Below are 120645 nucleotides of genomic sequence, written 5' to 3' on the forward strand. Positions count from 1 at the left end.
ATAATTTGAAGCAGAATATGCAAAACGAAGAAACACATATACTTGCTGAACTTCGCCTTGGCAAACTTGAGACCTCCTCCACCAACGAAACCCTAGAATGCCAACGAGAAACCCTCGAATTTATGGGACGGGAGTAAATACCTCCATTTGGGTATGTCAAGCAGCAATGCCACCAACTCGTCATCAAGGATCACCTTGCCAGCATCAAACATAGCATTAGTCGAAGGGGTCCCAACAACGCCAACCAACTTGTGCACCTCTTTGTTCTCTTTTCCCAGGAGACTTGTTGCTCTTGGCTCACTCTTTTATATATACTACCTTTTCTTTTTCTTCTCTCATGTACTCACTAGTCTCTTCCAAAGAGATAAGAAACAATTAGCTTCCAAGAGAAGCTAATATATTGCCACCAACAAACATGTGCAAGACATGTGCCAAATAAGTGTAAAAACTTCAAAAAAAAAAAAAAAAAACACTAGCACACAATCTTGAGCCAAACACTATTGGGCCTATTTTCATGGAAAAAAATCCAACAGTGTTTGGCTAGACCAATATTTTTAAATCGGGATACGTATAACCTGAGACCGAAACAAAAATATTATATTTTACACATATAAAAGAAACACTAAACAATGTCCATTTAGCTTGAACCCAAACGATAAAGCCAAAAAGAATATAAGCATTTCTTACTAATTAATTCCTTGCACTCTGTTCATTAACAGAATCACATTGACAGAAATGCTGATATCACCGTTTCATGTGTTCCGGTGGGGAATAGGTTAGTTGAGTCTTCTGAACACCATATTGGTCTTTTTGTTGCTCAGCGTTTCCTATCACTACTTCAAATATAGTCAGGACATCATTTATCATCTTAAAAAGCCTCATCTTGTAAATGAAAATTCAAACAAAGTTCAGAGGCAACTCAAAAGTAGAGTATCACTTCAAATAGAGTTGGAGTTTTTATTGTGTAGTTGGACAATATTTTTGGAGGAGGGAGAATACTAAAGACACGAGAGGAGAAGGAGAGTATTTGTTTATACTTAAACTCAAACTTTTTTGGCTTGGTACAAAATGGTTTGAACTCATCCCTATTTATACTACTCTATGGAAGACTCTAGTATAAAGATACTTTTTATACAAGATAAATTTTGAGGTAATTTTAGAATTACACATGAGACTAATTTTCACAAAAAAACTCTAGATATTTCATAAGGATATTCTAGAGCTTATACTAGATATTTTAGAGTTCATAAAAACTAAATATTTATATTTTTTTCGATAAGGGAAATGATAATGCCAAAACTATTTTTGTGAGTGCAAAAACTCTAGTGCATAAAAGGCTTGTACCATGTGCAATGTACAAGACTTTTATGCATTGGAATTTTGGCACCAACAATTGGCATTATCACAACCCCCTCGATAATATTTATCATATTTGGATTTTGTCAATTAGAGCTTTAATTGTCATCAAAATACTAAATTTAGTTTATGTTTCAACGACGTTTATCATAATTAAAATATAATTAAGAAGTAGATAAATCTAATAACACCAACAAACTAGGCTTACATTTAAAAAAAATTAAGATACAAAATTTCAAGTCTCTCAAGTGGGGCCTATTACATTAAGGTTTTATGTTCCCTTTGTTAGGAAAAAAAAAGTAAGACAAAATACAATCGAAGTATGATTCTTTCTTTTATACAAGACCTACTACATTGAGGTTGAATTTTCTATCAAAGGGTTTGAAAGATGCTATAATTAGATCAAATGGCTTAAATTAATGCAATTGGAGTTCCGTTTCTTGAGATAAGGTCCAACTTTTTTCGAATAAGTAATCATAGGATACGTACAAAATTAGGAATACGCATATAAATCGTAAGAGACGCGGTCATATTATAAAATTTTTATACAAAAAAGAATACATGATGGGATACGTATCGTTCTCTGAAGGAGACGATACAAATCGTAAGATATGTATCGTGTATCATAGGTTTTTAACAACTACGGGGTAGACCTCGAGGAATGTTTCTCGCGAGGTAATAATCCACTACAAGAAAAAGTGTATTCGGTGATGAAAAAAATGGTGATGAAATTATTTTTACTATAGGTGAAACAAGATTTTTGTCACCAAAACTTATTATATGTGACGAAAAACAAGATTTTCATCGCTAAAAGTGACTTTCGAAGACAACCTATAGGTGATGAAAGAAGATTGTCTCCGAAAGTCACTTTTTCGTCACCTATAACATGTTTTTGTCAGCCTATAGTAACTTTTTTTGAAGAAAAATTTATTTTCCATTAGCAAATATACTTTTTTTTGTAGTGATCCTCGTATCTTTTATTAGTTGAGAATAACTGACTGGCCCATTCCCTCGGTTTAAAAAATTGATAACTTGGTATATAACATAAGGCTATGGGATCATAAAGGAGATAGAGAATCCCTAAATATCGATGACAGGGCATTAGGAAAACACCCATTTGGTTTGTAATTTGATTGGCATTCATAATTTCCTTTGACAATGAAGATTTGTAGACTTCTTGTGCTCGGACAGCGCCTGATGACTGGTGCATGAGAAGGAACAAAAAAATCTGCATTCGTTGAGCAAGGTTATTGGCTTCAGAGAGGGAAGTTTCAAAACGGCTGTAAAGTGAACGTTGCTGCTGTGTTCAACTCACAAAATGTTAGGAATTTTTTTTTATTCGATAGTTAAGGGTGTTTAGGCTAACTTACGCACATTCCAGCTAATTCTTTTCTCGGCCCAGTCAAAGGGAGAGATCATCCACGCCAAGAGTGGATTAAGGAATTTGACAAGATATTTTGCATGGCTTTTTGCTGGAATTCCATTCATATTTTGAAATTTATATTGCACGGCTATAACATTAATTAATGGACAAAAGTTATCGGTCGCAGAAGTGACTCATTTGTATGCTTGGATGATTAATTTTGAGGGGAATAGGAATGTGATGCAATGTTTTTTTTTTTTTGTTGTTGTAATACAAGGTGTTTCGAGTCAGCTTGCGCGCAGCTCAGACTAATCGTTACAGTCCCTCCCACAACCGTTTCACCCACTTACGCGTATGGGTGAGGTGGTCCCAAGAGTTGTTGGCAAAAAGAATTGAACCTGAAACCTTAGGTTGGAGCTAACACCTAAGTCCCAAGGCAAAACCACTTGGCCAACCCCTTGGGATTGTGATGCCATGTTTTCTCGTTTGGCATTGACAAGAATAAAATGTGATAATTGGCAGGGGCGGATCCAATGTAGGCACAGATGGATCACGTGACCTACCTAAAAATATCGGCAATTTTTTTCTGAACACAGAAACACTAACATTCATTTTTTATTCTAGTTATATTTTTCTAAACACATGTTCTCTTTGTATTGGATTGTGAGTTATTTTATTAAATTTATGCTCAAAAAGTGACCCATCTGTACGAATATTTTGGATCCGCTACTGATTATTGGTGACATGTACCAGGAGTTCATTCCAAAGCTAAGTAGGAATTTGACCCCTCCCACGTACCCTGATAGCCCATGGGAATCTTAGATTCTTAACTCAATCCTTACAAAAACGGCTGTGCTAGGGACAAAGAAAATATGCAAAGAAAAGACCATTAAAGTAATCTGAGCGGTTCATGTATACTTTAAGGATCTTTTCTTTGCACTTAGCATTTCTCTAGCTAAGTGCAAAGAATTTCACAATAAATGATTTTTGAAGAATTCAAACGTTAGAATGAAAAACTCCAAGTATTTGAACTACTAGGATTACTTGCATCCAAACGTACTGTGTCTTCGTTATGTTGTATTCAATATCTCAACCACCATAAATAAAAATATTTGAAGGTTTCGCACTTCTCAAATTTGAAAGATGAATTCATATCAAATCCTGCTACCAAAGGTAATTTTGTATTTGAACAAATCTATTGAAGTACTCAATTAAGATAGCAAAGCAAAAAAAAAGTACGATAATATTAGAAGGGTCTGCTGAGGTGTATAAATATAATCTCATTCATCGTGAAGCTATAAATTAAGCGAGATGGTAAAGTACACTATTAACACGATAAATATGAAATCTCTGTTGGATGTTCCTAGAAATTTTGGCTCATGCAATTTGGGTAGATGGTCTTGTTGGGTAACATCTAATTCTTCACATAATTCGCGTGCAGAAGCGTGAACTAATCATGTACGTGAAAAACAATCCAAAATACTACTAAAATTCGCGGAACGAAAATTTGAACAACGAGCGCAGCGAGAATTGATGAGATTGTAAACCAAGGATTATATGTAAAGAAAGGTAACACACCCATCCTCTCAGACACACACAAAAGATAAAGTTGACTATTTTGGTCAGGTCACTCTCCATGCCCTATCCTTCAGCCGCTATTTTTGACCGTTTATGCACGCTCATTCTAAACTTAAACTTAGGTGTGTTCGGGTCAATTCATACGCACCTCTCCAATCTCAAAGAACCAATCCCATGCATCATCCGCTAGCGGGGGCTAGCTAAAACCGAAGCAAAGCCTCCTATGGACTGGCTCCAAAAAATTGATAGTACTTAAGTGGTTTTGAACCTAAAATTTCAGGAGGGAGCAAACTCCTAAATCTCGTCCATGCATTATTTATCAAGCCAACTCCTTGAGTTAAAAACAATAAATGCACCCCTTTAGGTTAGGTGGTTGAACTCCACGGAAGAACTTTTTTTATTCGAAAATTGCACGCGCACATCTTCTCGTAGTGGACCAACAATATGGAACAGAATGAGCAAGATCCAAAGACTATTATGTATCAAGGTAGGGTAGTGATGTTCACAATAAGATAATGGATACTTTGTACTTTATTGAGCCTTGGATGAGGCCAACATGAACAATATCACAGCACGCCCGCTGGACACTCACTCTCTCTCTCTCTCTCTCTCTGAGATAAGGTGATGGTCTCTCTCTCTCTGAGATAAGGTGATGGGCAGGAAATGGGCGGTGAAGTGATAAGGGATGAGGATTGAGGAACCACACTATTGGACGGAGGATGGAGGCAGCTGTAGAGATAGAGAGATTTAGAATTACAAGACACATTGATAACCGCAACCTCTCTAGGCTGCAGAGAAAGACTATTTCGAATCCATCCACATAGGCTCACGTACATTCAACGATTCAAACACAATTGTGTCCGGGCAGAATTGTGCATGTTTACTGTTTCGAAATAGGTTCACATACATCAACCGATTGCGTTCTATTCGAATGGATTGAGTTGTGTTTTAAAGTTGTATTTGTAGACTTTTTTTCTCGTTATTATGGGCTTTGGATTCGAAAACAGAAAAACGATGAATGCAAACTAAGTCTTCCTAGCCCCAAGGAGTTGGTCTGGAATTCTTGGTCTGTTATTCTTAGAGATAAATTTATTTTTTTCTAAGGTTTTAGGTTTGGATTTTTTTTATAAACAATTTTGGAGTTGCTTCACTCCAAGGGTAAGCGTATGAAATGACTATGAAAAAAATATAAAGATTAATTTGAGACGCGCAAGTTGACCCAAGACCGTCTGTATTAAAAAAACAATTATCACAAACCACCCCCCAGTACCCCCAGGAGGATGCATGAATAGGCAATAAAATATTAGAAGAAACAACCCTAAAAAGATAAAACCACATATTATAATCCAATTTTCGAAAGTGGCTAGCTCGATTTCTCACCTATATATATACAGCACATCAACCTTTACTCCATAAATCATCAAACAAAAGGCAGCTAATAGTAGTAGTAGAAGAGCTATTCCATTCTTATGGAACAAAACTGTTTTTGTTAATGTCAATATTTTGGTGCACAATCGTATTTTATTCTGCACATGGTACAATTAACCCTTTTGTGCGTTAAATTTTGACATTAACAAAAATAATTTTAGTGTTATCGGCGACAAGCTTGATACAAATAGGGAGGAGTTATGTTCTAGAATCTGGGGTAAGAAGGGAGGTGACAGAAGAGAGTGAGCACACATCGTGTTTTCTTGCATGTGTCCATGCTTGAAGCTATGCGTGCTCACTCTCTCTCTGTCACCCCACCACACACTCTCTCTCCTAAGGTGAATTTTTAAAAAGGGGTTCTACTTTTTCCTCTTTGAGCTTATATGCTTGATACTAATTTTTTTTTTTGAATGTATATATTTCATACTTAAAATAGTTGAGTGCTCTAATTTTATGGAGTACTTTTTTTGGCCTCTTAACCTTTTTCCAGGGCTGGCTATTTTCTCTGTGTAGAGGTTTATTTTCTTCTTCTTCTATGTCTTTAATATATAATTTTCTGGCGCCTGGATCCATGTTTTGCATGCTCTCTCTCTCTCTCTCTCTCTCTCTCTCTCTCTCTCTCTCTCTCTCTCTCTCTCTCTCTCTCTCTCTCTCTCTCTCTCTCTCTCTCTCTCTCTCTCTCTATATATATTTATATATATTTATATGTATATATCTTGTGTATATATCTTGCTTTGGGGCCTGCCTTCCTTGATTTGTTAAGCCTAATTTGTTTTTTTTGTTTTTTTGTTTTTTTTATCAGCAGTTAAGCATAATATGTTGGGTGGTCCTGTAGTACTCCAAATTCTTCAAAACCAATATTCATGGGTCCTTTTACATTGAAGTGTATGCGTTTGACGCGAATGTATGGTAGTGAAGGATTAAGTATTTTAGATCGGCTTCTAGCTATTACTAATCAAGTTGAATATATTTTTGAAATTCGTTAACTTTTCAAATCAACCACATGCTCGGCTTTTCCACTCATTGATTTCCAACTCTATCAAGGACTGAGAGCGCTACTGTAGAGCGAGTATTTGCCAATACATCTCAGAGCTATATATATCTTCATTTTAAGCATCAGGTGAAATGCATGTTCAGTTGATTAATTCCATCCTCCATGATTGGCTTATCAGCTCGAACAGTAGCATTAAGCCAAGGTATATATAGCTTGTGAGATGATTCCATTTAAATACTTTAAAGAAACAAGACGAAATAATTAAGGGAAGTGCCGTATAGTTAATTTCCATTCCACATTGGTTAGTTTTTTTTTTTTTATAATAAAAAGTGGTCTCTGAACTAACTTGCGCGCATCACAAAACAAATTCGATATTTAATTATTCCCTTTTTCTCATATAAAAGTTAACCGGTTGGAGTAAATATTTCTATTACGATGTAAGCAGTTATGTGCTATGTTTCAATATGGCCGGAGTCATTCAGCGAAGGCTCGCGATATTTTCTCATTAGTGCGGCACTATATACATTTAACTGTGGATGACACTATCGACTTTCGTCTCATTAATTAATGCGGCAAACTATATACATTAATTGTTGATGAGACTATTGACTTTTATCAATAATGAGTCCTACACACGTACGTAATTACCGTGTATAATTGAAGTGTTACATCAATCAATGATATTTAAATATGATGACCAATTGACCATAACATCACTCATTGCGATTATTTGATTGTGGCCTAATACTTCCCAACCAAGTTTAAGGTGTGTTTGGATAGCTTTTGTGGAGAAATTTTTAGGTGCCGAGCGGATACCACATATATATCTCATGTGGTATCAGCTTGGCACATTCGGACAGTCCAATACACTTTTAAACGGCTCGAATTGAAATTTCCTCTCTCCTCTCACTCCAACACTTTCTCTCTTCTTTTTCTATCTTCAAATTCGAACCGTTCAAAAACGCAATGAACGATTCGGATGCGCTGAGCAAGCATCACGTGGTAGCCATCGGCACTGAAAAATTTTCCGCTTTTGAGGGATGGCAACATAAAACCACCCACGGGAAAATTATTGCCCTAAAATTTTTTAGCCTACGAATCAACTGCACGCGGAGCTTTCTATCGTCTCTATCAACAAATTATTGAATTTAGGGAGATTTCTACCGCTTCCGCCAATAAAAGATCCACAACACGCTTTACGAGATTTCCATCTTGTCTGTCGGGCAAATTAACTCTTTTTTTTTTTTTAAAAACAGACAATTTCATTGCTCATGAAAGAACAAAAAATTGCCCGCGTGAGGCTACAGACTCCCAAGCACCAGAGCCCGTCGATGGGTACACAGACCTCAACGACCGGGTTATCCAAGGACGAATCCCCAAGGCGAAGGAAAAACACTCACAAATGCACATGAAAATAAGCTCCATACAGGGATAATACGCTAAAGGTAACAAGGACGGTAGCGGTAATTTGACCAGCCTCACCATCCTCCCCGTCGCGCATCTCACTGAGGGAACAGAAACACCCACAGAGGGTGGAGAAGGTTCCACGCAGGGAACAGACCGCTCCGAAATCGGAGGGAAACCGAAAACAACAGAAAATAAAGACAGAAAATAAAAAGACTGCTCCGAAATCGGAGGGAAACCGAAAACAACAGAAAATAAAGACAGAAAATAAAAACTCCGGTCACCAACACTGTCACCGAAAACGCCGCCACGGGTCCAACAACTTATTCGCCGGAGGAGCCAAGCCACCACAGCTACTTCACAACACCCCAACCAACCCAGCCCTAACCCACAGCAGTGAAGAAGGAAGGGCGGAGAGGGGGGGGTTGAGAAGGGGAGACGGACAGGGATCTGAGAGGAGCGGCAGTAGAGGGCGGCAGAGGAGTGGCGGAAAAGGGCAACGGAGGCGGAGCGGCAGAGGGTTGTGGAGATGGAAAGAGGGGCAGAGGAAAGAGATAGAGGAAGCGGCATGGAGTAGGAGGGAGGCCGGCTGGAGGAGAGAGGGGGAGGTGGAGATGGGAGGCGGCAGCCCCACCCCCAAGCAGAAACCCTAGAAAGCAAAAAGATAAAGATAGAGAGAGAAAGAAGAGAGAAGGCAGAGCAAAAAGGAGAGAGCTTCAAATTAACTCATTGAATCAAGTATATTTCCATCGCCTTAGAAGTTTTTCGTCCTCTAGTATGATGTTCACATGAATATATGGTAGTGAAGCGATTAGTAGTATTTGAGATCGGCTCTTCTTACTAATAGAGTAAAATTGAATACATTTTTGTAATGCGTTAATCGAATCTACCATATTGATGGGCTGTTTTACTTGTTTCCAAACCCTATCGATTGTGAGCGTCATTTTAGAGTGAGACCTTGTTTCTCTAAAAGCTTTTAGGACTTTTTGAGTTGTCTTTATTCATTCTAGTTTTTTTTTTTTTTTTTTTACATTTTGTTGATTTTTGTTAGTTTTGTGCTAATTTTTTTTTGTAGTTTATCGACACAAACTAAAACATGCTTGGATGTTTTTTAATAAAGACAAATTTTAAAAAGTCCAAAAACCCTCAAAAGTTTTTGGGCCCATTTGATAAACATCTTGGAGGTTGGGATTAGATTGTAATGGTGATGATATTAGTAATATTTTGTTTGGTTTTCAAAATTGTTCTGGATTAGTTGTTTCATGTGATGTACAAGCCAGCCCATAATATCCCTTGGGAACTTGGTATTTATAGTCTTAATCAAAATCCTTTTTCATTATCAATACTTCTCATTATCAATTTCTTATATCAATCTAATCTCATCTCAAACAAATATAATAATATTAATAATCTCATCATTTAACCACATCACATAACATACTCATTATCAACATTTTCTCATTACTAATTACAATTCTTATCCAATCTCCTTATTCTTTACGAATCACATCCGTCTATTATATTATGAAAAATTCTAAAATCAACTTAATGAGCTGACAATAATAAATGTATGAATATATATTAAAAAGTATATAAAGTATAAAAAAATATGTATTTTTTTTATCTTTTAATATATTGATTGTCAGCCACAATAGCGAGACGTTATGTTATTGATCGGAGCCCAGAGGCCCAGTGTTTTTTAGAACGGCAGCAGAAGTCATAGCTGTAGCTACAGAGCGAGAGAGAGATGGCTTCGTACGTCGAACCATTGGACGTGGAGGTGGAGCTTCTAAACGACGACCGAATGGAGGAATACTCTGACCCCTTGCCGCCCAGAATCGTTTACGGAGCCCCCCAACGATGTCAGTTCCTCTCTCTATCTCTCTCTCTCTCTCTCTCTCTCTAGCTCGAATCATTGTACGCGCAAACGAGAGAGTTATACAGTGACAATGGAGCTATATATACGTATAGATTCATACGTTACTCCATTTGGGTATGCAAACTGCTGATGGTTTCAACTCTGTATGGTTGTGACTTATTTGTGGTTCTGTCGATTATTTTTTTGGTTTGGTTGCTTGTTTGAAACAATCTTATGTTTTCTCTCACTTTTGTTCTTTTGTTCTGCTGCATTGCGTATATAGGGTTTCCACTCAGTTGGGGTTTATGATTGTTTTTTTTTTTTTTTTTGTGTAAAATTTGTTTTTGTTGTCTAGGTTTAAAATTTTTTGTCAAGTTTGTTGGATCAAATGGGTATCTGAGATTAAGATCCTATAACGACATAAACATTGTGGAACAATACTAAATTCAACAACCAAGGGGTTGGCCTAGTGGTCAAGGCTTGGGACTTGGGGGTTTACTCCCTCCTAAGGTCTCAGGTAAACCACTCAAGTGTTATCAACTCAACAATACGAAATTCAACTAGTTTTCAAGAAAATACCAATCCCCACCTGAGGCTGTGTGGATGCAGTTGGATTTTCTTATGGTTCTTACTCATTAAGTAAGCTTTGTTGGAGAACACCTACATGGATAACACCTCGTGATTGAGTGGTTGTTAATTACAAATAATATATTTTTTTAAGTGGCTGAATCAAATGGTACCACTTTGACTTGAGATATGTTGTTGAGAAAGTATATTTAAGATGTTGGGAACTTGGGGACTTGACCTCTCACGTAGTTTTTCAATTTAGGAAATGGAACAGTGAATGAATAGCTATGCTGAGTATTATTCTTGTTTTAAGATCTATTTGTCGTCTCGATTTTGAGGTAATTAGGACCACAGCCTACCTAGAAACTAAAAATTCAAGTAGCTTTTGCACTTTGCAGGTTATGATGTGCTTCTACATAATTGCTAGAAGAATCATTCTCCACATATTAACTCTTGCCGTTCTCTTCGCCTAGTTTCTCCATCTTTGTATGTTAATGATTGACATGAGATACTTTTGCTGATTGTGAAATCTATTAAGCATGTACTTTTCTGTCAACGACTCAACATAGAACTCTTCTTTGTATTCGAATTGACTCACTTAACATTTTGATCATGAGGCTTTGCGTGCCACGAATCCACATTGTCTTGGCTTTAGACTTTAGTAATTAATTACTTGGCGGCTATTTCTCGAGTGTGTTTTCAGGTACTGTACCTAGGTTACTGGCAACTAGCACCATTAATAAGTTTACAACTTCACTAATCCTTAAAGAACACCGTTGAGAATTTGAGACGTTTACAAATGCTTTTCGATGCCTGTTTGTTATTTTTAGTTATTGGTTATCGTCATCGCCACTTAGAGTGTGCTTTGATGTTAGTTCTCTTGACTTTTTGTTTTTTGGGTATGTATTCTCTTGACTTTGTACAAATTGAAATTGCACATGTCCTTGTTCTCTTAACCTTTTACCAACCACAAGTGACGAAATTACAGATATCAACTGCCCTTTTACAATTGGTTTTCAATCTGTAAAGAATGTGTTCTTTAGAGAATGTATTTAGTTGATGCTGTTATACTTGGTTGAGGAAATTTTTCTTTGTTACTGTGATTCATAACTGCAGCTATTGATGGTTGGATCATCTTGGTTACTGGAGTTCATGTTGAGGCACAAGAGGATGATATCCATAATGCTTTTGCTGATTTTGGAGAGGTCAAAAATTTACATCTCAATCTTGATCGTCGCTCTGGTTTTGCCAAGGCAAGCAATCGTTCAATATAGCTTTTTTGTTACTTTTTTTTATCTGCGAATATAGCTTTGTTTTCCTTAGCAGTATGATCCATACATTGTTTCCAACTAGTTCATAAATTCGGTAGTGGTACTTGCATGGATCCTTGCCTCTAACACAGCACCTCTGAACAAAATGAATGGTGTCATGTGTTGTTGCTGATAGTGCGTCTGATGTGCACGGGTACATGCCTGCCTAAAGTTCTGAGAAATGCTTAGATGAATCTTGTTCAATGTATATTGTTATTGGCAATTGAAATTTATGCATGCTTGCAGCAGAGAGGTTTTAATTTTTTATCCTTATCCAGATTGGTCTTTTATCCTTGTCCGTATGGCCTTTGCATCTGCATCCCTGATTATCATTGGTTATGCACACTGGAGTTTTAATTTGTATAAAAGTTCTATAGAAGATTCATTATGGTTTCTGACATTTTGTTTTGAGGGAAAAAACACTATTCATTTTGTTTATTATATGGACGGAACCAATGTCTAAACCTTGGGTAGAATGGTCTCTAGCTGAAGATTTCATCAGTATCATTGGCCCCTGTTATTGGAGGTATAATTATCCAATGTGGAACAAAAGCCCAACCACCAGGAATGCAAAATACTGAATTTTGTTAGACTGCCCTGCAGATGATGTCCTTCAACTTCTTTCCTAGTGTACTCCGTAGTGAATATACTACTAGTCTACTATTAATTTCTTGTAGTTTTAGTTCTATTTGCCTTTGCACTGTTGTGACATGGATAACAATCATTTGATGCATATCGTTGTAAATTTGAGCTGTCGTTCACTGCATTAATGTGCCTGGCATATTCCTCTCCCAATGATGGCAGGGCTATGCACTGATCGAATACGAGGAATTCCAACCAGCTAAGGATGCAATATCCACCATGAATGGGGCTGAACTTTTAACCCAAACCATCTTTGTTGATTGGGCCTTCAGCAAGGGCCACAACAAACAGAGAAGTTTTGGAAGGTAGTTCGCATACCATCTGATACACGTTAGTCTTGGGCTTGTTTTTCTTATTTATTCGGTATTCTATCTCATAGAGTACTGTTAAGAGGACTTTCACATTTGCCTGAAGGTGTTTTGTAACTACTTTTTATAGTGTTCAGTTAAATGCATTCACAATTCATTTCGCCAATTGGTTTGTTGTTGAATGTACTTCGCTTCCGAATATACCTTTCATTGCTAACTCTTCCTAGTACTATGCAAACTCCACTCGCATAACCTTTTCTGGTTCGGGGAAATCTAAGTTGGTACATATGTCGCAGTTGAATATTCCATATTCGTGCAGGAACTAAATCCTTTAGATATTATCTAGTCCTACAAATTTCAGAGAATCTGCTTGTCGGCCCAAACTTCTAGTCTTGTTGTTGACTATGTCAAATAGACTTCTCTAAATGTATAAAATACCAGACCCAGACACTTGGGTAAGGATTTGAGAAATGTGTGACAAGAGTGGTCCCATCGAACATATTTAGTAATAGTTTGCCTTTAACTATGCTCTATGCATAAAACTTCATGCATAACCGTTTTACCCTGTATACTATGTTACATGGACTCGGGTGCGGGTGTAGGGTGCGGGTGCAAGTCCAAGCGTCGGACCTTCCTAAACTTAAATTTTAGGATATGTGGATATGTGTCCCCAACTTGGGTACGGGTACGGGGACACGTCCTGAACTCTTGTTTGTATTATATATTGCATAATTTTCTCACGTAAACTATATTTACAAATGTATTTAAACAAGAAAGGGTTAAGAAAATTACTCTCTCCGTCCCAAATTGGATGACAATTTTTGAAATTTGTGCCATTTTTCATTACTTATATCTTTCAATTTATAATGTTTTTCACAAGTTTGAAAACTTTGTATAATAGAACTAATCGAGAACTATTAAACAAGATCCATATTGCATATTTTTTTAAATTCATATTGAAAGATATAAAGAATTGAAATTGATACAAATATCAAAAATTGTCATTCAACTTGCACGGAGGGAGTATGTTTTTGCTATTTCCCTATTTCCTGTCTATGTAAAATACTCGAAATATCGCTTTTCTAACTAATTTGATATTTCTTTTCTGTAATCATCTTAATAATTAGAGGATCCAAGTGTCCAAAAGGATACGGGTGTCGGACACATCGACACGGGTACTTGAGCCAAAATGAAGGATCCATGTAACATAGCCTGTATAGTGGAAGCATAGTGTGTATTTTTGGCATGGCGATTAGTCCTTAGACATAGGAATAAAACACTATCATCCGATACCAATAATGAGTTGTGGTATTAGATTAACAGCATATATGGAAAATCCTCTGCAGGTCTAGCTACTAGGGAGGGTGATATGGTCAAAACTGTCAAATTGCTAAGCTTACTCGCCTTTGGATGAAACTGCTGCTTTTTATTTGCGTTTTTTTATGCTGTCAATGTATTAGTTGTTATGGTTTCTAATTTTCTTCCGTTGTAGGCCACCGCATCCTCGCCGTTCCAGGAGTCCACGGAGGAGACACTGATCCAGAAGTAAAGTTTTCTCTATTGGATTCGACACCTATAGTAACTGTTCTAGGTGATGTTTGTTTTCCAAAGTAAATGTTGGGTGATGTTAATGTACTTTAGTTGGCTGCTAGTAGTAGCCTTGATCTCGTTTCGAGTTTGGCAAAACAAGGATGTTCTAAAACCAGGCTGCTAGTATTGCTTTAGATTTACGATGGTTCAAGTGGGGAATAGAAGCCATCCAAGAAAACCTGACCTGACCTGATGTAGTGATGTGTTTTTTTTCAACCAAGCTATGGCCACCCACGGCTTGCTCACCGATTGTTCACCGACGGCCACGCAGGGCCCACTTTGGGTCCCGCACGGAAAATCCGATCTGTTCAATATTTTTTTTTTTTAAAATGAGGGGGCCTACGAAAAATCAAGTCAATCCGACATGTGTAGATGTTCGATCAAATCTTTTCATTCAAATTTCAGGATCGAGCACCTACACATATCGGATAGAGCTGATTCTTCGAGGGGCTGCTCGGTTTCTTTCTTAAAATCATTCAACGGCTTGGATTTCCCTCTCGGAACCTCGAGTGAGTCCTGCATGGCCGAGCCGTCTGTGGCTGTAGCAGGTCTGCTTTCCTATAGGAAACCTAAACATATTGCATTAGCATTAGTAAACAATATTCCTACAGTACAATCATAGCTTTCTCCAATTCATTTTCACACTTAAAAATGAGTATATAACAAAATCGAAACTTTCCTAGAAGTATCCAAATGCACCTACCCTAGAATATTTTAATTGAAGAACAGCGACCTTAGACCCATCGCAATAAAATGAATCAAACCTCACAATTAACCAATTTTCAACGCCTGGGATTCCCCCAGCATAACATGGAAACCATCGACCAGCTCAACCCGGTAACCGGCCGCCACGTGGTAGCCATGCCTTTCCCCGGCCGCGGCCATGTCAACCCCATGCTTAACCTCTGCGCCCTCCTCATCCCCTCTCCCAGAGTCTCCACCATCACCTTAATCCTCACTGAAGAGTGGCTCGGCTTGATCAGCCACCAGCTCCCGCCAGCCGGCTTGCCGCCCAAACTCCGGCTCCGCTCCATCCCCAACGTCTTGCCCTCCGAGCTGACTTGTGGAGCTGACTTGAGCGGCTTCTACAAAGCCGTCGATACGAAAATGGAAGCCCCACTTGAAGAGGTGCTCATGAGCCTTGACCGTCAGCGGCTTGAGCCGCCGGTTTCGTGTGTCGTGGCCGATGTTTTCCTGCCGTGGGTGGTGGGGGTGGGGAGGCGGCGGAATATTCCGGTGGTGGCGTTTTGGACCCAGGCGCCGTCGGTGTTCTCCGTGTTTCACAATTTTGACCTCATTGTTGCTCGCGGACATTCCCCGGAAGACGCCTTACCGGGTACGTGCAAACTCGTCATAATGAAGAGCAAAAGCTCTTGAAAGAAAAATAAGAACCACAGTACTACTCCCCATAATTTCTTGATTTTTACTTTGTGATTCTTGATTCGTTGCAAGGTAATTCAAAAAAATTATTTATACTAGAACTTTATTTTTTTGTAAAAAAATCGCATTACATTTTGGCACAAAGGAATTAGGACCTGTTTAACTTAACTTTTAGCACTTTTTGTTCTTATTCAAATTTTTTTTTAATGTTTGTTAGTTTTGCTCCAAGCTTTTGTGACTTATTGATTCGAGACGTATTGGAAAATTAATAACCACTTTCTAGCGGAAAAAAAGAGTCAAATAAGTTGGTTTTTTTTTTTTTTTTTGTGCTAAAAAATGGTTATTTTTCAAAATATTTGGGTAAAAGTAAATTTTTTTTTACTTTCCGATTTCTCTCGTCGAGACAAATCAATAAGTCATAAAAGTTTGACGCAAAGCTAATAAACGCGGAAAAAAGTCAAATAAGGACAAGACCAACTTATTTGTCTAAACGTTATGTGAAATGGCCCCTTAATAACAATAAGTCTACCCCACCGCAGCGCTCAATTTCACTGTCCATCTCGGTAATCAATGATCCAGATTTTAAAAACTCCTTCCTGAAAGAGTTTTTTTAAATCTGGACCGTCCAAGAGTGACGGTGCGATTGAGAGCGGTGGAGGAGTGGTGAATGAGAGCAATGGGAGTATGACTTTTAATAAAGAGTTAAAAAGCTGATTTGTGATCTATATGAAGCAGGAAAAGAGGAAGAAATTATTGACTACGTGCCCGGGGTCTCACCAATGCGCTTGACGGACCTGCCAATCACTAAATTCGACAGCACCTCAAAAAATCCTCAAACCAACTCTTGAAGCCTTCTCTCTCCTAACCACAGCCCAGTCCATTATCTTCACTTCATTCTATGAACTCCAACCCAGTGCAATAAACGCCCTAAGGTCCAATCTCCCAATACCCATCTACACCATTGGGCCTTCAATCCCTTTCTTATCACTAAAAACCTCTATCAATGAGGAGGGCTACATGAATTGGCTCAACTCTCAATGTGAGGCTTCTGTTTTGTATGTGTCACTGGGAAGCTTCTTGTCAACATCAGAGGACCAAATGAAGGAGCTTTCTCTGGGCCTACGAGCCAGTGGAACCCGATACTTGTGGATCGTTCGAGCTGATCAGGAGTCGAGCTTTAGAGTAGGGTGTTGTGAGGAGAACGGTTTCATGGTGCCTTGGTGCGACCAGTTGAGAGTTCTTTGTCATCGTTCAATCGGTGGATTCTTGACTCATTGCGGGTGGAATTCGACCATGGAAAGTATTTTCGCTGGTGTTCCGATGCTCACTTTCGCGTTGTGTTTGGATCAGATGCATAACAGCAAGATAATAGTTGAGGACTTGGGAGTTGGAATGACGTTGAAGGGAGTGGTTGGTTTGGAAAATGTTATTGGGAGAGAGGAAATTGCAGAGACAGTGAAGCGGTTTATGGACTTAGATGGGAAGGAAAGCAAGGAAATGAGAAGAAGAGCTAAAGAACTTCAAGAAATTTGTCACAGGGCTATTGACACCAGTGGATCAACTGAAGCTAATGTCACTGATTTTGTTGAAAGCTTATGTTGTGTAACAAGTTAATCCAAAACCCTAAACTTTTTTGGAAGAGTGAGTTCGTAGGGCCTCCTCGAGTTTCACATAGATGGTCCGAGCCGTTCATTTCATAGAAAATAATTTTTCAAATTGCCATGTAATAATTCAGCTCAATAAATATCACCCAAGTGCTAAGAATTGTAAACTTCAAATTATATGAATCAAACATTAAAAGTATCGATTAAGTTCATATAGATACTAGATTGAACTAATTTTTACGGGGCATCCCGAAAGCAGAATAGCATATGTTTACCTTTGAATCTGGAATTGTTTATGTTGGGTGGGGTCCACCCCATTTGTTTGTAAGCCTGATGTCCCATGAGGACTTCTAGAAGCTGTAAGTTTGAGCTGCAGTTGAGTGCTTTGAATAGGGCATAGGTTGGAGTGCCTTGTCACAAAGACGTTAGGAAGCTCCCTATGTTCCATATGTTTTGAGATTTGATATACATGAAAGTAAAATGGATTGTCTAGATTCACACTAATACGGATTTCGGTCATTCATTTTACTTTCACGGGCACTTTCATGTATCTGTTTTATATATCATACTCCCTCCGTCCCTTTTTAAGTGTCCTACTTCGTAACTCTAACTTATTAAAAAGACATCATCATTACACCTTTCACATCAACTTTTTCCTTCACTTTTCCTACTTACCCATCATCATTACACTTTTACTCACTAACTTTTCAAAATAAAATCTACTTTTAGGGACAAAATAGACAATACACCAACTTTTACCCCCCTAACTTTACAAAATGGACACTTATTAAAGGACAGCCCAAAATGGAATACTGGACACAAAAAAAGGGACGGAGGGAGTATTGTTTTTGTATATTTTTGGACTCCTTTAAATGAGAGGAGGGAAAAATAGAGAGTTGAGAGGTGTAGAAGGGAGGAAGAAAGGCACCTCCTCCGGGAGGGAGTTGGGTGAGCCGGGGCTCCATTGAGGGTGAGAGCCAGAGAGGTGAGTTGATTAGAGTGAGCCGATTGAGTGTCCCCTCCTCCTCCTTTATATTTGTATCTACCCTAGATCTTTCTCTCACTCGTTTCCAAACAATTTAATTACTTGCTTTCTTTTAGTTTCTCAAAACAATCAAACCAATCAACTCTCCTTTTTGTTTTGAATTAATTTAAAAATTGATCGAATTTATAATAACTTAGCTATATTGTCCCCGTAGATCACGAGTAATTATTTAGCGCTCCGAGAATACCACTCGTCGTTACCTACGTGATAAATGAACCACGTCGAGTATGTGCTGTAGATCACCACTGGCCAACCATACTGAATATATACTGGACCAAAATAAGTCAACTTTCACCTCCGATTTTCATCGCCTGAGATTCCTCCTACACAACATGGAAACCATCGGCCAGCCCAACCCAATCACCGGCCGCCACGTTGTGGCCATGCCTTTCCCCGGCCGCGGCCACATCAACCCCATGATCAATCTCTGCACCCTCCTCATCCCCTCTCCCAGAATCTCAACCATCACCTTAATCCTCACCGAAGAGTGGCTCGGCTTGGTCAGCCACCACCTCCCACCGGCCGCCGCCTCACCCAAGCTTCGCCTCCGCTCCATTCCCAACGTCCTGCCCTCCGAGCGGACTCGCGGAGCCGACTTCTCGGGATTCTCGTTCTACAGAGCCGTTGACATCGAAATGGAAGCCCCGTTTGAAGAGTTGCTGCTGACTGATGATCTACGGCCGGTTTCGTGCATCGTATACGATGTTTTTTTGCGGTGGGTGCCTGGGGTGGGAAGCCGGCGGAATATCCCGGTGGTGGGGTTCTGGACCCAGGCGCCCTCGATGTTTTCTGTGTATTACCAGTTTGACCTTATTGCTGATCGTGGACATGCCCCGATTAAAGACAACTCACGAGGTGCGTAACAAAACTGAATTTTCTTTTGTCACTTTGCAAAGAGCAATGCTATAAACAGACATTCAGAACACAGCTTCGGACACAATCGCATCTGTGTCCGGAACTGTTAAGAGTGTCCTATGACAATGCAACGGTCCGGATGTTATAGCTAAAGACATTTTAAAGTGTGTTCTAGACTTTTTGCTTTTACAAAATGATAATTAAAGTGCCCTATGACAATATAAAATGTAGGATAATGGGTCATCGTCGTAATCTAAATTAACTGTGTAGTTTGTGAAGCTAAGTTTATTGAGTAAAGCCATTTAAGAAAGAAAATTAAGTTAATGAGATGTGATTACCCACCTTATTGTACACTAAATTTATTTTTTGAAAAAAGATGGTCACTAGTTACGGTTTTAAATATGGATTGAAAACCAATTTATCTGATCATATGCCATTATATCAAATTATCAATGCCTATTATGAGTAACTGTACTGTTCAATGAATTTTATAATCTGAAAAGATCGAATCACGATGACAGATCTCCATGAAGTCCGCCTATACATGTGCATTACACTTTGGTAGTGAAAAATCGCACAAATGAAAATCATTGCGGATCTATTGTTATAATATTTGGAACAAAACAAAAATCATGATTAAAAAAATAATCGATATGATTTACCCACATGCAATATTCATGGAGCGACATAGATCTATCTTAATCTTTGAAGCACCACCACCACCACCATTTCCGAGATCAATGAAAAATTGATGATGGCGGTGTCGTTCCGGATTCTTCTCCAAGATCAATGAATACGATGACTCATGACGCTATTAATTTAGAACGTCGCCGTCGACTTTTTTTTTTAAATAATCCGGATGCGCCGCCGTCTACTTGAAACCCAGATCTGGAGTGGTTTGAACTGGTGGGTCGCTGCGGGTGCGGAGTGGGCTGAACGGGGTGGGCCGTGGTCGGACGGGAGTGGGTCGCCGAAACACAAATCCATGGCTTCGATTTGAAACTTGCGTGCACGCGTGGTGGTGGTGATGGGGTCAAGAGAAGTTGTTTTGTTCGGTGCATTATTGCTTTGATTCATGTTGGAATGTATGGGGATTGAGGAGAAATTTTTCAGCGCCAAGCGGGCACCGGCCACGTGGTGTCGAGCACGCATCTTGATTGTCCAAACGTGTTTTGGATGGTCCAAATGTGTTTGGGTTTGAAGGGGTGTTTTGGTAATTTTACACTCAAGATTTATCCAAACAGATCTGGACCGTCCAAAACACGTTTGGACGGTCGAGATGGTGCTCGGCACCACGTGGCCGGTACCCACCCGGCACTGAAAAACTTCCCGGGATTGAGAGAAAAAAGAGCAGAGAGGAAGAGGGAGTAATGGGGGACCCCTTACCAGATTACGTGTACGTGTTCGAGAGAGGTGAGACTTCTCCGGCTATGTATTCTCCGAGATTTGAGAGAGAATGTGTTTGGATAGACATTAAATTTGTAGGGAGAGAGAGAGTTAATTAATGAAGAAATTAAATAAAGGCAAAATTGGTCATTCAACTAATTTAAGGATGAAAACATAAGTATTTAAATTCATTAGGATGGACGCTTAAAGTAAGTTTTTCATATAGGATTCCTATTTAATTTCTACTTTTAAGTATTTCATTCACAAAATAAGCAAAAAAGGTGATGGGAAAATATGACCATGACCATTGAATATTAAGGTCACCTTAATACTACATTACTACTCCCCCGTACCGATTTGCTCTCTTACTAAAAATCGTGCTATAGTCGGATAAAGAAAATAAAGTACTTCCATACACAATTTTCTTAGATTTTTGCACAAATAAATTATTTCATGGTTCTTTATTTGATGCAAGGAAATCCAAAAAATTATGACAAAAAAAATGTTTGATTGTTTATCTGGAAATTGCATGTTGACAAAAAATGTTTGATTGTTTAACTCAAGAGTGACACTGATCTGAAAATTTATCTGAAGCAGGAAAAGAGCAGGAGATCATAGACTACCTTCCCGGGGTCCCACCCATGCGCTTGACGGACCTACCAAGCACCATACTCCACCCCACTCAAACCCTCAACGTAATTCTTGAAGCCTTCTCTCTCCTAACCAAAGCCCAATCCATCATCTTCACTTCATACTATGAGCTCCAGCCCAATGTAATAAGTGCCCTAAGGCCCAATCTCCCAATGCCCATCTACACCATTGGGCCTTCCATCCCTTTCTTATCACTAAAAACCTCTAATATCAATGAGGCGGGCTACACGAAGTGGCTCGACTCCCAGCCTGAAGCTTCTGTCTTGTATGTATCCTTGGGAAGCTTCTTGTCACCATCAACAGACCAGATGAAGGAGCTTTCCTCGGGCTTACGAGCCAGCGGGGCTCGATACCTGTGGATCGTTCGAGCAAATCAGGAGTCGAGCTTTAGAGCAGCATGTTGCGAGGAGAAGGGTTTTACGGCGCCTTGGTGCGACCAGTTGAGGGTTCTCTGCCATCGTTCGGTTGGCGGGTTCTTGACTCACTGCGGGTGGAATTCGACCATGGAGAGCGTTTTTGCGGGCGTTCCGATGCTTGCCTTGCCGTTGCGTTCGGATCAGGTTCACAACAGCAAGATAATAGCGGAGGACTTGGGAGTTGGGGTGAGATTGAAGAGGGTGGTTGGTTTGGAAAATGTTATTGGGAGAGAGGAAATTGCAGAGACTGTGAAGAGGTTTATGGATTTGAACGAAGAAGAGAGTAAGGAAATGAGAAGAAGAGCTAAAGAACTCCAAGAAACTTGTCACAGGGCTGTTGAAGCTGGTGGATCAACTGATGCTAATGTCAATGATTTTCTTGAAAGCCTAGGCAATATTACAAGTTAGTACTGGCCGGTACGACTTTTTAGATTTCGTTTTGTCAGGGTGCAAATGGAGGAAATCGCTGCCGGGCGTGCTTCAAGAGCGGCTTGCGGTAGTACTTGTGGAGAATTTAGTAATCAATTCTTGCCTTGGATGATATTCGACTCGTTGACCTCTTAGTAGAGAATTTAGTAATCAATTCTTGCCTTGGATGATATTCAACTCGTTGACCTCTTAGTAGAGAATGTAAAAGGATGACCAACTACGCTAGTCCTGATTAAACGCCACTTAATCATCACCAAAAACAAGTTTACTACAAAGATAAAAAAAATGTTTATTTGGCCGCCTCTGGGTATGATTTCATTCGCCTACTTCTCAGGTTGGGGCATCGACTTCACCATTCTCTCTGATTGGTAAAAGTAAGAAAAGTTTCTTTCTTAATTAAATTGAACTGATCACTGACTTCAATCAATTGGAGACAACAGAGGAGCGAAGCGCCTATATTAGTTTTTTTAACAAAAATGGAGTAGTTTGTCACAATATACTCTCTCAATCTCGCAAAGTTAGTCCATTTATAATTGCCTAGGTGTTTGAGTGTGTGGAATTACCCTTATGTCTCTTATTAAAAGAAAAGAAAAGAAGTCCATTACATTAACAGGTAATTTTTAGACTAATGTGCTGAACAAAATACCAGACAAGGGATGCTGCCGAAGAGCGGTGTTGAGCAGCTGATCCGACTGTTCATCTCGACACGGATGACTCGGGTTGAATTTGAGCGCATATATACAAATCTAAACCGTTCATTGCTCAGTTAAGATCTGAGCCAACGGTTGCCGAGATAAATAACCGAATCGGCCGCTCTGCAGAAATGCTCGGCAACATCCCCCATTCCCGAAATACCAAACCAAAAATTTAAGAAAAATGGGGCCGGAGAAAGAGAGACGTGAAAGTGGGATCTGAGGATGTTGCAGGACGCTCCTTGCAGAGCACACAGTAAACAGATTCGAACCGTCCATCTCGACAATTAATGGTTCAGATATGTTTGTTAATTTTGATCGATCAAAATTAACAAATATATTTGAACTATTGATTGTCGAAATGAATTGTCTGAATCTGCCCCGTAGCATACACTGCAGAGAGATGCCCAATTCCGTGAAAGGGTGGTTTTGGTGTCATCATGTCGGTGTCCGCGAGGAACCAAAAAGTTTCGGAAATTCCACAGTGGCCCATGTAATGTTTGTGGCCAACAATTATTGACAGAATCATTGTCGGCCAGAAGGGGCCGTCGCCATGACTTCAAACTCCTTTCGTTGTTTAGTTTATCGAGTTCCCTGCACGTGTTTTAAAAAACTACTACCAGGTAGCCAATAAAAAGAACACACCGTCCTCTAAGGCTCTATCCTCTTGTCCGATAATTGTTGGGCTGTCATTTCTATCGGAAAAGGGTGAACACCAGTTCAGAGTCTCTCAATTTTTAAGCTTCGATCGGCCGCCACAAAAGTGATTATCAGTCCATTAAACACGTGGGGGTTGCATTATACATTTTTATTAAAAATATTTTGAAAAAATGACGGTTCATGACGTGTTTGGATAATTAATGGATAATTAATACCTACCAAGGATATTTTCAGCATTAACAAATATTTTTAACTTGTCCTAAGCGGATATTAATTATCTAAATACGTTATTGACCGTCATTTTCCCAAATATTTCTCTCTGCTAAGTGTAAAATCCCCATATCTCTCTGCCGCAAAAAGTGATTATCAGCCCCTTTGCCCTCATCACCCAAACAAGAATTAATCATACTTAAAAGAGAGGTGATTTAAAGAGATAAACTACTTTCTCACCAAAAACAAAAAAGGAAACTTAAAAAAAAACCACAACTTATCCTTCCTTTGTGAAGGGGAGTGCAGGTACAAATAAAATATACCCGAAAAGACAAATTAACTGTACAAATACACTTCAAAGTGAATCTGTATCATTGATTTGTCCTTTCGGGATCATTTCCGAATACGTTTTCTTTGCACTTAGAATTTCCCTTTTATAAAAGTCTGCCTCATTTTTCCAAAAGGGGTAGTGTTTATCACCTGCCCTTTAAACCTTTGAAGTGGTGGACTGAGACGCTGGCTTAGTTGAGGACGGAACTTGAAATAAATTATCAAGGGGCTGGCTTTCTGTTCTCCATCCGTAGGTGGAAAGTTGATTTAACGCAGTAGGCATGCGGTAGGCTGTAGGAGTATTTAAGCTAAAGAGTTTTTGTTCTTTTGTTCTTTTCTCTTTCGTTCCCTTCCTTATCTTCCAGGTACTGATGACTGTAAAAGTTGCTTGCCAATGGCAACGGTCACCGTGCAACTAGGGATAGGAAGTTGTCCTTTTTTGCCGGTGCTTGACACGTGGGTGGGCAATCAATACGTAGACAACACGCAGGGGTTGTTTGTTAAAGGTTTTAATGGAGATTTTTAGAGTGAGGAGTGGAGAAATAGATAGACATGCAGATGGGTCTCACAGCCCCAAGATCTTCTTTGATCCAAATACAGATGTAGATATCCTCCTATCGTCACTTTATAGAAGAGGAGAGAGAGAGAGAGAGAGAGAGAGAGAGAGAGAGAGAGATCCAAGTAAGAGAATATTTCAACCATATTATCATATAGATCAGTTCGATCGAGCATGTATCTGTTTATTGTTTATACTATGTAGAACTGCAGAACGACATCTCGATAAAGTTTTGAGAACGTCACGTGGTAGCGCCCAAAAAAAGAATTTAGTGAAATTTTATATTTAATTTAAAAAAACCCCGAAAATATGTATTTATGTACACACACAGCTATGTAGTATTGCAAGACAACTTTTTATGCGTTGAATTCTGATAGCGCCACATGACACCATCAAGAAAAGAGTTAGTCAATTCTTAAATCTATTTAATTTAAAAACCTATACTATATAGTTTGCATGACGACTTTTTGTGAGGAAAGCTCTAAAAGCGCTTCGTAGTGCTACAAAAGGGAGTAATATACATTAGGAAATACGTCATTTTTATAGCATTAATAAAACATCTTAAAACTTATGGACCAACTTTGGCAATGGATTAAGGTAACAAAATCCGTCATTTCTACGAAAAATTTCTCGAATCATACACACATACACAAAATCTTTACACACTCACATGAGTGGTGGACCCGACGCCCTACATGTGAGAAACATAGCTAGGTTGTTTAGTAGTACAAGTTTTGAGGGACGATTTTGAGTTAATAAGTGGAGAGAGGTAAGAGTAACAAGTGAAGAGAAAACATATTAGAAACTATGCTGAGAGAGTGCGGAAATCTTGTCATTTTGAACCAACTAGAATCTTCTCTCACGAGCATATCCACTGATTTCAGGGGCCAGTTGTTTTCAATCGATCTCCCAGACTTCTGTGTGAGAGAGACAAAGAGAGTCCATGCTTGCACGAAACCACACAAAAAAAAGGTGTCCCGGTGTGAGGACGAAAAAAGAATAGTTTCTGTTTTCGGGGGGCAAACTGTCCTCAAACTTCTACGTACTTTCCTGCACTTCTTCGGTACGTGTTTTTCAAAACGTGCTCATCAGAGCTATTGACGAGAAGGTTTTTTAGAAGGAAGTGGATCCTCTCCGGTCCATGTTTTAAACTGGAGAAAACAGTCGCGATCTGATGCAAAAGTGCACACTCTGACACTTGCACGTCGGCGGGATATGGTAATCTCACCAAATTAACCATTTGGTTAACCAAGATTGAGTTTTGCCTACAACAACAAAGTGCATTTTTGTGTAGGCATGCTAGCTGGAGTTTTGGTGCACGAAACTTATTTCGTGAAGTTCTCCATGGGACCTAGTATTCCAACCCAATCAGATAATAGACTTTTGATATGTGTGGCTATATTATTTTCTGTTTCTTTGTTTGTAATTTGGAAGAAACACCATATCAAGATCTTTTAGTGAACCCATCTCTTAAAAAAAAACTTAGTCAACCCATTTGGGACCCAATATGATAATTGACTAACTAACTGTAATCAATGGTTTGAAGCTGTTCATCAAAGACTCTTTTTCGCAGGAAGAATTGAATTATTCACGCAAAGGGTTACTGAACAGATCCGAACCATTGAATTTTCCAACGTACAGTCCAATTTTGGACTGTTTCCTCCTTCTATCCAAAACTTGGACCGGAGAGGATCTAATTCCTTTTTAGAATTCGCAATGAGATTATAGAAATGATACCGACCAAGATACTTAGTCCAGAAAACTCAAATCAACGTTTCAAATTTAAAGGAACTCTTCTAGGGAAGAGCTCTAAACCATTGATTGGGTTTCCTGTTTTCTCTTTCCTAGAGTACTGTACTAGGTATGATGAGATTAACATAGTACTAGTATTTATTTGTTCAAATTTATCTCGAAGTAATGGAGCAATTGACTTCGAATTATTCACAAAATTGAACATTTCTAGAGAGGAACCTGGAGCCTGGGGGCTTGCCTGGGGTTTGATATGCCCTAAAGCACAAAGAAGTCCTGTTGAGACTCCAATATAAGCTATTTCAGGTCTAAAAAAATGTTCTGATTTATTCATTTTGTTTGACTCGCCAAGTTTGTTGCGTGCATCAAAATTTACCCTCATCGATCGGACATCGTGAGCAACCTAAATATAACACATTTGTATCGAAAGTGGTTAGAATTTTTTTTTCCCTCATTGATAAGTAAAAAAACTCCTGAGGATTTATGAGTTCTTCTTTGATCATTTGCATCAACAATGGTGGACGATAATTTGGAGCGATACCAGTTTATAAGTTCAAAGGTCAATTAACAACAGCCTTTGACCCAATGGCATAAAGAGACGTCTAAAGTGAGGAATCAATTGCGTCTGCTGATGTCCGTCCTTGTAATAAATTACCAACACATGCAGGAGTCCTTGAAGGCATGTTGATGTCCTTCCTTGTAATAAATCACCATGTAATAAATCACCAACACATGCAGGAGTCCTTGAAGGCATTGATTTACGGGACAAGAATTGACTTGTCACCAATTCCTGCAATGTTGTTGAGCGAGTAGTGCACAACATGATACTGTGCACCATTTGAGCTGTTCGTTCGGCATTTCAATAGTCCAAATTGCATCTCCATGGGAGAGATCTCATATCATATAGATAGAGCTACGTTCGAGACCTAGTGGTCCAATTGGAATGCACTTACGTCACTGCTTATCTCATGACTAGAAAAAGTACAAAATGAAAGCTCATCTATGAAATTTATTGAAGATCAGTATCACATGGAATCTCAACTTCCAAAAATCGGATAGATTTAAGAACATTATCTTTTTATAAAAAAAAAAATCTTATTAAAGGCAAATAAGATAAATTTCAAGAAAAGAGCAGATAAAGCCCATCTTTTCAAAACAAGAAACAATTTGCGTCCATGAAATTTTCTGTTTTGTCAACAAGTGCAAAAAGGGTCGTTGTCCCGATCGTCCATCGAATTTTGACAGGGCAGAATCAGGATTGGAACTAGAGATGGACCAAATTATGAGTAATGGGTCTTCCATTACACATGATTATGTGTTAGACAGTTTGTACGGGCTTTACAAAATTAGATGTGCATGAGTCCGTGTAATGGGTCTTCCATTACACACGATTATGTTTTAGACAGTTTGTACAGGCTTTACAAAATTAGATGTGTACGAGTGCGTATATTTGTGTCAATAAATATAGAAGTTTTCAATTATGAGAGAGAATCGTTTGTATATTAACAAAAGCAATAGTTTTAATCTACTTACCCAAAAAAAAGCAATAGTTTTAATCACCCAAAATTATAATCACCAAAGTGGAGTAAGATAAAAAATTCAACCATCGTCCCATGTACCAAAATAAATCGAACCACATGCAAATGGGAGCTGATATAGCCTCGCAAGAGACCTATATTACCCTAGTTCACTAGGGAAAACTCATAATTTTTTTATATGTTTCAAGCATATATATATATACCCTAGTAAGAACTTTTCTTCATTTTGAGCCTTTGAAATTGGATCGTCAAGTTCTGTTGGGTACGTTACCAGAAGAAAAAAAATAGAAGTTATGTGGGTAGGCTAACTCATTCACTCTTTTTGTTTTGTTGCTAATTCAGTCAATCACGCAGTTATGAGCAAGGAGGACAGGAGACGAACCTAGCTTTTCTGGATTATTATCATTATATATGCAAACAAATAGTTTGTATTTATCTAAAAATGACATGGCTTTCATTATAAACTATATCAATATGAAATGGAGAGAGAATCAATAAAGTTCATATACAATTCCTTCAACAACAAAAAATACAATCTGAACACGTTCTCCGGACATTTCTTCTGGTTGAAAAATTAATAGTCTGTTTGGAACTTAAGGAAAGTGGAAGAAAAGAAGAGAAGGAAAAATGAGAGAAAAGTTGTACAGCACAATTCTAGATATTTCTATTTTCTCTTTTCTTTTCTCTCCGGACCAAACAATAAGAGAGAGAAGTTTTTTTAATTTTTCCTTCCTTTCTCTTCTTTTCTACAAGTTCCAAACAGAGCACAAGACCTTCATCTTTCAAAAGTTTCCCTAGCTAGTAGGAGTGAACTAATCTGGAAAAAGCTTAGCCAATTAACCAATGGCAATCACCATATCTGCAAAATAAGACAAGAAGGTTTCTTTCTGTTGTAACCACTCTGCTTCAGAAATTTTTGGATGCCGGGTGGGTACACATGGCGCCCGCTCGATGCATTCGGATAATCTATTTCGGTTTGGATTTGGAGAGAGAATGGTGGGGTGAGAGGAAAGAAGGTCCAATACACTTTTAGACGGCCCAAATGGGATGCTCAGTTGGCACCACATGGACAAGACCCACGTGCTACCCATCCAAAACCCAAAAATTGCTCCACTACATGACATGGTACTCCACATGGAGGCACAGTACTTCTCAAAGTCTCAGACATTTTCCTTCGAGCACGTGTTTGAAAGTGACCGTTACGAACCTACTCCCAAAATAGTAAATTGTGATTTGTAGTTTTCCAGTTTTGGACAGAAGAACCCTTCTAAATTAGAAAGTGTGTTTTTTAGCATCATGTGAATCGTTTTTCGATCTTGTAGAGTCTGTACATTTAAGGGTAAGTGATGGTGGAAGTGAATGGAGCCCCAAGTGGCGGTGAACACCACGTGACAGAATGGCGGTGCTCTGAAAGAAAAGATACGGTAGAGTCCAGACCCATCTTCTATGATAAATTTCACATGTATTCAATCAGTACTCACAAGTACAGTAGGAAGTAATTAGTTAGTTAGAATGACGACCTATATATATTATACAGGTTGGGGTATGTATGTTGGAAGCTAGTACAGTAGTACGTCTGTTATTATCAGAATCAATCATCAATTTTCTACATGTATAAATTTTATTTTCTAACTTAAAGGCTAGGGTATTTTCTAGTTGTCTTAGACATTTTAATGCCTATTGTAGTTATTCTATACATATCCCGTGTGAAATTTGAGGTAAAAAATATGTTTGCTAACTTATTATTCAACTCAACATTTACGGTACAAATCCCACAAACCATTTATACAAGGCTATATATATATACTAAAATGCAAATTCATCTGACTTTATTTCAAAGATTCGGAGGCATGCCCGAATATTCAAAATTTTCAAAATAAAACCTTAATTTTCTAACTTAAATAGTATTTGTTTTGGACTTTTTTATGCATATAATATGGTAGCAGTGCTATGCATTTTGTGCATTATTGATACTCTAAACTTTGAACGAAGAAAGCAAGATAACGAGCAGGGAAATTGAATCAAGCCTCTAGATCGATCTGTCTCTCTAATCATGTACCATCATTGAGGTGCGGTCATGATTTCACATCATTACATCTCTTTGTTTTCCTTGATTTAAGTATAAGAGGGTCGTCATTTCAGTGGTAATTAAAAATTTCGAAAAGCAAACACTTGTGCATAAAATGTCAAAAGTGAGCTCACCCTCCAATCATCGCCCGCACATACTGCCTACCAAATGTAATATTAAATGAGAACAAGTTGTTGTATATATAATAGTTGTATGCATGCATACCTCGCCGGAAATTTGAGTTATAAATGCTGTGTTTGGATGGATTTTTGAGAAATTTTTTGGGGTTATGAGTGGAGAGAGATATGAGAGTAATGATTGAAAATAAATGTAATGAGTGGAGAGAGATAGAGAGAGAAATGAGAATAATGATTGAAAATAGAAATAATGAGTAGAGAGTAATGATTGGAAGCAGGAATAATAAGTATTTTTTGAGTTGAATTTTTTTTTTCAAAAAGGAAACCGAGCAAGACAAAAAATATGCTTGCAACGTTTTTATTGTTCAATTAAATATGTCCGACCGACGCAAGCTCCATACTTTTATTCGAGTGCATGTCGATGTCCAACAAGTACAAATACTTTAAACATTTTGAAAGATTCATCTAACATAGATATGACGGCCGATAAGAAACCCAAAATCATATACTATATATTTCCATCTACACAAATTTTATGGTAAGATACTGTTTGATTATTGATACAAGACCTTGCAGCCGTTGGATCAAAAGTGGGTACGTACCATATCCAACAATACACCTTAATACCCTCAATCATGAGAAATTTTTCGGTGCCAGATGAATATATCCCACGTGGTATCCGCTCAGCACATTTGAGCCGTCCAATACACTTTTGGACGGCTCGGATTAAAACACTCTCTCTCCCTCTCACTCCAACATTTTCTCTCCCATTTTTTTCTCTCCAAATCTGAGCCGTCCAAAAACGCAAAGGACGGCTCGGATGCGCTGAGTAGGCACCACGTCCTACCTACCCGGCATTGAAAATTTTTTCCTTGAGAAATTTTTTGGTACAGGGTGGGTAATGTGCAAGATATATATGGGGTAATTAGCTCCTTATAAATACATTGCCATGTTTTTCAAAAACTTCACAAGGTTTGGAGTTAACATATCTTTCCAATGTCCCACCAACAAAACCATGGCCAAGGAGGCCTTAAGCAAGCCCAAGTGGCTGTGGTCATGGTACCCTTACCGGCTCAAGGCCATCTCAACCAGCTCCTCCACCTCTCCCGCCTCGTCTCCGCCTACAACATACCGGTCCACTATGTTGCCTCCGCCACCCACAACTGCCAAGCCAAGCTTCGCGTCCACGGTTGGAACCTCCAATCCGCCTCCAATATCCACTTCCACGAATTCCCAACCCCTCATTTTCACTCTCCTCCTCCAAACCCTAACGCCTCCGTCAAGTTCCCCTCACATCTCCAACCCTCGTTCGATGCCTCATCCCACCTCCGCGATCCCTTTGCCAAACTCCTACACTCTCTCCTCCCGAAATCACAAAGAATCATCGTCATTCACGACTCACTAATGTCTTCTGTCGTCCAAGATCTAGTTCTGATACCACACGTCGAGTCATACTCTTTCCACAGCGTCTCCGCGTTTGCTATGTTCTTTTACTTTTGGGAAGCCTTAGGAAGACCTTTTCCAGTCGAACTCGAACTGCTGAAAGACCTTCCTTCTCTCGAAGGTTGCTTCACGACGGAGTTCAGAAAATTCGTCACCAAACAACACAAGTGCACAAATCTCGCCTCGGGTCGCCTTTACAACACATGCAAAGCCATAGAAGGCCCATTCCTTGATCTACTAGCGAAAGAAGAGATCAGTGGAAACAAGAAACAATGGGCTCTCGGGCCGGTGAACCCGGTGGAAATACAAGACAACAACTTGAGCTCAAATCATGCCCACAAATGTCTGGAATGGCTTGATAAACAAGCTCCAAACTCTGTGATCTACGTCTCTTTCGGAACCACAACTTCCTTGAGCGATGCACAAATCAAAGAGCTAGCACTTGGGCTGGAAAAGAGTGAGCAGAAGTTCATCTGGGTGTTGAGAGACGCCGATACCGGTAACATATTTTCAGGAGAGGGAAAGAGAGGTGATGATGATCAGCTGCCAAAAGGGTATGAAGAGAGAGTTGAAGGGAGGGGAATGGTGGTGAGAGGGTGGGCGCCACAACTGGAAATCTTGGGGCACCCGTCCACGGGCGGGTTCATGAGTCACTGCGGGTGGAACTCTTGCATGGAAAGCATAACAATGGGGGTGCCCATAGCAGCTTGGCCTATGCACTCGGACCAGCCAAGGAACACTGTGCTGATAACAAAATTGCTGAAGATTGGATTAGTCGTGAAGGACTGGGCGAGGAGGGAGGATTTGGTGGAGTCGACGACTGTCGAAAGAGCTATTAGAATGTTGATGGGGTCGAGGGAAGGAGAGGAGATGAGGAGGAGGGCGGCGGAGCTGGGTGGTGCCGTTGGAGAGTCCGCGGCGGAAGGTGGTGGTTCTCGATCGGAGTTGGACTCTTTCATTTCTCATATCACAAGATAGTCGAGTGATTTGAGGTTAAAGAAATTATCTTCTAGCATGATTCTATGAAAGTGTGCTGAATTACTAATGCTTTATGAATTTCTTGGATTATTTTCTCCGTTATTTTTTTGGACCTTTTATAAATGCAGTAGTAGGCAGGGGCGGAGATAGCTATGGCCGGCGGGGCCGGCGCTGCAAATTTGTGTACTTCCCAATTTAAATGTTTTTTTATGGAAGATCGTTTAATTTTGAGTGCAGCTATACGTACTGACCGAAACGTTGGGAAATCGTACCGATGGCCGTGCTGGGCCGTCTCCAGCCACCGGACAGCCGATCCGAGCCGTCCAAAAATTCTATAAAAAAAATGAGGGGCCTTACGTGGGAATCAACGACATCCAATGTGTGTAGGGTGCTTGATCTAAATACTCTTTTTTCGTGTCAATATGTATAGACATATGTACCCGAAAAAAAGAGTGTTTAAAGACATATATACACGAAAAATGAGTGTTTAGATCATGCACCCTACACACATCGGATGCCGTTGGTTCCCGCATTAGGTTCCTCATTTTTTTTTTTATAGAATTTTTGGACGTCTCGGATCGGCCGACCGGTGCTTGGAGACAGCTCGGGGCGGCCGTCGGTACGATTTTCCTACAGTTTTGGTCGGTACGTATAGGATTTTCGTTTAATTTTGACATTAAAAAATTATATTTTTTGTTATGCTTTTTCGAACTTTTTTGCACCATTTGAAAGTACTCACTGTGATTTTTTGAATGACGTAAAAAATTATAATTTAATTTCAAAATTTCTTTATTTCTTATGTCTAAGTTACGCGGTCTTTCCATAAGATGTATTTAAATCAAAACGAATGCAGTAGGAGTAACTTTTATGTAACAGGTTTATGTATATTTAAAGGGGATATTTAAATAGTTATGATCAATATATGAATCTGGTACGTAAAAATTAAACGGAATAATTTCGGTGTCTCCGATCATTTTAGGGATACCATAACTTTTGGCATAACAAAACCATTATAAGTATAACCAAAATTCATTACAAGCATAACAGAACAATAACAAGACATAACTTGTTTGTTATGCCTTAGTTGGATTTGGTAATGCCTTGATTGGCTTTTTGGATATTCCTTGGTTATGCCTTATTTGGATTCTGTTGTGCTCATAATGGTGAAGTTATGCCAAAAATTACAGTGTCTCCAAAATGATCAAGGACACCATAGCATCATCCAAAATAAAATTACAAATAAAGTCAACTTAAGTTCCGGGAATTTGGACACCAAAATAAAATGATCAAGGACAATATAGCACCATAGCCGTTTGGGGACACCTTAATTTTTAGCATAACTGACCATTACAAGCATAACCAAGACCAGTGATGTGTATAACCAAAACCTTACAAAGGCATAACCCCCAAAATCCCAAAAATTGTGGGGATTTTGAAGATTATGCCTTTGTAAGGCCTTGGTTATACATATCACTGGTTTTTATTATGCTTGTAATGGTTGGTCATGCCAAAAATTACGGTGCCCCTAAAATAACCGGAGACGTCTCCGGTCATTTTGGGGATACCGTTATTTTTGGCATAACTTCACCATTATAAGTATAACTAAAATTCATTACAAGCATAACAAAACCGAAATAAGGCATAACCAAAGAATATTTAAAAAACCAACCAAGGCATAACCAAATCCAAGAGTTATACTTTGTTATGATTTTGTTATGCTTGTAATGGATTTTGGTTATGCTCATAGTGATTTTATTATGCCGAAAATTACGGTGTCCCCAAAATGACCGGGAACACCGAATTCATTCACAGTATAATAACAAGGGTGTATTGTTACTAAATAAGAACTTAATTATTTACGGAGCTAATCACGACCGTCTAAAGTGTTTTGGACGGTCCAAATGTTAATGCTTTTCCCCATAAGAGTTTTATTTAAATTCGAACCGCCTAAAACCAAAATAAACGATCGAGATCGCGCGAAGCAGTGAATAACTTCTTTCACTGGCTTATTATTTGTGGTTCGGCCTCTCTCTCGCATTAAATCTTGGGCAAATTTCACTGACCTCCCCTGAGGTTTCTGACACGAACAGAAACCTCCCCTGAGGTTTCTGAAATGACATTGCCCTCCCCTCCTTTACCCGACAATACCAAGGGACCCCCCTGCCATTACCTTTCCGTTAGAAAATGGATGGAAAAGGTGATGTTGTACTATACTTTTTACAATACCTATACTACTCTCATCAGACTCTTTACCATTCTCATTTATAAAATATAAAATACAAACATTTCTACACTTTGTGCTCATTTCACTTTGAGATTTTGTCCTTATTTAAAAGGATTCATATTTGTTAATTTTCTGTCAAACTCTTGTGAATTATTGGTTCGTCTTGATAAGAGGAATTGAAAAAGTAAAAAATTAAGACTTTTACCAAATATTTTGAGAAATTCAATATTTTGGGTAAAAGTAATAAATTTATACTCCTTTGATTCCTCTCGTTGAGACAAACCAATAATCTATAAAAAATTAACGCAAAACTAGCAAATACGAAAAAAATTCAAATATGAACAAAAATCAAAAAGCCTAAAAATCCCACAAACAAGCCTGCATGAAAAAATTGAATATGAACAAAAACTTAAAAGCCTAAAAATCCCACATACAAACCCACAAATTTTTTTTTCGTGCGGGCTTGTTTGTGGAGTTTTTTAGGCTTTTTGGTTTTTGTTCATATTTGAATTTTTTTCGTATTTGCTAGTTTTGCGTTAAATTTTTGTGGATTATTGGTTTGTCTCAACGAGAGGAATCAAAATAGTATAAATTTATTACTTTTACCCAAAATATTGAATTTCTCAAAATATTTGGTAAAAGTCTTAATTTTTTACTTTTTTCAATTCCTCTTATCAAGACGAACTAATAATTCACAAGAGTTTGACAGAAAATTAACAAATATGAATCCTTTTAAATAAGGACAAAATCTCAAAGTGAAATGAGCACAAAGTATAGAAATGTTTGTATTTTATATTTTATAAATGAGAGGGGTAAAGAGTCTGATGAGAGTAGTATAGGTATTGTAAAAAGTATAGTACAACATCACCTTTTCCATCCATTTTCTAACGGAAAGGTAACGGCAGGGGGGTCACTTGGTATTGTCGGGTAAAAGAGGGGAGGGCAGTGTCATTTCAGAAACCTCAGGGGAGGTCAGTGAAATTTGCCCTTAAATCTTAGGTCCGCCACTGCGGACAGGCGGCGGGCTAAAAAGTGCAAGAAAAAAGGCAGACAGATAACGTTGAGACAAGTCAAAAAGATAAGGTTTAATTTGTCTAGTAGTAATTTAATTTCAATAAATAAGATCAAGAGATGGCAAAAGAGAATTGAGAACACACTGAAACTAGCAAAATGCCAAAATAGCAGGTTCTGGACAAAAGGCAAGCGCATGCACTTGGCCCATAAGAGCATCTCCAAAAGAATAAGCGAAATTTTATAAGAGCAGTTCAAATTATTGCAATATATGATCGGTGGGATTCACAAATGGTGGTGATACGTTAGGTGGATAGAATTTAATCTCTATCTTTTTTAAGGTATAAGTGGTGCCAAAAATCAAGATCGGACCAATACATTCTCTTTTATTTATGTACCAGAGATACATGTAAATAAACTAAGGATAATGCTATGGTGTCCCTCTGTCTTTTTGGGAACACCGTAATTTTTGGCATAATTTCATCATTTTGAGCATAACTAAAATACATTACAAGCATAACAAAACCAAAATAAGGCATAACCAAGGAATATCCAAAAAACCAACCAAGGCATAACCAAACCCAACCAAGGCATAACAAACATGCTATGGTTCTGTTATGCTCATGATGGTTTTGGTTATGTTCATAATGGGTTTTGGTTATACTCATAATGGTTTTATTATGTCAAAAGTTACGGTGTCCCCAAAATGACTGGGGTTTGAGCATAACTAAAATACATTACAAGCATAACAAAACCAAAATAAGGCATAACCAAGGAATATCCAAAAAATCAACCAAGGCATAACCAAACACAACCAAGGCATAACAAACATGCTATGGTTCTGTTATGCTCATGATGGTTTTGGTTATGTTCATAATGGATTTTGGTTATACTCATAATGGTTTTGTTATGTCAAAAGTTACGGTGTCCCCAAAATGACCGGGGACACCGAAATCATTCCCATAAACTAATATGAGAATGCTATGGTGTCCACCCGCCGTTTGGGGACACCGTAACTTTTGGCATAACCGACCATTAAAAGCATAACAAAAATCAGTGATGTGCATAACCAAAACCTTACAGAGGCATAACCCCCAAAATCTCCAGAATTTTTGGTGATTTTGGGGGTTATGCTTCTGTAAGGTTTTGGTTATACACATTACTGATTTTTGTTATGCTTTTAATGGTCGGTTATGTCAAAAGTTACAGTGTCCCCAAAATGACCGGGGACACTGTAGCATCATCCAACTAATATTACCCCACAATCGAATTCAATTGAGGATAACAAAGATAATGAATTCCAAATTAAATACGAAAGTGAAACCTGCCTACCAAGAACAAATACGGTAATTCCAAGGGTTGGTCCAAATAGCGATTTATCCGATATGAAGTAGGAAGTGGATCCTCTCTGGTCCATGTTTTGGACTAGAGAAGACAATCGAAATATGATTCGTCCAATACTACAATCAATCGTTCAGATCTACTCAGAGACTCTTTGCCCGAAAGGTCCCTGAGCAGATCCGAATCATTGATTTTCCTAATATATGATTAGATTTGGTCCAAGTCTGAAGAGGATCTGATCCCTATGAAGTATTGTGCCACGAGTCATGTTCAACTTTGGCCTGCGTTTTGGCCAAGGTGCGGGTTGTAGATGCCCTTAGTAACAAAAATGCTACTTACACAACCGTTGTGTTAGTTGTGTGTGTAATTCTGACCGTCCAGATGTATTTGGACAGTCTAGATTTTAAAAAAACTCTTCCATGGATAAGTTTAACTATTATGAGGAAGAGTTTGAACGAATCCTGACCATTCATTACAGTCATGGATGGCTAGAGATTGATTGTGTGTTGTGTTTTACACAACCATTATTTGTGTAACACTTTTGCCTTAGTAATTAGATGTCGGTCTCTTCTAGGAATCCGAATTTCAACCCATCACATGGCTTAAAACTGGTATGTTTTAAGCAAGTACAAAATGTTATGTTATGTTCATGCCAATTCACATAAGCTTGATTGGAACACGCGTCTAATTAACTCAGAAACGTCATAAATTTGTACGATTTCAACACACCGGTACAACTAACCTAGACACTTCGTCATAGGTTTTGCCAACAGAAGTTGCCAACAAACTAACTAAACCCTAAAATGTACGTGTAGGGCATGGTAGTTTTAAAGCGTGGAAAATAACACGTACTTAGTAATGAAGTCCGTCAACTAGTTCCGCACAAAGGAAACCAGAAAATGCGAAAGTTGTAGGCAAATTTATGCTCACTTGTACGCAGCAATATTCTTATTTAATGCGGCGTCAAGTTCTGGTTAGGTTCTTTCACTTTAATTGCATCAAATTAAATCACATGCTCAACCGCTTGGGCGGCCACCGTTAATTCATTTGAGTTTAAATTAGTTCTTGCGAACCTACTCCATAGGTGGGATGCATATTGAACGTGTTAAGCGACATTACCGCATGGGTGGATAAGCACCACACCCTAGCTAGCTCGTATCCATTGTTTACAGATAGGTCTAGTCATCAATGAAAACGAGAAGTTATGCCACATGTACAATGTAATATTAGGCATTAGCCGACAAACTCACATAAGCAAGGATTTTGTAGATGAATATATTTCCAGCCTAAATTACATGAAATGGATTGGCGGCTCTAGGATTTTGTGATAGGATGTTTAGAAACTATCGAAACTTTACTAACTGATCTATTAACCAATAATATTAGTACAAAATATCATATAGTAGTATAAATAGTGCGGTCGAAAAAATAACATTTTTTCTAAAAAAAATTAGCTACGTGGTGAAATGATAACTTAAAAAATAATATACTTGTCCTATTGCGTAGTAGATAGTGTTTTGAAAATGGAGGAGGAAATTTGTTTTATAGTTGTCCTAGATGAGATCTCATAATTTGTTTCAACATTTAACTGGCGTATTTTAATCTACTAAAATCATTTTTAAAGAAATTGTAGCGAGTAGACAAAACTCGAAGAAATATTATTCGAAGAAATATTAACTGATTTCAAAAGGGTTTTAAAACCCTTTTGAATGAGATTTTCTATCATAGTCTTAAATTCGAAGAAATATTAATTATTCAAGTCAACGAATTTGCAATGTGGTTAAATTTTTGTAAAGCTTTGTTCGTAATTCTATAAGCTAACTAGACAAAAACAAATAAAGTAGTTATTGTCATGAATGCGAAATTAATATAGTATATATTTCGACTATCGACAATAAAGATGCAGAGAGAACACAGAGCGTAATATTTACACCAAATTGTTTAGGGGAACCGAAATCTTCAAGCTGTAATTTGAAGCCCAAGTCGTAGAAAGTAGTGTAGGCCAAGTCAGGCTAAACGTAATGTTTTCATGATTGACAGAAATTCAAAATTTCATTTGGTTCGTTCATCTATTGCTTGTCTAACAGAAGGCTCCAACAATGTTAGCCCGTCATGGCAGTGATCAAAAATCTTGTGAGGATTCTATATATATGTAAGAGCCTCCCCCTCCCCGAAGAAAAAAACCGAGAAAATTACCTTGGAGTCGAGAGAGCAGAACTTGAAGGAATCAAGGAGACTTCGGCCACAAATCTTACAAGTGTTGGTGAGTCTCCTTAAAGGCGTTGGTTGCGGCCTTCCATTCAAGAACACAATCCTTGCGTTGTTAGTAATGTACGTTTGGACACAAGAAACGTCTATTATGTAGCTCTCAGCTCTGTATTTCATTTACCCGCACCACGTTATGATAAGATGATCGTCTTATCTGTAACCATGAAATACTTAAAAGTCGAAAACAGAATGGTTCACTTGTTGGATATCATATAGAGGAGTCAAAAACAGAATCGTTTACCGATATCCGTTGAAGCTGACTTTTTACAGGACCCTATAAAATATTGATTTAAAATTTTATGGATACTTTCTGTATCTTTGTGGGATCCGGAGTGGACCCGAATAGGTGTACGGTGGCTGTGCGATGCGGTGATCGTAGCATTGTACGTTGGATATGGTAGGAGTGTGTATAGTTTGTACTTTGCTATACCTAGTGCTACTATATTTAGCTATACTTAGTGCTCTACCTTTCTGTGTTTTATGGTCCATTGTTAGATTATCAACTCCATACCATGAGTTAGGTAATTGGTTTCTAGCTATGACAGACAATTGCATTTTAGGAGGCGGCTGTTTCCACTAATAAGTAAATTTTGAAGAAAAGATTATAGCAATCAAGTTATTAGGAGTTTCTGATAGTGACTAAACACATTATTTTTAAGTTTGAAAATTGCACGTAATTTTGTAGGAGACCAATGAAGTAATTTTTTATTTTTTTTACCTACTATTTCTTTTCTCAATCTTTCCTCTTGTTTAGGTGTTCCAAAGCATCCAACACTGGAAAACAGTTATGGGATCTAGAGGTTTCATCTTGGTTGATAAAGAAAAAGTGTAAAGAAAGATTTCATCAAGGAAAATAAAAGCGGATCGATTTTGCAATTTCTCTTCTTTGTTTGCCCCCTATTTTCGAAAATACAAATTTAGCTTCGGAAATTATATATTATAGCATGCAATTCCATAATCAAGAGCTGTTTTCTTCCGGTGTAATATTACCCCTCTTCACTTACGGCCGGACTCAACAGGAATGGAGCCAGGGAGAGGCCAGTAGGGATTGTCGCCCCTGCAAGAAGAAAAAGAAACACTACTATTATATGTAAAAAAAAAAATCTTGTGAAAGTATATAGGCTCGCCCCTATGTAGAATTTTGAAAAAATATATATAATTGTAACCTTTGAACTACAAGGATACCAACATTAATTACTAAAGGCTAAGGACTAAAATATAACAAAAAATAAAACTATAGGGTTAATATTGTGAATATTCAAGCAATAAACTTCCGCCTTTCGTTAGATAGATTTAGTGTTTTACAATTTTATTTCTTTTTGTCCTAAAATTTCAATGGCACACCAAATCCTCTCTCTCTCTCTCTCTCTCTCTCTCTCTCTTAGCACAAACAACCCCAATTGTTAAGACTTCAAAGACAATTTCAAGAAAATAGAGTCAGATGAGAAGAGATTTTGGAAACCCTAAGTAATTTTGATGAAATTTAAGTTGTAGGTATGTCTTTCTTCAATTGTTATTCTAGACTTCTCCTAATTCTTTATTTTTTGATTGGTAAAATCAGGTAACACTAAGGCCCGTTCCAGAACCGGAATAAGAACTTATTTTTTGTCTAATAATAAGGTGTGTTCCACAAAAGGGTGAATAAGTACTTATTTTTTAAAAAGGTAATTTAAAGCTCAAAAATCATATGCTTACGCAAATAATTTTTCTATCACTATGGATCTTGTTTGATAGATCTCATTGAGATCTTTAATACGGTGCAAAAAAAATTGAAAAATTATTTTTCATTTACATTATTTTTGAATTTGAAATTGTGAAAATAAGCTGCTTATTTTGATTTTGTGGAACAAAGCTCCAAAATAAGTACTTATAAAATAAGAAGGTTTCTGGAACGAGCTCAAGCTCATGTACTGAATTCGTCCAGTTGTGATGAATGAAAAAGAAGAAGATGAACAATAAAGAAAAACAAGACATATACATCAAGATTGATCTCATTAGTTAAACCGATTTATGTATCTATGTTATTTTGAGTTTTAATATATTTATGTGATTTTGCATGTGTATTTATATTTTTTTATCACATGCACGGTTGCCCTTACGTGGTAAAATTCCTAACTTCGTCCCCAGGCGGGAGGTAGTTGAGCCACCAGAGCCTGCAACTTTTCCCCGTACGTGTCAAACCTAATAAAAATTGAAATAATTAGCCAGAAGTTTGAGAAACTAGGGTTTTACCATCAAAAAATCCTGTAAAACAATATATAATGAATCAAGAAGTAAGAGATAGGTGCGAAATTGGGAAGATGGATGATTAATAATTACCAGCAGATCGGGCTACTGTTTTCCAAACACCTTCAGTACCATGCATGATTGGCTAAGTAACTGATCAAGATCAAGTCCTCTTCCTTTGTCCATCGCCCTAATTTCCTGCGTTGGAATCATGGGAGTTGCATGGTTTCTTATAAAAAATGGATGAGAGAGAGAGAGAGAGCGAGAGAGCGAGGGGGGGGGGGGGGGGTGTTGGCACTTGCTTTGTATCTGCACACGGGCCGTTAACTTAATCACCCAATTTTTTTGTTAAGCGTATATGTAATATTTTTAGTTTAATTTTAGTTTATCGATTCCTTTCTTGAACATCCAATCCAAAATTATTTGAATACCTAATCCAAAAATATTTGAACACCCACCCCAAAAAACAGCCAATAAATCAATCCAATGAATAATTATGCAATCAATGAGGAATCAGTGATGAATAATTGCTTGGTTACGTACATTGACAATTGTATTTAATTGATCGTTGGTAATGAGAATATTATGCAATGGTTTCAAAATATGAAATCGTGTCAAGAAAAGTTGTAATATACTCCTTCGTCCCAAAAAGTTAATCCACTATATACGTGTGTGCAATACGGGCAATTTTCGAATAAAAAATCAAGTACTTTCATGCATAATTTTTCAAATTTCTATGCATTAAAACAACTTTAATTTGGCACAAAAAATTCAAAAACTTGTAAATGCAATTACTTTCTGTTTGATCCACTGCATGTATTTTCTTAATGGACTAATTTCTTTCCTATTCTTGAGTGGCATTATAGAGAAATTTTATTTTTATACAGTTGTGATTTTTAAATGTAGTAAAGATTTTGAACACTCTTCTTAGTTTTTTTTTTGGAGCCGCCACATCTTATCCTTCCTCAATGTTCCAGTGCCGAATGGGTATATCCCACATGGTACCCGCTCGGTACATTTGGGCCGTTCAATACACTTTTGGATGGCTCGGATTGAAACACCTCTCTCTCTCTCCTCTCACCCAATACTTTTTCTCCCTCCAAATCCGAGCCGTCCAAAAACACTATGGACGGCTCGAATGCCGCCAAACAGGCACCCCATGATACCAACCCGGCATTGAAAATTTTTCCCCATTTGAGACTGAGAGAGACTACAGTTCCCGACCGAATTCCCAACGCCGCGCCGGGCCCACTCCGGCCACCGGACGACTGATCGGAGCCGACCAAAAATTAATGTAGACAAAAAAATGGAGTGTTTGGATCAGCCACTTACACACATCAGATGCCGTTGATTCTCGCGTAGACCCACTCGGTGTTTTTTTTTAAAAAATTTGGTCGGCTCCGATCAATCGTCCAGTGACCAGAGTGGGCCCAGCGCGGCTTCGGAAATTCGGTCGGGAATCCCCAGTCGGGATGCTCAGACTTTCTGTTTGAGACTCCTATCTGTTCTGATGGCGATGAACTGTCCCCATGAAGAGTTGTGTCGAGTGAAAAAAATAAAATTAATTCAACTCCGTAATAACCAACTGCTGTTCCTTTTTTGTTGAACTGAGCACAACTGCTGTTCTAGTCTTTCCGCCGGAATCCGCCACATCCCGCCGGAAAAATGCCGGGCCCTCTCCCCGTCCTCTTCCTCCTCGCAACAATCTTATTCGCCACCCATCCAGTCAATTCCCTCCGACCCCACCTCCTCTCTTCCCCACCAAACCCCTGCGCCGCCCTCCCCAGCCCCCTCCCCGCCGTCCGATCCGACCAACTCACCGTCCTCATCAACGGCTACTCCCCCTCCCGCATCCCCCTCCTCCTCTCCCTCGCCGCCTCCTACTCCTCCTCCCCCTCCGTCGCCTCCGTCGTAATCCTCTGGTCCAACCCCCACACAACTACCCAAACCCTAACCCTACTCCTCCGCAACCTCTCTCTCTCCTCCCCCTCCAAAACCCCCATCTCTCTCCTCCGCCAACCCTCCCCCAGCCTCAACCTCCGCTTCCTCCCCCTCCCCCCCTCCCTCCTCCGCACCCGCGCCGTGCTCGTCGCGGACGACGACGTCTCGGTCGACCCCAAATCCCTCGAATTCGCTTTCAAAGTCTGGAAACAAAACCAAAACCGCCTCGTGGGGCTCTTCGCGAGGTCCCACGACATCGATTTGGAATCGAGGTCGTGGATCTACACGGTCCATCCGGATAAGTACTCGATTATGCTGACTAAGTTTGTGATATTGAAGAGTGAGTTTTTGTATAGGTATAGTTGTGGAGGGGGGAGGGAGATGGAGGAGGCTAGGGGTGTGGTGGATAGAATGAGGAATTGTGAGGATATTTTGATGAATTTCGTGGCGGCAGAGGAGGGGGGTGTGGGGCCGGTTTTGGTTGGGGTGGAGAAGGTGAGGGATTGGGGGGATGCGCGGAATGAAGGGGCGGTGGTGGGTGGTGGGGAGGATGGGGAGGGAGTGAGGGAGGTGGGGTTGAGTAGTAGGAGGAGGGATCATAGGAAGAGGAGAGGGGAGTGTATTAGGGAGTTTCATAGGATTTTGGGGAGGATGCCGTTGAGGTATAGTTACGGGAAGGTAGTTAATTCGGTTGGCGAGCAAGGGCTTTGTGAGAAAGGAGGGAAGTTGGTGTTCTGTGATCAGCAAGTTGCAGAATGAATGTATGCCTAGTTGAGTACTCGTTGATGGGTGTCTCGGGTGGGTAGATTGGATATAGACACAATCGGCTATCATCGGGACCGAACCCACGAAAATGTATGCCAAGTCGAGTAATCGTTGGTGTTTCTAGGTGGGTAGATTGGATAGAGACAACCCTCTGTCATAAGGATCGAACCCTACGAATGATGGTGAATAATGTCTGAGAATTGCTGGTTTCAACCCTCTGGAAACAATGAGTCAGAGAAAGTAAAGGCGTGGAGAGTTGTTTGTATTGTAGGATAGAATATGCTCGGCTCTTACGTTGTAGCTGCTCATCTAGATTCTCAATTAGACCTCTTGCATCTCATTTTTCGTGTATAGATATAGACATTCTCTCCTCTTGGGGAGTTGTTTCTGTAGTGCTTACCTAGGTTTTGTCATTTATAGCATGGCCTTCAAGTTCTTATTTTTTGTTGTGTATATTTTGGAAATTATGCCTCCTATACGGGTCCATTAACAATATAGTATGCAAAACCCATTATGGAAAATTGTAATCTCATGTTCAGTGATTGATATGTTCAAAAAGAAAAAAAGCTCTGTGATTGATGTATAGTTTCTCATTGAGCTTTTCAAGTCCTAACTCTTTCCAAATGTGTACCTGCATTGATCTAGAAAAGTAAACCAGTGTAGGTATGATCAGCTGATCCAGTCATTTCTTCCCCTCTTCTGAGACTCACTGTGACAGAGTTGCGCAGCTGATCTATTGGACCATCTCGTCAATCTCTCAGTTCATGATCTTTACTAGTTGTTGTCTGCTCACTTCTGTATCTGTTGCTATTTCTTCCTTACTAGTTAATCCTAGTACCATATTTTCTTCATCCTTCATGTTTGGGAAAAGTCCCCTTATAAATAAGTGAACTTGTAAATGTACTGGAGTATGATCTCTGTAACTTGACTAAGCAACTTGTGTAAAATTTCTGAACATTGAGGTGAAACTTTCCTCTGGGGATTCGAATCTGCAACCTCTGTTACTTGTTGAGGTGATTCGAATCTGGGGAGTTTGATGTCAACCAACTCAAATTAACTTATAAGCACAGCACCTTTTGGCAACAAATTTATCTGAACTATTTCGTGCACCTGCTTCATGTTCAATTTGTATTGGCCCCCATAAGTTTTCTTGAATGCAAGTGATATTGTAAATCTATTTTGCGGGACATTGTTGTTTATGTGAGGGATTTGTTTACAAATGTCGCTATCATACAACATATTGTCATGTTTTCAGTTGTCCTTTCCTTCAACAATGAAGTTAAATCCTTATCAGATCGATTAGCTGATGATGATCCACTTTCGACCTTCCCCAATGGAAGGAAGATAATAGATCTAATTATCTTATCTCCTCTTGCAGTTGTTTGTCATTAAATAAAAAGGTCAAATTGGAAATTGGCCTCGTGTCGTTGAAATTCTTTTTCTTCCACCCTCTTGTATTTCTTGATGATAATGGATAAACGCTGCATTATTGTCTGTATCCTGTACATGGTAGGGAAATACTCCTGTTTACAGGAATCCAGTGTCCTTCATCTTCTGTTCAACAGCAGATTTAAGTTTAATGTAAGAATTAAGGGATATCAGTTTCCTTATGTAAGAATTAAGGGATATCAGTTTCCTTATGTTATGCTTACTCCCTTTAATCTAGCCCTTTGCCATTCTAGGCAATGAACTCCTAGACGTCGATTTTAAATTTTATTGAAATTGTTTGGATCATCTTTTTTGTATATGTTTTCCTTGCCGCAATTTGTGCCATGGTTTGTTGTTCAACGAGTAAAACAATACGTTACCTTGTGATTTTTCATCTATGGCCTTGCGGTGATTGCAGAAGGAGAAGCTTCTTTTCGGATACACTGTTATTGTTGTTGAGATGCTTCTGTCTATGCCTCTTGGTTAGCGTATCTGGTTTTTGGATTATAGGGGAGGGCAGCTCTGTGAGTTGGTGTTTTGAAGGTCATAAGATTCATAACTACAAGAAAGCTATACTCCCCTGTTCTTCAGATTTCATTGCAGCTTCGCGCTTGGATAATGCTCAACCAGCTCAAGCTTCTGTTGTTCCCAGCCTCCAAAAGTCAAATGGTATGTGTCTTCCTTAGGCTTGGTGAAAATTAATTTCGATGGAGGCGCTGATCAACACGTTAGCAGAGGGGGTGCTGGCATTGTTACTCGTGATGGGGGACGAAAGTTCATTGCTGCTAAAAGTGTTCCCATCAATGGCATTACAAACCCTTTGGTTTTGGAAGCTATGGCAGCTCGTGAAAGCCTGAAAATTTGCTTTGGAATTGGGGTTTCAAGATATAGAGATTGAGGGAGATGCTCAAAAATTAATCGGGATAATCCTTCCTGAAAGTCCGACTCAAACCAATGTTACAGTTGTGGTGACTGATTTATGGGAATTGCAGGGTGAACTACGGACTTGCAAGCTCAATTTTGTTCGAATAACTGCAGATGGCGTTTGCTCATTGCTTGGCAAAGAGAGCGGTGAGAGGTGTAGGTTCGTCTAGTTGGGAGGCCTACCCTCCGCTGTGGCTGTTTTCTTCTCTACAAAAGGAGGACTGCTGCGTTTAATTTCGTTTGTTATTTCCTGTTTCTTTCTTCTAACATCAGTGGGGTTTCAGCTATCTATTAGGATTTTTTTTCCCTGCAAAAATGGATGTGCAGAATGGTTGCTCCATATATCCGCCAGCAAGTATGCTCTCACATCACATAGGCATCTGCAAGGGCCTCCCCTGCACGGTTGCACCGATGTTTTTGGACCGGAAACTAAGATCTCACCACGCAGAAGAATATATTTAGTCTCACAAAGCCACTACGAATACAAATATGAGGAAAGTTTACTTTCACTCCCTGTGGTTATCGTCATGTGAGGATACTCCCTTATGGTTCAAAACTGACCACATAACCTACATGTGGTTTTGAAAATGTGCGGATAGACCCCATACCGTCATGTTTTCCATCCATATTAACGGAGGTGTATCTCACACACCACTAGAATGTAATCTGAGTCGTTCATAATGTATTAAATAAAGAATAGAGTATTTCTGTAAAAAATCATCTCAATCAGGTATCAATAACCCAGTGATCTAATTTTTAGTAAATTCAAATTTGAAATTTTGATTTCATAACAAAATCGATTTGACCATGAACTTTTTATTTTTTAATTGACTTGAATTTTGGCATAGACGTAGTACTCGTCAAAATTTACAATGTCAACGGTTTAGATTCAATTGTTGGTATACGGGATGGTGTGGTTAGATTTAAAAAAGAAGAAGAATCAAGGGACGTAATGGAGGTATAACGGTCTTTTAATGTTGTGTCCGTTAATATGGATGAAAAACATGACGGCAGGGGGTCTACCCGCACATTTTCAAAACCACAGGTATGTTATATGGTCAGTTTTAAACTATAAGGAGGGTATCCATCCACACATGGCGATAATCACAGGGGGTGAAAAGTGAAAGTGGACTTTTCTCTACAAATATGGTTGAACTCGAATCACTAAGCTAGGAACTGCAAGAAACCACTTGGTGGTTAACCATGTACTATTACTTCCTCGAATTATTTGTTACTACTGTGTCACAAGCCATTGCCGCTTGCCATCACTATGGCCTAGTTCACTTGCACTCAGTAACCATTGAAGACTGCCAAGGAAGGGAAAAAAAACAGAGCGACGCGATAGTAGTACTGGACCTCTCAAAAGAAGTACATTTTCATGAACACTTTTTTACACATTTTTTCACTGATTAAAAAGTCTAATTGAATTTTTTTTAATGGTGCAAAAATATAACTCCATCTCATTAAGTATTTATTCGTAAAAATTTAAATTTTCTTCATAATTTGAAAGAATTCATTAATATCTATTGATCTGTAAAAAAAGGTTTGAATTTTTTAATTTAAAGGAAAAATTGCATTTCATAGAGGCTTAAGTTTGCGTTATGAACATTTATTTAAGAACAAAAAAAATATAAAAATTCATTTATATTCGTAGAAGTATTTTTTTTCTCGAGAAAATGTGTGTTTTTTTTAAATTTGAAAAAAGGGACAAACAAAAGGGTACAGACTAGACCCACAAAGGTTTCATGCACATGAACCCTGGTGTAATACCCGCTTGATTTGTTTTCGGAATTGGAACTAAAAAACCCCTCAAATTAGGAGAGAGAGAGAGAGAGAGAGAGAGAGAGAGAGGGAGAGGGAGAGGGAAATGCCGAGGATATCGAGTGTGTTGCGGAAGGGTCGCAAAGCTATTCAAGAGTTGGATCTCCTCAAAGTCTTACAGTCCGAAATCAGGCACGAAGACTCCTCTAATCCTTTCCAGGTTTCTCTCTCTCTCTCTCTCTCTCTCTCTCTCTCTCTCTCTCTACATATATACTTTGTGGTACTAGTTGTTCTTTAATCTCTCCTATTTTTTGTTGTATGTCAAAGAGCGAAAGAATCAGTTTCCATTATAAAATCAGAAGACGAGTTTCAAAAATGAAATGAAATTAACGAAACAAGTTTCAGAAAACGAAAGGCACAAATGGAAATTTAAAAGAGTAATAACGAAAATAATGATAATCACCAGCAGGGTTTGCATTTCAAAGCATTAGTGTGTATTTGGTTATCAAATGAAACTTCATACGAATACATTGAATGGGAAAAGAAATGAATTTGAAAAGCACAGAGGCTTTTTGTATTTTCTGTTGAACTCTTTAGTACGGAGTAACTTGTAAGGAATTTCTTTGCCCTTGGTTTGTTATTGCATTGATTTATCCGCCCCCCCGCACCCCCAAAAATTATGAATTTCCAAGAAACCTGCTTTACAATGAAGTGATGAACCTAGTATTTGAGAATATTGTGCAAATAGCTGAAATGCTGCAGTTTTCACTCTTAGTTTTGGGCATAGTTGTTAGAATCGCATGATTCATGATTCGATTCACAATTTACACAAAAACGATACAAATCTAAAGGTGAATCAAGATTTATATAGAATCAGTGGTGAATCGTATTATTCACGATTCTTGCAAAAAGGATACGAATCTAGGGGTGAATCAAGGTTTATCACAATTGTTGCATACTTGCATTTAACTAATATGAAATCACTTTTGAGTAATTTCACAAATCGGTCTTTTTAACTCTTGTATCCTCGAAATCGTAGATTGGGAAAGGGCTCAAAGCCTCGGACCATTTCACATATGTTGCCATATAAGCTAGTTTCGTAGCTATTAGGCTACTAACTTTTATTGTGTTAAGGCTAAGCTTTCATTTACGGAGATATGTGCAATTAGTTGCAACAACCATATAATGAGTGTAAAAGTTGTTGAACTGATTACTAAGATCAAAGATGGTGTCGACATGAATACAGGATAGCAAAAGTGCTTCTTTGGGAGATTTTAAATTGGATTGGGACTCACCACATTCCCAAGATGTGGTTTTGCGTAAGAAATGTGAGTCAGGTGAGGAGGTTGCTGTTTCAGCTTTGCTGGGTCCTAGAACCTATGGAGAAGAGGATGCAGAAGACAAAGAGAGTATCTTTCCTAGAGAAGCTTTAATGAAAGTATGCATTAAGAAGCCCGGATTGAGCTCCATCTTGCAGTTTGATTGTGGCGTATCTGGTAGCAACGTTGGGGATTGGTCTTCGGTTTATATCAACAGTCTTCATTATCTCCCATCGACTTCTCTGGATTGTTCTATCTACAAGAGCCCCTCTTACAGACACGAGTTAGATTTTCTTTCTGTTATAGTTGCTTGTACCAATATCAACTGTCTCAACTTTATCCTACCTTTGTTTATGTTGCCTATCAGTAAATACATTTCAGCTTTTATTTAAATTTTCTGCAAAGACTCCCCTTCGTAAACACCCTACCCGACTTTGTATTCCGATTTCGTCTTGGGATACGTTAGGAAGGGCCATAATGGGGCTTTGTGAACTTCGTTTAGGTGGTTAGATGCCTTTCATGTTCTTAAATGGTGGTTTTAAATTATATTGACCTAAACTTCTCAAAAGTTTCTTGTATTTTCTCTCTGCAGAGAACTGGACCCTGATTTGCGAATAGAGATCAAGACTTATCTCGAGTCGAAGGGGATCGAGGAGAGCCTTACCAACTTCCTCCTCCTCCACTTGCACCGGAAGGAGCAAGGTCAGTATGTACACTGGCTTCGCAAATTGGAAGAGATGGTGACACAAGGTGATGATGGTCAGACAAATGCCGGATTAGATGTTACTTAAATTCATCCTCTATTGCGCACAAAACTAATCTTTGTTGCACTCTGAGAACGTTGTTAATTAAGTTACATATTTTGCCATTTGAGTTGGCTTAATTATTTTGATGCTGCGCAGCAGCTTAACGTAACATTTTGCCCCTTTGCTTCGACATATAATTGAGCAGAATTTGATTCACTTATGGATCCCTGGATTTTTCCGGATTTGCTTGATTCAAAAAGTTCCATGTTAAAACCTCTCTCTCTCTCTCTCTCTCTCTCTCTCTCTCTCTCTCTCTCTCCCCTTTGCAATCAGAGAATCGACTGTATTTTTGGTCTCCGGATATGTATTGTTTTCTATATATATGTTCCATTTGAAGAATAGGGCAATTTTTGGTTAATGGTTCTGTCGAAATATAAAGAAACAAAAGTGAAATTTTGAGTTCTCGGGAACGTAACACCAGATTGTTTCATCAATAGATAGACATCCCACAGATTGAAGAATGAGATTTTGATTCTGGTGGACAACAATGGGAATATAATGGAAAATATGACTTTCTTCGAGGGTATGGCCAGCGTTGAAATGGACACAACTTTTAATGGTTGAGACCAAGAGACGATATGGAAGAAATTTTGAGGAGTTATCAAGGCTTGCTGCCGATCGTAAACAAAATTTATCTAATGGCGGCACTTTCAGAAAATTTGGGACTGGAATTCCACAACCATTTGACTGATTCATTACCAAAGCTCTGAGCTCCCTAACGGCGGCACTTGAGGTGTCCCTGACGGGACCTGGGTTCTAGCCAGGGTACCCTCTCTCTCTCTCTCTCTCTCTCTCTCTCTCTCTCTGATTCATTACTCTAATGCTCCTTCTATGACGTTAGGCCTATTTTATGTCGTAATGTGACTTGCAAGTGCATCACCTAGGATTCTGATTGAAAGACTTCGGTCCCTCCTCTCTACCTTAATTAGCCTTGTCAATCAACTTTTAAAGGGGAGATCGGTCGCAGACAATGTTCTTCTAATGCATGAATTGACAAAAACAGTTAGTATCATTAGAGTGATAGTCCTCCTAAATATGCTCTCCCGTTGGACCTAATATAGGCATATGATTTTGTGGCTTGGGAATTTTTGATTTGACGATATGAGCATTGAGCATTGTGGAATTCCCTGGAAAATTCGTGCTGAGGGTAAAGCATCGTGTCTCGCAACCATGTTCTCAGTGCTTGTAAATGGGGAAGTGGAGGGTTATTTTGCGGCTAAAAGAGGTTGAGACAAGGTGATCCAATCTTCCCTTACCTATTCCCGCCGGTGATGGAAGCTTTTTCAGCACAGATTCCATAGAAGCACAAAAATCACTTTGATTCAACAAGTACAGAAATTACACTATCGTGTTGGCAGACCTCCTTTTCAACGTACTCAAGGGCTCTGCGTGTCACCTTTCACAAAAATGGGGCATTTTAAGCCCCAAAACTGAAAATAAGTAAGCATTTACCCCTCTTTTTTCAACACTTAGTCTTCTCCCACAAGTTTACCTACTTGAGGGCTCGGTGTGTTCAATTTCTGTGCATAACGAACATTGACTGGACGACCGAACAAACTTAAAATCAGTAAGCCTTTGAGAACTAGTCCCAAGTCCGGCGTGTCCAAACTTGTTAAATTTCATCTCGTACTGAAAAACGGTCATAAGCTGTCGATGCACATTTACAACACATTCCGTTGAAGAAGCACAATAAGAGGAAATCGTCGTGAACATTTTATGTACTATGGGAATCTTGTTTCTTATGAGTCCCACGAGAAGGTGTCCATGGCTTCGGTCTCTTGCTCCTCTTCTTCGGTGGTACGTTCTCCATTTGAGTGACCTGTGACAGTCCCTCCTCGTCATTAGGGCCCATTGGCGACAGACTACTTCCTCTCCCAAGCCCTCTCCTTTTTCTTCCCCTACCTCTCTCCCCACCTCTAATGGCTTCCACCACTCCAGCTATCTTTCCCCCTAAGTCGACCTCTCCATCTCCTCCCCCTTGCCCTCCCCTTCCCCATGTTTGTAGCTCAGCCCCTCCCTGTCCTCCAACATCTTCTTCTTCCCCCACATCAACCTCCACCTCTCCCTCTCCTCCAACCCCTTCATCTTCCCCTACTCTTAGCTTGACCTCCCCCTGTCCTCCTACCTCTTCCCCTACCGTTACCCCTACCTCTCCCTCTTCTTCTCTCCAGGACTCAACCACTCCGTTACCTCCAACCCCTGCTCCTCCCCCACCATCAGTATCATCTCTACCATGATCCACCTGTGTCAAGCCCACATCCTCCATAGTGGCATCCTCGGATGGATAAGGCATGACTGACATAGAAACATGCTGTAAAGTGGCCCGGTTGGTCATTGCAAGATCGGGTATTGGCTGAGAGGTGGAGTTGGTGATAGCCAGGTCCTCATTAGCGTGTTGTGGCTGCATCTCTTCCTCTGGGTCTCCACAAAAGTCGCCTGAGAGTGGTGTGGATGCACTAGGCTCTTGTGCAGTGTGGGCAGAAATATTAGCCAGATCTTGGCATGTTCCCATTGAAGTCGATGGTTGTAATGTCAAGGGTTCATTGGTCAATCGTTGCTGCTGATTCACTTGACGTAGCACATCATAACATCTGTCTCTTATGGTGGCAAGAGCATGCAATGCCTCAGGACATGGAGTTGTAGTCGCCCGTAGTGCGTTTTCTGCCGTATCTGCCAAATTATAATCATCTGCCACACGCTGCGTCTGTGGAAACAAAAACCAAAACCACGAAAAAGTTCCAATGAAGACATCGTAATGCTAAGGTTAAGGGTGCAATAACCAATTTGGGAAGATACTACTCGTTAAACGTTTACGTCGAACCTACCAAGACCTCAATGACTCCCCCAGTACCCTGGTATCCACTCACAGCTCGATGAGAAGGATTTCCAATCAACAAACGTGTGTGCCTCCTGTACCACTGCATGTAGTTGTCCTGGTATTCTATGACTCTATCGGACCTGTCAGCGGGTACAATTCGATCCCTACGTTCCTCCCATATTGTAATGAATTTAGCATGCTCTCGGGCCCAATCGGTGTTGTGGTGGCCACGTCTATCTATACTGTGCAACCTCCGATCAGTGTCAAAGCAGTCCGGTATATCCTGCACACATCCAAACTGACGAAGTACCCGCTGTGGAAGATGCCACTCCACCAACTCAAAACAAATAAGTGGCACATGGGCCATCCAAATATCGATCCCTACTGTGCAGTAATTAGGCAAAACGTCCATCACCGAATCCCCGTATGGCTTCCATATAAACTGAAATTAAAGCATTAACCATTATAAGTTTTAATGAAGTGGAAGCCTTAAGCCTTCATCTACTTTCTAATAAAGATGGAGTTAATATTGCAACAAAGTCTATAAAAACATGCCTCATCAAAAGTGAGGCGATTAAACTGGTCCCTATACACAGTAACCACGTGAGTTGGAACCTGGTCAAGAGCAAAACCGACCCTCCACCTGACATGATTAACGTACAATTCTAAATTAGGTAGAATTCTAATACTATAGTTTTGAGATAAACTACAATTCTAGATATCATGCTCAATACCTGCTGCCCCACGGTCCACCAGGCAACTGCTGATCTCCATCCTGAATGGGGCCCTGCCCTGGACCAACGTCTTGCAATCGACGCGGCGCAATCCTTGGTAACCTTTCCCACGCCCATATCTGCAAGACACAGCAAACACTCTTAAGATACCACGCTTCAAGAAACGAAAGCATGAAGCATCAACTTTTATAGCATAGCATTGATTCTGCATAAATAAAACTCTTTCGCCGGGGATTTATCACTAATCACCAAGTACTTACAAGTTAACATCCATTAATATACTATGAAGTATGAAGCATTAACATTTAAAGGAAGAGTGTGGGCTCACCTGCAACAAAACTAATGGGCCACCTATTTCCTTGTCTCCCGGCCTACTAGCACGACACAACATCCGGTAAAGCGTAGCTAGAACTGCACCACCCCAATTATACGTACCACAACAGTCTAAGTCCTCGAAAAATTGTAGAAACATGAGCTTAACCAAATTCTGAGACTTGTCCGGCATCAGAAACCCCCCAATCAACCGCAATATGTATGCCCTTGCATAACAACGCACTGTCTCCTCTGTGGCATTTTCTGGTAATTCCCCGAAATTGTCTATAAGCCATTGTATCTATATCCAGAAAATAATTAGTATACAAAGAGAGTAACTATATTATGACTTCTAAACAAACATATAACCAATGGTTTGAGTAATGCCATTGTACCTGCAATCTTCCACCTCTGATGTGGGTATCCTCCGGTGAACGCCCTAGTAACCGCTGGCACTCTCCTACCCACACAGAAGGAGGGTGCGCGTGGTCAACTCCAGTTATAGGGGATCCATCCACGGGTAGGCCGAGCAACACTGATACATCTTGTAAAGTCACGGTTGACTCCCCAGTCGGAAAGTGGAAGGTGTGTGTCTCTTGTCTCCACCTCTCTACTAGAGCTGTGATTAATGCATGGTCCAGCCTAATGAAACCAATCCGCGCCACACCATAAAAGCCCGCACGTATCAAATAGTGAAGAACACGGATATGTATAGGCGTATCCCAAAATCCACTATCTGCCCGTCGGCACGTCAAGGAAGTAGTATCCTGAGCACGAAGAGCGTTATTTCAAGATTTACAATGAGTCCAACGAGACAGAAGGAAATGAGTGGTGAATCTCGAAATTTTTTGAAAATAGTATACTCACATAGTTTCAGAATTACGCCTAATCCACGCAAGAATAACATGCTATACTTATTATGAGTGTAGCATACCAATGAATCGACACACTAATTGATTCGATGAGACTTAGCCAATTTGTTTTATAACTACAATATCATGCCAACGCTAACTACTAATACTATTGTATCCTTCAGGTTTTGGCAAGTACAAATAGGGACCGTACATCTAACTGTAAAGATGGGATATAAAAAAGATAAAATCGTTAAAATTGTAACTTTTCAAGGCTCCTATTGTAAAACTGTCATTTCAAAGTTCATCCAAGCATGGGTTAGGTCTAAATGAGATTCGTTCAATAAAGATGAATTTCCACCACAAAGGCAATAGAGACTTATTTGTTTTTGAATATATGTAACCATGCCAATAGATTAGGGACCATTAAAGGTACAAAAAAATATTACAGTCTTTAGAACAGAATTCTTCATACATGTTGTTCCCATAGCCGATCTGACATATGACGTAGTGTCAAAAGAGGGGGCCCTTGAGGCCCTATTTCCGCCTCATGAATCATAGCTCCTGCATCGCCAATCCACAAAACAACAAACAAAAGAAATAAAGTTCGAGCCTTTGTAAGTTGAACACCTAAATACGAGAACAAGAACCGTAGGAATATTTTGTTCCATGAATAAAAGTTAATCGAACGTACAATACGTACATTGCAAGGTGGAAGAAGAAAAGTTAAGACATTGAAGTCCTTAAACATAAATGGCACTTACCATGCAACAAAATAGAAGTAAAGTAATTGAAATACGACAAAAGCGATTACTTAGAAAAGATTCAAATTGATGAATAGTAATTCACATAGTCATTACACGACTAGTAATTGACAACAGTTAAATTGAGTGCAAAAAATGAATTAGTTCAAGTTATTCATGACGAAGGAATTGAAAGTGTTATCGAGACTGTATGTGTCACACGTGGAGATAAGTGACTAAGGCAATTGCCAGTCAAACGGTCTCAATTCTAAGCAGTGGCCTTTTTATGTGATTCTTTCAAGGCCTAGTGCCTATCCCTGGGATACACAAGGTGATTTCTTACATCTTGTTCTGCTGGTACCCTATACTTGTCAAAGTAGTGACCTGAGTCACCTGACAATGAATGTGAACTCAACATAGGTAGTGGATGGGCATGTTGAGCACACCTTTGAAGACACCATTGAAGGCCTATGCATAGTAGTTAACATTCCCAACGACGACCTTCTTTTTTTGACAAGGCCCACTATTTCAGGTCACCCAAATCTTGTATCGACTTGTATGCTCCTGCTTTGAGATTTTTTATCTCTTCAAGCGCTCTGTTATTGGACAGGCACTGCAAACCCTCCAAAGGTCCTTCAGCTCTATATCTTCCACACATAAGAATATAATCATGGAACGCAAAGTCTATTATCATTCCAAGGAAGAACTTTTTTCATACCCAAACAAACAAGGAGGTAACAAATCAAGGGAAGGCAAAAAAAAAAAAAGTAAGAAAGTAAGACCTATATTTCGTGCAAAAATAGTTAAAAGGTTACTAATTTGTCATGGGCATTCCAATTTCCAGCCCAATTGGTAGTCATATATGATGAGCACTGGATTAATAACCATCCACCAGTTGCTACTTGGTAGAAAATGACAAAAAAACAAAAGGATATTGCAACAAGAAATATGTCACACAACATTAGTAGTTATCTAATAAAGGTTACAAATATCGAGTTCTTACTATTTTATGACATCAAATAATAAATTACTTGGAGTTGGATACACAGTTATTGAACTTATGTTAAACAAACCACAGTTCCTGAAGTTTAATTAGTTCATTTTCCCCTACAGATCACGTGAAATTATTCACTAGTCAGGAAGCACCACCAAGTGGTGCTCTGGACCACTCTTCCACACCCACACATTCTTGTGGGTCCATGACTAAGTGTACGCCACATAAATTCTTGTGGGGTCCATGACTAAGTGTACCCCACATAAAAATTTAAAAAACCAGTTACTGATGAAGTTTAATTAGTTCATTTTCCCCAACAGATCACGTGAAATTATTAAATAGTGTAATGCTCCAGACCACTCCACAATCACACATTCTCGTGGGATCCACGACTAAATGTATGGACCCCACATAACATAATCATCATAGTGTATGCCCACCTTCTAGAGCTAATTAAATCCATCCAGACTTGCACCATCAAATAACACCTCAAATAAACCACAAAAACAAAACCCTTGAAATATAATCCACGTGAAGCACATTTCATCATTCTGAAGCGAACCCAAATTGCATAATCAATATACCCAGATCTGCACTTGGATTGTACAATACACAGGTTCATTACAGAGAAGCTGATTCGACTATATACACGTGCATAGATAGGTACACGGGTATACATACCAGCAAGCACGCATGGCAGATGTTTATACACGTAGAGTTGCGGAGAGAGAGAGAGAGAGAGAGAGGGAGTACCAGATTTCAGCCGAGATATGGTGCCCAAGATCGACGGCGGCTGATCGGCCGATCGGGAGAGAGACTCGACCAGATTCGTTCGCCAGTTTCGTGCCCTAGAGTTGGGGGGGAGGGAACGAAACGAATACAGCGTGATAGGGGAACACGCTTCGTAACGGAAGTGTGCTTAAAACAGATGCGTGTTTGATAGACACGCTTTACTAAAAAGCCTGTCCTTGACACAGCGTGTTTTTTTTTTTTTTTTGGGTGGGGGTGGGGGTGGGGGGTTGCAACCGAATGCAGGCATGACCCGAGCGTCTTCCACACCTGATCATACTCATAATCGCATTGAGGATTGTCTATGGGTCCAAGTGTTAGAACTCATCGGTTGTTGGTGGACTACTCGAGTTGCACCCTCGGCAAGAGAATTTCATCAATTGTCGACCGGAGTAGACTGAAAACTACTCTTCGGGAAACCTTTATCGGGTGTCGAACATTCAACTCAGAACTAATCCGAACAAGAAGAGTCTGATTGTTGAATATCCAAGTGAATAAATTCAATTAAGTGCGAATAAACGGTGAGAGTAATTATGACTATCTTAAAGTAGCCAAATGCCTCATCATCTTATAAGTAGAGCGCATGAATGGATTAACGAGATTTTTACTGTCCTTGTTTATTATCCAACGCATGGCCAACTGTAAGATTCTCGAGACCTAAGACAAAATTGGGATGGAGGAAAAAATATCCTCATAAAAAGGAAAAGATAGGCCCTTGGGACTTGAACCATACCTATGAGTAAGTGTTACATTGAATATATATTACATACCTTACTATATCTATCTGGGGGCCCTAAATTTGAGCCAAAGTTCAGGAGTTTAAGTCGACGACCTAGTCTAGGTTAGCTCCAAGCCGACCTTGATCCAACGAAACCACAACTGAGAGAATGTGCTTGGCATAATCAGTGGGAGTAAAAGACCCTATTGAGTTCAACTCAAGCCCGACTCTATGAAATGACTTAAGAGCTCAAAAGATGAAAGCAAAATACCACTACTTCTAACGTTATTTTACCTATTTCGTGACTCAAAGGCGAGACACCAACCCTCTTCTAACGTTATTCAACTTTTGGTTGGATTTCCTCCCCTCTCATCCAACTTGATTTACTGCCAAGTTTTCTTGAAATAAATGTCTTGTTTATAAAGTTAAAAAAAAGGGAATCTCGTACACTATAACTTAAAAATGGGTTGTTTATCCATTTTGACAGGTAAATGGAAAAAATAAAAAATAAAAAAGATTTTGTCCTCTCTACTCATACACCGTAAAATTATTTAACATGGTTTTGTAATAAATAATGGTTAACGTGCTAGACCACAGGTGTTGGACTATTGTTTTTTTGGTTGTTTATCCATTTTTAGGTCATCAGTTCTTTCCAGAACGTGACACCCTCAGTGGAAATCTTTCAAAAAGAACCTTTCAGAGATTCCTTACCAATAAACTAGAACCAAACCATGTCTTGAAGACTTGAAATGAATAAAAAATTACAAAAATAGTAAAGAAGATTTTTTTGTTTTTTTGTATCATGTATAAATGAGATCCATTACCAACATATACAATAAGAAAAATAGTACAAAATAATTTATTGTCTCGGTGGCCTACATGTTTCGGTATGCGGATTGTACACGTCTTCGTATTAATTTGCTAAGGTCCCATTTGTTATAATATTTATAAGCTGGGTAAGATCCCATTTGTTAATACTTATAAACTGACTTATTCATCTTATTTACTTAAAAAAGTTAATAAAGATTGTTTGTTAGCAACTATAGATAATTATTTATTTATCTTTTATCTTATTTTACTACAAAAATGATGTATTATTTTCAGCTCTGATTTTTAACTTTTTTTACATAGAATCATAAAGGACAATTTAGACAAAAGTATTCAATATTAATCTATTCTATAACGTACTTAACCAAACAATTTGAAATTTTATTCAAACTTATGAAAAGCTTCATCAAACATTTTGTAACTTAAATAAAGGCCTTGTTTCACCAAGTTTTTTTTTTCCTTCTTGATTTGTCCTTATTCAAAATTTTCTGCGTTTGTATCTTTTGCGCCTAAATTTTGTGGATTTTTAATTTGTCTCGAATAGAGAAATTGGAAAAATAAAAAAAGATTTACTTTTACCCAAATATTTTCAATTTTTTTGGCTTTATCTTGGATATTTTCAAAAATATTTCGGTAAAACTTTAAAAATAAATCTTTTACTTTTTCGATACTCTTTTCAAGACGAATTAATAATTCTTAAAAATTAGCGCAAAATTAACAACCGCAAAGAAAATTTGAATAAAGTCAAAACATGAAAAAGCCTCGAAAAACAATGAAACAAGGCTTCAGTACAATTTTTTTTATAAAAAATAAATCAAACAAATCTGTAATTAAAAATTTTTACTTTCTGTCTTTTCGTTGCTTGTACGGTAACATTTCACTTGTACGGTAGCACGGCCTTCCCAAATACCAAGAAGAAAAAAGCCCTCAATAGAAAGCCAATACGACCAGAATTCTGATCACTTTACATCGATTAATTTTGAGCCCTCGAGTGCACGAGCGTGCAACCTCTCCGATAAGAAAATTTTAAGCGTAAAGAAAACGCATACGGAAATTACTTTAAAAAGTAAAATCAATACTACAGATTTATTTTGAAATGCATTTGTATTGTTGATTTGTCTTTTCGGAGTAATTTTCGAATATATTTTTTTTGTATCTAGCACTTTCCTTTAAAATATTTGGTCTTCGTAGAATTCAAATATGTGATCTCACGAAGGACAAATACTTATTTGCTCTTCCACATTCACTTGGCTACATCCATTGGCCCTTTACATACATGTAGAGTTCACCTACAATTATGACCTGCATATAATTGTGAGTGTGGGCCCCACGTGTGTATGTGTATATATATATCAGTCTGTCTCCCGTAAGTATCACTTCATTTTAATAAAATGTGGACCTCTTTTTTTCGATCGAATTTTGATGATTCGAGCCGCTCAATATGTTCAGAACGTAATTTTAAGAGTATTAGCAAGAAATCAGCACAAAAAAAAAAGACTGAAAAGGACTTCATCCGAACAGTTTTTGTTTGTTTTTATCAAATGGTTCAAAAAAAATTACTCAAATCAAGCCATTTTTGGTCATTTTTTTCACTAATTTTTCGTGAGTATCTTTAAAAATCACGTTCTGAACACATTAAGCAGCTCGGATCATCAAAATTCGATCGAAAAATAGAAAAAATGAGGAGGTCCGCATTTTAACTAAAATGAGGACCCCCTCATAGGAGACTATATATATATACACACACAATTAGGCCCCATTCCAGAAAATTTTTTTAAAAAATAAGTACTTATTTCACATTTTTAAACTCAAAAATAATGTAAATGAAAAATAATTTTTCAATTTTTTTTGCACCGTATTAAAGATCTCAATGAAATCTATCAAACAAGATCCATGTTGATACGAAAATAATTTGCGTGAACACATTATTTTTTAGCTTGAAATTGTCTTCTTAAAACTTTTCGGAACGGAGCCTTACTAGGATAGAAATAAGGGCTTGTTTGTTGTCAGCCTTTGTCTATCCATCAACAGAAGAGTAGTGGAGGGGACGCAGAGCGTACAGTCAAAAAAGCTGTTATCATAGGCCTTCCTCTTGGCATCCCCAGCCCTCGCTCACTCTCTACTCCACTCTCTTCACTTCTTGCATAGTTGTTTTTGTTGGGTTTCAAGTACGATGGATAGTCTCTTGAAGGATTTCGATATCCCGGCTAAGAACCCATCGGAGGAGGCACAAAGGAGGTGGAGATCCGCCGTCTCCATCGTCCGGAACCGCCGCCGGCGGTTCCGCATGGTGGCGGATCTGGTCAAGAGATCTGCTGCCAAGACCAAGATTCTCAAAACCCAGGTTCCCATTCTCTCCCTCCCTCCCTCTCTCTCTCTCATGAGAAAAAGTAAAAAAGAATAATAGTAAAGCTCTGTTTGGAACCTAGAACCTAGAGAAAGGAAAGTAAACGAAAGAAAAATTTCCATTGTTTGGTTTAAAAAAAAAGACCGAAGAAAATAAGAATTTTAAGTGTAATAAATAGTAAATTTTTCCTTTCATTTTCTTCTCTCTTTTTTTTTTCCCTAGGTTCCAAACGGAGCTTAAGACTTATGTTGTGGTATATAAAAAAATAATAAGATAGAGGAATTATTCCGTCCTATGTCCTTTTTTTCTTCCCCACATTTTCTTGGAATCCAAACGGAGGATTGTGGACTGCCCTTAATTACCGCTCTCTCTTTTCTGGATTTTTCTTGCGTGTCTTCTGAATTCACTAATTCAACCAATTCTTCGTTGGGTTCGTAATTAAAGCAACGTAATTTCTAACCTCACCACAAAAATTAATCAAGAATATGTTGGTTAGCTCCTTGTCTTCCTCTAAATATGATTTTCGGATGACGTATGCTGGTGTGTCCAAAGTCTATTCCATCATTTCGGTATGAATGACAAGGAGATATGGTGAAATCTGGGTGTACTTTCCGCGAATTTCCGTATTGGGCGGCCCAACCCGATGCCTAGCTTTTCAGATTGGGCCACTGAGCTGCCCCCACGACTCCTTTGGCTTACTTTTACGACTTGGGTGTCTCAAAATAAAACAAAACCAAAAAAAAATCAACAATATTACAATCACATACATACACTTGTAAAGAAAGTGGGCTCACACATATTTGACCTTTATATGTCAAGTATGTGTGGGTCCACTCTTTTTCGTACGTGTAAGTGTTTGTATTTGGTTATAAAATTATTGAAAAATTCCCTTGGGCGATTCTGGTTTTTATTTTTATTTTTATTTTGACATGGTATCTGGTTTTTATTTTTACTGTGCTGAAAAATGTCCTTTTCTCTTCCTTTGATGACCCCAGGGGCCTGTTTGGCTCTCGAGTAAAAGTGTGAAGTGAATGTCACGTTTAGACAACTCATCTTGAAGTGTATCAGACTTCTCTAGAGTTTAGGTAAAGTGAATGTCGATTGGTAATTGTAAAGCCATGTGGGCATGTGGGGGAAAAAAGTGAATATTTCTTTTCTTTTTTTCTTTTCTTTTTTCCAAGCAGTATTACATCAACGGAGGTTAGTATTACATCAACGGAGGTTAGGGGTAGTTAGTAAATTACTAGTTCACAAGGGTTTAAAGGCTGTCTATAGCCCTAAACAACAAACACCTATCATGGGGCTCGAACACCGACTTCCCACAAGGGAGGAACTGGGAAAGGAAATACCATTGGGCTACCACAAGCCCTTTGACGATTTTCAATTTCCTACTCCAAAATTTTGGGGTGCGAAAATCACTGCACATGAGAAAATTATCAATGCTGTAAAGACTAATCGATGTAATTTGCCTCACGGTCCGTCACTTTTTTGGTAATATAGGAGTAGTAGTATATAAGTTCAAAATTCGCTCAAATTCTTTCCCGGAAAAGTTAAACTTTTTCTTGGAAGAGTTTTTTTAAAATATAGACCGTCCAAATACATTCGGACGGTCAGAATTACGCACATGACCAACACAACGGTTGTGCAAGTAGCATTTTTGATATAAGTTTCATCAAGTACCAGACTCTTTTTGTGTAACATGCGAATGTGGCCTGTGATTATCTGTCTCGGTATTTCATCAATCTATTCTTTTGGCATGTGTGATCTTTTTATCGAGCTCTAAGTGCTTAACGGTGGACTCCAAACGAGACGAAATCAGGTTTCAATTGGGTCTCCAAAAACAAAAAAAAAAAGGCGACATTATTTTTTTCCCCCTTTCCTCGTAGTAGACGTGGTACAAAAAAAAAACTTTATTTTTAAAACAACAAAATCCGAGAATTTAGAAACTAATTTGAATTTCAGTACTTAATAAAAATGGACAATTTTCCTTTCCTTTTCTTTTTTTTTTTTAACTACCCGTACTGTTTTATTTGTATTTGTTTGCCTTCAAATTATTTGACTGGAGCGGTGTTGTGCTGTCAGTCATTCTTGCCTGAATTTCTTGCTAAAGAGAAAAACAGGAGTGTGGGACCACCCATAGCATTTAAGACTCTGTTTTCGTTGGCCCACTGACTTGAAAATGCAGTGCCACTTGCTCTTAACCTTCCTCTTTGGTCCTCTGGAGGACTATATGCCTAACGTCGAGGTCATGTGACCTTTCCGGTCTATTTGGGCAATGGCAATCTCTCTCTCTCTCTCTCTCTCTCTCTCTCTCTCTCTCACACACACACACACACACACACGAGGTTCTGGCTATTCAACGTGTTAGAGCTTGTCCCACATTGGTTAATTTTCTCTTCCAAAATTAGTATATGAGCTTGAGTGGCCTCTCCACTTATTACCATTTGATTTTGAGTTGGGGCAATTTAAGTTAAATAAACACGACACATATGATTGACAAACGAGCCGAGCATTTAATTGTTTAACTTGAGTTTTATATCTATGCATCTGTTTATCCCTCAAAACTTGAGCTTGAAAACGTAATGAGTTTAAAATTAGGTTTAGGCTTAGGTTATTAATCAGGTAAGCCGATCTCGAATGAACTGTAATCACGAGCGGATATTGAGTAGCGTCAATTTTTTAGATATAATTAGTTGACCTTATAAGCTGAACGGACGAGTACTAAGCACTTTGAAGCTTTATTGAGTCTTAAAAACTACTACAAGTTGACCACTAGGCTGAACGGACGAGTAACAACTAGATTCAAAAGCTTTAGTTAACGAGTTTTAAAAATGTTCAAGTTACGTAGAAATTCGGTTTCTAACGAACCTTTGAGAACTAAACACAAACTCGAATAGCTTGGTCCATTTACTAGCCCGTCCCACGTGAACTGAGTTTCTGAAATGGGAGTGGTAGGGCTGAATCAACCGACTATATGGGTTGATGAATGGGACAACCGCATTTAAATTCCACTTTTTGACTTCACCTTCTACACTGGCAAGGTGGGAAACTTCCTTGAACTTTCCTCTGGTCCCCCCGCAGATAACTTAAATTCAAGGAAATGACATGACCACTAAAACGGTCTCCTTTGCTATCTTTCTCTACTTTAATATAGGGAGGTGGCTTGCCAGCAGTTGGGTCCCCACAGTGTGTTATTGGCCCGTTTTCGGGTTCCACTGAGTTCGGTTCGATAATCTAAGCTGTTCACTTTGTAGAGTTCGTCGCAAACTTTTCAATACACATTTTCTTTGAGAAAAATGGATTTGATCCAGTGTTTTCGAGTTCATTTTTCTTGAAAGAAATGTGCTCCGAAAAGCTATTGATCAACATCCCGCGAACATGATTTTTTCCCTGATTGAAGTTTGTGACGAGCTCTGCAGAGTGAACGGGTTAGATCATCAAGCCAGACCCTAAAGAAACCCGGAAATGGGACAACTGGATGCTGCAATTGGGTCACAACCCAACTGCAGTCATGGGTTGTAAATAAACAGTCATGGGTTGCTGTCCCCATTCCCTAGTCTTTGCTAGCCTCTTTTAAAGTTGGTCTTGTATTGTTGGCCTTGCTTTTTGGTAAACTTCACATCTTTAGACATCCTTGAGCTATAAGCCTATAAGTAGTTGGGAAGTGTCTTGATTTTTAATTGACCTGCGATTATGGTCTAAGTCACATAATGCAAGTGCGCGAGCGTGAAAGTCTTTCAAAAACCTTTCGAACCACTAAAATTCGTGAGTGCGAGGATTGAGAGCGGGAACGATGACCATTTTGAAGAATTATGTGACTGAGATTATGGTTATTAGCCTGTGACCTGCACGACCCAATTGAAATGGCACCCGATTCTTGATTGTTGGGTTTCTCTGACCTAATTCCTTTTGTAGGATGTTTCTATGTACGTGTATTAATTGGGTTGGGTTTTATGCTAGAGAGTTGCACATATTGTTGACTTTTTATATTCTCGATCTTCTCCCATGGTGGGATTCTTCTACTGATTCCGTGGTGGGATTCTTCTACTGATTCCGTGCACGTCACCTTTTAAGTTGAATCATGTATGTTTATTGGGTAATTCTCTAAGATGAAACAAGAAGACAGGCACGGACATGGAACACGATATGATGTGGATACATGGATGTGCCATTTCACTTAAAATTATGACACGGACACGTTAGGTACACGTCAACTATAAGACACGTTATTCATAGAAAAGCCAAAACTATTATTCTATCGAACTTACATAACGAAAGCACAAAGAGGTTTAATATTATAGAGCTATAAATCAACGGTTATTATTTAAATAACCATGAAAAATTAAATAATATAAGATTTTAATATCATTGGATTTTACCCTCAAACGTGTTTCCATAGTGTGTCTCATAGTGTCTCCAAACTTGTCCTTAAAGTGTCCACAACATTTCTGACTACATTAAATACTGTTGTTTAGAGAATGAGAGAGAAGTGTTTTGGGTGTTAATTAACCCTAACACAAGAGAGAGCTTTTATTTATATTACTTAGTGACTTGTTACATAACTCCAACTATCCGATGTGGGACAAAAACTAACTATTCTAACACTCCCCAAGCTGGAGAATAAATATCACAGAACCCCAGCTTGTTACATAATAACTCTAAACGTGGTTTAAATAACGGTTTGGTGAAGATATCTGCCAACTGAGCTCCTGTAGATACAAAAGGGGTAGCCAACACGCCACTATCTATCTTCTCCTGAACAATATGACAATCTACTTCGATATGTTTGGTTCTCTCATGAAATACCGGATTCGAAGCGATATGTATTGCTGCCTGATTATCACAATACATAGGAATAGGTAACTGTACGCCAAATCCCAACTCCTTGAGCAAAGCTCTCAACCATACAATCTCGCACGTAGTATGAGCCATAGCACGATATTCTGCTTCAGCACTAGACCAAGCAACAACAGTTTGTTTCTTGCTCTTCCAGGTAACTAGAAGTACAGTATCCAGTTGTTGACCTTCTATCAGATGGTGATCCTGCCCAATCAGCATCGGTAAAGGCCTCAACACGTAAATGACCATTTGAACGATAGAATAGACTACGTCCAGGATTAGCCTTGAGATACTTCACGACACGAAGACAAGCTTCCCAATGGGGAAGACGAGGGGCTGACATGAACTGACTTATCATACTGACAGCAAATGAGATATCAGGCCGTGTATTGGTAAGATAATTCAATTTGCCAACTAAGCGACAATAACGGTCTGGATGAGGAAATATCTCCCCCTGATCGACACACAGTTTGACGTTTGGATCCATAGGAGTCTCCACAGGTTTTGCTCCCAATAAACCAGTCACTTCTAGAATATCTAGCGTATACTTTCTTTGGGATAGACTAATCCCCTCTTTGGATCTTGCTACCTCAATACCCTAGAAATATCGCAGCTTACCCAAATCTTTGGTGTGAAACTGACGTTGTAGAAAATGTTTTAGCTCATCAATACCTTTCTGATCATCCCCAGTAATAATGATATCATCCACATACACAATCAACACTACTTTTCCCCGATCGGACTGAATAGAAAAGACAGAATGATCAGAATGAGAGCGACGCATACCAAACTGCAACACAGCATCACTGAACCTGCCAAACCAAGCTCGAGGTGACTGCTTAAGACCATAAAGAGCTTTGCGAAGGCGACACACCTGAGAACGCTCCCCCTGAGCAACAAACCCAGGAGGTTGCTCCATATACACCTCCTCAAGTAGATCACCATGGAGAAACGCATTCTTGACATCCAACTGAAATAAGGGCCAACCAAGATTGGTAGCCATAGAAATAAGAACTCGAACAGAGATAATTTTGGCCACCGGAGAGAAAGTCTCGGCATAATCAACTCCATATGTTTGAGTATAGCCTTTGGCCACAAGACGGGCCTTGTATCGTTCGACAGTGCCATCTGGATTATACTTAACTGTAAAAACCCATCGACATCCAACGGTAGATTTCCCTGGTGGAAGAGGAACCAACTCCCAAGTGCCTACTACCGCGCCTCCTCCGTCCCCAGATCCCGCTTCACCACCACCGCCATCTCCACTCCCATCTCCACCATCACCTGATCTTCCTATTGCTCTTCGCAAAGGTATTCGGTCTTGCACTACTCATTTTATTACTCAGTTTGTTTCCTATAATCATCTGTCTCCGTCTCTTCGTGCTTTTACTACTTCTGTTTCGTCTATTTTTGTTCCTAACAAGTGTTAGGTGAGGGTCATAGGGGTGCAGACAAGCGTTGCCGGAGGTACGCCGGAGGCTGGCGAGGGTCGCCGGAGGGGTGCTGGTGGCTGGCAAGGGTCACGGTGGCTGGGTTATGGCTGGATCTGAGTCTGGATCTGGGTCTTTGGCTGAAATATGGTGGATAGGATTTCTGGGCTACTGTTCACAGTCGTGACACTGTTCACGACGGCTACAGTAGTCGAGTAGTCGATTTTCTGGGCTAGGGTTAGAATCTATGGTGGGTTAGGATTCCGCTTTGATACCATGTTGTTTAGAGAATGAGAGAGAAGTGTTTTGGGTGTTAATTAACCCTAACACAAGAGAGAGCTTTTATTTATATTACTTAGTGACTTGTTACATAACTCCAACTATCCGATGTGGGACAAAGACTAACTATTCTAACAAATACAATGAAAATCTAACACGTGCTTAGGTGTATCCGACATGTGTCCAGAGCGTGAGAATCACACGTCGAACATGAATACGTGATGCCAGTGGACTTGTTCATGCTTCTTCAGATCTTATGCAATTGTTCTGGTCTTTTTTTCTTCTTCTTCTTTCTCTTTTGCGGATTATGCAATAACAGAAGTGTTTTCAAATTCCAACTTTTGTGGCCCCAGGAGAGAAGATTTTCAAATAACTGAGGGGTCGATAACCAAACAATGTCTTACTCGAATATTGATGGGCCCATGTAATCTGATTATGGTATTCCACAATGATGTTGACTTGCATACTGATGTGCCATGCTGTCCAGTTTTTCTATAGGAAAGTGCATGGAAACGTACAATCCTCACAAGTTGCCTGTTTGCAAAAGCACAACTTGCAGTAATATTTCTTTGATGTTAGAAATGAGGACCACTAAAACAATATGATCGAAAAAATGCCAATGTCCACTTACACCTCCTGCGGATACACCCCTCTATGTTTACTTTGTTGCATCCGCACCCTCTGTGCTTTGTGGATTTGTGCAGACGCACCCAATTAAAGAACAGTATTATTCAGTTGATGAAACAAGAAATGTCGAGTCATTTTAATTGCATATACTACATGCACTTCATTATTCCAATTTCATGCCAGCCGACCATCTGAGTTGAAATCATGGTGGTTGTATCTAGGCAACTTGTCGTCTTCTGAATTGCCCACTGTTATTTTGTTTTATGCCAGAAGAAAATGGTAAAGATAAAATGGAGACATTCTGGCAAATAAACTTCATTTGATTTTGTGAGTATGGAACGTTGGATCCTGTTTCATATGATGCATTCATTACGTTTAATTGCCCATAGGTTTTCTGGGAGAGTCAGACCTCCATTAACATCCATTTTGGTTGGTTAGTTGAAAATAAGAAGAGAAGTGAACTGAAGAGAACAAGAAAGAAAATAGAAGAGGAAATTTAAGTTGTAAACAGCTTATGTATTTGTCATGGAGAAGTGCAGAGATTGGAATAGAAGGAACTCAAGACACTTTCTTTTACATTTTTATGATGGGCGGAACTTTGGAAATTCTGCTTGCACCATTTTTACCTCTCATCATTTTCCCTACTTTTTCCATGCCTTCTTTTTCTGTAGCAGCCAAGTTTCTTTTTTCTCTACTTGCTTATCGTACCTCTAATTCTTTTTCTATATCTGTGTTACCAGGAACAATTTCGAGTTCTCCTTTATGTTCAAAAGGCAGCGTTCAAGTTTCTTGATGGTACGTTTATCTTCTTGAAGTTATTAGATCCACAGGACTTCATTTATTATGCTTAGATTTTAGATACTCATTCTTCCATTTTCTTTCTATCTTATTTGCTTTCTGCTACAGCTGCTGGTCCAGGTGATGTTGAACTATCGGAAGAAGCTAGAGCAGAAGGATTTAGAATCAGCCCAAATGAACTTGCACGGTTTGTTCGTAGCCATGACGTCAAGGCGTTGGAATTCGTTGGAGGAGTTGAGGGAGTTGCAGCAAAAGTCAAGGTCTCATTGGATGAAGGTGTTAAATCAAGTGACATATCCACCAGGCAAAAGGTCTATGGCTTCAACAAATATACAGAGAAACCTTCCAGAAGCTTCTGGCTGTTTGTATGGGATGCGCTGCAAGACATAACCCTTATAATGCTTATGGTTTGTGCGGTAGTTTCCCTAGGAGTGGGGCTTCCCACAGAAGGGTGGCCGGAGGGAATGTATGATGGTGTGGGAATCATGATCAGTATATTTCTGGTAGTTATTGTTACAGCAGTTAGTGACTATAAGCAATCCTTGCAATTTAAGGATTTAGATAAGGAGAAGAAAAAGATTATGATTCACGTCACCAGAGATGGGTATAGGCAGAAGGTCTCCATCTATGATTTGGTAGTAGGAGATGTGGTTCATCTATCCATAGGGGACCAGGTTCCGGCCGATGGGATATTTATATTCGGATACAGCTTGTTGATTGACGAATCAAGTTTATCTGGCGAGAGTGAGCCTGTAAGTGTTTACAAAGAGAAACCTTTTCTTCTCGGGGGAACCAAGGTGCAAGATGGGTCAGGGATGATGTTGGTGACTACAGTTGGTATGAGAACAGAATGGGGTAAGTTGATGGAGACTCTTGGTGAGGGGGGAGAAGATGAAACCCCACTTCAGGTGAAGCTAAATGGTGTTGCCACCATAATAGGTAAAATTGGTTTGGGTTTTGCCATTGTGACATTTTTGGTGCTGACCATAAGGTATCTTGTGGAGAAATATTTTGACAATGAAATCACAAATTGGTCTTCTAGTGATGCTCTCAAGCTTTTGAATTACTTCTCCACTGCCGTAACCATCATAGTTGTGGCGGTTCCGGAAGGACTACCGTTGGCAGTTACATTGAGTCTTGCCTTTGCAATGAAGAAATTAATGAGTGAAAAGGCACTTGTGAGGCATCTTGCAGCGTGTGAGACTATGGGGTCCGCTACTTGCATTTGCACAGATAAGACTGGAACGTTGACAACAAACCATATGGTGGTTGATAAGGTATGGATATGTGGAAAAGCAAAAGAAGTAAAACATAGTGAAGGTGGAGATACATTGCATTCGGATGTATCAGAAAAGGTTTTATCCATCCTCTTGCAAGCTATATTTCAAAATACAGGCTCTGAGGTGGTTAAAAATAAAGAGGGAAAAAAATCCGTTTTGGGTACACCTACTGAATCAGCCATATTGGAATATGGGTTGCTTTTGGGTGGTGATTTTGATGCTCAACGCCGGGAGTTTAAGATACTAAAAATTGAGCCTTTCAATTCTGTGAAGAAGAAGATGTCTGTGCTTGTGGCTCTTCCGAATGGCAGCCTCAGAGCATTTTGCAAAGGTGCATCTGAGATTATTTTAACAATGTGTGATAAAATTGTTGACATCAACGGAGACTCTGTTCCTATGTCGGAAGAACAGCCAAGGGAAATTACAAATGTCATAACCAGTTTTGCCTGTGAAGCTTTGAGAACTCTCTGCTTGGCGTATAAGGATATTGATGATGGTTTTGATGGAGAGAGTATCCCGGATAGTGGATATACGTTGGTAGCAGTTGTTGGAATCAAGGATCCAGTCCGCCCAGGTGTCAGGAAGGCAGTTGAAACGTGTTTGGCAGCTGGGATTACCATTCGGATGGTCACTGGTGATAATATCAATACGGCTAAAGCAATAGCTAGAGAATGTGGTATCCTCACTGAAGATGGTTTGGCAATAGAAGGACCGGATTTTCGTAGCAAATCTCCCGAGGAGTTGAAGAGTATAATACCAAGGATTCAGGTTTGAATTTGACTGCATTAATACTACATTTTTGCACATAATGTTTAAGATACTTTTTGTAATGTTTTTGGCCATGTTAGATCCTAGTTTCTGTATTTCTATTTGTTTGTTTGTGTATTCTAAGATGCACTTGTTTTTTGGTATCTTTAAGGCCTTGGATTTTGATACAGGTAATGGGTCGGTCATTGCCTTTAGACAAGCACAAGTTGGTAACCAATTTGAAGAGTATGTTTAATGAAGTGGTTGCAGTTACTGGTGATGGGACTAATGATGCTCCGGCTTTGCATGAGTCGGACATTGGACTTGCCATGGGCATAGCAGGAACTGAGGTCTGTCTTTCTGCTCATTAAAATACTGTATTGTTCTTGCTTTCTTTTTTTGTGGATTCTATTTGTTCTTCTTTCTTGCAATGGTAAGAATCTATAATCTGATAAATTCTATTACTATGCTTCGCAACTTGTGCTTGCCTTTTGACAAGCACAATTTGCTTTGCTTACTGAAGTTGTTTGAAGTGAATGGAAATAAGAGTATAAGAAAATAACCTTTTCCTGTGTTTCTTTAGGTCTTCAATTAGTGGGAAATATGTGGGACATACATTTTTAACTTTCCCACTGGAATTAACTTTCTTCAATATTCCTGCAAAAGAGACAGGAGTACAATTTCACAAGGAATCTCAGGAATGCGTGACTTTCAGCAAATCGTTCCGCTCCAAATGTTCTCCTTCTTTGTCCCCTCTTTGCTTCTCTGTTTCGGGCCTTCGGCATCTTTCCCCCCTCTCTGACATTCTTTTTAAAGCCGTGTCTCTAGTGGCTCAGTTGTTCTTTTCTTCAACTTTTTTCTCAAATATATGCATCCTTATAGGTTTATTCGCCAAACTGATCAAATTAGTTGGTCTGCATTCTTCTGTTAACTTGCTTTATTCTTGTCCATGTCCTCGATCTCTGCATCTACTTAAAGTTCAGTAAGTATGATGTGAGCCCCACTTTCTTGCATATTGTCTCAACCACGGTATAGGTGCCTCTAGTTGAATTCATAAAACCTGCATTGAAATTTCAACCTTGATAGCAGTAAGAGGGGACAGGCTTAGTACAATGCTCTTGTTATTCTGAAGCAGTCATCCTTCATACTTGTTCTCATCTCAATACTTGTGGAACGCTCAAGAAAATAAATTTTTGTTCCCTTTGATATGCTTTCCTGGGAGAAACGTTCCCATCCTTTGACATGATAACATCTGAACAGAGCCTAGGTACATAATCTCACACGACAGATCAAATGCAAAGCTTGGTTATTTCCACTGATCTCGGAGGGCTAAATGAATCACACGCATTTAGTTTAATATCAGGATATTTTGATTAGCGGGCAAAAGCAATCAGTTTGGTGGAAAAAGGAAGAAGGGATGTCCGGATTGCCAAAATTAACTTCCCCTTGCCAGGAGCGGAATAGCATAATGCCATAATGTGAAACATTCTCATGGGAGATAGTAGCAAGAGAAGAATGAAGTTGCACGTACACCTATAGAGGCCCCCATGAAATCAACTTTGCTTTCAATAGAATCAATACCGCTACTCAACTTTCCTGCTTAACATTTGGACGTGTAATTTTTGGTAGTACCCCAACTAGCTCAAACAGACACGTACCAGTAGTTGCTTCTTTTCTGATTCTGACATTTAGTCTTGTATCTGACTATATGTCAGAACATAGCATTTATCTACTCAGTGAAAATCATACTAGACATGGAAAACAGTTACTTCAATGAAATATTTCTTTAAGGACCACTGTTTTAAGAAATGTTGTTCCTTCGACCCTACTCATGCTCGAATTCATTCCATGAACATCATTCATCATTTCATATCTGTATCCATTCCTAATCAAATCATCGAATATTCCTTAGTATTTAGTATTTAGTATTTAGTCTTCCTTATTCCCTAAACTATCTGTAAACAATATCTACAGGTTGCGAAAGAAAATGCTGATGTGATCATATTGGACGACAATTTTGCAACTATAGTAAATGTAGCCAAATGGGGTCGCTCAGTATACATCAATATTCAGAAGTTTGTGCAATTTCAGTTGACTGTCAATGTCGTTGCGCTGATGATCAATTTCGTTTCTGCATGCATCACAGGTTTATCTTTCTTGTAGTATACCCAAATAATTTGTTTTGATAATCTTGTCGTACCTGATAAGACAAACGGGGATAACTATATCAATAGTGGTAAAAAAGTTGCTCATTAACTCCAGGATCCGCTCCTCTTACGGCTGTGCAGTTGCTTTGGGTAAACCTAATCATGGACACTCTAGGTGCATTGGCACTGGCTACAGAACCACCAAATGATGGACTTATGAATCGACCTCCGGTAGGGAGGGGAGTTGGTTTCATTTCCAAGACTATGTGGAGAAATATAATTGGTCAGAGTATTTATCAGCTGGTTGTTCTAGGAGTTCTCAATTTTGATGGGAAGAATATTCTGAGACTTGAAGGGTCAGATGCTACTGAAGTTCTCGATACCGTCATATTCAACACCTTTGTGTTTTGCCAGGTACTCTTTACCTCAACATTGCACATGGCTTATTGTTTTCAGAACACTTAGTTGAATTTTTGATACTTAACAAACTCACAAAAGGTACTTGAATTTTCTCCCCTTTGCTTTCGTTCCATGTTTTATGAAATAATGGAACCTTAGGTCAAAACATTTATGTGTTGATGGCTCATGACTTGGAAAAAAGACAAAAAGAAAATTTTGAATTTAGTTACTACATTCTTATTCAATAATTCTTGGAGCGGCGAGAAAAAGAAAATCAATGTCAATTAAGTAGAAGCTAAATTTTTTTCCCTTGGGCAAGAAATGAGGAGAAATCTGTTGTATCTTAATCAAAATATCCAGTTTTTATTTGGTTAGGTGTTAAACTGAATTTCTGGAAGTAATTCTGTACTTCCTTTCTCATGGGCAAGGCTCTGTTTGGATTGAGCATTAATGAGGGAAACTAAATACAGTAAATTTGGTTTTCATCTCTTGATATCTTCTCATATTTTCTTTACATTTTCTTTTCCCCATAAATCTCTCATGAAATCCGTGATCCAAAACGCAGCCTTAGAGTGCTTATTATCCATAAATGATCCCCAACACATGAAGCAGTTGCCTTCTAATGAAAGGAAATTAAATCGATAAAAATTTCAGCTTTCTCTTGGTTAATGAGCATACCAGGCGCTGATGAGACCGGTTATTATCCTCGTGGCTTTTATCGTTCAGGTGTTCAATGAGATAAACAGCCGTGACATTGAGAAAATCAACATATTCCGTGGGATGTTCAGCAGCTGGATATTCGTAGTGGTCATGGTTTCTACCGTGGCATTCCAGGCGATCATAGTCGAGTTCCTGGGCGACTTTGCAAGCACCGTGCCGTTGAGCTGGCAATTTTGGTTACTAAGCATTGGACTAGGAGCTGTGAGCATGCCCTTAGCAGTTGTTCTGAAGTGCATCCCTGTGGAGAAAGGCACTCCTAGTCGTACGCACCACGACGGCTACGAGTCCTTACCCAGTGGGCCTGGGCCTGAGAGGGTTTGAATGGATTGGGAGATTTTGTTAAGCGGGTGTGCTTGGCAGTGGTGCCAAGTGGCCGATTTGGCCGTTCATCTTGGCACGAACGACTCGGATCTAATCCGAGCGCATGAAAATTTGGACCATCCGTCACTCGAATTAAGACCCAAGTCATCGATTGCCAAGATGAATGGCCAGATCGGCCGCTTGGCACAGCTGTCAAGCACCCCGCTTGGCAGCATCCCCAGGTCTGGGTTTGAACAAGGAGAAAGGAAAATGCATCAGAACAAAATCAGCTCTACGGCCTAGTTTGTGAAAGGTAAACGCCTGTTTGGAGATCATAATAAAGTTTTGTTAGCATAAGAATAGAACCAAATCGAACCAAGCCTTGCGACACTCGTGTCTGAATCGGTTGGATTCGGCTGCAAAATACAACCTTCTAACCTCATATGATCATGACCTGTTCTAACCTATAGACTGTTCAGTGTTTTTGGATCACTTTGTGAGTGATGTTCGAGAGATTTTGTATTCAAGTTCAGTACTTGAATGTTTCAAAGAAGTTTAATCATATCAAGGCATTGGAATGTCTCATGAAAGAAACTAGTGAATGCCTGTTCTCGTTCAAGCAGAGGATTTACGCTTTCTTGATTGTGTGTTTGTTTTCCAATTGAACCCAGTTTTTTAATGAACGCGGAAGATGTCGTATGCGGCGTGCCCAGAAGTCGATGGGATTTAGGCTCCGTTCCAGATTCTCAAATACTACAAATACTACGTATTTAAAAAATAATGACCTATTTTTAAAATTAAAAATATAGGCGTACGAAAATAATTTTTAAATTTTTTTTGCAGGGTCAAACAATATTCATATTTTGCATATTTTTTGATTTTAGTATTTTAAGGGGAAATAGCAGAACACCAAGAATGTGAGAAGTTACTTGTCACCCATCCTCTCCTCTCCCCTTTTTTTTGGAACGAGGGGTACGAGGGTAATTTTACTTCTCAACTCATTTAGGCAATTGCTGACTAGGGAAAGAATCATGGATCTTTTCAATCACACGCACACTTAACTCAAACTCCCAGTGTGGGAGCCAACCCAACTGATGCAGACCCGAGAACCTCACTGATCCTTCAGATCGATACAACAACAGAAACGGACCTACTACACCAGAGGTCTAGAACCCACCGTGGGTAGGAAAGACATTCAGAACAACCCTCTCCTCTCCCCCACACAAATGAAAAGATTGCGGGATCTTTCACTTGAAGTGCCGTTTATCTCAATTTATGATGGATATATAAAGATGGTTTTTTCTTTTCTTTGGGCATTTGTTGATACGGAGTTTTGGTTTTGGTCATGTTTCAGCCTTTCAGTGCCGTTGGCGTTGCTGTGAATAAATAATCGAAGATTAGAATTTATTTTTTCTTTCCATTAGAATCCATGGTACAGTATTTGAGAAATGAAAACTCAGCTGAACCCAAAATTGGGAAGGGGTCACAAAACTCAAAAATACACATGGTAACAAACCATGAGCAAAATTAACAGCTAAGTCTCGAGTTGGGAAAACAACGACAGCATTTTTACATGATGGAACGAGAACACCATCGTACGTAATTGAATCAACAGAAGTCAATCGAGTAGAGGACATTCTGAAGCATTACTATTCGATCCCCATCAAACGCGACTAGTTGAATCAAACAACTAAAAGTAGAAACGTGGAAAACATGTGTCTTAATCTGTTTGCGACGCACAAGAAAACAAGGACAATTACATGCTAGATTTTGATCAAGTTCAAAAATTAAGAAACAGGACAAACAAAACGCAAAAATCATATGATTCATATGCCTACTAATGTCCAATTTTAAAAGAGTAGTATCAGCTGGGAATTGATTTTGTCATTCCCTTTTTTGTTAATGTCACTCACATTCTTTCATAAAATAAATCATCTAATAAAGACACAAAATGAAGTGACATTAACAAAGAGAGTAGTGACAAAATCACTCCCCTATTAGCTGGAAGTATTAGGGGAGTGACATTCACATATTTTGTTACAGTAACCAACTTAATTACTCCATTACACATGAACAGATACAAGAAAACACCATTCACGCCCCAAATCACCAGTTCGCTCCTCCATTGCAGGGAAGAAATGCTAAGTGCAAAGAAAATGGACAAAGAAAAGACCTTAAAGTGTACATAAACGGCTCAGATGCATTGCACAATGCATCTACACTTTAAGGGTCTTTTCTTGTCCCTAGCAGTCCTCATGGCAGCGACAGCAGCTCCATAAACGGGTTCCGGCAACGAAGCCAAGCGCCAGAAGGATAGTGTCTGTGAATGCGACGAGCTCAACCGTATACCCGAACCCGAGAAATGCAGCGGTAGAGGAACACGGCGAGAGGAACCAGAGGTGGGTGATGAAGAGGCGCTAGAGAGAGGCGATGCGGCGGGTGAAGACGATGGCCGAGAGGAGAAGGAAAGCGAAGAGGGAGATGACGTAGCAGAAAAGGAGTTTGGTCCCTTGGGAGAAGTTGGTGTCGATCGACCTGGGAGATGAGAGGACTGTGGAAGAGACTGTAGACGAGTATCGCAAAGCCATGAGGCCAGATTGTGAGGTCCCTGACTCTGAGGTAGAAGGTTTCTGGGGGTTGGAGCTGTGGTGGCTGATCCATGGCGATTTGGCGAAGAGAGAGAGCGCAATGGTTGCCGAATCTGCTTTTTGATTGAAAAGTCATTTTCCGCCTGTTCTATGAAAATGTTTTACACCTTTTTCTATTACCAAAAACAAGGAAAAATCGGTAAAACGAACAAACAGAGCCTAGATGTTACGTACTACTGTGCTTACAAAATTGCGAAATTTGGCTTTCAATAGTAATTTTTTACTTTTTAAATTTTTATTATTATGAAGAAGTAATAATTTTCAAAAATCAATAGAAAATTAGTAAATACAAAAAAAAAATTAAATAAAGACAAAAAAAATAAGCCATTTAGCTTATTATTCCAAACGACCCGTATAAGAGTATTGTAAAAGTAATAATGGCTTTGTTCGGTTCACCGTTTAGTTTTAGTTTTAGTTTTATTTTCAATCATTACCAATATTTCTTTCTTCAATCATTATCTTATTTTTTCAATTATTACTTTCTCATCTCTCTCTATTTTTCTTCAATCATTACCCCTATTTTCAATCATTATTCTATTTCTCTTTCCACCTACTATCAAAACTAAACTAAATTAAACTCTCAACTAAACACAACTAATACAGTAGAGTACTTGTACAATGAACTGTGGTTAGTTGATTTTGTAGTACAGCAAATTGGTGAACCAAATTTAATAATCATAGCAACAGAGATGGTTTACAATACAAAATTAGGGCACGGAAGGGCCCGTTTGTTGAACGGATAAAGATTTGGGGATTAGAAACAAGGAAAGATAAGAGGTGGATATGATATAGGGGGATGGCTCCCATGTCGGGAGCTTGGGTTAAGTGTATGTGTGTTTAAGAAGGTCTTCATATCCCTTGTAGTCAGCAATTGTCCAGTGAAAGTGGTAAGTTAAATTACTCTCTTACCCTTTCATATTAAAAAAAGACAAAATGGTCTTGTCCTCCTGCTAGATCTAGGTCTCAAGCTTGTTAGTTTGATCATCCGTAAGTCCGATCATTATAATCTTGCCAGTATGCAGATAAGACTCTTGGACCTATGATTTAGGTTAACTCTCACATCGAGAATTTGGGTTAAGAGTGTATGTGTTTAAGAGGGTTCTCATACCACTCTTTAGAGCATCCACAGTGGAATAATCAAAACCCAAATGTTGCTAAGGTTAGCAATATTTGGTCAAAAAGTGCTCACATTGGAATAACCAAACATAGTAATCTCTTAGCAACTCATCAAATTTTGTCATTTGAATAATTAAAACTAGCAACATTTTGCTAATAACCAAATTTTTCCTCTCTCTCAATCAAGTACACCATCATTACACAAAAACCTTCTCTCTCTTCTCTTTTTTCTCTCTCTCTCAACAATGTTTTCAAAAATTAATTTTAAAAAATTGTATTTTTCAGATTTCTTTTCTGCTTTTTTCAGAAATTTTTTTTAAGAAAAACCTGTTTTTTCAAAAAAATTAGAAAGTGTAAGTAAATAAAGTGTGTTTTTAAAAAACTATTTTTGAAATTTCAAAACACTTTTACACAACTTTTAAAATACTGTTTTTTTGGTAAATGGATTTTGAGATTTTAAAACTGTTTTTTACACAAAATCTTTTTAAAAAAACTGTATTTATAGTTTTTAAATTTTCAAAACTGTTTGTGTAAATACAATTCTTTCAAAAATTCTCAAAACTGTATTTACGGTTTTTAAGTGTACAAAGTGCGTTTTTTGTTTTGAAATTTTTTTTTTACACAAAATTTTTTTTTTGAAAACTTTTTTTTATACAACTGTTTTGTTTTTCTTCAAAAACTATTTAATAAACAGTTTTTTTTCAAAAAAATATGCGTGAAAATGAAGGGAAAAGGTTTGGAAAACCCATTGGTTTTGATTATGGAAAAAAAATCAATGTGGAATTTGACATTGCTAACTTTAGCAATTTCTAAATGGATAATCAAAATCTGATGTGGCATATTTTGCTTATTCACATTTGTTTATTCTACTCTGAATGCTCTTAGTCAATCAGCAATTGCCTAGTGGATGTGGTAAGTGAAATTACTTTTTTACCGTTTAAAAAAATGGTATAGGGGGATTAGTAAAGAATCGGGAATTAACTAAGACTGTGTTTGTTTGGTTTTCTTAAAAAGAGAAATTAGGTTATACTCGGTTTGTTTGGTACTCCCTCCGTCCGAATTTAATTGTCCCTAGTTCTATTTTAACCGGCTAAAAAATGAGTTATATCTTTGAATCCGTAATGAATTTCATATCGAATATGGATCTTATTTGATAGATCTCGATTAGTTCTATAATACAATGTTTCGAAATCACGTAAAATATTTTAAATTTAAAAATATAATCGATTGAAAAATGACATGAATTCAAAAAAATGATTATTAAATCCAAACGGATGGATTAGTTGTTTGGTACATCTTGCTATCACTGTGTGAAAATTTGCATGGATTCCTAGGACAGGTCCATTCATGGAACCATAGCCACCCAATTCAATTGTATCGGAGTACCACAAAAGGGGTGTGTGATTTGATTGAGAAGAGAGTGTGGGGGTATGCAATCAATGATATGTTTGTAGGTTTGGTAAGTCTAGGACACGCCCTAATTCTGTATAAGCCCTTTTGTGCCTTCAAAACACTCAAACAATGAGGGTATTTAGGAAATTCTTGTACCCTTGATTTGTAACTTCATAGACTCGGAGAACATTATATAGAGATACATTGCTTAAAAAGTGAGAATAAAAAGTGATAGATTTATTAGGAGAATATTGTCTGTATCATTTAAAAAGAAGTGATCCAATGGTTATAAATTTAACATAAAATGATCTAACAGTTATAGAGGTTACTCTCATTTCTTTTTAACATTAACCACTCTGTGAAAAACAATAATTAGAATATGGAATGCAAAAAATGTAGTACTCATGGTATTTTGCATAAAGTAAGTCTAGCACCGGAAAACTTTTTAAGTGGTCTTGGACCACTGACGTGGTGCTCCAAGACTCTTAACCATCACATATTTTTATGGAGCTAAATAAGGGTGGGTTCTCCTAAATTATTAGAAAATAGGTTGTTTTGTCCTTATTTAATTTTTTTTTCATTTGTTAGTTTTGTGCCAAATTTTTGTGAATTATTGATTCGTCTCGACGAGATAAATCGGAAAAATAATATTTTTTTTAGTTTTACTCAAATATTTTGAAAAATAACAACTTTTTAGCAAAATAAGTCAGCTTAAAATTTACTTTTTCAATTTCTCTCGTCGAGACGAATTAATAATTCACAAAAATTTGACGCAAAACTAACAAATGCAAAAAAAAATCAAATAAAAACAAAATAAACCTATTTTCTAATAAGTTTAGAAAAACGAGGTCTAAATGTATGGACCCCTGAAAAATGAATGATGCATTGATGCGTAATGGTAATTACTGTGCTACTCCATTTAAAATGTGGCGCAGGCGATAATAACCTGGATTCATTATTAGCACGTGCGATTGACACGCTTAAGCCCGCCAAAGGCAAATAATATTCGCCAAAATGTCCAATCGTTCGCATTGATGACACGCTGGCAAATTTCAAATGAAGAAACTTGAATTCACATTTCGTACCTTCGCAAATGCACGTACTTTCACAACTATTTGCATTTTTACCACCGGCGCGGTTTAGACGGAATAATCCACTACGATGCACTCCTAACCTATGAACGAGCATCATATCACCACGTCACACTAATAGTGAGATGAGATGAGCCGTTTGGCTCTATCCTACATTTGCAATAAAATAATATGAAAATGCAGAGGATAATAAGTAAAATGTATATTGATATTTGAAAAAAAATGTATTAAAATTAGTGAAAGTGTATTAATATCCAATCTTGTTTGGAATCATTGACATATTATCTAACTATCCTCTAGTAGGCGGATGTTAGCAATACCGAAATATTCATAACATATAGGACATTTGATGACTACCCTTGATAAAAATGTAGTAGGCCTAACCTGATGACTTGAATCTACGTTCGGGAAGAACCAACTAAGGTTGGAAGCAAAAGGGGTGGCTGTACTCAATCACAAGTTCGGTTGCGATCGAGACTTAACAGTGGGCAATGATGTGCTCATCTGACTACCAGCTCTTGGAGAGAACCTTCGGGCTTGGTCACCTTAAAGACGGGCTGCTCATCGGCCCACTCTTCTTTGCAATTCACTTGCTTTCAAGCTCGCCCTAAGGGTGAGGCGCGGCCAATCATGACGCCGCGTGCTCCCCACTTGCTGAAGTGGTTACGCCAAAGGACAATGATGAGCACATATGGAGGTGTCAGGTCACATCAAAAGGGTTACAAGATTTTATCGGTGACATCACAATGACATTAGCTGACCCATGCAAGGCACATGTCTGTACTTGGAGAACAAGTCAAACGGACTCTATAAATACCAAAAGATAATAGCCCAAAGAGGTATGCACATACATACACCCTAAACCCTAGTCTCTTGCTTTACTCTCTGCACATTCTCATCCTCTCGCCGGAGGATCTTGCCGGGCAATCCTGACCAGGTCTTAAAGCGAGAAGGTTGAGAAACCCACGAATCAATGGAGGAGAAACTCAGATCAAGAATCACGGGCCACACAAAAAATAAAAAGAAGAAAATACTGATAACCACCGCATGAACAAGTTGTATTTTGTTTCACAAAAAGTGATTGTAGTTATGATTTTGAAAGTCAAATAATCTATTTTGTGAAAGAAAACAGCTCGTCTCTGTCTGTCCTGCTGGAGAGATTATTCCATGCCCCCGGAGCATAGCCATGTGGTGTCTCGGGGCTTTCTGCACCACACATTTCAGTGTGGGCCACTGAAATGTGTGGTGCAGATATCCCTGGAGGCACCACGTTGCTATGCCCTTGGGGCATAGTATAATTTTTTGTCCTGCTAAGCCAATTGTGGGTTTTTAGAGTGCACTCCAGTGATAAAAAAACGATAATTTTTAGAGGCTGTTGTGCACATCAATCATGTTAAAAATTAGGCCATCGAATACCAATTGCAATGTTTTTCAAACGTGTTTATTTTGAAAAGATGATTAAAATAATGAATCAAATATTTTTTTAACATAAATGCGTTCGAACATAAATCGATCGGTAGTCGATGAACCTAACTTTTGACGTTATGGATGTTCTCAACTACTTTTAAAAATTGAACGATTTTGATCATAATGGGCTAAAAAAGCCTCATAATTGATTATCAACAAATACGCAACCAACTATTTAAACTCGAAGATGAAATGAACGATCAAGCAAATGAGACTAATTATTGGATACTTTTTGAGTATCACGTGACGTTATCATGTAATTCTGTTGGCAAATAAAAAATTGCCATCACACACATGGGTCACTCGATGTCTTTCAACCGATGAAAGCAAAAATAATTAGGATTACCTTATGGAGAACCAACACGCACGCTAAATAATCACTCAGCAAATGGGGCCCAGGAATCACTACGGGCCCACAAACCTCCGGGGTATTTTCTCTCTCTAACTTTTTTCGTGTTTCTCTCTCCAAACCTCGTCGCAATCAGTCTCACTCCCTAGTCCCTCCACTCCGCGTCAATCCTCAAGAGCGCTCTCTCTCTCTCTCTCACTTCGAGGAGGCTTCGAAACCCTAGTAGGAGTCGTATTCCCGAGCTCTGAAATTGTTCAAAGCTCTGCTCTAAATTCCCTCTCACTGCTAGCCTCGCGCCTTCTGCAGAGGAATTTCTGGTACATTTCGTAACATTTCATGTTTTCTCTTCTGTTTGGTCCTCCAGAAAGCTTTCATTTGCCAATTTTCTCGTGAATGCTTGTTCTCTGTTGGACAATTTCCAGTATGTTTTTATTTATTTATTGGCTGATCATTTGTGTTAAATGGAGTTCATCAAATCAATTTGTTTTGATTCTTTAGCTAGATTCCTTTTTGTACACGAATGCGGGAGTTATACCTAGTAATACGAACTTAGCGTCTCCGTTCAACAGAATTCGAACGATTCATTTGCTGTTTGTCTGTGATTTGATTATGTGTGTTTATTACGGAGTAACATAGTTCGAAATATCGGTATTGGTCTCCATAGCGGTATCGATGCCATGTCGCGGTTTTGGGGCGTTAACAGTCGTAGCGTAACGGAGGTGTGAGTTTTTTAATTCTTCGAACACCACATCACCGATACCACCGTATCATCCGTAATTTTGTCCTTTACGGCCAATACGGCCCTTAAAGGACCGGTACCACTGCATCGGTTGATACCGTTACGTATCACCACCGACACATATGCGATTTTCCTTCACACCGCAATACCGGGACTCGGTACCTACTGATACCGATAAGTATCGGCCGATACCGATACATATCACCAATATTTCAAACCATCGTCACCTGGATTTTTATCCCCCTATTATAACTCCGCTTTGTTGGATGGATTTAATTGGTTCCATGTTTAGAAAAAGGTTCAGGAATACTATATCATGGAAATTTTGGAATATGCTATGGAATGAAATGTTAATAAAATTTGGTGATTCATACTAGTCCTCTACATGCATCAATGGATGAGTTGAACTCAGTTGAAGAAGTTAGTCATGTTGTGCGTAGATTGTGTTCAAGTTGTATGTGACAGTTCCTGTAATTTTGTTCATCTTAATTGTAAATTGGATATCCTTTTTTTTCTTCTTTGTATGCCTGTTTCTGATTTGTGATGTTGATTTAACATTTTAGCACGTCTTTCTCAATTTTCGACGGTTTTGTACTTATTTTGCAGAATTGGCTTATGCAAAACAGTTTCAAAAAACTGACAAGGACTTCGTAATTATTTTGAGACCTTGTCTTTAGAAGACTTGGGACTTGAATTGATTTTCACGCGAATGTTCAGCAGAAACATGGTTAATTTACTTCTGTTTTGTCTATATGTATGCATTTTGCAGGCTGAGACTTGATAGTTGATACTTCAATCTATATCAAATATCCGCTCATCCTATGTTATAAACCCTCGGGGAAGAATGCACGATGAAATGAATTTATTATAAATTGATATTTTTGACGAACTTCAAATATCAAGTATCATATGCAATGTTCAGAATTATTGCTTAATTCTCTTATGTGCTGTTAATGTTTCAGAATAGAAGAATTTAGATGTAGATACATTTTCTAGTTCTCTTTCTTTTTTCCCAGTTACTCGATTCTGATACCTTCATTTTCCACTGCTTAGTATCTTACCCGGTTAATCTATTTTCTTGATTGGTAGATTGTCATGATGCTGTCACTGTTTGGATTTCAGAGTACAACTTCATGAGCTATGGATTGGGCTGTTTGGGATCAAACACTTGATCAAGGTTTCCCGAAACCAAATCTTATCCTCTAGTTGTATTCGGTGTCTCTGTTTAGTTGGCAATGATTTGAATTGAGTGTTTCTACTGAAAAAGGAAGATTTATACTGTATATCGTAGCACTTCAAAGCCATTTATTAACAATAGTCATAGTCATGGAATTTTCCTGAATGCAAAGTAATTGTTTTCAGATGCACTAGGGAGCAATTTTATTGGACGTGCATGGCAGGGTGACTTTTACTTTGGTTCTGGGATTGGTAATTTGATGTCCCTTAGCTTTTAAAATTTTGCATTTATGAATGGTTATATCCATCGATAACTGGTCATTTTTCTGTTGTAGATGTGATTGAAGAAAATGCTTTGAATGAGAAATCTTGTATACAAGTGCTACAGCTTTTGATATCCCGTGCAAATGCTGAAATTCTTGAACTTGAAGAAGATTTGATTATCCTTCAAAGCCAACTAGCATGGGCGGATGAATCATGGTCTGAAACATGCTCTGCTGCTTTGAATGGAAAAATTGACTGTCTAGATATTTCACTTCGGAGCCTGGAGAATGCAGATGTACATGGTGAGCATGATTTTGGTGGTTGTTTACTATCCCACAGCGAACCGGCGGAGAAAATACATCAAATACTACAGCCTTTACTTGAGAATTACTTTCATCAGGAGCATGAGCAGGTTTGACTCCCAATGCTTCTTATTGCTCTCTGTTGGTTTTAGTCAAATCTTTTTCTTCTCTACCATGCAAAATGTTCATTAGGTTGATTTATGCATAAGCCAAGTCTTCCCCTTTGCCCCCCTTGATATATTGCTATTTTGTTTTCTCAAAAGATTATGAATAAAAAAGGTTGATAATATGCTGGGTTAAACTTGAGCTCCAAAACAGAAAAAACATTATGTATGGATACAAGTCAAATAGCAGAGCTTCCTAAACCTTCACAGAAGCTTTGAGCTTTTATGCATTTGCTGTGAAGCATCCACTATCACTATCAGCCAATAGTTTAACAGTTTGTTTAGTACAGTTTAACTTCTTTCTTTTAAGTAGTTACACTGTTGTATTAGGACCTAAACCTCTAGAAATATAGTTTAGAGAAGTAAGGTAAGCATTAAATGCTGAGACTGTGCAAGTAGTTGCACTATTTTATCAGCTCCTAATGTCCCTAGAGTCCTAGACAACATTCTTTATATGCAGATGTACACTACGTCAACAGGTTATCAGCATTGCAGTATTGTGATGAAGAAAAAACTTTAATGACTTCCCCTTATACTAGTCCCTGTGAATCTAAAGAAATCTGTAAATGCTCATTCTCCCAGACAATTATGGAAACTAAATTAAGCTGGCATGCATTAACATAGTCATCTAAAGTCCATGGAGGATCCTTTTCGGGCACTCAATACTTGGAAGCATCTTTATGTGCACATTCACCTTGCAAGCATATTTAGCCATAGTAGTGGTAGGTTACTGTATAACTACGTATTAGAATCTAGGTGTACGGGTATTGGATACGAGTAAGGGCATGCGATGTGTCTGATATTTTTGGCGGACCTTCACATTGAGACCTATTTATCAATTGTAGTTTGCTGTATAACTATGCATTAAACACCCATATTATGTATGAAATGCTATATGGAACCTTGTTAACACCATTTAACCTAGAAAATGAAGGAGATTAAGAAATATATTGGGTAATATGAATGTGTTGTTCCTTGACATGGGGTTAGATAAATCCGACCCTTAGACACATATCTGCAACTGACACCCGTACGGGCTGTACCAGTTCCATGAAACATAGCTTGGCATGGTTAATTTTGGATTAAGTGAATGATGGACTAATTTTGTAAGGAAGATGGCGGTTTGTATTGATTATGAAGGCACGTGCAAACAATGAAACGGTTTCGGGGGAACACTTTTGTGAATGGTGTAGTGATGTATCTGCGTAAAGCATACATAACAAAATGATCATAGTTAGAGCCTCATTTAGTATTTTTCATTTAGACAATAAATATATGTATGTGCACACGCATTTAAAGTCCTCAACTATTTCTGTGTTGTGTCGTGCGTCCCTATCTGTGCTACATAAGTATGAACACATTTACCTTCTTTAGCTAGGTTATATTTACAGTATTCTCTGATAAAATCAACCTTGAATAACTGATATGGTGCATTCTTCTTTCATTAACAAGAATGAACAGACTGTGAACAGTGTTGTTTCAAAGGACGATCTGTCTTTGGAAACTGAAAATAAGGATGTAGCAGAGAAGGACAAGGTATGAAAGAAGCTCTCTCTTCTCCTTTGCAACTCTTGGCATTGAAACCTTTCATTGGAAGATATAGATTAGGTGCACGATAGACATAATTTGCACAAACTGTAATGTCATATGGTCCATTTCCAAATTATATTGTCTCGGATGTGCTTACTTGAGCTTCTACATGTTTTGATATCTTTCCCATTACAATGAATAGCATGCACTCGCTATCATCAAGGATTTGAGCTCAGATACTTCAGGACAAGAAACTGATGAATCAAGTGAGAAGAAAGAATTAGCCAAATTTGATTTGAAAGTTGATGGAAAAGATGGACTCAGAAAGAACAATTCGGGTTCAGAAGAAAGAAGTCTTGTTGTCAAGTCAACATTAAAAACTGCAGGAAAAGGAAGAATTTTACCAAGAACGTTTGAGGTACATTTTTCTGCTTGAACTATTGACTACTCTGTACTTAAAGTGTAAACTCTTGGACATGATAAAGTATTCACTATTCAAATATATAATGCACTAACTTAACTCATATATTTCATGCTTCAAAGTTTGGTTTACATCTTTACTTCTCGGATTAATCCGTTAACTGTTCTCCACTGACATTGAGAACAGCCTTCTAGTGCTTCCAGTTTAGATGCTTCAAAACAAGCAAATAGTCCCAAAGGGAAGAACAGCAGGATTGTCTCAGAAGTAAATGGGCGCAAAGAAGTCAAAGGGCACAGTTCTACAGGTCAAATCATAATTTTGAAATCCTCTTTTCGGCAGAATTCTGCTCCAACCAACAATATCAACAATATCGAGCCTCCACTCTCATCATTCAAGTTAGGAAAGAAGAGAACAAAATCTCCACGGAAACTGAACAGTCCAGATGTTGGTGTTACTAATACTGAAAAGAAAGCAGTAGACTCACTTCTACTGTTTCTAAAGAACAAAAAAGAGCAAAAGGGGAAATCTAAATTAGCTGCTATTGTTGGCGAGTCCAATCCAAACTTGTCTCCAAGGCCACAAAAGCAGAGCAAAAAAAGGGAGCATCAACAGAAGCAGAAAGCTAAGCGGGTTCTGGATGTTGACAAAGAAAAGAAAAGAAAGCGTCAAACTTCACCAGGCGTTGAAGAAGCTAAAAAGTTAAAGAGCCTTCAAATTAGTCTAGCCAAATCATGTGCTAATACAACTGCAAGTACAAATGCGGAAGACCCTTCTGATACTAAATGCTTGTTCACCTGTGATTCAGTGACTCCAAGACCATGTCCAGAAGCCAGAGTCGTCTTGGATTTGGAGCGTTTGACGTTAGTGGATCTAAAAGCCATTGCAAAACAACAGAAGATTAGGGGATACAGTTCGCTCAAGAAATCTAAGCTTACAGAAGAACTGAGTTTGAAGCTGGTTAGAGGTGGTTGTACATAATAGCAATCCGCCTAGTCCTCTCATTTCTTTTCAGGTAACATGTAGGTGATATTTTTGGATATACCAAGCCGAGAAAAGGTATAAAGGAGCCGTATTTGTTCTAACAAGGAAAGTTAAGTTCAAGGTTTCTAGCATCTTTCAGTGTTGACAAATCATTTGTGAACGGAACTGCTAGTTCTTTGTACAGAGAGGAGATATTGAGGATAGGGTGACTTACAGATGGTGTCGTTTCAAATTTAGCTTCTGTACACAAACTTTCGAAGTTTTCGTTGCAAGTAAATGATAAGAGATAGTGATATTGTACAAACAAATTAGGTGCCTTCGGTAGTTCAGTTTTATTTTCAATACCTTCTTTCCTTGGTTGAGCAGTTCCATATGTAAAGCAGAAAACTCATTTGCTGAGATGTTTCTAAAGTAATTTTTGAGAAGGTTTTCTCATAACATCCATTATCCGAATACACTCTCAAGAATATTGTGGTTGGCCCGCAGAAAGTAAAAACCTATGGGAAAAATTGAAATGGTGGCAGACTGGTTCAACTTTTTCGGATGTGAGGAACCTTGAGTGGGAAGGAACAAAAATAGTGCAGTTATCTAAGACCGTGGTGGAGTTAGTTGCTCACGAGGGATTTGTGGATGCCCAGTTGGAAGCTTTGGTAGCCTCCCCATAACATTTCTGCAGGTTCAGGTTGTGCAATATCCTCCATGGACCGTGCATTGAACAAAGAGCATCTCCATCGATAGTTGCTACGATAGTATCGCAACCGCTATAAAAATTTGGCATACTACAGTACGAAAAAGCCAAAATTTAGCCACTTGCTTCACTGATATACCATCCATATTTTCGCACAAACATTGAATCACATGACACTGCCAAACCAATCGACTGTAGAGAGCAGGATCAATTGGTAATGCGAAGTTCAGCAATGCCAAACTAACCAAATTTGGCACAACGGAATTCCACAAAATTTGACTAGAAGGATAACTAGCCAATGGACTGGATTTTTGATGACCTCCTGCCAAAGTTTGACAACGGCAAGTTCTTTGCCTAGCCAACAGAAATGCTCTAAACTGCCAAATCTATCGTTTGAATCGCAAGTAGAGTCACAGGATCAGACTTGGGTTTTAGACACGACAAATCAAGATCCACCTGCTTCACCAGACCTAACATTTTTAGAATCAATTAACTGACTTTTCGATATATTATGACGATAAAGTATCCATTACAAAGGCAGTATATCCCTGTTTAGCTTCAAAATACAGTTCTTGATTCTTCCAAAAAGTGAATCTACATAGGTATTAAGTCCTTTATTGCCCATTATTTGGCGATGGAGAATTTATGGCTGCCTGAGAAGGGAAGGCCTATAAAAAGCATGGGTTTGTGCAATCTCAATGCGGTCCCTGGGATCATTCAAGGTTTCATCCCTCAATGCTTGAAGAATTGCTTGTGGTTTCTGTTCCCTGAAAATCAGCAATATCATGGCAGGCATAAGATACATAAAACTTGACTTGTTCGTCAACACAAGATTATTAAAGCTTTCTGCTTTCAAACTTGGTTAGCATGATTTGTACAGAATTTGGGATTCTTTTCTATCCCTAATCATCTCTTTTGACCTTTCAAACTCCAATTCAGAATGACCTTAAATGACTTGGTACCCAGGCCTAACCAGTTGCCAACCGTATTTTTTGTTGTTTCCATGTTAACAGAATAGACATAAAATAACCTTTCGCACATAGTGGCTGTACTGACAACCTCGAAGTTCTACATAGGCCAAGCTTCAACTACTCGTGAAAAAAAAAAAAAAAAAAAGCTTCAACTGCTGAGTCACTTATTCTCTTTATTTGTTATGCGCGTACTTGTTCTCAAAATTATCTCTGCTACATTTTTTCCTTTTTCAGTACTACTTGAAATTTGCATTTTCTTTAAAAATCTTAGGTCTTCTCACAGTGGAAAACCCCTTCCTCAAGCCCTTTAAACTTTTTCTTAATGAGTTAATATTCCTACATCTCAAAGTGATCTTAATTACTAATACAGAATACATTAATCATTATTTTGATTTTCGTTTTTGTTCATAAACATTTTGAAATGCTTGAAAATTCTTTTGTCCTTCCCCTATGTTTCCGACTATTTACTGAAATGTGACTTTTATCGTCTGTACCATGTTTTGTCTCGTCACCATAGCACGCATATGACACGATTATTCAAAATTTATAACCATAGGTTGAACCATAAGCAAAACTTAATTTAGCATCATACGTATAGAAATTCAGAGAAGTACAATTTTTTACCTCTTTATCAATATTTTATAAAGAGTCTTCAGGATGGGACATAGCTCAACAGGAGCAACAGCCTTGTTTTCCTCAGGATGCGGTACACTTAAACTTGGTTGACTCAGAAGTTCGTAAAAGGCTCCTACTGCAGATACTCCCTGGAAGAACAAGGGCACAGTCAAGAACAATTTTCGGTCAGGATTATAGAACCTTAGTGTATAAACGATCTAGAGAACTCAAATGTATCTATGATATGCAATCAGCTCAACTCTATAGCACTCTTGTATTACATGCACAATAAGAATTGCATTATCCAGTTTTACCTATTTTCATAAGTGCTAACAAGATTACTTTCTTCATCTTCTAAGAAAATTTTAAGACCTTTTCAAATCTCCAATAGCATAATTACCAGATTCGGATAAGACAAATATTTCAATGTTGTAACTAGCCAAGTACTGTAACTGGGATTAGTACCTGGATCATCCCCTTCCCGCTAATGCTATCACCCATGTCGAGGCTCAGTTCCCCCTTGGCAATCATTTGACCATACCATGCGTTACGACCTTTCAAAAGGGTTACGTAAGTATCAGCCAATAGAGGCCCAGCAAGCTTCTCAGGTTCTTCAGCCAACAAATGGGTGATAAATATCATCTCTGATGTACAATGTGCAAAATATACAGATTTGCTGGTGGCACTTTCATTTGTTAGAGCTGCTACCATTCCTGTGAAACCAAATCCAAAGCAAGTATTGGGAACTTAGGTCACAAACTCGACACAGTTCTCAATCACTTTAGTCTAATAAAGGTATTGTTTTTTGTGTTGTCAACCAGTCCTATTGTAAGAAGACAGTTTCTTTTCTAGCCTGTATCCGTCACACAATACATAGAGTAATGTAGTGTTTCTGGTGTCATGTCCAGCTAATCAGCCTCCATGCATCAAGAATTTAGAATAATTAGAAGCTTTTAAAAAAAGTTGGTAGAAATTAAATGCAACTAACTAGATTTCTGTGATAGGTGTGCAAGTGAGTTAACAATTCAATTGAATTCCGCCCATTATGGTAGTGTAGTATCAATAACTCTTATCCTAGATAATAGGTACAGCCTACCATTTTAGCGCTCGTGAATTCATTTTTGCATGATTACCTGCCTTCATTTTAACCTAACATGGGTTTCAAAGAATAGGAAGGAAACTTAGAATTTGTCCTTCATTTACCTGTACTTACCCATCACTCACTGAATATCAAGGAACTAATTACACTTACCAGCACCGATGGCATAGACATTCTTCAATCCTCCCATAACTTCATGAGTGACAAGGTCACTATTGTCCCACACAATGAAATGGGGTTGCCTCAAGAACTTTGCAAGTGGCTTCCTCCACTTCTCAGCGCCACAAATTCGAGCATTAGCATACTCCTTGTTGTAAATCTCTGAGGCAATATTTGGTCCACCCAGATAAAGAATGTTGTCTAATGGTACTCCCGCTGCCATGTATTCAAATTATGGTTTAGAAAAGTATAGAAAATGTACTTCCATTTCAAAGCAGAAAAGTAAATAATTAATCTTCTAAGCGAAAACTTCAAAGTATAATCAGAGATGAAAACGGGTATGGTTATGAATGCGGGTTGCGCCTTTTTTTGTGCCTTTTTTCGTTATGTCGTGCAGATAGTTAAGAAAGTTAGATATATAGTCTACACCTTATTCTTTACACTTAATAATGTTAAGTTTGCTGCTTCACATGCAAAAAACCACTTTCTAATTTCCCCTCCTGTGCTAAGTTCTAGAATAGAAAGTGTGCACTTAACTTTCCATTTTCCTCTCTTATGCAAACACCCACTTTCCACTTTTCTCTATTGTGAGAAGTTGCAAATTATTGTACAAACTCAGAGGTGTTGATACATGCTTTCATTTTGCACGGCCCATTGTTCTACTACCAACTGATCCTACCAGGATTCAACCAAATACATGGTTGATATGGTCAGAAATCTTGATATTGTGAGTTAATGATTTACAGGTTCAAAATTTCATTTTCTTTCATCTAACTTACAAGGTTACAAGATTCAAGTCACTATATTTCTGCTATCCTTTCATGGTTGCAATGAAGGGAAAAACAAACTAATGCTAGTTTTACAAAGACACCATGAAATTTGTCTATCAATGTGTATGGGGCTAAGGAAAGACAAATAGTAGAAACAAAAGACACAATAGTTAGAGGAAGAACCTTACTTGCTCGATTTATCATTTGTGTTGGCGTAATTATGTGAGGAACAGTTTCCAATGCAGCCTCTATGCCCTTTGCCAAAGAGAGAATAATGGGCACACTGATCCTCTCTTTCCAATACTTACTGATCTCTTCGAACACCTCTCGCGTCTCCGTTGAAGGCAACCCATTCACAACAATGTCGGCATCCCAAACCGCCTCCTGCAAATTAGTCACAACTTTCAAAGGACAAAGCGGCGTGTCGATCATGTTCAAACAAAACCCATCTTTCAATATCTCATCTGCATAAAGTGTCCGTTCACCCAATCGCGCTTCCACGTACTTCAAATACGCGCATCGCCTAATCAACCTTCTCAGCACATCTTCTCTTGAATTGATCACTTCAAAGAGGTGTTCTGCTGTGGATCTATCCACAGCTCTCCCGGGTCGCCTCCATATTCGGATTTGAATCTTATCGCGAAATTGACCATACCCGTCTTGAAGTAAGGCTGCGAAAACACTGCCCCAAGCCCCAGCTCCAACACCCACGATCCTTAACAAATCACCCTCGGCTTTACCAAGAACTCGTCGGAGTTCATCGAGCTTCTCCTCCACGCCATTATGGTTTTGTACCCCATTTACGCAGGTATGAGCATGCATCACCTCAATACTTCCAGCAACCATCTTCTTCTTAATACCCACCTCGTATTTTTGTATAAATTGTGTACTCCCTATATCTCACAAGGCTTACTTTTTCTCAGAAGTACAGAAATCGAAAACTATATATCTCCCGATTCTTTATATGGGTTTTGCACCTTTCAACCTCACAAGGCTTGAAATCTTCTCAACTAATTAAATCAGATTTCAATAACAACCCACCTCTAATTCTGATGTTGGTTTTGTTTCCCCAATATATCAAACACTTAAACTCCTTAACTTAAATCACAATATTCATCTCCCAAATCTTCCCAAGTGATTTTATTGGCAGATTCTCACCTAAACCAAACTTGTTCTTTGATCTCCACTCAAATTTTCTATTTTATTGTTCTGAACTCAAATTGGGATAAGAATGAACAATATCATATACGTGTATCCTGCATTAAACACAAAGACTGCTATAAAAATAATGGAAAGTCTTCAACTTCGTATCCTCCGTCAACAATTTGTTCATCTACCCAACAAACAAGTACATATAAAAACAAAATTTAAAATACCAACCTTTACTTGTCGGTTACTACAAAGCTGTAGAACTCAATTATTAGTCAAAATTCGAGAAAACCCACCAGAGGGTTTACTCTTAGAGCCCACATTGCTGGCTGAAAAGCGCCATATGAAACCGAGAGAGAGAGAGAGTAGAATGAGAATCGCATGCAGTGGTGGGAGAGAGAAATGGAAATACGTGACCCAAATGAGAAGAGAAATTATATGACTGTTTTTTGGGGAGGGGTTCCTAGTATCCAAGAGAAGGAGAGGTTGCATTGATGGATACAGTTGGAGTTGGAATGGGTGCCATTGCCAAAGGCATTTAAAGATCTTGGATACTGCCACCTTCCCCAACGGTCATTAAATTTTGGAGGGTGGGTTGTCTTCGCTGGTAGGCTACTATTGGTCTTCCACTCTTACCAATTCCATGCCCTCACTGTCAAGATAACCATGAGGTCGGCAGGGGAGGAGGGTACGTAGCATTGCTGATGCGAGGTTCAGGCTTTGTTTGGAATGCTAAAATATGCTACTATTGGTCTTCCACTCTTACCAATTTTATGCCCTCACTGTCAAGATAACCATGAGGTCGGTAGGGGAGGAGTGTACGTAGCATTGCTGATATGAGGTTCAAGCTTTGTTTGGAATGCTAAAATATGCTACTAGTAGGTTTTAGGCATTCAAAATAGAGTTATAGAGGTGAAAGAACAAAAGAACATATTAAGGAAGTGGGGTGATAGCTAAGTTGAAATACACCATTTTTGATCTCATGTACAAGATTAATGGTCAAATTTCACTGACAATAACTAACAACTAACACTTCTTGCATGTCAAAATAAAAACATGTGAAGTTGTATTTAGCAAGTGGGTTGTATTTGAAAGCTTGGTGGTTGTATTTGGAATTTTCCTTTTCAAAAGGCTCAGCTTCTTTTTTTCAGAAGTTACTTTTTTATTTTTTATCTTTTATATTTGTTTTCTGTGGTAAAAAGGAAAACAAAATTCACAAGTTACTTTTTCAAGCCTCATTCGTATGCGATTAGTATCGGTCTTTTCTTTCGAGCATCTCCAACCAAATACATATTCATTTTATTTACAAGAACACAATTTGAACCAACTCACCCAATGGATAGACACGCAACTTCTCCCAATCGTAGGAGAAATAGCATCACATAGGGAGTTTGGATACTAAAAACACAACAATATTTTGGGATAGCTTAGGCTTTTTCCATGATCAAACCTCTTTTCTAACAAATGGGGGAATTTCTTTTCTTCCATCCTTGAATGTTTTTCCAAGACCATATCCTGCACTTTATGGAATATCTCAATTTTAGACCTCCTCACGATCTTGACTACTAGACCTTTCACCACACTATGCATGTATATCTCATCTCGCCATAGAAATTAAAATCCTCTCTGCCCATATTTCTCCCATTTAGCTAGATGTATATCTCTATGAAGTTTTTGACAACTCTCGATCATCGACCTTCACAACTCTCTTATGTAGTCCCTCTTTTAAATATTCTAGGTCTGGATAATATGGCATTGGCACACCCTCTCTGCCATGAATGGCGCCAAAGGCAATGCATCAGTAATTAAGTACAAGATAACTTACAACCAATGCAAAATGTTGAATACCCCACAAGTGAGTGTTTATTACAGTATTTATTTATGGAATTCAGATGTGATATTTTGTGTTCGGAGAGTTTTTGTTGGGAATAGAGGCAAGATGGTTAAGAGGAGCATTTTTCATTGACGGCGTTTGCAAAACAAGTTCGACAGGGGTAGTTATTGCAACTTTAAAAAACTTAGAGGACATTTCTATACTAGTCAGATAGCTTAAGGGAGTTTATTGTAAGTTAATCGTATTTGTTCATTTGTGGAATTCGAAAGGAATACGAGTACTCTACGTACATTCATACAGCGCGTACATATGCATTTTGGGTACTTTCTCGGGTCTCAAAAAAATGATTTGAACTACTCATTTTATTCAAAATAAATTTTCTAGGGTCTTTGTATAAAATCAGCTTTTTGAATATCAATAAGGGTGTTTATGAAAAATTCAACTTTTCTTTAAAATATAGGCTTTAATTCTGAAGTAAAATTGAATGTTTCGTAAATGTCTTTATCGATATCCGATAATGTTGATTTTTTACGAAAATTCTAAAAAAAAAATTGAACAAAATAAGAAGCTCAAATCATAAAAAAACACCCAAGACAGTCCCAAAATATGCATGTATATAGATGAATGTATGTACCTATAGCACATGAGGTGACTATTTACGGCCTCATATATTTTTTTATATTTTAATTCACCACATTTCGGTAAATAGTTGTTAAAAATCATACATAACAGTTCGGTAAATAGTTGTTGAAAATAAAATTATATTTTTGTAATTGTATGCTGAAAATGTATCTTAATTTTGGTAACTAACTGTTGAGTATAATTGAAAATTTTTAACGGACTAAAGAGAAAATACGGGCAGCTCAGCTGGGTGGAATTTGGAACCATTTTCTTGCAGTCTTGCTCGTTCACTCTCCACCCCACAGGCCTATAGGATTTTTCTGTAATTGCGGGAAGAAAAACCCTGATCGGTCGACTGCTTTCTAGAGAGAGAGAGAGAGAGATGGAGATCAAACCAGTAGAGATCAGCAGCTCAAAGATGTTTGGTGGGTACAACAAGAGATACAAGCATTACAGCCCAACCCTTGGCTGCTCCATGACATTCCACATTTACTTCCCTCCTCCTCCTCCTTCTTCTTCTCACAAATTCGCCGTAAGTCTTCTTTCAAAATATCCATTTGTTCCTTATGCTTCCTTTTTGTTAAGGTTTGATCTTTTAGTTCGAATGGACTAATAATGTTAGTCCGCTTGTGGGTTTATCATCAATCCGTTGTAACAGTATGTTTATGCTTATGTATGTGTGCAATTCAATGTGTTTGTTTGTGGGCTACTTGCTATATGATTAATACTCGCCCTATAGACAGATACGCGGTGTTGTTTGTGGTTTTCGGTAAATGGGCGTGATTAAGTATGCACTGATGTCGTATCTCATCTTGCTTGGTTTGTTTGGAATTTATGGAAAAGAAAAGAAAAGAAGGGAAAGTTAAGAAAATTTTCTCCATTATTTAGTTTGTAAAGAAAGGGGGGAGAAAATAGCAGATTATAGTCCGCTTGTGGGTTAATCATCAATCCATTGCAACAATATATTTAATGTGTATGTTTGTGGGATACTTGCTATGTGATTAATACTTGGCCTATAAGCTGATACGTGGTGGTGTTTGTAGTTTTTCAGTAAATGGGTGTGATTAATATGCACTGTTCATATTTCATTTTGCTTGGTTTGTTTGGAACTTATGGTAAAGAAAAGAAAGGAAAGGAAAGTTCAATTTTTGTTTCTTATTATTTTTGAAGACTTAAGCTTAGTTGATAAGTGATTTATCAATCAGATATTATACTCCAACATACTAACCGTCAGATGAAATTGATTGGAATGCAACTGACAAATTTTGCTCGACTCCTTTCATTACTAAGCAGGTACTCTATTGGCTCTCTGGCCTTACTTGCACGGATGAGAATTTCATAGCTAAATCTGGTGCCCAGCGTGTTGCTTCGAGTGAAGGTATCGCTCTGATTGCACCAGATACATCTCCAAGTAAGTCCGAATTCCATGAAATTGATTTGTAAATGCTGTGAACGAACAGCAGGTTTTCTGTGGTTATTAGAGCTTGATATTTTGCATATTTTTTGTTCCTTTTTCGTTCGCTTAAAGCCATTTGTGAACTAGCATTCTTCATTTAGACTTGATGAATTGATTACATTTTCCTCTATCTCCTCTTGGTCTCCCTTTGGATGACTATTTGTTCAATGGTTCAATCAACAACCAACATTGTATAGCACCTTCTGCATTGTTTAACATAAGTAAGACACTGTTAGCACAAGCGGGGGGGTTTTGCAGTCAATCATATGATCTCAGTGCGTATACTTCTATCCAGGGAAGATAGGCCCTTGTTAATTAGGAAAATTATAGCCAAAGGAGTAAAATGGTGATTTCGTGGTGAAAGTTAAAAACAAACTGTGTAGTAACGTAGGAAGGTGCTATGAGCCTTGATTTTGCAACTTTGACCCTCAATAGGGATTCATGCATATTTTATTTAGCGGTCCTAACTGAGTTCTCCTCCTCATTTTGACGTTGACTTTTGCTACTCATATTCTCAAGGGTCATTATCTAGAATATAAATCCTTCTTTTAATTGCCTTATTGTTATAGTGGTGACTTTGGTTTTAGAAGTTGCTGTATTGACCATATCTTTCCTGGAAATTTTTATAGGAGGTCTGAATGTGGAAGGTGAGGCAGACAGCTGGGATTTTGGTGTAGGTAAGTAGTATGTGAGAAAAATTCTGAACCTTTACTCTTCAAGTACTGATGGAATAAATGCAGCAGTGCACAGTATTGATTGGTTAAGGTTATACACTGATAGATTTCCCTACATGACCTCGATTGCGGTAAAATCTGGAGTCATTACATTAGTAATAGAAGAGTTGTGTGGGGTTCATCAAATGGTATGGCTTACGGCAACGTACACCCCCCTGCTTTGATACATAAGAGTTTAACGTTTCTTTTTTATTCTTTATAAACGGAGTTTACCATGCTGTCTTGACTGGTGAATATGGTGTCAATATCATTCTATTTGTAAGTTGTAACATGTATGTCTTTTTAGTAATCTTTGAGTGTGTGAAAGCATTATTTGCAATCATATAAAGCACAAGAAATCCTGACTTATTAGGGTAGTGTACCCTTTTCAGTCCCTACTCACGACAATGTTTATATTTACCTATCAATGCCTCCCTTTCTGTTTTTAGTAAGATCTACAAGTTAGAGCAGTGACTCTTGTAAATCCTAGGCTTCTAGCTTAATAAGGCTTAAGTGATATCCATAATTTTTTTTTTGGTTTTCAGTACTGCAAAGTTTGGGTCTAATAATGTGCTTCTGAGTTTGGATACTTCTGTTATTCTTTGTGCAATTAGAGTGAGCCTTTTTATCGGTTTGACCCTTCTTTTTGCTGATGGTTTGTCATGCCTTTCTTTAGTATATGGGTAACATCCTCTTGATGCTCTTTACTTAATAAATTACTGTTACTTGTCCCTCGAAAATATGTTAGGTCCAGTAAGAAAACCATGCAGGTGTGAAATGACATCTATTCTCTTCTACTTCGTCTGGAACTTGGTATAGGGTCTGTGTATCTTGTGGTAAACTTTCTTTGCTGTTTAGGTTCATTGTCTAGGAATTGATCAGTAATTGCAGAAGATAGTTGTCCACCTTAGGTGTGGATGTATGCTTTGTATACTAATGAATTTCTTCTGGCATAAAAGATAAGTCAGGCATTTAAAGCATTGTATGCACGCCCACTCTATGCTTTCAAATTTTTAGAATCCGATTTCATCGAATACAACTGAAGCATTGCAATGTTATCAACTTTCTTCTTCAAATCCCTTTCTTGTTGTATGCCTTTGCATTCTTGAGTTGACATGCATCGTGCCAGGAATAACAAATTTTTTTTTTGTTCATTGAAATGGCGGAAACTTCCCAATTAGACATTTATTACTTTTTGCTTTATAGATTATAGCAGATTGTGAAGGTTTTACAGTTATCTGCATTTGAAACCTTTTGTTGTGCCTTCATTCCAGGCCATTCTAATGTAATTCGGTTGAATTCACTTTATACTTGCTTTTGTTATATTCATCTGTGGTTTTCTTTTTTGTGTTCCCTTTCCTTCCTTTGTTCTGTCATGTACAAGAAGCGCGTAATCATTGCTGTTTCTGTTGCCTTTCATTTTTATCACATTTCATACGACAACAACAACAGAACCCATGTAGTCCCCAATCATTGGGGGGCATTGGCGGGGGAAGATTGGAGACAGACCTAACCTTTGGCATATGCACAAAGTGGCTGCTCTCAGAATACCACTGAAAGTGTGGGGAATATCATGAAATTACTTCAAAGTCTTAAATATAGAAAGATGTCGCACCTCTTGCAAAGTCCAAACAGCCCCCTCCCCCTCCCAAAAGGAAAGAAAAAAGACCAAACCAAACCAAGCCTTAAGTTCCAATCAATTGGGGTCGGTTATGTGAAAAATCATTTTCTCCATTGAGCTCTATTAAGGGCAGCATGTTCTGTGAAATCCAACAAACCTAGATCCTTAGAAACAACCTCCTCGAAAGTCAATTTTGGTCTACCTCTCCTAATGCTACCCTCTACCGTAATCATATCAATCCTCCTAACCACCGCATCTTCCGATCTATGATAGACATGTCTAAACCACCTTAATCTATAATCTCTCATCTTAGCTTCTATAAGTCCTACCCCTACCTTCCCGCGAAGGTTTCGTTTCTAATTCTATCTTGGGAACTCTTACCTCACATCCATCTAAACATTCCCATTTTAGCTACACTCACCATACTCGCATGTTGTTTCTTAGTAGCCCAACACTCCGTGTCATATAGTGTGGTTGGTTTGGGAGAAATAAGACAAAGCAAAACATAAAATTATAATCAAATGAAAACAATTAATCAGAAAAGAAAAAGTCCAAGGTATAGAGTTACAGAATTTCTGTTCCCATAACAAAAAACAGGGATGGTTGGTTTCAACCTGCACTCTCTTCATAAAATATCAGTATATTGTTTAGGGCTTCAGTTTTTTAGATTGCCAGCTCACAGCAGTTTTGCAGAATAGATAAATGGTTAGATGGAGTTACCAGATATTAATTTTCCGTTGCTTATTGGTTCCAAGAAATGAAGGGTATGAATTCGGAGAGATCGCAGTTTGCGAAGCTGCAACTGACTTTTGTGTGTTATTGGACCAGGTGCTGGGTTTTATCTCAATGCCACCCAAGATAAGTGGAAGAACTGGCAGATGTATGACTATGTTGTCAAGGAATTGCCACAACTGCTGAGTGAAAACTTTCCACAGCTTGATACAACACGAGCATCTATATTTGGTCATTCTATGGGTGGACATGGTGCTCTAACAATCTATTTGAAAAATCTGGACAAGTATAAGGTAACTTTCATGTGGCAACTCCCTTTGCCTTCAAGGTTTATAGTTTTGATGATATTTCTTGACTTCTCATATTTAGGTTGGCTATGTTCGGTCTTTTTGAGTACCATGTGAATAACTCCAATACTTGATTCAAATGGTTCTCGCTGACTTACACGAGGTTTTCTGTTTTTACTTCCTTCTTACATGAGGCAATCGTTATGTAGTTATATTTTCCCACTAAATGAAAAGAAGAAAAAGAATAAGGTTTCCCAGTGACTTTATCTCAGTATGTTAGCAGTAGTGATAGACTTTTCTTGCCATATTGTCCACTGTCCAGTGTGGATAGGCATCTTGACTGCATTTCTTATGTTCTATTTCAATTGTATGCCTTTTGAGTTTCAATTCGACGTAATAAATTTTGGTGTTTGTTATATTTTCTTTTGACTATTTTCATTTTGTTCTTTGTCCAGTCAGTGTCGGCCTTTTCACCGGTTGTGAATCCTCTTAACTGCCCTTGGGGTCAGAAGGCTTTCACAAACTATTTGGGTGCAAATAAAGCTGATTGGGAGGTAAATTCTTAGGCGAATCACACTCCCAAAGTGTCTTTAAGTTGGAACTTATGTGGCCTTGAATTCTAAACATGCAGGTTTATGATGCCACTTGCCTGATGGCCCTGATATCAAAGTTCAATGATGTCCGTGCTACCATTCTAATCGATCAAGTAAGCAATCATAGTCTTCCATTTTATCACTTCTACTTGCACAGATCTTGTCACAGACCCTTACACAAGGTGTGGGTCCCGCAGCATGTGATAGAGTTTGTGTGCAGACTGGTTCCGAATCTAGGCATGGTAGCTTTTCCCATTTAAATGATTCACCATTGAATTGGATCTTTGTGACGTTGTCAAACTTATAGCGGTCGATTTGATATTTTCTTCGATTTCACGTATTCCTTTGTGATCTCATTCAGATTTAAGATGTTTTTGAAGTTACTTTGGCAACCAAAATCTTTGGTCTAATTAGGAAGATATGCATTGCGGCACCTTCTTTTACTAAGATCTACGTGAAGAGATACCTAATTAATTGTAACAGCGTTGGTGTTTTATGCCATGTGAGAGATTAATTAGTGAACTGAAGAATTTTGTTATTGGCTTCTCAAATTTGCCATAGTAATTTGAGGAGTACCATACAAAATTGATGGTTGCGCATTTAGACTGATATTGAGATAGAGAATTCTTGTTTATGTCTTTACTCTTTAGTACGGAGGGTGAAATTCACGCCGCTAGGTGTGCTGAAAGTTTGATTGTGATTCAACGAACTAGACGGTTCATGGATGCACATCACGTCCTCCATTCAGTGCTAACTTAGGTTTTTGCAAGATTATAAAATGATCTTTTCAGGAGGTTTTAGAATACATGAAATTCATCCTGATGGGTGCTGTCTGAAGGACAGGTTTTTGTCAATCTTTGTGAAGAATAGGACCAGAGTTTGTTTAGGGAATGAAAAATGTAATAAATCCTTGTTTTTAGTACAAGTTGAATATATTTTTGGCACTGTAATACAAAGAATAGATTGTCTTTAAAGTAACAAACCATCTGGTTGGAGTAATGAAAGGTTAGCACAAAAAGGTTGTGCAAGTACTTTAAAAATAAAAATCCTAGTTTCCAGTTCTCTCATTTGAGTTTTCTGCACCATGTGATATTTACGGAAGAGGACCAGCTCTTCGATTTCATGAAATGGCTCCAGCCTGTGCCAAAATGTCCAAGGTTCTGCTAGATTGAAAGTACTTAACCAGGGAGAGTCGAGACCGGGCCAACACTTCAACCATGAACAAGTTTGTCCAAATCGGGGTTTTATATTGTGGGGTCGGAAAAAGTACTGGTATCGGTGATATGGCTATATATATCGGCCGATATCGGACAATATTGGCCAATATATTGGTTAATAACGGTATTGGAGTTCCAAAATCCCTTTACATTATGTAAGGCTGATACGATATGTAGCGTCCTTTATTTAATACCTTTGTCCAGATTGAAGAGAGAGCGTTCTTCCTAATTTACTACAATTATTTGTGCAGGGAGAGGATGACAAATTCTTGCATGATCAATTGATGCCCCACAAGTTTGAGGAGGCATGCAAGAAGGCTAAGGTTCCTCTTCTGTTGCGGCTTCAGCCTGGTTATGATCACTCTTACTATTTCATTGCCACCTTCATCGAAGACCATATTCTCCACCATGCTCAAGCCCTTAAACTGTAGTTCCTTTAACCTCGTGTGTTTTCTTGAGTGTTTCAACCACTATTTAGCGTATCCGTGACTTTCTATCAAAGCTTCTTCTATCTATTTAGGATACAAAAACAAGAAGCAGCTTTATATATTACAGTGCTGCTTGCGTTATTAACGTAAAACTCCGATATGTTTGCTGCACTTGGAAGACTGATTGAAAATAATTCCCCTTAGTTTTCGCGTAGAATCGTTTTTTAAGTTATATTTAGCATTTCCTTCCACCCATTGATCTAAGATGATGTGCTTTTCCTCAGAGCAAGCCCTAGGGAAGCCGGTAAAGCTGTGTGTTGCTTTGGCCTTCCAAATATGGGGTACGAAGATGGCCCCCTTAATTTTGCAACAGAAAATGTGAGAGAGTAAATTCGTAAGTCATAAATTGATGCAACTAGATCAATCTTTTGCGCGTTACTTGACTTGAAAAATTTTCTTTGATTTATTAGGCTTGACTTGGTATCGTTATGGTAACAAGGCCAGATTTTATTCTTCGAATTCTTGTGTAAAAGTTGATAGAAGGTAAAATTTTAAAAAAGCCCCTAAACTTTTAAGAACTTAAAAAAAAAAACACTTCAACTTTAACAAATGACAAAAAGACACCTGAACTTACCATTTCGTTAACAATTAGGCTCCCGCCGTCCAATTCTGTGAATTTGTAATGGATGGAGCTAATGGAAGGTGTTATCTTTTTTTTTAAAACTTTTTACTCTTTACTTTCAAAAATTACTTTTCACTCATTCTTTTTTTAATAGTAAATAAATATGCAATAAAGTTTTTTTTCTAACTATTTATCAAAAAATACTGTAGCTCTATTTTTTATTATTTACAAACAAAAATTTAACCCTCCCTTTTTTTTTACTTTCAAATTTTACTTTTTCCTCTCCCCTCTTTTTTTTTTATTAAAAATCTTACCTTACACCACCAATCAACCCCACAACCAACCGCCAATGCTCTAGCCTCAATTTCAAAAATTTGAAATTACTTTAAACCCCCTTTTTTTTTACTTCTTACTTCAAAAAATTAACTTTCAACTCTTTTTTATTAATAAATAAATAAGTAATAAAGTTATTTTTTCTTACTATTTCCCAAAAGGTACTTTCACCCCCGTTTTTTTTTATGTATTATTTTCAAATTTTACCTTTCCCTCTCTCTTCCTCTTTTTTTTTAGAAATTCAATCCTACACCACCAATTAGCCCCACAACCAACCGATAGGGGAATTTCAGATTTTCTCGATATCCAAATCTTAAATCACATACTCAGAGAGGGGGGGGGGGGGGGGGGGGGGGTAATTTGAAAGTAAAAAATGGGGGGTTAAAGTTATTTTTGTAAATAGTAAAAAACGGGGTTAAAATAATTTTTGATAAATAGTAAACAAAAACTTTATTGCATATTTGTTTACTACTAAAAAAAAAGAAGGTTAAAAGCAAATTTTGGAAGTAAAATGAGAAAAAGAAGAAGAAAGGTTAAAAGATGGAGGTTAAAAGTAATTTTGAATTTCTAAAATTGGGTTTGGGCTTTGGTGGTTGGTTGTGGGGTTGATTGGTGGTGTGGGGTCAAATTTCTTAAAAGAAAGACGGGTAGAGAGAGAGAAGGGAGAGGGGAAAGGTAAAATTTGAACGGTCTTGCTATTGTCAGCCCACTGGGTTGACGATAAACATACTAGAAGACGAGAAAAACACGTATTTTGTATACTTTTTTATACCTTTTAATACACATTCACACACTCACTATTGTCAGCCCATTGGATTGATTTTAAAATTTTCCAAATTTGAAAGTTAAAAAAATAGGAGAATTAAAGTTATTTTTGTAAATAGTAAAAATAGAGTTAAAGTAACTTTTGATAATGGTAAGAAAAAAAAAGAACTTTATTACATATTTATTTACTACTAAAATAAAATAAAGAGTTAAAAGTAATTTTTGAAAGTAAAAAGAAAAAAAAAAAGAAAGGTTAACACCTTCTGCTAGCTCCATCAATTACAAGTTGACGGAATTGGACAGCGGGAGCCCAATTGTTAACGGAATGATAATTTAATGTGTCTTTTTGTCATTAGTTAAAGTCCAAGTTTTTTTTGTTGTAAAATTTCTGAAAGTTCAGGTTTTTTTTTGAAATTTTCCCAGGATAGAGCTCCAACTTAATGGTTTGCTTGGGTTCCTAATTTTACTCAGGGCTGGCCCTGCTTTCCTAATTTTGCTTGTCGGTTGGACACAGTAAAGTCTACATAATGTGTACTTTGTGGTCTAGATTTTGGCCGACGCACAAAAATGGTCAACGTCAAGCCCGATTGGCCCAAGGGCTTCTCTCTGCCATTTCCGCTTATAGAAATGACCTCGAGCTCAAAGATGCAAAAAATAGTACTAACCACACATTTTCCATAAAAGCACAATCCCATGTACGCATGCAAGAGAGAGAGAGAGAGAGAGAGAGAGAGAGAGAGAGAGATCTATCAATGCTGCCCATATTTCTCCATATAATATCCCCACCCAAAATAATGCAGCTTTCTTATGCTTACAAAATCGTTGCTCTAACAAGTTCTATGACGGAATTTGGGGTAAGAGAGAGATCTCCTAACTATACATGCCAAAATCTACCAGTGTAATAACCGGCAAAATGACCAGAAAGTCTTGAATGAATAATCTGTACAACACACCATGATACAATTTTCCTTCTTGTCCTTCGTACTTCTCCGTTGGACCTAATGCAAAAAGGTCGCAAAGTTTTGTCGTATCCTCCACAGAACAAGGGCTTGATCATGATCAGCCAAAGCAAGGTTTCCCTGCATCATAGAATCATTACCCATTTGACAAGTTTTAACTTCAACCACGGCCTGAAATATCTTCCTCAGCTCCAGCTCTGAATCAAGAGCCGGCTTCATGAATAAGTGGGTTTTGGGTCTTCTCTTGAAACACAACTGACGGAGGAGTAAACGCTGGTTCAAGGGTTTCGTTGACACTCTTGGTTGGCCTTTTTGGCCTCTTGGGTCTCTGTTGCTGTGAATCAATGTTTTGAAGGGAATCGTCCAGTTCGAAGTCCATCAGCGTCCTAGAGTTGGGGGATGAAGAATCAGCACTTTTTGGAACATCTCGAGGCCTTGGCTTTGAATGAGTCTGTGTCTCATTGGTAGCTTTCCTCTGTAAACAGAAAACCCAAACATTTACAACTGTAACTTATAGCCATTGAAGTAGAGTTCAATGTTTTGTAAATGTGCACTGAAACTGAACTTTTTTACATAAAAAAGTAACGATGTCTACCTGCAAATAAACAAATAAGAGAAATAGACCAAGAACCATAAAAGGTGGCTTGACGATGAGAGAATATGCCCTCAGCAAGAAAATTGATAATGAAATAAGGAAAGAGTAGCACAGCTTCTATTTGCAGAGTATACTCTAGTCTCTAGTAGACTAGTACTATGACCTAATTAAAAGGCAGCCTCGTCTGCTAAAAGACAATCAAAAAATTAATAGCTAGATGACACTTGAGTATTGAGCATATGCTTGTACCATAGTCTTCAAAGTAAGTTGATGTGGCTAGTATCAGAAGACAATCCAGAAGACGGTAGTTTGAACGGCAAAATTAAGAGTAAGGAGATGCACCTTTTTACTACTAGACTTCGCTTTCTCAGGGTCAGGAGAGGCCTCAACTCCATTTCCCCGCGGTCCAGCGTTTGAAAGATCTTCCAAAGATGCATCACCTTCTGCATCTATCCGTATAGCTTTCGTTCCACCTCTTTTCTTTTGTCTATCCCTAGCCTAATAAGGAAGAAGTACCAGGAAAGGAAATTTAAACATAGTGAAAGATGACTTTTAAGGTGTGAAACCCTTTTGAAAAAATGCAAGTGTTTGGAAGACTAGGAAAACACCCAACTACTAAAATCACACCCACCTGCAGGGGAATTTCTTTCAATTTTTGCTCTAACTGTGCATCATCAATAAGCAAAGAAACAACATCCTCAGGAGCCAATAGGTCACCCTGTACATGACCACCTGTCATGACGAGCTGCTGAACAGCGTTCTTCTGACTCGCCCTCTGCAAAATCTTCTCTTCAACTGTCTCTTTACAAATTAACCTATAGACCGTGACCTAAATTATGGAAAAAGGTTTAGATTCTTTAGAATACTAATAACATTGGTAGGTGCCACATGAGGGCGACGAGAGAATACAGAGCAAAGGACAAATCTTTTAACTGGTTATATTAAGAAAACGCACAATGCATTTTTAAAAACTGAATGATCCAGGTAGATCACAAATAACTCAGGCATAAAAACCAACATTCAGCACCCCAAAATGCCGCACCCTGTCAACAGCAGCTTTAAAAAAATTGGACTTGGCAGCCTTCTTACAAATACACTACACGTGAAAGATTTCTACATTTAAACTTCATGTCAACCAATTGTCTAGAAAATAATTTCCTCAGAGGTTCTTGTGTATAAGTCTAAAGATACTAAAGCTTGTTCCAAATCTACAAGGTAGCAGACTATTTTTCTCTATGAATTTCAACCTTATCAATGTGATCTGTCATGGCCTTGGACATCATTCTTCAATTTTTACTTCCGATGTTAATAGAAGGATAAATTGACTCCACAACTTGGCCATTTCTTTTCCCAATTTTTAAACCAGCCAAGAGTGGATCCAAACCATTTCACATGCAGTTTTAATGGAACACCGTAAAAGGAGGAAACTAACATCTTTAGTCTGACCCAGCCGATGAGCTCTATCCATTGCCTGTAAATCTAAGGTAGGATTCCAGTCACTCTCGTAGAAAATGACAGTATCAGCAGCTGTCAGGTTGATGCCTAGTCCACCAGCTCTAGTACTTAGCAAAAAGACAAAGATATCATTCCTGCAATGAGACAATAAATAACTTAATTAGAGCCACTCCCAATGTTTATGGGACATGATTGAGTGATGATAAAAACAGGAATGTGCATCAGATATGAAAGATGTACAATAAATTTGACAACCCATACCTGTGCTGGAAGTCCCTGACCATGTCTCTGCGATCCATTATGGTGGAGGATCCATCCAGCCTTAGGTATCTATATTTTCTATAATTCATGTAGTCCTGCAATTGAATGACAAAATGAGCGAAAAAACAAAATTCCAGAAATCCAGTATATAGTTAAAGAGAAATGGTCCAGTAAAATTAACAGCAAGGTGTCAAGACACCAAGTGCCAGTTTGGTTGATTGAATTAATAGTGCAGCATATAATGCAGAGGATAAGTAATGACATCAGCCTAATAATGATGGGGTCAATGTACCACAATACCCAAAGCTATTATATCCAAGTGTTTGCGGGATTTCTTATCTGATGGATACTTAATCTTCACCACAGAAGTTTCTAATGTAGGGTATTGGTACTCTTTTATTTATAGTCGAACCCGATGCTCAAATCTGGGAAAAAAAGGGGGCCCCAAGATAACTTGCAAGCTCAGCTTATGACGAGAACCTTGTGCAAGACTTATGAACTAGTGTCATGGTACCTGGTGCATTGGATTAAATTACTCAAAACAAAACAAAAACTTGCTTAAATTACTTAAAAAGACCAAGCTAAATTGGAAGTTACCTAATAACCCTGCAGTGTTACAAGCGATATTGATTTATACACTTATTTTAACTGAGACTACAACTATGCATTGGATACAAAACTGTTCAAAAACATAGGTTTAACATTTCCCTATTCAGAACTTATCAATCAGAGGGTTTACAATTCATACCCAAGGAACCTCGACAAGCATTTTCAACCAAAGCTTTCTCCAATTTTAGTGCCGGAAGTTAGTACACATGGGCATCCATCATTAACAGAAGTTCCCATCCTATAATTGTCTGATTCTACACTGACTTATGAAAAATGTAAAGCTTTTCTGCAACTTAAACTCTATGTTCCGCCAGTGAAAGTCAATAAGGTCCATTTTCATGAGGCAAATCAAAAAAAATAAACGGAAAACAATACACCAAAAGACGCACCCGTTTGTGGAGGAGACTACAGACGCCAAAGATAATAATTGAAATGAAGTCCAATTTTGACCAAAGCGACTTTCTTCCCTTCTACTGATAGAATCCCAGAGAGAGAGAGAGAGAGAGAGAGAGAGAGAGAGGGTACCTCAATAATATTCAGCATTTTTGTCATCTGTGCAAATAGAAGAACACGGTGATTTTCTGCCCTCAAGCGCTTCAGCAGTATATCTAATGTCTGAAGCTTTCCAGAGTCCTGAGAGAGCAAAATTTGAAATTTCAACTTCAGTGTCATCTCAAACGTGCCATTAACCCGTACATCCATAAAATACATGAAAAAAACTAGGAAGGAGGAACTAGTGCTACCGTAAGCATCTTTGCAGGGTCAAAGCTTTGCATGGGTGGACATGAACCAAATATTTCGTATGTTAGATGCAGGGCAGGTTGCGAAACAGGCAGTTCAGCGTCAATCTCTTCAATCAGACAGTGAGGAGGACAATCCGGCATCCTAGGGCCACTAAAATCGGATGTCCGTGCAAATCCAGTTAACAACCTCTTAGCCCAAGGGTGATGTAGTTCTTCAAGCATTTGGTAAGCAAAGTTCCTATCTGAGCATTGGGCATTGATCTATCAACAACACCAGCCATGTAAAAAGAATATGCAAACATTAGTAACCTTAATTTTACTTATTCTAAATAATTTTACTTATTCTATTCCTCTAGTCGAGACGCATCAAAAGAGAGAAAATTTGATCCAAAACTCAAAGAAGTTCAGAAAGAAAACTAGTATGGATAACCTTAATTTATCAAATATACAGAAATCCAAAAAAAACTCACAGGGGGTGCTCTGGTCCTGGGAATGGACCTGTAGGCTGAATGGAGAAGCCTAACATTTGATAGAAATCTATCCTGATGTGACGTGACTAAAGCCTCAAATGGAGCTTCCACAGGACCTGTAGCAAGTCTCCTTCTAAATAGACTGGTCTGTGCCTTTGACGGCAGCAGCAACATTCGCGTGACTGCTCTTACTTTTTCCTTCTCAAGTTGACTACAATCAAGATCATCATCCTCAGCTTCCATAAGCGAGTTGAGGACATCATCCAGGAATTGTTGATCCCCCTTTACCATAGAAAATAATAATCTCTCCATAAAAGAACCAGTTGTCAGAAATGACACCTCTGCTGGGGACAAATCAATCAAATGAGCGAACCCAAATGTTCCACTTTGAGCAGAACACCCATTTGAGCTACTCCCTACTGCAAACATAGATTGACAAACATTTTCTGGCGAGAAAACGTTAAAATGTTTCTCAAATGATTCTCTGCTAACACCATGATGTACAGCAGAACAAAATGTGATGGGACTCCGAACAACTTCTTGGTAGACCAGCTTTGGTATCTGGAAAAGGCATACAGCAATTGTTCAGCCCAGATACAAAGGGAGAATTGTCCACATAAGTGTATTATCTTCTTATAGGCTGCATACTCTAGAACTGTTGGGAGATAGAAGAAGGTACAACACTGGCAACACTAACTCATGCGTAATAGCTTTAGAAATTACCTCATATGTAATGGGATTCCGACCTCCAGAGTAGTACACATCTTCCAACTCCCCAAATGGTGGGGGCAAAAGAGAATTCGGAATGTCTCCAAAATAAAAGTATGTACTTCCTTCGTTTCTTTCAAATAACTCAGGATGGTTGCAAACCTAACATAATAGGAAACAAGATATGATCATTGATCATAGACAATGAAGTCTAAACATTGAACGCAAAGGCAGATAAAATTTACAAAAAAATCCCTATTTGTCACGCGTTACTATGTAAACACAGAAGTACCAAACCAATGAAAGAATCACAAAAAGACAAAGAAAGTACCTTTCTCAGCTGAATGACAATGTTCATTAAGTTCATAATTTTAATCTCATTAAGATGCCCACGGTTGCTGTCAAACAACTCAGCAAGAGATATCTTGTTCTTTATAGCTTGATAGAAAGCTTGCTGCCGAGAACTTAACTTGCAGTGCATTGTGACCTCCGTTTTGGTGGTTAACTCAGAAACCACATCTTTTTTAACCCGCCGCAGCATGAAAGGCTTTAGAATTGCATGCTGGCAAATGAAGAGCGGCCAAAAATATTGATCAGAAAAACTTCCTCGTAAAATACAAAGCCATGATAATCATCCACATGGAAGTTTTCAAATTTTCACAGCAAGCCAAGATCATATTGATCAATTAAAAGCAAAATGTTTACTCACATGCCATATTCAAAAATAAATTTTAGAAACTAGACACCTACTCACCAATCTATTAAGCTGATGTTCGTTCAACGTGCCCCCATGTTCTGCATGGCTCTCGATCCTAATAGCACAAGATAAAGACAAAAGTCAAAATCTAAGACCATTGATGATATAAGTGGGAAGACATATTATCTTCCACAAGAAACTTACCCTTTTGAAAACCACTCGTTGAACTGTTCGTGGCTGTCAAATAAGGTTGGCATAATGAAATGCAGTAGGGACCATAATTCTGCCATGTTATTCTGGATTGGTGTACCAGTCAGAAGCAAGCGGTTTCGACAATTAAAGCTGAGAAGTGTCTTCCACCTAATACTGCAAGTTCAAAGTCATTACAGATATGAGTAAAAGGAAGTACAAGGTTACTGATAGTTATAAAAGATTGCAACCGGTGAAAACGGCCACATGTAAAACTTTGTGTAGTAAGAAACAGAAAAACAAAAAGCAAATATTATAAATTAGCACTGAGCCACTGAGAAATATCAAGAAGATCAACATAAACACTATGTGCACAAACTTCAGAAAGTATAGTCATCAACATGTAAACTGTATCTGGGACTGTTGAAAATACATAACAAAAGAAACAGAACGGCTTGTAAGTTCAGATCAAAACACAATTTCTATTTTCATTTATTTGGGCGAGAGTGGGGGATGCAAACAAAAACCTATTCCCAGGTAAATTCTGCTTTTACAGGAACCATTTAGATCAAACAACAAAGTAACCTCAAAGATGTAACTTCAAACCTGTTCGAACTTTTGATTGCCTGGGCTTCATCCAAAACCATGTATTGCCATTTCACACGCCGGAAGTACTTTTCATCAGACACTAGCAATGAGTAGCTGGTGATGAGAATATGAAATCCAGCCTCCCTGACAAGAGAAAATTGGAACTGATTATCCAAAAAGAAGACACTGTATTGCATCTTCGAAACACATTATAATGGATAGAGACGGGAGGAGGAAGACTTTCTAACACCAGGACCCATGTCCCAACATCGCATCAGGAAGCCGACTGAATGACGAAAATGAACAAGTGGCCTCCATAATTTAGTTCAAGATTGGATATTATTACAAGGCATATCACTCTTGTGAAGCTTCCAAATGAGTATGTATTTATTGGTCAGAAATAAGATAACAACTGCTGACTTCCATACACATTCTATTTGGGATGGTAAGGTTCCGCATTTTGAGGGTCAGGAGTTTCTTCCCTTCATCACTTTCCTGTTTCGTCACTTTTTTACTGTTTCATCTATTCCTCTTAATTTTTTGGCAAAATAGGATAGTTCATCGTCTTGTTCTTTCTTTGTAATTCATCTTTCAATTTGACATAATTTGTTTAGTCCCAAGGATAATTACAGAGGCCATTACTCCAATCCAAGATACAGAGATAGTCCATGACATTCTTTGTAATGTCAGAGCCACTTCCAACGATATGATGCCAAACGATTCAAACCCCATTTCATGCACCAACTATGGTGCCACTATTCAATTTTGATGCAACGCACTTCAGTCAAGCACTATGCAAATTAGTGTGTTACCCTGATAATTGAAATGTCAAAAGGACATATCATTTTCTCGTCTAACCAAGGAAGGGAAAGAAAAGAAACGCCCTTTAAAAAAATCAAAAAAAACAAAACAAAAGGAAATGAACAATGACAACAGGCAATTACCGGCGATAGAGACGCTTTGGGTTTATGTTTTTCCTAAGTATCGTCCGTTCTTGAGGCCCACCCCAATATGGAAGAATTTTCATGTCAGGACAGAAACGGCCAATTTCATCAGCCCAGTTGTTTAAGACAGATGCAGGTGCAACAACAAGAAAAGGACCCCATATATTCTTTTCCTGCACGGCATAACCAAGCCACTGTTAGAAATGTCCTAGCACAAACAACCCGCAGTATTATAAGAGACTTTCCATAAAAATAGACCCCCTCCCTCCCACGTTATCCTTTCAAATTTGGGACATTCCAAAATGCAAGTCCTCCTAAGAACGAGTCAAAGCAAAAGCTAGTGAATTTTTCCATAATCACTTACAAATATAAATCCTTTTGAGCTTATTTTAAAGTGAAAATGAAAGGACAAAATGGTAATTAATGCTTTTCAATTTAAACCTGAAAGCATTAACGGTATGCCCCCCAAAAATTTCTCTCCCAAAAAGGAATAACACTTTGAGACGGAGGCTGTAACAAAGTAAGAACTTACTTCAGCTAAATGAGCCAGAAAAGCCATGGCTTGGATAGTCTTTCCCAGGCCCATTTCATCAGCGAGTATACCATTCAAACCCTAAATCACGTCAGACCAGTTGAAGTTAGCAGCCACGTAGAAAGACATGGGAGCGTTTACAAAGAGAAACCAGCAAGTCCAGTCCCAATACCTGCTCATAACAATTTACCAGCCATTGAAGACCTTTAAGCTGATACTCTTTGAGGGTACCTTTAAATAACTCTGGTGTCTGCACTGATGATTTTATAGGCATAGTCGATCTGACAGCATTGTAAAGGCAAAATTCAGTAACTAACAGAAGGAAACATTGAAATGCTACGGGTAAAATTTGCACATACTTTCAGTTAAGTTCTTGAAAATCCTTTTGATTACCCACTATTTCACGAGTATCGTAAACCACACAAACCATGGTCCCCAAATATGTTGTATATTGTTTGATAGCATCAATTCTATTCATGAGAGGTGTAAATGTCTATCATTGATTTTCCACCATAGATCACATAAATTATATCCCCCAGGATAAAGCAACGGATGGAGTCCTTTTTCTTTTTAATTTAAGGCATGGTGCTTATGTTAGCAATTTATTTAATTTTTTCCTGACTTCATCCTCGTTGAAATGCCTCTAACATCCTAAAAATTTGACGGGGAAAAAAGAGTGATGTAGCGGAAGCAGGGAAACTTACGGATGCAATAAATCTATGTTAGTAGATCCTGCAAATGAAGCATCCTCCTGAGGGGCCTCCAAATCAGCAGCATCCCGCAGCTTCAAACATTCAGTATCAAAAGTACTCGTCAGTTTTTTCTGCTTCGATACTGCATCTTGAGCAGCTCTTAATGCTTCCCTTTTCAATTCAGCCTCCTCAGGATCTTCTTCCTCTCCAAGCTTAGCTTCTAAAGAACTCAAAAGCATTTCTTGCTCATTCAATAAATCATCGCCCACAGGCAACACTTCAGAGGATTGTGAAGCAGACTTGTTTTGCATAAAATGACTGTAGAGTTCTGTTTGTGACAACAAGAAATTGAGCCTCTGTTGTTGCCTCTTTGCTTCACGAAGCTCCTGTTCACGCTTTAAAGCTTCTGCAGCTTCTCTTTCCTCTCTTTTCCTCACTTCTGCCTGAAAAAAGAAAGGTCACATATTTCTGGCAAAATCATCCAAAAGTAAGTTGTACGAACTCAAAGCCCCAGTTGCAGCAGTAAATTGGTGGCGGAATTGAGGATGGGATTTGATTTGTTAAAGGGGCTTCTTTGGGTTCTCTTATACGAACATTTTAGGTTGGTCAGGAATCAGTTTAGCATCTTGCTGATGTTGCAAATCTTGGGTCCAGGAGGCCACATGATTTTTAGGGAATGCATGCCAACCTAGTTGCCACACATTCCTTCTACAATGATGCTGTTTCTCTTCATAGTCCTTGCTGTTTACCTTCTTTTTTTTCCTTTTTTTTTTTTTTGCAAAAACTAATATTCTCTTGGTTTCGAGCAATCGCACAAAGGAGAATTTAAATCCCATCAAAAAAATGTCCCTGGAAATCCAGGTTGAGTTCAACAGCAGCTGTTAAGATTATATGTCAGAAAGTTGACAAATGTGAAGGTCACTAAGAAAAGCACAGGAAGTACTAGGCACTGATCTCGAATCCCAATTGAGATGAGGTAGAAAAATTCACAAACTTAAATAACACTCCTCCTTTTTCTGGCACGTATATGATAATAAAATTAACTCATTCAGGATTATATGTAGACTCATTTGCATAACACTGAGAAACCATATAAATAAAGACAACGGGTAAATATAAAACACTAGGTTCATATGCATGGCCTTTTAGTGGATTCCTTCAAAACATAAGTCCTATCCCACACAAATTTAACAGATGAAAAAGAAGAGTACCATCTCTTTATCAACTCTCTTCCAGAACAACACCATGTCTCTGGCCAGTTTCCTTGTGCGAATTGCAGCCCCTCTCATCAATTTAAGGGATCTACTCACCTTCATTTTCACCTGTAAAAGAAAACAAACCAATAAGCTTGCAGAATAGAACAACAAACCCAACTAATCGGTATACCGTAAACATGAAAACTTCTAATACTAACTATGATTGTCTGTAGCCTTAATTAGAGTTCAAAAATATCAATATGAACACAAGATAGGTAAGCTAAGAGGCCCCAGATGACTATGTCTACCTCTCTTTGGCAGGTCTCAGAGAACCTCTTGGCATCAGCTACTTGCTTCCTGTGGAAGTTTGTGAAAATCTTCTGATGTTTCGGTATGTCTTTTCTAACAATGTTAACCCAATATTTCCCAATCTTATCCATTTCTTCCTTCTCAATCATAGAAGGGTCTTTCTTCACCTTCTGTCTCTTAGGTAGACTTCGTTCGATGATCTGTCATGCAACAATTCCATATTACCGAATAAGAAAACCAGCCAACATCACTCTCCAGGAGGAAAACCAAATGTGATCACCTTATTTCAACTCAAAGAAAATGCTTACCTCATATGTATCACCTTTCTCCAACACCTTCACATAGTAAACCTGCAAAACACCACCCTCCGACAAGATAGATCGCCTTATTCCTCCAGCTGCCCCCTCAGGGATGGAAAATGCATCCAGCTCAATGTCACTTACTTTCAGATTAAACTTTTGACCTGAATTACTAACCGACATGGCTTTCAATCTAGCCTGAAGTGATTCATATTGGGTCCTGGGCTCACCCATTCCCGCCTGGCTTCCGGGCCCAAACCTCTTATCATTTGCCATCATTGCAGCCAATGACCCCAGATCAAGAGTGCCCTTAAGGTAAAATTCTTCTACCCTGATATCTGACATACGTGGCAAGTTCAGTGACGCCGCCAGCTTTTCATAGGTTGGGGGTATCCTATAAGTGATGCCATCCCCAATATCCAGGTAAGCAGGCTCATAAATTGATCTGCAAAATGTTTTCCAAATGTCATGCAATTGACAACAACAACAAAAAAACAGAAAAAAGAAAAAAAGTCAGAGGTCCCAGAATACTAGTCTTTCAAATATCTCATCATTCAAACAAGATTTCACTTCAGGGAAGAAGAAAACCTATCGATGCCATATTCTGGTGCAAAATCTGCTTCATGATGGTTCCCCAGCTTCTGAGAACCACCATTGTTGAGAAAATCTGATGTTATTTCAGATTTTCGAACCTTGGAACTACTTTTAAGGACCGGAATCCCAATTCGGGTAGATGAAGGAGTCGTAGAAGAATTATTGGGCCTCCTCTTGTACTTCTGAATATGCTCTCCAAGCATTGCCCTGTACCGCTCCTCTGTAATACGGACGCCGTAACTGCTGTCCTCTTCGTCCTCGCTACCATATGTGGTCTGCTTCTTCTTCTTAGCCGAACTCAAGTCCCTCTTTGACATAATCCCATTACTACGGTCTCCCATGACTCCACCTACTTGTAACCGACAAAAAACAGATTCATAAGTTCAGACTTAACTAGCTCAGATCATCAAGTCTACCGAAAACAACAAACCGAATTGCGATACTTGAATATCAAAATGGAGACATGGCGAATATAAACAAAATCCAAATTGGTCAGTGAAAAAGGAAACCAACAAAATAAAGACTGGAAAAAAAAACATTGAAAACTTTGAAGAATCAAAGTGCCTACCTTGGCTACCTCTGCTCTCATCCTGACTACTATTCCCATAACAATCAAAATCATCATCTTGTTGTGGTAGTTGAAAGTTCATCAAAGACTACAACACAACCCAGAAACAAAAAAAATACATACTTTAAACGAAAAATCACTCAAAAGTTTAAGGAGACCCCAAAAAAAAAAAAAAAACGAAATTAGACGTACCCAATTCGAATTACCAAGAAAAGACGAGTAAAAATTTGCAGAATAACATAAAGGCCTTAGCTTTCTACAAAAAAACAACTCAATTGAACAAAACAAGAACAACCCAATTGAAAAGAGAGAAAACCCATGTCAAATACCTCAAGATTGAAGAGATTCGAGTAGGAGAACGAGCTCTTCGGCCGCCGCTCGCCGTCCATAAGGAGGAGAAGAGAACCCTAATGAGTGAAATCCCAATAAGTATCCGAAGAGCATTGGGGGATAAGGGATAAGAAATTTGTTGTGGCCACTGGGAAGGGAGAGAGCCCTAACCCTAGAGGAGAGAGAGCGGGAGGGAGTTAGGAGGACTGCTGCCGCGCAGGATAAGGGTAGGGATAGAGAGAGAGGGGGGGAGGAAGAAACGTAGACACAGGTGAAGGCCATTGCTTACGTGTGCTAAAGTGCGCTGTGGGGGCGACCTGGGTTAACGTGCGCTCCCCGTTTTATTCAAGCTTCTTTGTTGTTCTCTGTGCGGAAATTGTTTCAAGAGAAAGCGGAGAGGGAATGGATGTTGTTGGGTGTGGTGCGGTGTATGAATTACTCCTACAGAACTTACCAGTACCGTACACGTGGTGGGGTTGGAACCGTTGGATGGCTGGTTTATCTCGTAGGCTCCATTCTTCTTAAATTTTTGTATTCTTGTTTTGTATGGTCGGAGTATATGTTTTGTTACTTTTTTCTTAATCTTTGCTAAATTTGCATTATATTTATTAAATCAATCATCCGTTTCGACAATAAAATTTTGAAATTTATGAATAAAAGCAAAAAAAGTTTACGAAATACGAAACAACTGTCTTTTTTGTCTTAAGTGTCGTTTTATATGAACTTTTTTTAACATCGATCCACGTAATTGTACTTTTTTTATTCATCTCATCAAAACAAATAATTATCTCCAAAAATTACAACAAAAAAGTTACTACAAGAACTCCCCTTAGAGCATTCACAGTGGAATAATCAAAAGTGGATAATTAAAAGTTGTCACATCATCTTTTGGTTATCCATTTACAGAAATGCTAGGGACAAAGAAAATTTACCCCGAAAGTACTCTGAAAACAGCAATCAATAGTTGAGATTCACTTTGATATGTGTGACCCAATCATCAAAATGATTCTCAACCATTGATTACTGTTTTCGGGGTACTTTCGGGGTAAGTTTTCTTTGTACGTAGCATTCCCCATCCATTTATAGGGTTGCTAAGGTTAGCAATGTAGAAGCCCACAATGGTACAATCAAAATTGAATAACCAAAACTTGCCACATCACCTTTTTAACTTATAAAAATCTAGAAATTGTGGCATAGAAAATAATTTTTTAAAAATAGTTTTCAAACTAATAAAAATAGGTTATTAGAAAAAGAGAAAATAGTTTTTTTGAAAACTTTGATTAAAAAAACAGTTTTTGGGAAAAAGTTAAAAAAAAAAACAGTTTTTGAATAGAAAAAGTTTTTTCTTTCAAAAGAACAGTTTTTTTTGGAAAAATGTTTTAATAAAAAAAAATGTTTTGAAATAAAATTGTTTAAAAAAAAGTTGGGAAAAACAATTTTAATAAAAAAAACGCGTAAAAAAACTGTTTTTGCAAAAAATAAAAACTCTTTTTAAAAGTATTTTTGTTATAAACATGTTGAAAATGGAAGAAATAAGGTTTTTGTGCAATGATGGTATACTTAATTGAGAAAATGTGAAAACAATTAAATTTGATTATTGGCAAAATGTTGGTAGTTTTGATTATCCAAGAGCCAAAATTTGATAAGTTGCTAAGATGTTTGTAAGTTTGGTCATTCCAATGTAAGCTCTTTTTGAGCAAATGTTGCTAACCTTATATACCTTTTTGTTTTGATTATACCACTGTGGATGCTCCTAGTGGTTCATCCAATTAAGCAATGATACCAACACAATTCTGAACGCAACCGCATCCAGAGCCGTTAAGCACATGTACTACATACATATAAACCGCAACTGTGTCCAAAGTTATGTTCGAAAGGTTTGTTCCTTTACTTTTCCTATTCAATTTTCATAATAACTAGCAAATGATCCATGCCTCGAGGCACTCCACCAAATGAAACTCGACCATAAGATAAGCCAATGACATTCCAAATTGAGACAATCTCCAAATCCAATTGATACCAACCAACCAACGGAAACAAAGAGATGATATGATTTATAAGGGTTTGGAAAGCTTGCACACCAAATACATGCGATCACATATCATCAAAGCACTAAGCGAATATGTGAACCTCAAATAGCAAATCTCAATCTCTCTAATCTTCTCTTAACCCCATCGGAAAGCAACATCATAAGCGAATATGAATCTATGTACATCCGATTCGTATCCCTTACTTCCCGGCTTCATCGTGCTTGTACCTTCCGTTGTCAAGCACCCCAATGGTGAGAACGGTACAGGGATCGAATACCACCTTCCGAACAGGGTTAGATAGATACAATGTGCTGGCTGCAGTCTC

General features: G+C 38.4%; 12 protein-coding genes across 19 annotated transcripts; 9 read left to right on the top strand and 3 right to left on the bottom strand.

Annotated features, from left to right (window-relative positions):
* The first annotated feature begins 9779 nt into the window (after window positions 1–9779).
* LOC131319222 (RNA-binding protein Y14A-like) lies at window positions 9780–14541 on the top strand. The gene is made up of 4 exons (XM_058349382.1): window positions 9780–9985; window positions 11665–11801; window positions 12663–12805; window positions 14301–14541. Exons 1-4 carry the CDS (start codon window positions 9871–9873, stop codon window positions 14344–14346), a joined length of 441 nt encoding a protein of 146 aa, XP_058205365.1. The 5' UTR covers window positions 9780–9870; the 3' UTR covers window positions 14347–14541.
* A 1055-nt stretch (window positions 14542–15596) lies between these two features.
* On the top strand, window positions 15597–17552 carry LOC131319223 (UDP-glycosyltransferase 87A2-like). The gene is made up of 2 exons (XM_058349383.1): window positions 15597–15734; window positions 16514–17552. Exon 2 carries the CDS (start codon window positions 16796–16798, stop codon window positions 17390–17392), a length of 597 nt encoding a protein of 198 aa, XP_058205366.1. The 5' UTR covers window positions 15597–15734; window positions 16514–16795; the 3' UTR covers window positions 17393–17552.
* A 1138-nt stretch (window positions 17553–18690) lies between these two features.
* LOC131319224 (UDP-glycosyltransferase 87A2-like) lies at window positions 18691–22331 on the top strand. The gene is made up of 2 exons (XM_058349385.1): window positions 18691–19282; window positions 21266–22331. The coding sequence occupies exons 1-2, from the start codon at window positions 18760–18762 to the stop codon at window positions 22141–22143; spliced, it is 1401 nt and encodes a 466-aa protein (XP_058205368.1). The 5' UTR covers window positions 18691–18759; the 3' UTR covers window positions 22144–22331.
* Window positions 22332–31018: 8687 nt separating this feature from the next.
* On the top strand, window positions 31019–32761 carry LOC131319225 (zeatin O-glucosyltransferase-like). Its single transcript, XM_058349386.1, has one exon. The coding sequence runs from the start codon at window positions 31101–31103 to the stop codon at window positions 32523–32525; it is 1425 nt and encodes a 474-aa protein (XP_058205369.1). The 5' UTR covers window positions 31019–31100; the 3' UTR covers window positions 32526–32761.
* A 10344-nt stretch (window positions 32762–43105) lies between these two features.
* Window positions 43106–47075, top strand: LOC131319226 (glycosyltransferase family protein 64 C3). The gene is made up of 2 exons (XM_058349387.1): window positions 43106–45882; window positions 46148–47075. Exon 1 carries the CDS (start codon window positions 43261–43263, stop codon window positions 44293–44295), a length of 1035 nt encoding a protein of 344 aa, XP_058205370.1. The 5' UTR covers window positions 43106–43260; the 3' UTR covers window positions 44296–45882; window positions 46148–47075.
* A 1359-nt stretch (window positions 47076–48434) lies between these two features.
* LOC131319227 (uncharacterized protein At2g39795, mitochondrial) lies at window positions 48435–50752 on the top strand. The gene is made up of 3 exons (XM_058349388.1): window positions 48435–48634; window positions 49661–50016; window positions 50326–50752. Exons 1-3 carry the CDS (start codon window positions 48521–48523, stop codon window positions 50522–50524), a joined length of 669 nt encoding a protein of 222 aa, XP_058205371.1. The 5' UTR covers window positions 48435–48520; the 3' UTR covers window positions 50525–50752.
* A 1345-nt stretch (window positions 50753–52097) lies between these two features.
* Window positions 52098–57909, bottom strand: LOC131319230 (serine/threonine-protein phosphatase 7 long form homolog). The gene is made up of 8 exons (XM_058349391.1): window positions 57745–57909; window positions 55730–55818; window positions 54799–55170; window positions 54420–54704; window positions 54092–54210; window positions 53913–54000; window positions 53365–53799; window positions 52098–53243 (listed from the first exon to the last, which is right to left on the bottom strand). Exons 2-8 carry the CDS (start codon window positions 55811–55813, stop codon window positions 52254–52256), a joined length of 2373 nt encoding a protein of 790 aa, XP_058205374.1. The 5' UTR covers window positions 55814–55818; window positions 57745–57909; the 3' UTR covers window positions 52098–52253.
* Window positions 57910–61315: 3406 nt separating this feature from the next.
* LOC131319229 (putative calcium-transporting ATPase 11, plasma membrane-type) lies at window positions 61316–75881 on the top strand. Of its 2 annotated transcripts, XM_058349389.1 has the most exons (7): window positions 61316–61670; window positions 69589–69643; window positions 69755–71694; window positions 71865–72023; window positions 73648–73819; window positions 73936–74234; window positions 74946–75881. In XM_058349389.1, the coding sequence occupies exons 1-7, from the start codon at window positions 61500–61502 to the stop codon at window positions 75258–75260; spliced, it is 3111 nt and encodes a 1036-aa protein (XP_058205372.1). In that variant the 5' UTR covers window positions 61316–61499; the 3' UTR covers window positions 75261–75881. The 2 variants fall into 2 exon arrangements, with proteins under 2 accessions (XP_058205372.1, XP_058205373.1); XM_058349390.1 differs by lacking the exon at window positions 74946–75881 and having other exon boundaries at window positions 73962–74175.
* A 7537-nt stretch (window positions 75882–83418) lies between these two features.
* Window positions 83419–89187, top strand: LOC131319231 (uncharacterized). Of its 4 annotated transcripts, none has more exons than XM_058349395.1 (7): window positions 83419–83619; window positions 85131–85218; window positions 85404–85469; window positions 85553–85893; window positions 87409–87483; window positions 87680–87895; window positions 88085–89187. In XM_058349395.1, the coding sequence occupies exons 2-7, from the start codon at window positions 85182–85184 to the stop codon at window positions 88874–88876; spliced, it is 1527 nt and encodes a 508-aa protein (XP_058205378.1). In that variant the 5' UTR covers window positions 83419–83619; window positions 85131–85181; the 3' UTR covers window positions 88877–89187. The 4 variants fall into 4 exon arrangements, with proteins under 4 accessions (XP_058205378.1, XP_058205377.1, XP_058205376.1 ...); XM_058349394.1 differs by having other exon boundaries at window positions 85164–85218; window positions 87400–87483; XM_058349393.1 differs by having other exon boundaries at window positions 83420–83619; window positions 87400–87483.
* Window positions 89188–90043: 856 nt separating this feature from the next.
* LOC131319232 (probable glycerol-3-phosphate dehydrogenase [NAD(+)] 1, cytosolic) lies at window positions 90044–94837 on the bottom strand. The gene is made up of 6 exons (XM_058349397.1): window positions 94562–94837; window positions 93370–94437; window positions 92406–92627; window positions 91619–91866; window positions 91163–91302; window positions 90044–90334 (listed from the first exon to the last, which is right to left on the bottom strand). Exons 2-6 carry the CDS (start codon window positions 94025–94027, stop codon window positions 90211–90213), a joined length of 1392 nt encoding a protein of 463 aa, XP_058205380.1. The 5' UTR covers window positions 94028–94437; window positions 94562–94837; the 3' UTR covers window positions 90044–90210.
* A 2180-nt stretch (window positions 94838–97017) lies between these two features.
* Window positions 97018–104046, top strand: LOC131319233 (S-formylglutathione hydrolase). Its single transcript, XM_058349398.1, has 7 exons — window positions 97018–97317; window positions 98079–98196; window positions 98871–98918; window positions 101404–101600; window positions 102050–102148; window positions 102226–102300; window positions 103656–104046. The coding sequence occupies exons 1-7, from the start codon at window positions 97168–97170 to the stop codon at window positions 103833–103835; spliced, it is 867 nt and encodes a 288-aa protein (XP_058205381.1). The 5' UTR covers window positions 97018–97167; the 3' UTR covers window positions 103836–104046.
* Window positions 104047–106299: 2253 nt separating this feature from the next.
* LOC131318580 (chromatin-remodeling ATPase INO80) lies at window positions 106300–118647 on the bottom strand. 4 transcript variants are annotated; one of them, XM_058348466.1, is made up of 23 exons: window positions 118290–118647; window positions 117961–118048; window positions 117387–117741; window positions 116808–117243; window positions 116499–116699; window positions 116206–116316; window positions 115007–115437; window positions 114475–114583; window positions 114303–114383; window positions 113771–113943; window positions 112845–112970; window positions 112254–112415; window positions 112107–112164; window positions 111684–111914; window positions 111368–111514; window positions 110645–111205; window positions 110175–110435; window positions 109957–110064; window positions 108823–108917; window positions 108539–108695; window positions 107738–107935; window positions 107449–107604; window positions 106300–106986 (listed from the first exon to the last, which is right to left on the bottom strand). In XM_058348466.1, the coding sequence occupies exons 1-23, from the start codon at window positions 118347–118349 to the stop codon at window positions 106714–106716; spliced, it is 4578 nt and encodes a 1525-aa protein (XP_058204449.1). In that variant the 5' UTR covers window positions 118350–118647; the 3' UTR covers window positions 106300–106713. The 4 variants fall into 4 exon arrangements, with proteins under 4 accessions (XP_058204449.1, XP_058204448.1, XP_058204450.1 ...); XM_058348465.1 differs by having other exon boundaries at window positions 117387–117744; XM_058348467.1 differs by lacking the exon at window positions 117961–118048.
* Window positions 118648–120645: the final 1998 nt, after the last annotated feature.

This window comes from Rhododendron vialii, chromosome 3a (assembly GCF_030253575.1).
Source record: "Rhododendron vialii isolate Sample 1 chromosome 3a, ASM3025357v1".
Classification (NCBI taxonomy): Eukaryota; Viridiplantae; Streptophyta; class Magnoliopsida; order Ericales; family Ericaceae; genus Rhododendron; species Rhododendron vialii.

Coding starts and splice junctions, on each gene's coding strand:
- LOC131319222 (XM_058349382.1), top strand. CDS start 9,871: ATGGCTTCGTACGTCGAACCATTGGACGTGGAGGTGGAGCTTCTAAAC. Junction 9,986..11,664: donor TTACGGAGCCCCCCAACGAT/GTCAGTTCCTCT, acceptor TCATAACTGCAG/CTATTGATGGTTGGATCATC. Junction 11,802..12,662: donor GTCGCTCTGGTTTTGCCAAG/GCAAGCAATCGT, acceptor CAATGATGGCAG/GGCTATGCACTGATCGAATA.
- LOC131319223 (XM_058349383.1), top strand. CDS start 16,796: ATGAATTGGCTCAACTCTCAATGTGAGGCTTCTGTTTTGTATGTGTCA.
- LOC131319224 (XM_058349385.1), top strand. CDS start 18,760: ATGGAAACCATCGGCCAGCCCAACCCAATCACCGGCCGCCACGTTGTG. Junction 19,283..21,265: donor GATTAAAGACAACTCACGAG/GTGCGTAACAAA, acceptor TATCTGAAGCAG/GAAAAGAGCAGGAGATCATA.
- LOC131319225 (XM_058349386.1), top strand. CDS start 31,101: ATGTCCCACCAACAAAACCATGGCCAAGGAGGCCTTAAGCAAGCCCAA.
- LOC131319226 (XM_058349387.1), top strand. CDS start 43,261: ATGCCGGGCCCTCTCCCCGTCCTCTTCCTCCTCGCAACAATCTTATTC.
- LOC131319227 (XM_058349388.1), top strand. CDS start 48,521: ATGCCGAGGATATCGAGTGTGTTGCGGAAGGGTCGCAAAGCTATTCAA. Junction 48,635..49,660: donor ACTCCTCTAATCCTTTCCAG/GTTTCTCTCTCT, acceptor ACATGAATACAG/GATAGCAAAAGTGCTTCTTT. Junction 50,017..50,325: donor AGCCCCTCTTACAGACACGA/GTTAGATTTTCT, acceptor TTCTCTCTGCAG/AGAACTGGACCCTGATTTGC.
- LOC131319230 (XM_058349391.1), bottom strand. CDS start 55,813: ATGATTCATGAGGCGGAAATAGGGCCTCAAGGGCCCCCTCTTTTGACA. Junction 54,705..54,798: donor TCAGAGGTGGAAGATTGCAG/GTACAATGGCAT, acceptor TTCTGGATATAG/ATACAATGGCTTATAGACAA. Junction 54,211..54,419: donor GCCCATTAGTTTTGTTGCAG/GTGAGCCCACAC, acceptor TGTGTCTTGCAG/ATATGGGCGTGGGAAAGGTT.
- LOC131319229 (XM_058349389.1), top strand. CDS start 61,500: ATGGATAGTCTCTTGAAGGATTTCGATATCCCGGCTAAGAACCCATCG. Junction 61,671..69,588: donor CCAAGATTCTCAAAACCCAG/GTTCCCATTCTC, acceptor CTGTGTTACCAG/GAACAATTTCGAGTTCTCCT. Junction 74,235..74,945: donor ACACCTTTGTGTTTTGCCAG/GTACTCTTTACC, acceptor TTTATCGTTCAG/GTGTTCAATGAGATAAACAG.
- LOC131319231 (XM_058349394.1), top strand. CDS start 85,182: ATGGATTGGGCTGTTTGGGATCAAACACTTGATCAAG. Junction 85,219..85,403: donor GGATCAAACACTTGATCAAG/GTTTCCCGAAAC, acceptor AATTGTTTTCAG/ATGCACTAGGGAGCAATTTT. Junction 87,896..88,084: donor TTTTACCAAGAACGTTTGAG/GTACATTTTTCT, acceptor CATTGAGAACAG/CCTTCTAGTGCTTCCAGTTT.
- LOC131319232 (XM_058349397.1), bottom strand. CDS start 94,027: ATGGTTGCTGGAAGTATTGAGGTGATGCATGCTCATACCTGCGTAAAT. Junction 92,628..93,369: donor ACAAATGATAAATCGAGCAA/GTAAGGTTCTTC, acceptor AATACATGGCAG/CGGGAGTACCATTAGACAAC. Junction 90,335..91,162: donor TATAAAATATTGATAAAGAG/GTAAAAAATTGT, acceptor GCTGATTTTCAG/GGAACAGAAACCACAAGCAA.
- LOC131319233 (XM_058349398.1), top strand. CDS start 97,168: ATGGAGATCAAACCAGTAGAGATCAGCAGCTCAAAGATGTTTGGTGGG. Junction 98,919..101,403: donor CAGCTGGGATTTTGGTGTAG/GTAAGTAGTATG, acceptor TTATTGGACCAG/GTGCTGGGTTTTATCTCAAT. Junction 101,601..102,049: donor AAAATCTGGACAAGTATAAG/GTAACTTTCATG, acceptor TTCTTTGTCCAG/TCAGTGTCGGCCTTTTCACC.
- LOC131318580 (XM_058348465.1), bottom strand. CDS start 118,349: ATGGACGGCGAGCGGCGGCCGAAGAGCTCGTTCTCCTACTCGAATCTC. Junction 112,971..113,770: donor CCAAAGCGTCTCTATCGCCG/GTAATTGCCTGT, acceptor TTCTCTTGTCAG/GGAGGCTGGATTTCATATTC. Junction 112,165..112,253: donor AACGAGTGGTTTTCAAAAGG/GTAAGTTTCTTG, acceptor TTGTGCTATTAG/GATCGAGAGCCATGCAGAAC.